Genomic DNA, 133,318 nt, shown 5'->3' with positions numbered 1-133,318 from the left:
AACAATTACTGTCATTGCTGTTTATTTGTGTGTTTTGGTTCTGTCATTGGAAATCAAAAAAGAAAGAAGAAAATGAAAACTGTAGTATAGTTTAGTTACAGTTTTCCTTAAGGTCAGCTACTATATAATATTACTGTTTCAAGCCTGATATTTTTGTGAAATTTCATCCAGCATTATCATGTAATTGCATTAAATTATTAACATATTTTTATATTATTTAAAACATATTTTTATATTATTGACATATGTTGAGTATGGGAGCACTCCTCCCTTAGTGGAATTTCCTGTTCTCTTTCTATGTGTATTCCAGTTTCCTAGGAAACAAAAAATACATAACGTACTTTATAAAAACAATAACAATGCCCCTTTCTGGCAAATGCCCTGATTTAACTAACATGTTATAACTGAAGTTTGATTTTGTGTTCATTCCTCATCTTATTATTAACTGAAAACAGACATTTTCATTATTACCTCATCATAATAAAACACCATGACTATGTATTAAAACAGCTTAATATCCTAGGCAGTTAGCTGAACCTTTTCATTCTGCATTGCTCATGTAAAGGTCACTAGTATTTTTTCCTTACTTTGGTACTTAAAGATGAAAGAGCCTAGTCAGCTGAGTCCTACAGCTTCTCCTGCTGCTAGTGATTTTCTGTATTCTCAGCTCTCTGAAGTAAATGTATTAGGACCATGAAATAATTATTTGCATAGTTAATAAAACTATTACAAATTATCATGAGGCATACCTGGTACATCTGGATTTCACTGTGAATGAGAAAGTGAAATATCTAACTACTGCAAGTAACCCTTCTCTGGCATTTTTACCCAGATGACTGAGATGGCACCCTGAGGAGTATAGACATTTGGCACCTCTCAACAAAAACAAACACCTCATGCCTCAGAAATGTCTGGTGTCACAGTTCTAATTTTTAGCACAGTACTCAGCCTTTGATTTGCTTACCATGGGATTAACCTGCTAAGGTTTCGCCTCCACAAGATGGTTTTTATTGAGAAAAATCCTTGTGGTCTTTTAACCACCTGGAAAATCAATGTAAAAATTTTGTTTCTGCATATTCATTGAAATCAGTTTATCATGACTGGCTGAGCCAATATTCAAATGCATGTCATAGGTGTCATAAGGGGTTTGTGAAATATTTAAGAGAGATCATAAAAGATGCAAAGCCACCAGATGGATTGACTACATTTCTTTGGAAGCTCCCTTTGAAAGTAGTGCAGTGAGTGATCCCTGTCTTTCATCCCATCTTTGTAATAAATGAAAAGAGTGGTGTTTCCCAAACATATGCCAGCCTTGGAGTGTGCTTCTGTCATATTTAATCCAACCAAACAAGTTGGGTTCTTTAGATCCTCTTCTTCATTTGTTCTTTCTTTTAAGTCATTTTTTAACAACTTGGGGTTGGTCCTCTGAAGATATAATTTGCATACAAGAAGAAAAGAAGCTTAAATGAAACTTCTCATCTCATCTTGAATGAACAATGAATTGTTGCAGTCAAAATAAAAGTCTAAATAAAAAAAAATCCATTCCTTTGTTTTGTGCATTGGTCTTACTACCTTCACGTGTGAGAAACAAACATAGGAACATTGCCAGCTTTTACTTTATAGTGGAGGGTCCCCTCATCATGACATTCCTTAGCCTGACAAGTTCTGATTTTAGATAGATCATGAGACTTCTCATCGTTATTAACAGGCCAAGCTTCTCATCGTTATTAACAGGCCATGTCCTTGGGGTTAGACATGACATGGTGACTGTTTGAATGGCATTGTCAAAAGTCTGGCTGGTAGTATGGTTAGTAGCCTCCAAGAGGTACTGTTCTCTGAAGATTTGCCACAGAATGGCTCCTTACTCCATCCTACAGAAGTGGCTTAGTCCTGAAATTTTAAATACATGCAGCATACAGTTCTGAGAAAATAAGTGACCTTAGCCTAGATCATGAAATAAATAAGTCAAGCCCCAGAAAAAGGGAGAGGGGAACCACCAAAATCCCTGTCTCAAGTAGACACAATTTTTTAAAATCAAAATCAGAAAATGAGCAAAATTCGAGGAACAGGAATAGGAGCTAAGGCAATTGCATGGCATACATTGGACTTCTGTGGGTCACACCTATTTGTCAGTTAAGGTGAAATGAGACTGGAATACAGTAATACAAACATAAGAAATCTGACAAATGGGAGGAGACTATTTAGTCCATCAAGCTAATTTATTTAGCTAATAGCAAAGATGTCCAATTGCAATAAACATGGGCAAAGAACAAAGAAGAGAGTGGGGAAAAATGAGAAAATTCAGAAAAAAAGAAATACTACAAAATAGAGACAATCCTAAATCACATGACCACTTGAGCTTGGCTTTGTTGCAAGTAAAAAAACTGACGCATCATCTGATTTTGTAGTGATTTTATTCCTTCTCTAAACTTTTTGATTCTAAAGACATTAGGAGATGAATGTTGGGATTGCAGTGTCTGGTGCGCAGCCCAAAGTTTATATCTTCAAATTCAGCATCAACGTTGCTGATTTTTGAGTTAGTAATTGGTCATGTGCTTTACTTGGTAATAGCACAGTCGAGGGGCTTTGTAGGGCAGTAGTTGCAGGGCCCTGCTTTTACAGGATTTGGTGCTGGGCACCTTTGAATTTAGGAACTGTGATGAAACAAAACAGACACAAAGATGATTTGATACATTTTCATAAAATAATATGGATCTAGTAAAGGTGAATATGACATGCAAGGTAAGTTCCTAATTAAATTCCACAAATAGCTGTAAGGGTTTAGATGGTTCTTATAGTTTGTGTAGGGCAGGCAGGTGACATTGTCACTTTGCTCAAATTCCCTGTCCTCTTGTGACTTGGTAGTGGTTGTTGTTCATTGTAAACATTCAGTTTAATGTAAGTCCTGCTTCTTGATTGATCTACTTTCTTTATTGTATTACTAATTTTAAACTTATTTTGACAACTTATACAAGTTCTGCATTTTCTGTATATCATTATTATATATATATATGTGTATTATTATTACTCTATATACTCTGGGGCCTTTTTTTTAGCTATTTTTTATTTGTTATTTTAAATAATTACAGTTGCACAATACAGTATTTTGTTACTTTCACTTTGCTCTTCTTTGATAGGAAAAGGATATTGACCTCACTCGGGGGATCAGGGCATTGAACCCAAGACATATCAGCAGTGGCACTCTGAAGAAATGAACGTCTGGTCCTTTACCTGCTCATCGAGTCAACAATTATAGTATATCCATGTGGCTTTGTTTTTAAAATGGGTATGACCTGTTGATTTCTTAAACACTTGTGGGGTAGGCCTGCCATAACTGAATAGTTTGAAATGGCAGGAATGAATCTGTTGCCGAATAAGTTAATCGTATATTTAGCCTGCTTTGATTTTTTAGGACTAAAGTATGCTTGTCGATGCACCCTGAGAAAGCATATCAGTTTAAGCTGTATTACAAGTGCAGTTGTTAGCAGGGTCATTGTCAGAGTTGTTTTTGCACATTTTTTCCCATTACATTGTGCATTTTGTTTGAGGATTTCAGTTGCCTCCCATATCTGTACAAGTGTTCAGTGCAATGAACATTGTGGGTTTAGAAAATGGATGGATAGATAAGTCAAATTAGTCAGCCTTGAATTGAAATTATATGGTCGAATGGAGATGGCTCAGCTGCAGACCTCCACAGTTCCACAATTCAGTAGCTTCGCTGGACAGCCAATTGGATTGCAGGTTTTTGTCACTTGGTTTACTTCAGTAGCCAGGTGTTATCACTAATGTATAATATAAAGCAACAACCTCCTCGATGGAGTGGAGCTCTGGAGGTACACAGCTAGAGTCTATTTCTATGAAGAACTGGATAAGGAAGGCCATTGGAAAGTTCATTGGAATCCATCGCATGCTGTCCATAGATTATTTACTTGTTTAGCTTTTTGCAGGCAATTTTAGTGGATTAGTCCTTGGGCATTCAGATACATGAATGAGTAAACACTTGTGGCTGTAGTTCTCTTAGAACTTTCAGTTTTGCTTGGAGTTATATTACATGTAGCTGGTGTTGCCCGGGAATACAGGAGCCCCAATAGCGTTTCTTGACACACTTCTGCTGAATAATTCATTGGCTGAAAATCCTCAGTGTTAGTGTGTCAGAGAAAAGGTGTGCAGCAGTTTTATTTTAATTGTCATCTTTGCTACTTCTTCCAGGGGGTCCTGAGTGCATCCTATAGCTGAGGTTGCCCTTTTAATTAGCTTTTTTATTCGGTGGGCATCTCTTAAAATGACGTTACCAACCCAGCACACCACAGCATAGAAAATCACACTGGCCATCACAGAGTTATAGAAGATGTGAAGAATGTCACTTCCCACGTTAAAGGAACACAGTCTCCTATGTAAAAAGAGCCATGCGCCACCCTTTCTTATACAGTTGCTTTGTGTTCCAATACCAGTCCAACTGTCATTAATGTGGACCCCCGAGTACTTGTACGATTGGACCACCCCTACACCCACTCTGTGAATAGTCACCGGACTATTATAACCAGTCAATAGCTCAATAAGATCTACTATATCTATAAATGTGTCATATGCAAGAGTAAACAGGATATAGAGAGTCACCAATAGGATGGCATTATGACTGGATATTTCTTTAATTTTTTGTGCACTTTTCTAAAGTGATCATGGTCTTCTGTGTGTTTATTTTTGGGTTTTCAAACTCAAGGAATCAACTTCTGCAGTTCCTTATTTTTTATTTGATCATTTAATGCCATTTTTATGGGCACTGCTACTTTGTGGATGTCACATCATTCATAACCCAGGCAATGTTTCCTGCAATTCACCAGGATGGTGTCACAATGATGTCATTGACACAACAATTTAAAGATTACTCTTTTTACCTTCTCATTATATCCTTGGTGATCACTTATTTGAATTTTCTGGCTTTAAAAGACCTCTTACTTTCTGACTTATGCCCGTTTTGTTTTGACGAAAGATAGAACTGACTTCTGGTTAACAATTGTTTTACATCAATGACTATGTTTTCTCCTCCTGTCCTTTTCAAAAATCTTTCTGTCTCATTCAGACAGTACAAATGATGAATGAAAAAATACCGGTAAAAGTTCTTTGCAGTTACTATAAACAGTTCAGTCAACAGTATATCGATTTATTAAAGTACCAATGCAGACAATCTCACTATAAGGTCTCAAAAACAGCCATAGATGTGACACTCATTTTACTGCTGCATTTAATCCTAACCAGAAAGTGATAAATAACATTCAGCATGGATGCCTATCATTAGGTTGAATCTGGATGCAGTTATCAGAAGGAATGAAATAAGAGTGTTGAATAAATCTTCCTCATTTTTAAACTACATGACCTGGAATTGGATGACCTTGCAATAGGAAATATCACCCTACAAGGGTGGTGCGGTCATTCACTGATATCCACTATACAATACAATACAGTTTATTTTTGTATAGCCCAAAATCACACAGGAAGTGCTGCAATGGGCTTTAACAGGCCCTGCCTCGTGACAGCCCCCCAGCCTTGACTCTCTAAGAAGACAAGGAAAAACTCCCAAAAAAACCTTGTAGGGAAAAAATGGAAGAAACCTTGGGAAAGGCAGTTCAAAGAGAGACCCCTTTCCAGGTAGGTTGGGCGTGCAGTGGGTGTCAAAAGAAGGGGGTCAATACAATACAATGCAGCACACAGAACAGAACAATTTCTCAATATAGTAAGAAATAAAAAATATAAATTTTAGAAGTACAGAGCAGAATTTAACAGTAGATGATATATCCCATAATAAGATTTGGATTTGTGTAGAGTCCTGGAGACCTCATCCTTCAAGCTGCCTCCCCCGTTTGGCCATTCCACGGCTGAAACAGTGCTGGGCCAGCCAATCCGATGAAAGGACCCCTCTTTCCCACGATTCCTGCGATCCTCCATCTGGGATGACTTTTCCTTAGGCAGGCAAAACAACTTGGCAGGTGGGCCGTGGCACCAAGTGCCACATTTGAGTACCGAGAAGAAAAACAGAATAAGTGAGGGTTATTATACAATTATAACTGTCATGTTACTTATGTTTAAGTGCTAATGACTAACAACAGAGATGCAGTCTGTACAGTTAATCAGCAGCTCTAGTCAGGATATGCTAAACTGAAGTAGTGAGTCTTCAGCCGGGATTTAAAAGCTGAGACCGAAGGGGCATCTCTTATAGTAGCAGGCAGACCATTCCACAGTTTAGGGGCCCTGTAACTAAAAGCTCGACCTCCCACTGTTATTTTATTAATCCTTGGAATCATAAGCAGACCGGCATCTTGAGATCTTAATGTGCGCTCAGGTTTGTAAGTCATGATAAGTTCAGACAAGTAAGCCGGACCTCGACCATTTAATGCTTTATATGTTAAAAGAAGGATTTTGAAATCTTCCCTAAACTTAACCGGGAGCCAGTGTAACGATTTAAAAACTGGAGTTATGTGTTCATATTTTCTTGTTCTTATAATAATTCTTGCAGCCGCATTTTGGATTAACTGGAGGCTGTATAAAGAACAGTTTGAACATCCAGTGAACACCGCATTGCAGTAGTCAATCCTACTAGAGATAAATGCATGAATTATTTTCTCAGAATCCTGTTTATTTAAAAAGCGCCTTAATTTCCTAACATTTTTAAGATGGAAGAAACATGTTTTGGACAACTTTGTGATATGCGCTTTAAATGACATGCTAGAGTCAAAGATAACTCCTAGATTGCGGGCTGATTCAGTAAAATTGACTGGGATTCCAACGGAGTTAAATGATGACAAAATATTGTTGTGATCAGCATCATTCCCTCCAACAATTAGCATCTCTGTTTTATCTGTATTTAAAGAGAAGTAGTTCTCATTCATCCACTCCTTTAATTCGCTAACACAACTAATTAAAGACAACATTGGAGAAACTTCGTTTGATTTAAATGAAAGGTATAACTGGGTGTCATCTGCATACGAGTGAAAATTAACATTATGTTTCCTAATGAGAGATCCCAGTGGAAGCATGTACAGTGAAAACAGTAAAGGTCCCAGTACTGAGCCCTGCGGGACACCATATTGAACTTCTGTGTATAATGATGGAGTACTGTCAGCACATTTCTGTACATATTGGAATCGATTTGATAAGTAAGAATTAAACCAAGCGAGAACGGTGCCTGTAAGCCCAACATCATTTTCTAGCCTGTGCAGTAAAATAGAATGGTCGATGGTGTCAAATGCTGCACTTAAGTCCAACAACATAATTACAGTGGAGTTTCCTTCATCAGAGGATATCAGAATGTCATTTACAACCCGTGTTAGTGCCGTTTCTGTACTATGACCAGTGTGAAAACCAGACTGGAATTTCTCAAATAAATTGTAATGCGTAAGGTGTGTCTGAAGCTGACTGGCGACTACTTTTTCTAGTATTTTAGAGAGAAACGGTAAATTTGAAATAGGCCTATAATTATTTAGTATATGTGGGTCAAGGTCTGACTTTTTAAGTAATGGTTTAATGACTGACACTTTTAGTGTATCAGGTACTGTGCCATGCAATAATGAACTATTGATAATGTTTAGGATAGGTGCTGCAAGAACATCCATTGCACTTTTTACTAGTTTTGTTGGCACTGGATCTAGGGAACAAGTAGTGGGCTTCATTTTAGAAATTAAACTTAAGACTTCCTGCTCAGTTACAGGATTAAAATTACTAAAGTGCTGAATACAATGTGAGACAGGGTCTGCTAAGCTAGTATGTGGTTTGTAGTGTGATGCAGAGATCTGGGATCTTATATTTTTAATTTTCTCATTGAAGAAGTTCATAAAGTCTGTACTGCTAATGCCTGTTGGTATTTTGCACTGTTGATCTGAATTTCCATTTGTTAATTTAGCCACTGTTCTAAACAGTACCCGAGGATTTTTATTTTTGCTATCTATTAATGTAGAATAATATTCTGACCGAGCTTTAAAGAGGGCTTTTTTATATTTATTAACACTCTCTGTCCATGCAATTTGAAAGACATGTAGCTTTGTTGTTCTCCATCTGCGCTCCAGTTTTCGACACTCTAATTTAAGAGCTCGAGTGTTTTCATTAAACCAGGGAGAGTTTCTATGTGCTTTGATCACTTTTGTTGTAAGGGGAGCCACTGTGTCCAAAGCACACATAAAACACAGAGATTATTACATTTACTTGTTCCTTTACTTATTTGTCTGACACCTTTATCCAAGGTGTCTTATAACATTTGCAATACCATTAGTTATGTTTCTTTTTTGTAGTAGACTAGGAGGCTGTGCCCCCTGCTCGCTTCGCTCGCCCATCCCCGGGCCATGCTGCACAACCAGCATCTCTGCCGCTTGCGTTGTGAAGGGGGGGCTGAACGCATGCTAAGGAGATGCGGTTGGATCAGCTGCTGTCTTGCTGTTGCCGAGCTGCGTGTTCTGCTTGTCGCGCTGCATGTCAATCATTTAAAAGCCTGTGCAGCAGCTGTCCTTTTGCCTCACTTGTCTCATGGGACGTTAAAGTGTCTTAAAGAAAATCACATATTGTCTCCTTCCAAGCCCTCCAAGATTTTTTTTTATAATAGAGAGACATCTACTTTTAAGAATATACAAAAAGGCTGATTCAGACATTAATGAACAGCACTAATATAATATTACTCATGTAACCCCAGCACAACACCTCATCAACACCCAACCATTGTCAGCTCTCTTAAGATGGTTTGGGATCACAGGAAGCCAAAAAATGTCCTGGCTATATCGAGAACAATGGAGAAGCCAGTCATGGATAGAAATCCAGTCCATTGCTAGGCCCAGACACTCCAGCCCTTTGAGCCTGCTGTTAGCCTGACATGCAGGTTTGAGGGATATGTAAGTAAGACCAGACAGAATATTTCAGTTGAATGTAAAACATTCATTTTTTACAATTGACATGTCCGTTCTAAGTGCCATTATGGACAAGAAGAATATAAAGAAACTGTAATGTAAGAAAGCACTTTTAGCAGCTAAGGAGCAGCTTTAATATGTGCATGCTGTGCTGGTCGCTCAGTTTTTTTATTTGTTTAACATAAAATATTATTTTGCTGTTTATTGTATTTTTGTTGTTATTGTTTATTTTTTTACTATCTATTCCTTATGTAGTCTGTTTTGTTCGGTGTACTTTCTGAATTATTCCCCATAAAGTGGGGCTGCCCTGACATCACAGCTGAATGACCGTCTCCAGCCTATCTATTAACAGGCTGAGGAGTGGACCCTTCAGTGGCTCATTGACATTTGGGAGGAGTGCTTATCACATGTATTGATATTCTGGATTCAGAATGTTTTGCTTCTGTTTGTGATTTTTGAATATTGAATTTCATCTTTGGTCTTGCTTGCCACAGATTGCCTTTTTAGACAAATATTCTTTTTTGTCATTTTTGTTTTCATTTCTTTTTAATGAATACAGTAAATCCCTTTTTTATTGGTTTTTATTGGTTCTTCTTCAATGAAGGGCATTTATAGAATATAAATATAGGATATAAACACAGGATATTTTTGAAGTTCTAAAGCCTATTTCAGAGCCTGGACAGGCAAAGGTCTGCCAGTAGAGATTGGGGTCAGATTGCCTGGAGTGAGGCCTATTTCTGGACAGGCTATGAAATGCCCTGGCTTGCATTATGGTTCATAAGCTTTTTTTTTCATAAGCAGTAGTCGCAGCAGCTAAACTGTAACACCGTCTAGTGTCAGACATTTATTTATTAAATTACCAGGATGTCTGCTTGTTCGTGGTAAGTCCTGAACTTGCTGTTTAAATTTTTCCAATGCTGAGTTTTGAACTCATCACCCTCAGTTTATGTGTTGGGTTTTTAGGGGGATGGGCAAGCTGTGTGGTGCAAATGGAAGAAACCATAAGTAAAGAAGTTAACAGAATTACAGGTGCTGTGATTCATTAATTAAATGTTCAAATTTAGGCTAAAATCCAAGGACAGATATTTAATGCTTAGTTACAGTACATTAAAATATAATTGTATCTTGCAGATATTTAAATAAATTCACACCATATACTGCATCCTTGTTGAATACATGGTGAAAGGCATGTGCTGGCAATATCATATTCTTTGATTTACTATCAATCTCTTTCAAACCCACATTCACTCAGAGCAGGATCACGGGGCTGCTGGACTTAATTTATTTATGTAGATAGTTCATGTATTGTTTAATTCTTTTGAATTTTACTGTTATTGTTGCCCCCATTATCAGTAGTACTGGAAGAAATGAAGACAAATTTCAGCAACACTCTATAATACTTTCATAAATACCCTATTAACAAACACCATGTAATGTTTAACAGATTATTAATTGATATACATTTAATTACTTATAGATGGTCATTTATATATTGGTAACACCTAACAATGACTTTCAGTATTAAATTAGCAAACACTACATAATGCTCCTTTACATCCTTACACATAATTTACACTCATCATCAGTTGCAGATCTCTTTGCAGTACCTACTGCAAATGTAAAACTATTCCTCAACTGTTAAAAGTTTGTAAAGGTTTATTAAGTAAAGTTATCATGAAGCATTACCATTGTGTTTAACACCTCTCCTCTCCCACAAAACAGATAATTGGTGACTTCATTCTTAGAAGTGCTGATTACAGCTTAAAATATTTTTGAAAAGGAAAACTTATCAATTTATTGATATTCTTGACTAGTTTAATCGCAGTATCAAGGTTGCAGAGAACAAGGCCTATCCCAACAGCGCATGGAGGAAGCCAAGAATTAATCCTGGATAGTATGGCCTGGGAAAGCTTGCTCACACGCACACACACACACATTGAGCTATTTAAAGTTGCAGATTAGCCTTAAACACATTTACAGAACATAAGAAATTTGACAAACAAGAGGAGACCATTCAGTTCATCAAGCTTGTTTAGCTAATAGCTGATCTGTCCTAATATCTCATCCAGATTTTTCTTAAAGGTTGTCGAGGCTTCTGCTTCAACTACATGCCTCGGTAGTTTGTACCAGAGTCCCACAACTCTTTGTGTAAAGAAGTGCTTCCTAGTTTCAGTCTCAAATGCACCACTTTTTAATTTACACTGATGTCCTCAAGTACATGATTCAGCCTTAAGCCAAAAGAATGTTGCTGGATCTACTTTATCAATGCCTTTGAGGATTGAAAATACCTGGATTTGGTCCCCACACAGTCTCCTCTGCTTGAGAATAAACAGGATTAACTCTCTTGAGTCTGTCAGAGTAGGACATGTCCTTAAGTCCTGGGATAATAATAATAATAACACATTTTATTTATATAGCGCCTTTCCCATGTTCAAGGCACTTGGGATGCACTTGGTTGCTCTCCTCTGCACAGCTTGTGGTGACCAGAACTGCACACAGTACTCCAGATGCGGCCTTACTAGCGACTTAAACTCAACAGCTTTTGTTATATAACTTAACATTTTATTTGCCCTTTTAATTGCTTCCTGGAGGTTGCTTCATGTAGGACAGTGTCTCACTTCTTGCATTTATAATTGATATTTCTCTTTCTCCACTTTCCACTTTGTATATGAAACTGCATTTTCCAAGTTTTTTGCCCAGTTCTGAATGTTATCCAGGTCTTTTTGCAGCCTTCTAAGTGTTTGCCATCACTACAATGTAAGTGTCACCTATGAATTTAACAAGTTTACTAACTATACCAGAATCATTGTCATTAATATAAATCGGAAAAAGTAATGACCCATGGACAGACCCCTGAGGGACTCCACTGATAACCTCGCTCCATGTGGAGCATTCTCCTCTTATCTGTACTCTTTGTCTCCTATCAGTTAACCAATGTGAGATCCAATTCTGCAGGTTCATTTCTTTTGTATGTGGGACAAAAGCATGATATCAAGACACAGACAGAACATGCAGTCTTTGGAAAGACAATGTTCCTACAATCACAAACTGTGACACTGGCATCCTACTCACTGTAGACCTTTATGGCCTTCAAAGAAAAGTTCATCCATCCGTGTCTACACATGTATCCAGTTTTTATGGTCGTGAAGAGGCAGAGTCTGTCATGGTGGCATAGGCACCAGTCCTGTGTGTGGATCCAGTCCATTGCAGGCTTTACTCACAGACTGAAGGAAAAACTCCAAGGAGCAAAATTATGCCTTTAATACTTTAGAAAAATATTTAAAGGTCACCCGAAACATTTTAAATAATAAATGTTTTTAATAATGCATATTTCCCTGCGGTGGGTTGGCGCCCTGCCCAGGATTGTTTCCTGCCTTGTGCCCTGTGTTAGCTGGGATTGGCTCCAGCAGACCCCCGTGACCCTGTGTTCGGATTCAGCGGGTTGGAAAATGGATGGATGGAAGGATGGATATTTCCAAAAAGCATAAAATAAAATATATGGTACAACACATTTGTTAACATGAAATGGAGTTTTTAAAAATTGTACTTAAAACTGAGTTAATTAAAACACAAGAATTTAACCTCTCACCTGTGGCAGTATTCACTTGCTTCAGCATTCAAATCAAGTTAAATAATTAAAGCATTTAAACTTTTATCCAAACCAAATTAATTGTGACTTGAAACATAACACTAAGAACATCATAAACTCCATCTCAAGGTTTTACAAGTATCGCCCATAACCCATGTAAATAAAGAAGCACATTAAATACTGTATATGGGTCCTGCAAACTGAGCACCTCTTATGCCAAGTGTAATGACTGGCAGGAGTCGCCACACAGAGTACATTATCATTACATAACATTATCTTTATTCTAAATGAAAATATGAGATAAAACATTTTTCTTGACCATCACTACAGAACCACATGGGATGACTAACAAATTATAAAATGATCAATCTTAGATGTAGTATTCCTTTAAGAAGTGTTTATAATTTAAATTCAGATCAGGGAGGGGGTGAATCTAAAACAGAATTTAGTAACAGCACTGTATATTGATGATATATCTTTTTTTCCCCTTGCGATATGGAGCAACTAGTTTTATACATAAACAAAAATCTTTGTGTCTCCAAAAATAAAAACAATTTATTTTTAAAATTGGAAAACTAGTTATCTTCTGCACTATGAAGTTTTTAGATCAGGTATAAGAATAGACCTATCAAAAACTGCTTCTGTTTTAAATTGAAAGTTTCCAGACAATGTAACACAAGGGCAGCTTGACTGCGTCACAAATGACTCCTAATGATTTATTAAAACTTTATTTCTGATTCCACCAATTACTGCCTTAACTAAAAAAAATATTCCAATAAGACTCCGACAGCTAAGGAATGATTTGATTTTTCAAAATACATTGTGTACATCAGCACCTAAATTTTATTATCCAGATGTCTCATTACATTTCAAAATCAAGGTTGACACTTCCAAGATTAATGTAAGTACCATCTTTTCTAAGAGATTCCCTGGCATTGGGAAATACGCCTACATAGGGCTTCAATGGGATGGTGACAGCCAAGTCATTCCGGTGTGTGTTCAGACCATAGCATGTGTGTATATTTTATTATTTATTTATTTATTTACTTATCTACCTATGTATGTAAAAAAGCCAAATTTCAATTTATTTATTTCCCTTTATTTATTTGTCCTGGGGACAAATCATTTGTTCTATCTATCATTATATTATTTAGGCCAATTTTTATGTAATATTCTATCTATCTATCAGCTTTACATGGTGGCTTTCATGATCCATCCATTGTATCCGGTGAGTTTTTTTTCTTGGAAGCTCAGTCATATTAAACAGAATTATGATATGAAGAACCAGGAAATTTTAGCAATAAAAATATTTTAAGACTGGCACCACTGGCTGGGATGGTTAAAACATCCTTACATTGAGTGTGTTTAAAAATAGCCAAACATTGTAATTCTTAGGTCAAACTAGATGAGGCTTATTTTTTAGCTCTCTCCATTTTGTCACTTTATGCCATTCCTGGGGCAAAAACAAATAAGCAGATGTTGTGCCCCGGTAATCTGATAGCAATGAATCATCAGGAGAGCATTGAAAATGTTATACCAGCTGAAAAAGTCTTGGTAGCAACAGTTGTAGACCATCTTGAGGATATTATTTCTTTACTATTTGCAGCTGTAGAAAAATCAAGCAATTATGAGAAAGCTTTTTTTTTTTTTTTAACCTAGTGGTTAAAGCTTTCATGCCAGATTCTGTTTGAAGTGAAGTTTCATTCTTTTTTTTTTTTATATTTTTATTTTATTCATTTTCATTGTAATCATTCCATACAAATAGATCAATTTATAACCCAACAAAATTGGAGACAAATCAAACCCCACCCCTGAGAAGGAGAGCTTAGCTAAAGGAAAATTGCTTAGGGCTTTTTAATAAGGCAACATTAAACAAAAGAAAGGGAGAAGTAAATATCTATGTAAATAAGAGATGGAGAAGGGAATTAAATGCGGTAATAGTTATTTCTCTTATTCTAAAATAATATTGATTAAATCCTGCCAGGTTTTGAAAAAATTTTGTACAGAGCCTCTAACTGAGAATTTGATTTTTTCCAATTTCAAATAATATAAAACATCAATTTCCCACTGACTTATCAGAGGAGAATTAGGATTCTTCCAATTTAACAAAATAAGTCTGCGTGCCAAAAGTGTAGTGAATGCAATCACCGTTTGCTTGTCCTTCTCCAATTCAAGTCCATCTGGAAGAACACCAAACACAGCTATTGATGGGTTAGGAGGGATTGTGATACCGAGGCTGTCTGAAAGGCACTTAAAAACTTTTGTCCAAAATGATGTTAGTTTGGTGCAGGCCCAGAACATGTGACCCAGTGAGGCAGGAACTTGGTTGCAGCGTTTGCAGGTTGGATCCTGCCCTGGAAACATTTTGGACAGTTTTAAGCGAGACAGATGAGCTCGATATATAATTTTTAGTTGAATAATTCTATGCTTTGCGCATATAGAACTCAAGTGAATTCTCTGCTTTGCTACCTAAGAGATCTTCTTCCCAATGTCCTCTTGGATCTTTGAAAGGTAGGGGACTCTAATAATATTTTATATAATGCGGAAATAGTGTTTAATTCCTCGAAATTGAACAGTATTTTTTCCAGCATTGTGGAGGGTCCGAGGTGGGGGAAATCGGGCAATTTCTGTTTGACAAAATTTCTAATTTGAAGATAGTGAATGAAGTTTCATTCTGATCAATTTCTTCATGGATTTTGGCCATTACAAACTACAAAATTGGTTCAATGGTATGTTCGGTGGGAAAATCTGAATCAGGTTATTAGAAATGTCATACTACCATGTCAGATATGTAACAGGGTCAAAGCTAGTCAGGGTCTTCCTTGTTGGTCTTTTTTCAACCTACTCCCACTCCCAGGTTTCATTATTACATTTATGATGTTAACATACCACCATTTTGTAACAACAAATAGTGCATTGCATTCGCCAACACTTTGTGTTTGGTGTGATGCTGCTACAATGGATTGCCAGATTAAATGAAATGAAATATCACAATATAACTCTTTAAGCTGACACACTTTGTTTCAGGATAAACCAAAATCCTTCAGTATATTTAGTTAGTTATCAAAAATTCTTTTGGAATTTTGTCTGTTTTTCCGTTATATCTGCCTTTGGTTGATGATTTTGGTTTTGGTATTTTGGCTTTGTGTGTCTTCTGTCTTTTGACCATTGTATGTTTACCCAATTCATTCATTTTTTAGTCATTGCTTTTGCCCATTAGCTTTCCTGTCATTTTATCAAAGCCAGAATAGTGGGAAGTTTATGTTAAGAAAAAGGTCCCCATTCCTCAAGGAACTGAGAAGTGTCCACATGCAGCCAGTTCACTTATCCAGGCTCAGAATGCATCACTGCAATATCCATCTGTATAGACATTTTCATATCTCTTAACTAACATACAGCATATGGGCATCATGACTAAAACACTACAAATTTACACCACAAGATTATCGATTCAATCCCTGTCCCTGACTCAAAGTCACGTAGTGTGAACAGCTGATCTATGCTAATGTAATCTATACTATATCTATACTATACTATAATATAATGCATACATTATCATTACTACATGCTTTTAAACTTTACTACAAGCACATTACTGATTATCCTTTTTTAATTTCTCCGACTTTATATCAGATTGCGTTATGTAACCTGGAAAGGGCAATTCTGTTTCACAGCAGTATGGCAACTGTCTTCAGGTCTCTTCTCTCTCCAGAATCGAGTTGTGTTCCTCACTTTGGCAAAATTAACTCCGTAACAAGAGGGGAATCATCAAATCCCGTGCTGCTCCCAATAGTGAGGGCTGCCTGCAGACGAGCTATCTGGTCCTCTTTCAGAGCAGGAATGTCATAATGTACTCGTACCCAGCTGTCACCTGGGGTGAAGAAAAGGAAACAGCCCATCAGATATAACTTCTGCTGCAGTGCTGCCAACTAATGAATTGTGTATCTGTCCGTCCGTCCATCGGGTGTATTATTTGTCCTGTGAGTCTGTATCCTTGTTTTTTTTGTGATTCTGCTGCAATATGCATTTGAAATTCCACTTGGGATTAATAACGTTTATCTAATCTAATGTATTTACTAAGTTTGAAAAAACATATTTAGTACTCAGGGTTAACCTAAAAGAGATAATGTCAGTGCAGTAGTTGACAATGCTTCCTCACAAGTTTGAATCCCATGCTTGGTAAAAGTGTGTGTGGTTTTTTTAACATGTCCTCCCTATGTATTTTCTTCCCCAGAATACTCCGGTTCTACCTCATATCCCCAAAGGTATGTGTAAAAAATGTGGTGATTCCAAAAATAGTTGTGTGTGTGCTTGTGTGTGAATTGGCCCTGTATTGATGTTTAAAAATGTTACATTATATGAATGAGGAGAACAGCAACATTAAAATTCTGTAATCAATATAAATTACAAAGCAAGAAAAGGAGATAGATGACATAATTCAGGTTACATCCACTTATCAAATATTATACGTAACGGGGACATATTCAGGTAACACGAGAGGCAGATCCCAGGAATTTGTAATAGTGTTTAGGCAATAACCATCAGTGCAGCCACTTCCCAGATGAGGCCAACATCTAAAGTAATGCCAGTCACTCTCTGTCTGCTCATTTTACCCATGGGTGTCTGGGTTTTTAAATCAGATACTCCTGTATTCCAGAAATGTGTGTGTGTTAATTTTAAATTGCTATAAATTGGCCAGATATCAGTGTGGGTGTGAGTGTGCATGAACGTGTCCTGTGGTTAATTTACTCCCCATTCAGCATTGGTTTCTGCCTTGTGCTTAATTAAGCCATGAATAGGCCTGAAGTGAATTAAGTGAGTTAGGAAATCTTTAATTTCATTTTAATGCCATTTGTGTAATGCTTTCCATGGTAATAAGCTGAGAGCACTGCACAAGTTGCCTTTATTTATTTATTTACTAGGGGGCTCTGTCCCCTGCTTGCTTTGCTCGCCAACCCCCGGATATGGGTTACTGGACGTACAATTTTAAGCGACTGTTATTTTCATGGGAACTGTTACATATGCATAATATAACTATTTTACATTACAGCAAGTAATTAACCATAGTAATTACCATAGTAAAAAATAGTAAAATGTAATAAATTGAAAGAAATTTATGTTTCATGTTGCGTTAGAGGTATTTGTTGAGTTAAACATTTTCATTCTGTTTGTATGACAAGCCAAATTAACATTTAGAGATATCTCAAAATGAATTTCAGATATCTTAAAATGTAATTTACTTTTTAAGATATCTGGAACTTGCTTTGAGATATCTTAAAATAATTTCCTTCACATTTTAAGATATCTGCAATACATTTTGAGATATCTCAAATGCACTTCAAGATATCTCAAATACACTTTCAAATATCTCAAAATAATTGTGTCTGCATTTCAAGATATCTCAAATTAATTTTCAGATATCTTAAATTGACCTTTCTTGCATTTTAAGATATCTTAAATGCATTTCAATGGGACTTCTTGTTTATTACAAGATATCTTAAAATGTATTTCAGATATCTTGAAATGGACAGGAAGCTGTTTTGAGATATCTGGAAATGTATTTCAGATATCTTAAATTGTATTGTAGATATCTGAAAATGCTATTGAGATATCTTGAAATAATTGAGTGTCCTTTTAAAGATATCTTAAAATGCATTTTAGATATCTTGAAATACAGTTTGAGATATCTTGAAATACATTGTTAGATATCTGAAATGGAGCAGAGACCCATTTTAAGCTATCATGAAGTTAATTTTAGATATCTAAAAATGTATTTTAGCTATCTCAAACAACAGTGAATTTTAAGTTATCTTAAATGCTTTTTGAGATATCTTAATTATATTTTGAGATGTCCTAAAATAACTTCCCACTCATTTTAAGATATCTGAAATGCATTTTCAGATATCTCAACATAACTTCCTGCACATCTTAAGATATCTCAAATAGATTTTCAGATATCTTAAAATAATTTCCTGTGCATTTCAAGATATCTCAAATACATTTTGAGATATCTCAAAATAGACAGGAAGCCCCATTGAAAGAATAGGAAATTTTACAGGAAGTGATTTTGAGATATCTTAAAATGTATTTGAGATATCTTGAAATGCACAAGAAGTTATTTTAAGATATCTTGGAATGTATTTAAGATATCTTAAAATGCATTTCAGATATTTCAAATTGTACAGCACATCATTTTAAGATATTTTGAAATCTATTTGACATAGCATTAAAATGCTTTTTAGATATCTTAAAATAGATGCATTTTTAGATATCTGTAATTCAATTTGAGATATCTAAAATGCATTTCCAGATATCTTAAAATCCTTTTTGAGATATCTCTAAATGTAACACTTCAGTAAAAACATACACCAAACAACAAATCTTTTAATTCTCCCAGATACGCCTCTTAATTGGGAAGAAACACTACTTTTCCCTGATGGCAATATGAATTAGACGATCTACAAGTCTCCAACTTAAAGTTTAAAGCCAAACAATATCTACATACTTCTGTCATATCACCTGTGTATATACAGTATATTCGATCTCTTTTCGCGGGACATGAAAGTATCTCTCTGAAAAAGTCACATCTCGTCCCAGGCTAAAAAGTCCCATCCCAGGATTTTTTTATTATAATAGAGAGATATATACAGTATATATATCAGTTTTTTGTGCCTTTCAAATTTTACTACTTTCATAATCTTTGACCTGTTCTGCATGTGTACCGCACCAACGTTTTTAAACCTCTTTACAACATTCTACTTTGTCTTCTACTCTTTGTCTTTTATTTCTGTCCCCGTATGGACCTGCTAGGTTTTCAATTACACTTGGTCCAGGCTGATTATTTATTTTTTATTTTAAAATGATCTTCATTGATCAAATAGCAATAAATCAAAATAATATATATAAGGTAACATATAAAACCAATATTTTTACAGGCTGCCTAATCAAATGAGAATCAATTCCATTTAAGTCCATATAGGACATACTATTTCTTATATTAATTTGAAATGACCCCAAAACTTTTCCATTCTTCTAATTAACAATTCAAACCCCCTGTATCAAACAAGCACTTAAATGTCCCAAATCATAACTTTAACATAAGTATTATAATGTCACTGCCTCACAGTTAGGAAACCTGGGTTCGCTTCCCGGGTCCTCTTTGCGTGGAGTTTACATGTTCTCCCCGTGTCTGCATGGGTTTCCTCCGGGTGCTCTGGTTTCCTCCCACAGTCCAAAGACATGCAGGTTAGGTGCATTGGCGATCCTAAATTGTCCCTAGTGTGTGCTTGGTGTGTGTGTGTGTGTGTGCCCTGCCCAGGGTTTGTTCCTGCCTTGCGCCCTGTGTTGGCTGGGATTGGCTCCAGCAGACCCCCGTGACCCTGTAGTTAGGATACAACGGGTTGGATAATGGATGGATGGATTATAATGTTACACCATTCTATCAGTTCAACTATTTTACATCATCCAAGAAACAATAAATAAATAAATAAAACTTAAACAATGTCTCATACATTAATTTTTAGTTCTCCATCATCAATTGAGAAAAAGCACCCCTTTAACCCCCCCTCCCCACACATTTTTAAATAAATCTAATGTATGCATCAATTTATAATAAGTGTAGTATTCCATTATTATTCTGGAGCGTACATTTATCTTGAAATTCAAAAGAGCATCAGTTGGCCCTGTCCCACATTGTTTATTATTTCAACTGTTTAAAATCGCTAATTTTGCCTCACCCGATAGTTTAATAACTGAACTGTTTGCCGATTTTCCTTGTTATATTTTGTACCATTACTTTACTTATTTTCTGAATTTGCACTTATTGTTCTTTTTTGAATCATTTTCCCTCCAACGCTTTTTGGCCTCTTTTCGACGCGCTGCCTTTTCTTCTTTGCTTCTTGACGTGTCATCTAGAACGTATAGAATTATTGTCCAGAAATGGACTATTCCGAATGAAATTAATAGATTGTATGTATAACAATACTGTCCATAAAATCTTCTTTAAAGGATGAAACGGAGAACTTTTCATAAATGACTTAAAATGAGGAAAACGTAAAAATTTATAAGAGCAAAGAGTGCAGGAAGTGTGTCTGACAAAAGCATTCACACGAATGAGATGTGAGTGGACCGTGTGCGTGGTTGAATATGGTTGAGAGGAGTGTGGGACTTGAAAAAATCTCCTAGCAAAACTCTCGTCTTGCTGGACTTGAAATTATGTCTTTGAAAAAGTCTCGTCCCAGGATTTCCTTTTATAATAGAGAGATTTATTTTTTGCCCCCTTATCTATCAAAAGTGACTGACACCAGCTTTAAATAAAATTAAAGACCTGTCACATTGCACAACTTTTCCTGTGACTTTCAGTTGTAGACTTCCTTTACATAATCTTAGCGAGTCAGAGGCAGTCCTGATGCACTCCCATGAACTTCCGTCATCTAGTCTGTCATACCCAGCAACTCGGTCCAAGAAGTCCTTGAATAAACCTGACAAAATCTGACTTTGTCTCTGTCATAGGGGTGGGCTTTATGAGCTGATAATCAATAAGCACTTACCTAAGAGTATAATACATAAAAAGCAGTGACAAGGAATAAGGAAAACATGTGTTTTGAACCTAACAAACAGAGGAGAGGCTTGTGTGTCTAATATCTCACATTTTATATGAAAAAAGTAGAAAATGAGAACTTGTCATGCCTGTAAATCCTTTGCCTGAGAACTGGCTCTGTTAGGCAGCATGTTAGAAAAGGATGCATGCTCACAATACTTTGGAAATGTGAAACCATGGTGGAAAGTTGTGACAGAACAGTCTAATTTGACACAGAGTGATGATACTTTATTTGTATCCCCTCCAAACACATAAGAACTTCTGGCTTCACAGGGTTGTCATAAACAGGGTTGTAGGTGGCAGTAAGATGAGGTCAGACGTGTCCAGATGTACCACAGGTTTATATTTAAAGTCATTAGAATCTGAACAGCTTGTAGTGTCCACAAAACAAAAACAATCTCCCCACAAAAGCTCTTGTGGAACACAAACTGGAAAATTCATTCTTTGAGTAAAGTTGTTACAGTCTCTAATAGCTGATTTGGACTGCATCTTTAAGGCATCCCACTTACCTTTCTTCACATGCTGACCAACACTAACTAAGAGTTCGGCCCCAACACTGTGGTTGATCACTTCGCCAACTTTTGTACGTCCAGCTCCCAGCTCACACATCACCTCTGCCAAGGTCAGGCCATTAATCTCCAGTATAGTCCCTTAGAACAACAAGGATTTATTAAACGCCATGCATATAAATAATGGTAATGATTTTGCAAGAAACAATTTTAAAAAATGAATTGTAAACAGTTTTAGATCAGTAATGTATGGTATAAAATTAAAGTATAATCTATGAGGTGAGACACAAAACTAGCTGGACTGGTAAAAAAAAATTTATTGATGAAATTCAGCATTCTAAACATTGTCACCTTCTATATACTCGCCCTTCCGATCTGTACACTGCTTGATACGTATCTTCCATTGATTGAAACAGTGCTGGAAGTCTTCTTGCTTGAGGCTCTTCAACAGGCTTGCCATTTCTGTCTTCAGTTCATCCATTCAAGAAAAATGTGTCACTTTTGAATTTCAGGAACAAGTAAAAAAATCACATGGAGCTTGTGGCAGGCGGCTGGGGGTGGTACCCAGCCGGTACGCCCAGAAGGACAGGAGGAAAGCTCATGCCTCCTTCGGACCATGCCTGGAGGACTCGGGACCCCAGCACTTCCGCCACACCAGGAAGTGCTGGGGGGAAGAAGAAAAGAGGCACACGGAGTGCTTCCAGAAAGGCAGCAGGCACTTCCGGCACACAGGGGCGTGTCAGGGGAAGATTGCCGGGAACCACCTGGAGCACATCCGGGTGACTATAAAAGGGGCCGCCTCCCTTCATTCAAGGCTGGAGTCGGGTGGAAGAGGACGAGGTCTGAGAGTGAGAGTGAGAGTGAGAGTGAGAGTGAGAGTAGGAGGCGGCCTGAAGGCATTGTGAACTGTGAGACTATTGGGGTGATTGGTGCTGTAGCACTGGGTTGTGCATATTTGGACTTTGTGCATTGTGTGAATAAAGGTGTGTTGGGACTTTAAAATGAAGTCTGTCTGTCTGTGTCCGGGCTATTTCCTACAAGCTAAATCCAGTGAATAGGGAGGATGATCGAGGACAGGAATGTTTTTGTCAGTCAAAAACTGCTTTACGGAAAAAGCGTTGTGTGTGGGAGCGTTGTCTTGGTGAAGCACCCACCCAGCCCATCTTCCACATTTACTTGGCTTCCTTGACAAGTTTGTGCCACTCAAAAACTTGTGTGCGAGACAAACTCTTATCACCATACACCATTTTTATCTTATCATAAGTTTCTGTGGCCGTTTTGCTGAATTTTGCGAGAAGTTTGATGTTGATTCGCTGTTCCATTTTTTCACCCGACATTATAGCGGCAACTCTTGTAGCAATTGTTGTGCAAATGCTGACTGGGCTATTCACAGGATATACCTAGCCAGTTGGCGGTTTGAGAGGGCGTGTAGGAGAGGATATAGTTCTATGATTCATGTTCGGCCGACCTCCAGACGGTTTTCCTGGAAAGCCCCAAGCCCAGTCCGGTTATTTATGTAACTTACCTCATTAATCTAACAATTAGGTTCAGGTAAATGATCTATAAAAAGACCAAACAAATCTTTATTGAGTAATTCAGCAGCCATCTGCGAGTGGGAGATGGTGGAAAAAGTGCTTTACTTCCAGACAGCAGTAAGGGCTAAAGAACTGAATGGAGCAAGGTTTTCTACAAAACGTATAACAAACTGAAATTCTAATTTACATCTTGGGACATTTTACGCCAGTTTCAGTTTGTCCAGATTTTTCACACTGCAGTTTCCATTCATGTCCTTGTTTTTTTTTTTTTTAATTCTTAGCAAAAGTTCAGGGGTTCTCCAGCGGCGCACTGTTCATTGCTCACGTAATTACAAATGCCAATACCCCACTCTTATATGGAGTAAAACTCCAAGGGGTCATTTACACCGAGAGAAACCAAGGGGGAACCTCTATCGTATGGAGAAAAACTCCAAAGGGGATTTACAGTTGCTCATTATTTTTGTGTCCTCTTTTATAGCTTAAGAAATATGGCAACATTATCCACATAGCATTAAGATGGCAGCATTTAATATACTGAATATGCTCAAATATTGGCATTTTAGAGATTAATATATTTAAATTCCTTAAGTAACTGTACCTAAAAAAATACTCAAAATTAGTATTAAAACATTTCTTTAACTAATTCAAATGAGAAACTTTGATAATGGAACCTACCCTACCTTCCTAAATTTGTTTACCTGTACTCTGTACAAACTAAAAGTCAGAACAAAGAGGCATCAAGGCCAAACCATGAAGCAGGAATCAAAGTCAAAAGTCAGAGCAAGGTTTGATAACCACAGAAACAAAATGTATGTTTTAAAAGTTACTAACTACAGAGTTCTATCCCTAAACTTGGACAACCCAGAACTGCTCAGGTCAACCTTTATGCCATTGCTAATGATGACGTCATGAACAAACACACATCGAGAAGTTCTGTGAAACTGGAAGTAACTAATACATGGCAGTGCTCAGCCAAAATCAAAATGGCATCACGAAAAGACATATACAAAATTTCAACATATTAAATACGTCTAAGATGTGAGATTTGAAATCCTAGAGTATCAGAACCGTCAGAGAGACATACATTTGTCAGAATCCACCCAGGAACAAACACAAATATTTAAAATCTCTAAACATAACATGTTGAATTTGTTTCTGATTTTTCTCTGAACTTTATTATTTAGTCAGTCATTGTTCAACCCGCTATATCCTAACACAGGGTCACTGGGGTCTGCTGGAGCCAATCTCAGCCAACAAAGGGCACAAGGCAGGAACAAACCCTGGGCAGGGCGCACACACACACACTAGGGACAATTTTGGATCGCCAATGCACTTAACCTGCATGTCTTTGGACTGTGGGAAGAAAACCGGAGCACCCGGAGGAAACCCACGCAGACACGGGGAGAACATGCAAACTCCACGCAGGGAGGACCCGGGAAGCAAACCCGGGTCTCCTAACTGTGAGGCAGCTGCGCTACCACTGCGCCACCGTGCCATCCCAACTTTATTATTGCCTTTTGATTTTTGTAAAGTAGTGTTTTGTTTAATTTAAAAAATTAACTACATTTTTCCATAATGACCAGGGTTTTTTATTCCAAATCATTCAAAGGACTATTCTGCAGACACGTCATTTTGTCACTAATGCTAAGTGCAACTTTATAACTATATTATTTGATTGACCTGAGCCTTCTCAGTTCCCTCAGCCATTCTATGACTTTATAGAATTATTGAGTGTGACAACAATGTCTCTCTCATGTGAGCAGTGTTATTTCATGGAATGAGGGGACAATCTTATTTTTGTGTACTCTAGTAAGACAATGTTTGCTAAACAACTTAACTACTTAATCTCACTATTAACACCAATGTCCCCTGTGTGCATCCTCACTGTCAGTACTTCACACTTTCAAACTCACAGCCAGATAAATAATCATGATGAGTTTAAAGAATACTCCACTACAACAGGGGATTCTTGCTACAAAAATAACAATAAAAATAGAGGAAGCATTCAATAAAAAATTCTCCCTCCTTGTATCTAAGCTTGTCTCCCCCTTATTTGTATAAAACCTAGAATATTTAGAGTAAGATTATCGTAAGTGACGTTACTGCTATACACTGCAGGTATATTTTGAACATTGACACTTCTCTCAGTTATATTCATTGCACAAAAACTAAAAATCATAAAAGATAATTTGTTAAACACAGAGATATATAGAACACCTTACCTTCCTTTTCTGTCTTAAGTTCAGCATGATGCTGGGCTCGCCTAAAAACTGTAAAGTAATCCGGTTCTCCTTTACAAAGGAAACGGGCAGTGTTTTGTTCAACTCCCTGGGCTTCTAACATGGCCTGGAATTTGTCAAGAGCCTGCCCATTTTTCAGAGTATTGACAATTAACTCCTTCCCACAATCTATTGTGTTTGCCATTCCACAGAGCCAAAGCAGGTAACCACCTAAGGAATTGAAATACATTAAAAGATGTAAACAAGGGAAACCCTTTGTGCAAATCACATTTATTTTATATTACGTTATCACTCAAAGGGAGAACATTGAGATTCACATAATACTTTCCTGCACTATAGTAATTTTATTAAGATCTTCGAAAAAAATCACTTATGATGCCTGCTTAACAAGAAAAAACAAGATTTTATATGACTTTGGAGCTTTTATCAAAGTCACTTCGTCTCTCCTGCTTGTAAAGAGCACCCATGGCATCTTTTCTGAATGACCAACAATCCAGCCAACAAGGCCACTGTAGATCACAGCTTTAAAATCAGACATGGGTAAAGGGAGAACACCTTTTGCCAGGAGTTTAAGATATAATTGGTGATAACTGTTATTCGTACTAAAAGCTGAGACCCCTTAGATATTTCCAAACAACTGCTACTCTTTAATGTTTTCCAAAGGTGGGATGTGTTGTTCATGCACTTACCAAGACTCTCAACAAGCTCCCTCAGGTCTGCAGAGCCTCTACCTTTTAAGTATTCAATTGCTTCTATTACTTCCAAGGAGTTGCCAATGCAATGCCCAATAGGATTATTCATCTTGCTAAGGACAGCTCCAGTGCGTATTCCCAATTTACTGCCAGCAGTCACCTACAAAATATAGCATGTATCTTTTTAAGAGAGCAAGCTGACAGAGATATAGCAGTGCAGAAAATGAAATGTATCCCTGATTACCCATATGTAAATATAACAGCCATAAAAATCCCATTCAGGTACACTAAAGTAAAGAGAATCATCTGTACAGCCAAGTCTTGTCTTCAGTCAGAAACTGATGGCTAGGTGAGCAAAAACATATTAGACATATTATATTTAGGTTTCACCATAAAGATTATTACAATAATAATAATAAGACGACATAATAAAGTAGAATATTGCACTGTTGCAACTTCACAACAACATCATAAATAATACTGTAACAACCACCAAGATGGAAAGACTGATACATACACCGAATGAGAGTTAAGCCTGATAATGGGCACGTTTATTTAATAATAAATGATTCACTTGCAGAAGAATCACATTTCTGATGTTATGCCCATAGAAAGTGCCTTGTAAAGTCACAGTTATACTGAAACTAGCCACAGTATTCCAGTGTTTCCAGTCATTTTCCACTGTCGTTTGCCCCAGAAATCTCTACCTCCCTTCTTGAACATTCCCAAGCTTAAAAACTGTAGCACAATGGTTCCAGGGGTTCATGGAATGCAGAGTTAAGCAAACCTACGACATTTCACTGTCAATGATTTATCCTGCCCAGCTTTATTTCAGGATAATATGATCGCTGCTGCATTACAGTTTGCATCCATGACCACCTGCGTACTCATCTGTGCTCATCACCACTGGGTAGCAATGATACTTATATGTATGCTGAGTCATGTGCAGTGGTGGGGAGATGTATTGTGAGTGCTATATTGGATGGTCTGGCGCCCCGAACAGGATGGAGGCAGGTTCCTTGTCAGGACAAGAGGCCGGCTTGTAAGGATAGAAGTTGACTGCTCCCGGGAACTACACTATGTCTTCCCCTAGTGCACAAGATGGCAGCATCCCACTGGTTGTACACCCATATGGATACCTGAAGAACAGGCTGGGAATTGCAGTCCCATGGAACAGCCCTGTCAGGGTCTTGGGTGACACAAGGGGGACCTGCAGGGGATTGTTATACCCTCTTTAAAGGGCTTCCGCCTGACTGCAGTGCAATGCTGTGGTATAGGAAGTACTATCAGGTCCAATATAAAAGAAGCCGAGTTTCCTGCATGAGTAGTCAGAGTCGGGAGGAGAGTGGATGAGACTATGTGGGAGATGTGGAAGGAGACAAGAGAACATATTGCCTTATACTGTTGTGGAAAAGGATTTGGAGGGTCGATAAGGTTTGATCAAATAAAACGTTCTTTTTCAACCTAGGATGGTATTGTGTCTCGAGTTTCAGGGGATAAGTGGTGCACCCTGCTGGTCACAGTATGAATCTGTGTATTACCTCACACGTTGTAAAGGCATTTAAAGTTCAGTGCAAAATTTGATAAATGTATTTACTGAGGTGCATTAACAACGTTAGCTCACAGACCCTCTTATTAAACAGATACAGTATTTAGCATTAAAATGTTTATAAACAGAAAGGGGTCTTTTTATTTTCTGTGATACACCTCATTCTTTGTGGATCACTTACTAATAATCAGCTTTTTTGAACCACCCTTTAACTGGATTTCTTTGATCTTTTGGTTGTTGGGTTAGATTGAATAATCCGGTAAACTAGTTTGTTTGCACCATGTTTGGAGAATGGACAAACATTAGTAAATTGACCTTTCTTTGAGGACAATTGGGTAATCAGATGTCACACTTTCTTCTCTCTTTCAAGCATTTCTTGTTATTCTCTCCTTTTCTGACACCCAGAAGTTGGGCTTCGATATTTCATTTTAAGCAAAACAAACATTCCTCTAACGTTGATTAGCAAGTGTGTCGAATCCCGACTATCACTCTAGAATTCAAGTTTGCGTGGGCTGGGCTGACCTATTCTGAGTAAAAGAGAAGGGGGAAATATAATGTAAATTGTGTGTGGATTGCTACTTTTGGCAAAAACACAAAACATTAGTTTCTAAATCCTAAGCAAATTACAGTATTCTCTTAGAAGAATTTTCAATAACTTGCCAACAAATACAAATAAAATTCTGTTGCAGTGTTTTTGAACAGTCACAGGCCCTTAGAACTCTCTTAACTGACTGACTGCTGTCATTATGTTAAAAAAATTGTGTTGTTGATTGTGGAAGAAGATCCCCGAGGAAGACAGGAGTAGTTCAATCAATTAGCTTTTATTCAGTCACAGATGAGTACATAGGGTTCATGCTTTGCAAAGCAGAAGAGCAAAGTTTCCCTTTTTCGATCAGCTTTTAATATCTTTCCTCCCTTCCCCTTACTTATCAACAAGAATAATATCATTTATCTAAGCATTTCAACTTAAATTGCACAAATCAGCCAGCTGCTTCTGTTTTGTGTACGTTGCAGATGAGGCCCTAAAGAAGGAAAAGTCATCTTTCCTGTGTCTAACGGATGCGTTCTGGAAAAGGAAGTTGTCCTTGGTCAGCTTACTCCACCCTGTCTTATGACACACACCTGAATGAATAACCTGCCGTTATAGCAAAACAGCTTTGTCAGTTTTTTAACCCTTAGTAACTTGCAAGCAGTTAATTTTTTCTTTCACATGATTTATTGGTATAGGCTTCAGCATATCAGCCTCCATACAAGTTATATTGTTATGATCTTTATTAATACAGACTGCAAAAATATAAAAAATACACAACCAAAAGGGTGATGTTTATAGGGTCATTATCGTACACATATACTGTAGACATTCAGATTTGCCTGTGTGCCTTATAATGGACTGCCACTCCATCTGGGGTTCATTCCTACCTTGCATTCGGTGCTGATGGGATTGGCTGTGCTCTGTTGCAAACCTGCATTTACATATGAATAGGAGCAAAGGAGTTAATCCCAGTAATATGATTTAGTAAATCTGTTGTCTCCTTCAAAACTAAAGTAAAGAATGTGAAATGACTAATGAATTAGTGTCAAATAATTTTCTAACACTTTGAAAATAATCATTATATTAATTTATTTTGCATTGAACATCTTGTAAGGCCCCAGACTGGCATTCACTCCTGACACTAACCTCATGTTTTCATGTCTATCATTACTTTTAACAGGTAATCTGTTCTTTTACACATTTTACCAGGAAAGGCTTCTACTGCTCACTCATTGAATTTGATTACTTAAGTTTGAGAAAAGTATTTTATGCGCAATTCAAGATTCTTTCTGGTGATTTTATGTTTATAGTACACTTTACCAGCACAATGTGAATGCAGGTGGATATCATTGCGGCTGATGGCTAATCTCTGTCCAAACCTCAATAGAGTGAAGACTTCATCTTCCCACAACCCTACAGTGAGATTTCACAAGTTTAAAATTGAATAGAAGGATGGGTTCACAGAGTCTACTTACCAGAGACTGTGCCAACTCTCTGGCACTGCTAATATCCTTGTAGAAAGCTGCCTTCCCATACTTCACATCGATGACCAGAGCTGAAAGCGACTCTGCTGCCTTTTTTGAAATAATTGATCCTATAAAATTATGATAGTAAGTTATCCAAGGACATTCCAAACTATGGATGCTTTAATAAAATTGTCAGCACTAATTTTGAGAGTATATACTGTAATAGATAGACAGTCCAAAAATCATTTCAGAAGCATGTCAGGCAGACCACAGTTTGTGAGACTGTGGATGTGAGCAACACTGGAGTACCACAAGCAGCAGTCCTGTCTAGTTTTCTCTTTACTCTGTCTTGGAACACAAATGAACTGTTTAAGAAAGGGGAGAGCAGACACTTCTTCATTAGGAAACGGAGTTTTTTTAATGAGGGAAGTGACATCCTTCACATTGTGTATAACTCTGTGATGGCCAGTGTGATTTTCTACATTGTGGTGTGCTGGACTGGGAACATCACTTCAAGAGACGCCCACCAAATCAACAAGCTAATTAAAAGGGCAAGCTCAGTTACAGGATGTACTCAGGAACCCCAGAGGTCACAGCGAAGAAGAGACTGAAAACAGAAGTGCCATTATGAACAATGCTACACATCCTCTCTGACACACCAATACTGAGGACTTTCAGCCAAAGAATTATTCAGCAGACTTGTGTCAAGAAACATTACTGGGGCTCCTTTATACCAACAGCAATACGTCTGCATAATGCCTCACGGTGGCTGTGACGGTCACGTCAGTACCTTTCTTTCTTTTTTCTTGAAATTCTTGTAGTATTTGGATATGTGTTGGAGGTTGTTGTTGTTTGCTATAATATTTTTTTAGCTTCTGTAAAAATGTAAATTTTACCAGGGTACAAATAAAGTTCTATCTATCTATCTAATGTAGATTCCATTATGTTTGCATTTTAAATTTTACTTTATATGTTAATTTTATTTTTCATATTTGCTTTATTGAGTGGGCACTTTCAAAAAAACAATAGAAATTACAAGTTACTTTGTAATTCAAAAAAAAAAAAAGAAGACCACATTTATTTATTTTTTTTTTAATTTGAAGGTTATTGTTTCACTACTCTAAAACTGACTCTCATTTATGAATATTTAACTAATTGTGTATCAGACCAGTGTTAACTTGGTCCATAACAATAAAAGAGAGAATACACACAAATGCATCTTTTTAATTAAGCAAAGCAAATATTAAATATGCCAATATAACAGTTGATAAATAGATCCATTTTTTATCAGATGTTCCAAACCTAAATTATGATAATCAATATATCACCCCACATCATATTATACCAAAATCCCACAAGAACAACATTTTTAATAAGACCTACCTATTAATTTACAGTAAGTATATGAAAACAGTTTCTCACATTTTGTTTCTTCAGTTTTCATGCATACAAAAGCTACTTTTCCAAACTTGTTACTCATTTACAAACAAAAACAGTTTTAGTCTTTGTTTTGTGAATCTTTGCTCAAGGTTAGGCATTCAGATTGAGCTCCTAATTAGTCTTGTGGCCCCAGACGTGATTATCAGCACGAGAATACATGGCTAGGGAGCAGACAACTTGCTAAAGTCTTGGTACATTTACTTATTTGGCTGACACCTTAATCCAAGGTGACTCACAACATTTATGAGACAATTGGTCACATTTCTTTTGGTTTTCCAATTGGAGCACAGGCATGTCATGTGACTTGCTCATGGTCACACGGAGTCAGTAACAGGAATTGAACCCACAAACTCAGGGCTTCAAGTCCAAAGCCTTACCCCCACTATGCCACACTGCATGCCTCAGTAGTTGAAAAAGAAATGGCACAAAGATTTCTTTATAAAAGCTTACACCCAATTTCCTCTTGTCCATGCACTTTAAATATTTAGGGTACAACCGAAAACATGAGTGAAGTAACACATTGATGGCTAGCAAGATTTATTGACTTTGTTAAGGCAATGGTAACATTTTCAAATGGGTGTCTTTCGCCTTTCGCGGCTTCACTCTATCGCGGATTTTATATGTAAGCATATTTAAATATATATCGCAGATTTTTTGCTGGTTCGTGGATTTCTGCGGACAATGGGTCTTTTAATTTCTGGTACATGCTTCCTCAGTTGGTTTGCCCAGTTGATTTCATACAAGGGACGCTATTGGCAGATGGCTGAGAAGCTACCCAACTTACTTTTCTTTCTGTCTCTCTTGCGCTGACTTTCTCTGATCCTGACGTAGGGGGTGTGAGCAGGGGGCTGTTCGCACACCTAGACGATACGGACGCTCGTCTAAAAATGCTGAAAGATTATCTTCACGTTGCTACCTTCTGTGCAGCTGCTTCGTGAAGCGACATGCTGCACGGTGCTTCGCATACTTAAAAGCTCGAAGGACACGTATTGATTTTCGATTGTTTGTTTTTCTCTGTCTCTCTCTCTCTCTCTCTGCTCCTGACGGAGGGGGTGTGAGCTGCCGCCTTCAACAGCTTTGTGCTGCAGTGCTTCGCATACTTAAAAGCCAAACAGCCCTATTGATTTGTTTGCTTTTCCATATCTCTCTGACATGCACTGCTCCTGACGCGCACTCCTTTGAAGAGGAAGATATGTTTGCATTCTTTTAATTGTGAGACGGAACTGTCATCTCTGTCTTGTCATGGAGCACAGTTTAAACTTTTGAAAAAGAGACAAATGTTTGTTTGCAGTGTTTGAATAACGTTCCTGTCTCTCTACAACCTCCTGTGTTTCTGCGCAAATCTGTGACCCAAGCATGACAATATAAAAATCCTACTTCGCGGATTTTCTTATTTCGCGGGTGGCTCTGGAAAGCAACCCCCGCGATGGAGGAGGGATTACTGTATTTCATTCATGTGATTTTTATACACCCTGGAATGGCATGTTAGTTGGACTGTAATTAAACTTATTTTAGTTGTTCATTTTGACAAGCAGGCAGCTTGGATGCTGTGCAGCCTCACATATGCCCCAGGGGTCTGCTGGCATCAGAGTTGTTTGGTACATTTACTCCCTAGTGTGTGCTTGGTATGTGGGTGTGTGTGCCCTGCGGTGAGCTGGCACCCTGCCCGGGGTTTGTTCCTGCCTTGTTCCCTGTGTTGGCTAGGATTGGCTCCAGCAGACCCCCATGACCGTGTTAGGATATAGCGGGTTGGATAATGGATGGACTACAGAAATTTGCATCTTCTGTGGCTTTTCATTATCAACAACAAAACACCTCACTTAGTGGGAGTTCTTCTCACCTACTTTTAACTGGGTGTGACAGCACACCATGTAGCTTGAATGCACATTCGAGAGTTCATCTTTTCACATAGCTGACAATTATTTTAATTTTGCGTTCAGTCCGACTGCATACAGCTGGCAACAATACATTACCACCAGCCCAGTGATGTCTCTGAAGTATAATCTGCTTTTACAGAATGCTTTTTCCTTGCTGCAAGATATTTAGTTTTAACATATTTAATGTATTCTCCACATACAACACACATTTATATGTTTACCAGGGATGTTTTGGGGAGACTTTTGAGCCATAGACAGTGTGGGATATGGCTGGCCTGTCACCCTGGCCAACACCCCCAGGCCGCCAGATGGAGCTGTCCCTGCTGCATGGAAGTGCCCCGAATACCAGCAGGGAATCATGGACGATGGAGTTTTCCTTTACAGCCCTGCTGGATATCACAGGGGCCAACAGATGACGCTGCAGGGAGGCCCAGAGAGGAGTTTGTGCCCTATAACCCGGAAGTTCGTCGTAGGCAAGTTCCGGGTTGAAGAAAAGGACTTTTTATCTGACCCGGAAGTGATAAGAAATCACATGGACTGTAGGATGGGAAACACTTCCGGGTCAGGGAATATAAAAGGACTATGGGAAATCCCAGACGTCGAGCTGAGCTGGGTGGAAGGGTGGCAACGCGTCTGGGAGTGTGGAGGATTGATTATTGTGTATTGATTTATTATTATTGAGTATTGTGGAGAGGAGGGTGCTTTGTGCACTTTATTGTCCTAATAAATATTCATATTTGGACTTTTACCTGGTGTCTGACGTCTAGTTTAAGGGTTCAAGGGGTCACGGAGACCTCAAACTATCACAGTTGGCGTAGTCGGCAGGAGTCTCTGGCCATCGGATTTGGCAGAGGACCTGAATTTAAATAAATTTTACTGTGGACAGAACCCTGAGAAGACAACGTTCAGACACACTGCAACGTCGCCAAAACCTTCCATTTCCAAGAACGTCATGGGGAAGAAAAAACTTAAGCAGAGTGGCAGCCCAAGTGGAGGTCCTATGTTTAATATGGCCTATGCTCAAGACGAGCCATGGAGCGGTTACGCGTCTCGGGAGAAACATCCGGAGGAGGATGACTTCAAAGAGGTATGTGCCGCGGAAGCATTTGAAAACCATTTTAAAATAACCCATTTTGTCCCGTGCACATACCTCCCAGGTGTCCACCCGGAGACTCTGCGGAAGGCAGGAAAACCTCCTGAAGACGATGGTGTACGCGCATCACTGCCTGAAAATAAAAAGGACTTCCGCATGTCGGGTGCTGGAAAAGGGCACGTGACCACCCCGGAAAGAGTGGGGGAAACAGACGGTACGCGTCCTGATGTTTTTGCCTTCACCCCGGAAAAGACGGACTTGGTTTTTCTGAAAAGGAAAGGGGAGGCGAGCGAAGCACCACTCTCCCTACAAAAAGGTAAGGTGGTCCGGGAAATGACTGAGCGATCTGTCGATAAATTGAGACAGACAGACCGCAGTCAGCCAAAAGCGGCACTGCGGACCTCCGAAAACTCCAAATCCCAGGCTCCCTTGCAGAACCCGTCAGAGCACGTGCCAGGAGCGGGCGTGCTCATTGGCTCCCAGCTGGAGGGTAAGGCTAGTGATCTCCTGAGCATACCTCCGGCTGAATTAAATAACTTTTTGGACGTGCACGAGCTGGAGAAGTTGCTTCAGCCCGTGCACAGTTTCTTACAGATTGTGGCAACAATACAGAAGATTGTTGGAGAGTTGGGAGCAGCAGCTGAAGCGCCGTTAAAAAAGCTGGATGAATACCTACGGCGGTTTGGTAGAGAGCGTCCCGTGTTATATGATTTGGCGGTACAAGTAGGAAATGCCAGTACCGTATATAATGAAATAGGGACGCAGTGTGAAACGGGCCCGCATTTGATAAGTAGCGGGTGCCAAACCACTGCGAGCCCTACAAGAGATTGTGGTGTGATGACAGAAGGGGCGGAGAAAGCGCCAGTCAAACCGGAGCAGCTGAAAAGTGCTGTCTCTCGGGGTGATGCGGGGCTGAAGATGCCGCCCCTAATTAAGGTAAAAATGATGGGCATTCAGACAGAAAAAGGGCTCTCTTTTACTAATAGAGAGATCCAAACTGTGGAAAAGCCCCAGATTAAAAAGGAGATCCTAAAAGAGAACCGGGAGTCTCCTGATAAAGTGATGAGGGAGTTGTCACTAGGTACTAGAGGGGCGGAGGAAGTGCCAATCAAACCGGGGCAGCTGGAAAGTGCTGTTACTCGGAGCGATGTGGTACTAATGACGCCGCCTCCTAAATTGCATAGAACAATGGGCGTGCAAACAGCAAAGAGGCTCTCTTTTCTCCATAGAGAGCCTCAAGCTGAGCACAAGCCCCAGAGAAAGCAGGAGATCCCCAAAATAAAATACGGGTCTCCTGACACAGTAGAGAGAAGGGCGGAGAATACTGAGGCGGCTATAAAACCTCCCTTGGCGGAGAAAGGGGAGGAGTTGACGGAGTTCCCAAGGTGTTTCCAGTCACGCAGAGGGTTACAAACGGGAGGACGGCGGCTATGCTACGACTGCTGCCGGCCGGGCCACTTATGGCGAAGTTGTCCTCGGAGGACGGGGGATCAGAGGGATTTCCAATACAACATTCCCCCTAGGCTCTCCGAGGAGTCTCGACGACGTAGCCATGGCCCGACCCATGGGCCCTCCTGGAGGAGGACGTCCCTCGCGGGGCAGGCCGCTTTGAACCTTGGTTCTTCGCTGGGGGGGGAATACTGTGGGATATGGCCGGCCTGTCACCCTGGCCAACACCCCCAGGCCGCCAGATGGAGCTGTCCCTGCTGCATGGAAGTGCCCCGAATACCAGCAGGGAATCATGGATGATGGAGTTTTCCTTTACAGCCCTGCTGGATATCACAGGGGCCAACAGATGACGCTGCAGGGAGGCCCAGAGAGGAGTTTGTGCCCTATAACCCGGAAGTTCGTCGTAGGCAAGTTCCGGGTTGAAGAAAAGGACTTTTTATCTGACCCGGAAGTGATAAGAAATCACATGGACTGTAGGATGGGAAACACTTCCGGGTCAGGGAATATAAAAGGACTATGGGAAATCCCAGACGTCGAGCTGAGCTGGGTGGAAGGGTGGCAACGCGTCTGGGAGTGTGGAGGATTGATTATTGTGTATTGATTTATTATTATTGAGTATTGTGGAGAGGAGGGTGCTTTGTGCACTTTATTGTCCTAATAAATATTCATATTTGGACTTTTACCTGGTGTCTGACGTCTAGTTTAAGGGTTCAAGGGGTCACGGAGACCTCAAACTATCACAACAGTTTATTCATCTTAACCAAGTGCTTGCCATTAGACAGACGATGATGCCAATAGCACTACTCTGCCGTTTCAATCACCCTCCCCACTTTCAGCTTCATCTTCATTAAGCGATGGATTAGACTAGAAATGTGGCATCAATCAACCATCTAATTGATCCAACCCACATTTAAGGCAAATTCATTCATAGTTGTCTCCAAGCATATAATTTTTGCATCTTGTCCAGTGAGACTACCACATCATAAGAGTGGTTCGAGTTCAGACATTCAGGGGCCATCTCATGAGGCACATCTGCTTGTTAACACCTGCTACTCCAAATAGCCAATCATATTGCTGCACCTTTAAACACACATACTGTATATGGCAGTATATATTATTTTTTGGAGTGATTTGTACCATTGCATGAATGAAAAAACAATTTTGCTTCTGAATATAAGACCAGAACTTTTACCCTAACTTCAAGACCCCTTATTTTGGTTATTCTATAAAAACAAATATTGTCTTTGAAATTATTTACCTGCATCTTAGACTTGCACATTTAAATCAGCACACTGCAAAATTTTTATTTTTGAAAACAATGAGCTCAGTGAATTCCTAGTCGTATATTAGTGATTATTCATTCATTTTGTTTGCAGACCACACAATTTCTTGTCTTAAATAGCTTTTCCAATTGTTTAATTGTTTTTCATTTGCATCTTTTCATGTTAACAGTACCTGTGATTAAAGGCAGGCTGTCAATGGTGGCAGTGGCATTCCTTACGGCATACAAGACCATATCAGCAGGTACCAGGTCCTCAGTCTGTCCAATTATACAGCACCCAACATCTTGTAGAATTTTTTTAACCTAAGGTAAACAGCAAAGTTTATTTTTATCAGGCCAAACAAAATAGCTTTGTGAATTTCTTCATTTCTAAAGAATTATGCAATTTTATCATTACTTTTAATATGAAAGAAACTAGGAATTCTGTATGATTAGGCACTGCTTCACAGTCCTTTATGTTTGTATTTTGAGACCACGGTATCCTTGTTTTGCTGAGGATAATCCTGTTGCTAAATACCCAGACTGAATAGCACACATTTCTCTTCTTGCTGATCTAATGGGCATCCCTCTGTGTCACACTGGAGTACAACTGGGGCATTCAAGAAGCCAAACAGTATTCTCACCAATTATTAGAGCTTAGAAAGGATGACGAAAACTCTGCATGCAATTCTTGAATCCCTTCTTCTGTTCAAGCACTGTAAACCCAGAGTTGCCACTAAATTCTCAAACAGGATGATGATCAGGCTATTTTTATTAACACAGTAATACAAACTCAAGTGTCGCCACCATCTTTCTGTAAACAGTAAATAAGTAAGAAGAGTCTGATGTTTGGATCCACTCTTGACACATCCAGTCCTGTATGTGGTTTATTACTTCTAGTGTAACGCTTACTGTAATAAAACGTCTATCTATCTTTTACATATACAGTTGAAACATTGATGAGTGCAAGATTTTGCCTTCTTTTTACAAGCAGTTTCTCATCAGGCCAGATTTCAAAATCAGCTATATATATTTTTTTTCAGCTTCTTTTTCAAAATCAATTTTTTTTTCAGCTTCTAGTCAACAATCATAACTTCCAAACCTTTATTCCATAATACAAGAGTATTGAGTGCAGTAATACCCATCGGGGACCCTCAATTTCACCACCAGGGTGTTCAGCTTAAATATTTTTCAACTATTGACCAAATTGGTGTCATTTCTCTGTTCTTCATAAACCATGTTAAAGTTTGCTTCTTATATTTAAAGATTTACTAGCTTGTTTTGTAGTTACTCATTAAGCTGTTGCCAGAGTTCCAGCAGAATCATAGTTTATTCCTGAGTTCTTCCAATAAGATGTGCCCAATGCACGGCTGGCTTCATCTGGGAGGCCTGTGAACACCGTCAGTAAAAACTCACTGATGAAGTTTCATTGTTCTATAGTCTGTCTCCATATTTAAACACAACATATTTCTGAGGTCCATTGTAAAACTGTTTAGGGTATTCCAACTGCTCTAGGACCACCCATGCCACAGTGAGCTGCGGTTTTTGTGCATCTTTTTATATTAATGAAGCCTCACAGCTTTTTCTATTTTAGGGAGCTTTGCATCAAATTAGAGCTGCTTTTATGTTTCCTCTTTGGTTTATTATCAGGTGTGACAGCTTCAATAACAGTTTCAACATTTTTACATTCAGGTTGATTCTAGAACCCTCAAATTTGTCAAAACTAAGCAAATTTCACCAGTCTGTCCTAGTAGTTTCTATTATATTCCATTTAGGAGTTACTTACAAAAATATTTTTATATCTTAACACTAACATATTTTGCTATTGACCTGGCTGCAACACTTTGCTTTAAGATGCTTGTCACAACAGTACCACAATTTACCATATGGAAAAGCCACATCTGCCATTTCTCAATGGCTGGGACCCAGGTCGTGTTTAAATAACATGCTGGAATTCTATGAGGAAGCAACAAAAGGATATAACTAGAGTGGAGCATATGATATTCTTTATCTTGACTCTCAGAAAGCATTTGATTAGGTGACACACAAGAGGTAAGAGGTTGGGCATCAAACTAAAAGAAGCTGGAGTTCAGGGTGATGTTTGTAGATGGGTGCAGAATTGGCTCAGACACAGGAAGCAGAGGGTGATGGTGCGAGGAACCTCATCAGAACTGGCCGATGTTAAGAGTGGTGTTCCACAAGGGTCAATGCTAGGGCCGTTGCTATTTTTAATATATATTGTGAGATTTTTGACATCCTGGCATCACCAAACAAACAAGCATTCGATAACCTCCCCCCACCAACTGTGCTGTGCGCTGAAACAGGCAGAAGCTGGTTGTCTGCGGCAATCACAACTGCAAGTTTGCAAGCTTACCGTGTAAAGTATCTGTTGCATGATGGGTGATGCAGGGAATGTTTAATACAGGCCACTAATCTGGCCATGTGCTCACTTTTCTGTTGTCTCTCCTCCTGGATGGACTTGCTTGGTGAAGGAGGCTATCTGTTTTTTCTAATCTGAAGAAGGGAGTTAATGCAGGACAAGTGATAACGTCAATATTGCTTGCTGTGTAAGTGTGTACTGAAGTGACACCTCCCACATGGATAAGTGCTTTGAGAATGTTCCTGTCTTGACAACAATAAAGCAGATTTTTTTCAGAAACATGGTCTCACCTTCTTCTCTCTAATGCAAGTCTGTGACCCACACATCACAATATAAATGAAGGATTTAGGAGTTGTAGTGGACCAACACTATCAACTTCCAGACAGAAGCCATTAAGAATGTTACGTTAAATAGCATGATGTGTGGAGTACAAGTCCAAGGAGGTTATGCTCAACCTTTATAATGCACTGGTGAGGCCTCATTTGGAATACTGTGTGCAGTTCTGGTCTCCAAGGTACAAGAAGAACATAACAGCGCTAGAAAAGGTACAGAGAAGAGCGACTGAATTGGAAAGCCAGTGGTTTAAAGTCTAAAGTCATTTTAATGTGAGAAATAAAACCAGCAATATCTGAGGTGCAGGACTTGGGAAGCAAAGAATCGAGTGAGAAGGAGGGTTTTGATTTGGAAATTAATGAAGAGACACAGAAAGGTGTCTCGTCATTAATTTCAAATGGTATTTTCATTTGATGAGTACATTTACTAACCCTAATGAGAATATTATGAGTACTGCCACTGGACATATAACAGTGATCACTGTGGACTGTGTGGATCATTTTCATGCATAACAAGCCATGTGCTCAGCTACTATCTCAATACAAGCCTTAACACTAGAATTTCCAGAGCCTACGAAAAAACTCGTATATCCGGCCCACCTTAAATCGCTTCTTAAAACCTTTCTCACCTCTCCGCCAGCGTCTTTTGTCATCTAAATGTACTGATAAAGACAAGCTGCCAGCAGCCGGCTATTCCATCCCCCCAACGACTTAGAACGTAAACAAGCTTTTCCCAGCTCATGCCTTGATTGATTATCTGGGAGTGAAGTGGAGTTTTAGAGTAGAAATAATAGATTGTTATTTGCAACACACGCATTTCATGTGTTGCATTTCTACAGTAATCTGTGTAAACACATTGTTAAAACAGAAACGGTTTACAATATTCTAGTAGCAAATGACAAAATGTAGGCATAAACTATATAATGTATGAAGCCTGAAGTCCAAATATCAAAGAAACACTTTCACAAAAGGTACAAAAAAAAAAAAAGCCACCGCCAAAAAAAGCCGCCTTAGTGTGCGACTTTGACACGCATTAGCTATCACTGCTTCCGTGGCGCAACAGTATCAGTTGCTGACTGGGAATCCAAAGGTCGTGAGTTTGATCCTGCACAACTCCATTTTGAGAAGTGTTCTTATTTTCACTATTTTAGAATAAAAAGATACATTTGATTTCAGTCTGTAACAGCCAGTGTAATTTATGATATTTGTAAAGGTTAGCTTTATTTTTTTTTTTAAATTCACTTTTCATTGTCTCAGTCGCGTTCAGGATACTTCCCTACCGCCCCCCACCTGACACTGCTGTTTTCACATAAAGACGCTCTATAGTTCTGCAGTGTATCACGATACATACGACCGCGTGTTTTTTTCCCCCAATATTGCCAGTCCCCACGTGTTGCTGTATGCTGTTTCTTTTGTACTCCCGGACATGCAGAGGAAAGCCTAGTAAAGAGCAGTAACTTCAGCGCTATATGCAATCATCAGACACTCCCCATCTGATACTGCTGTTTTCACATAAAGACGCGCTAAAGCTCTGCAGTGTACTGAAGTGTCTGCATGCACTTTTCGTGGCATTATACGTGTATTTTTTGAGTATGCCCATGTAGCTCAAACACAGGAACATATGTTGATGTAAAAGTATAAGAAAACAGGTGCACTTTTATTCAAGACTATAACCGAAGAAAAAAGAAAAAAAAAAAAAAAGTTACAGTAGGCAGTTCATATGACAGCTTGCGTGGTGGAATGCTAAGAACTGCTGATTTCCATTCTGTGCTATATAACTGTTAACATTTGAATCTGATGATTGCATATAGCGCTGTCTTATTCAGTGTGCGCAAGAACATGCAGGTGGCCAGTTGCTGAGTGCTACAACGCACATTTTAAAAAAAGAAAGAGACAAATATATGTGACGTTTTGAAGAAATCATTTTATGACACGAATAGTACCAATCAGAAAACATCGTCGAAGTAATGCAATATTATTTGAAAACGAACAGCGTCAGATCGGGTGTTAAGTTATACTGGCGCTGTTTGAGTTAGATCAGAAGCTGAATAAGCAGAAAAAGCTCCTGTTCTGACTCTAAGTAAAAAAGCATGAATTAATCAACAGAAATAACCGCGATTGACATTTTAAAGTTAACGATTTACAGTGCATACCAATTTATAAATTCAATGTCCGTTTGAGGAAAAAAAAAAAAAAAAACACGTTCTTCAAAGCTGGGAATCGAACTCACGTCTCTGTAGCACGACAGGGCTGTTGTGCCCCAAGTCAGCAAACCGTAGCGTTAAGCCACGGAAGCTGTTGTATCATCCTTGAACTTTTTGTGAAAATGTTTATTTGATGTTTGGACTTCAGGCTTCACAGATTCTATAGTTTATGCCTACATTTTGTAACATTTATTACTAAAATATGAAAAAGTTTCTGTTTTAGCAATGTGTTTACACAGATTACTGTAGAAACGGAACACGCATGAAATGCATGTATTCCAAATAGCGATCTATTATTTTCATTCTAAAACTCCAGCAGTTCAGTCACTCCCAGATAATCAAACAAGCCATGAGCTGGGAAAACTTAGTGAACGTTCTGCGACGGTGGAGGATGTAATAGCCGGCTGCTCGCTGCTCCTCTTAATCGGCACATTTAGAAGACAAAAGAGAGGTGAGAACGGTTTTAAGGTGGGCCGGATCTACAAGTTTTTTCGTAGACTCTGGTAATTCTAGTGTTAAAGGAGCCCTCCCTGTCCTCATGTCAGAATACCAATAATAATAACGAAAGACTAAATACTATTTACAAGCAGTTTCATTCTTCTTGATGGAAGAAAAAGTGCAAAGCATCTGCACAGATGGATCAGAAACAAAAAAGATGACACAACTGCAACTGGAGCTGTGACTTTAAATGATTGGCAGAGCCAATGAATTGATTGGAACTTGATTGGAAATAATAAACTGCAATTACCAGAACAAAAAATGGTACTTTACAAAATGAGACTCTGAAAAAGAAAACAAGAAAAACCAATAATCCTTACTGAAAGCCTCAATGGAGACCTTATTACGGTACAAACACTCCTGGTGTCCAAAGATTACAGTGAAAGCAAACAGAAGAGATGATTTCAACAACCTACAGACATAGTCAGATAGAACAGTGAGTCAAAACCGGGAAGGCAAAACACAACTAAGCAAACAATTATCAAAAGAGAAGATGAAATACAGGATAAAACTCAGGAGGAGGTTGTAACCAGAAGTCAAAATCCTACCAATTGGCCTACTTGAAAAAGACCTTAACTGCAGGAAATACAAGAAGTAGTTGTATCTAGAGAGGAATAGGGAATAGTGCAAATATCACCAGTTTTTATAGGAGTATCATCGCTCCCTGTGATGTTACCACCATGATAGCTGCAGTAATGAGACCAAAAACAAAATAGCAGTGTGGTTAAAAAAAAAAGAACCATAAGGAAAGTCAGCTTTTCCAATTCAAAGCAAAATGTGAAAATTCAGTAACAAATGAAATCTGGACATTTAAAAACCCCAAAAATCTAAAGCTGACAAATCTATAGAGCAAAAAGCAGCTGACACTTTGGTAAAGGCATGGCGACTTGCTGAGTAAGTGAAGCTTTTAAATAGTCATCTCAGGAAACTGAGGCTGCAATGACAGCAGCACCATAGAGTCCTAATCCAAAACAGGGGCACACCATGATGAAAGGTAAAGGTTGGGGTAAAGTAAAAATAAAATATACAAACAGGGTCGTATCACTACTGTGAGCTTTGCACTCCGACATCAGGTAAAAATGTACATTTTTCTTAGGTTTGGCTCTCCACGTGCATACACATACATTTTCCTACATACAGTATAAACATTGCGTTAATGTGTCCCATATTTAGTATTTGACATGAGTTTAGGAATAACATCAAAAGTCCTGAGAATGCTGTATGAATGAAAGGACAGATCTGTGGTTTTGACCTCGTCTTTGGTTTACAATTGCTCTCCCGGTCTTCTCCATTTCTCAGTCAACTATACCTTGTGTAAGGCATAACAGTCTGATAGTTAATTGTTTTGTCTCATGTTAAGTCTGGGTGTTTATTCATATTTACTGCTATTGTTTAATGATCTGGGTTGCATTATGTACCTTGCATTTTATTGTCTATGTTTTATACAAGCAAAGCTGAACATTGACAGATTGACAGAGGAAAAGATAATTTGGATAAAAAGGAGACAAAAAGAGAGAAGGAGAGAGACTGTGGATACCGGCAGTGTTTACAACACAGTGGAGCAGAGCGAGGCATGTTGCATCTTATTCCCAATTCATGCTTGTTGTTTTGTGAGGCATTTCCCGTAACGGTGCGATAATGTGGTTCGACTTATTAGACATTTGCTTTTTGCCAGGCATCTTCACTCACAAGTCCTGGAGGGTCACAGTGGCTACAGGTTTTGCTTCATTCAACCACCTTCTTAATTGATACATATTTCTTTGCTGCTAAAAATATTTTTAGTTAACGCACATGTTACAATTCAGAACCCTTAATTTTAATCAGTTGCATTCAGGTTTTAATTGTTCCTAGTCTTTTTAATAAGTCATGGTTAATAAGAAAATGCAAGTAACAAAGAAACCACCACCTCTCCAGCTAACATGATTCCAGTCATTATGGTGGAAGTGCATCATGAAGTATGTGTGTTAATAAAGTGTTTAGAAACAAATATGAGAGAAAAGATGAGGATTGTGTTGTCTACAAAACGTATAGATAATGTTTCTCAGAAAAGGAATCTCTACCATGTAATTAGTAGTTGTCCTGGATGAATGAAAGCACTAACAAATAGTACAGTTAAATACCACGTTTCACTATCAGCAAGGACTGTCTTCTAATTGGAAAACTCATTGGAACGAAAACCTGCAACTACAGCGGCCCTCAAGGACCACAAGTGAAGGTCTCTGCTATATGATAATACTGTTCATTATTGGTTAATAAACACACCGGTTTTTGAGATGATCTGAGACCATCAGGTTCAACATCAAAGTCGTTCCTTCAGAACAGTCATTCAACTTCAGCCAATCAACTTTTAAACTTGGTCTCTAACATCACAAACCAGAAAGTCCATGGAAAAGCATGCAAAACCTCCCATTTGAATTTTGAAAAAATGACCCATTTTTCCTCACAGCCAAAAAACGCATACAAAATCCTTCCACTGCGGTGGGTTGGCACCCTGCCCAGGATTGTTTCCTGCCTTGTGCCCTGTGTTGGCTGGGATTGGCTCCAGCAGACCCCCGTGACCCTGTGTTCGGATTCAGCGGGTTGGATAATGGATGGATGGAAATCCTTCCAGCATGCATGTAAGAAAAATCTAAGATAATTAGCCTGTTATTTAAAAAAAAAAAAACTTTATGAAGTGTGTGCATTCAAACTGTTATGAAGTCAAAAGAGGACTTTAAACCTGATTGGTTAAAGGTGAATGACTGTCCTCGAACAACAGCTCTCACTTTTCTCCAAACGCAACAAAAATCCCACACAGTTTCACATCCACACGGGTTATTTGGCTGAACCATTATTCTCTAGCTGCCTCAGCTCTTCCATTTTAGTACTTGCTACAGGACAACCACAACAAAATTTAATTCAATTGCATAGTTGGAACAAGACTGAAAATGGTGACTTTCTTACTCTATGGTGAGATTTTTACAGCCAGAAATGGCCTTTTTTTTTTCCCCAACAAAGAGTCCGAATGGAGACTTTGTGGAGCGCTGGTATGTAAAAAGATAATTGGAATACTTTTACCTGTTCACTGCTCTGATTAATATTAAATCCAGGTACAGATTCCAGTTTGTCTAGACTGCCTCCAGTATGAGCTAACCCTCGACCGCTGATCATGGGCACCTAAAGAAAAAAAAAAAACAACCTTATTTTGTTATTTTAGTATTGTATGTTAAAGCCATCTACTACATTGCATGCATACAGAATATATGCAGAGAATGACATTTAATTAATAATAGCATAGTTAGTAAATAGATATAATTTGATAAAGAGATATATAATTTCAGGAATATTTTGGCTGGAGTGTTTAATGACATCTGATGCTAAGCATATTCAGGCCCAGCTAGTACTTGGATGGGAGGCCAAAGAGGAAAAGCTTGGGTTGCTGTTGGAAAATGCCAGCAGGGGGCGCTTACCCTATTTTCTGAATGTGGACCCCATTGCTCCAGTGCAGTGATGGGAACTCTGTGCTGTAGAAATGGTGCTGTCCTTTGGATGAGACATAAAACTGAAGTCCTGAGTCTCTGTGGTCATTAAAGATCCCTGGGCATTGTATCACAATGTACTGGTTAAATAGACATTCTGGTCCCTTAATCATCCCCTGTCTCTAACTGGCCATCTGACTCACTACTTCACCACCTAATAGCTCATGTACTGGTACAAAATAGCACCACTGCACCATCTAGGTGGATGCTACACATGAGTGGTGGTTGAAGTGGCTCCCCACTCACTATGAACAGCACTTTGAGCAGTAAGAAAAGCACTATATAAATGTAAAGAATTATTCTTATACTTATCTGAATATACCAGGGCCACGCATTTAGTTTGTTTGATGTTGGAAATACTGCACTTACATTTTGTAGGTATCCTCCTCACAGTTACCTTCAGACAGAGGAGACAAACTCAAAACATGGGTGAATAAACCAAAGGAACACTTTTAAATCAATCCTTGACTGCACTAATGTAATATCAGTAATGGCCCTTGACAAGTGGGTGTAATGTGTGCTGACACCATTTCACGTGCTGCTGAGTATACAACAGTAGGTCAAGGTGATAGCAGGAATAACCTAACCTTGCCGTGCTTTGGTTTATGATTATCTAACAGCCTAAACAAAAGATAATGTATTAGAGGTTATTGTAGGTCCTGCTTTCATTACCATTTTTGACCTTTAAATCTTTTCCTTTGAGTAAAACATCTTGCATCTTTCTAATTCTCTAAACTAAATACATTAGTAATTTTGTTATTAGGTAACAAACTGTATAGATTGGCCCTTTTATGAACAACAGGTTTTCAGGTCTGAAAATTCGTGAAGCCACATGACACAGTTAATATAATATAACGTGTGGAGACTTTGGACTACTGATCTATAGAGTACTTTACACAGGTGTTTTCTAGGCAACAGGTTAACATATACTGCAAATGTTGAAAAAGTGTAAAAACACACCAATATGTTGGAATAATACATTACAATAATGAAAGCTGATCTCCAATTAGAGCTCATAAGGACATAAAAAAAAATTTCCAAAGGTGAGGACTCCATCCAGGCCAGTGATTTTGGCAGGCTAAAGATACGTATCGTCCATACATTTATTTATTTTCTAATCCTACAGTGGCAAGGCAAAGTCTTTGAATGGGGAATTACACAAATATAGCCTTTACTTCATTGTGTTTTGGGTATTTAACACATGTATGAAATTAGGACCAGGGTGGCACAATGGCGTAGCAGTTAGAGCTGCTGCCTCAAAACTCCAGAGTCCTCAGTCCAGTTACTCTGTGCACTGTGTCGACATTCTCCAAGTCTGTATGTGTTTTCTTGCTACGTCCTGAAGAAGGGAATATTAAGTTGACGGACAACTCTAAATTGGTCCATTATGAGTGATGTGCATGTGTTGTCTCATTCAGGGTAGGTCCCCACTTTTTGCCCAGTGCATGCCAGAATAGACATCATCTTTCCACAACCCTAAACCAGATACACAAGGTTAAATGCATAGAATTAATGGCTGAATACCTTGCATCCACAGGCGGCCAGTGCAGGTGCCAGAAGCAGGCTGACTTTGTCACCTACACCTCCTGTTGAGTGCTTGTCCACAACAAATTTCTTCCACTCTGCTGGCCACTGAAAAACCTCTCCTGACATCATCATCTCCTGCGTCAGTGCCAACGTTTCTTCGTCAGTCATCCCTTTTAGCCAAACTGCCATGAGCATTGCACCTGAAAGCAGCCATTAAAATACTGCCAAAGTAAAACAGGCCCTCTTTTGTACTCTAAAATGTTTAGAACATGAAGCATTAAAGACCCCATCCTTAAAGTCGGCATGCATTTTACTATAAGTGAAAACTGTAATTTCAATTCAGGAATACTTAATGTGAAGGGTTATCTGGCCGCTAAAATAGAGCCAGGGTACCAACTGGCAGGAGACAGTCTCAGTAAAACTACCAAACATGGGCAGATAATTTAGCAAGGCACTGATGGAAATCAGGAGTTGTTAGGGAAAAATAGACTGGTTCACTGGAATTAAAACCTTGAAGTACACTAGAGTGGAAACAAGATAAAGATTCCCCAAGAGTGACAGTCCATGGCATTAGATGGCAGAACTCAGCTTGGATACTGCTGACAGCATAGATAAGGAGATAAGGTGACACAATATACTAAAGGCAATGATGTTCATTTCCCAGATTTGACAAGTGGGGGCAACATCAGCCTCTTCAGAGCAGAAGAACCAGAAACCTGGCTGAAAGACACTGATGTTTAAGGGCACACAGTTCTCAAGGTTTCAAGGTCAGAAACCTGAAGTGAGAACAAGATGAATGACTTTAAAGGACCCCATGCTAAAGATAGTAAGTCCAGAAATGGGGGGCGAGCTAGGGTGAGGTCCCACTGGAGGGATGGAGGAAGGGCAGAAGAAAGAGAATGAGACCAAGCCCTTGGGAGGACTAGGAGACAGGAAAGGGGTATGTATCGGTGGGAATCCCACCTAACGGACAAAGTCAAAGAAGTCTGATTTAGCTTGATCCACTTGGGCAGCCAGGACTTTGTGTATCATTGCTTTTTTTGTACATTCTGTTCTGCCATCAGTCATCCCTCCCTTGTTTGTTTTGTTTTGAATAAGCACACCATTCTTTGGGAAATCTTTGTCCTTGGCCTCATTGTGGATGTGAAGAGACCAAAAGCTTTCCTATTTGGACAGAAAAAATAAACAGAATCAGGAGACACCCAGTCAGTGGGATAATATAAACCTGACTGAACATTATGTCTTCTTCTTCGCTATCAGTGTGGCTGTCTGCAGCGCAATATTACTTCTACTATAACATTACCAGCAATTGAAAAAGCAATAAGAGATTCTCTGTTCAGAACTTCAAAAGAGCAGGCTTGACATATACCTATCTGGCACTCTTGCATATTCTTGTTTTTGATAGACTTGATGAAAAAATTAATTTCCTCCTTGCTCAGCTGTTTCCCATCTCTTTTCTTTTGAATCAGCTCTGTGAAAGTGATGTGTATCCCTTCAGAAGACATGGCTGTAAAACACAAGTGTAAATTATAATCAATAGTATTGCCAGGCAATGCTAGATCTTTAGAAGCTGACCTCACTGGATATTACAGTTTCAAATTTGAAGAAAGCTTACCAAAGGTGCGTGTCTTCAATGTTTCCAAAATTGGACAGCCACTGAGATGTCAAAGGTTCAAATGTTGAATGTAAAAAATGTCACTATCCGAGCAAATTTGTTATATAGTTCACAAAAAAATTAAAGCACAACCAAAAAAAAGACTTATGTTGCATTACTTAAGTTACATTTATTCAATTTTCTGCACCATTACAGAACATTTTTAAATATGTCAGAAAACTATGCCCTTGTATGTTACCACTCTCACACAAAACTCAGTCTACCTGAATGGTTAACACCAGCAGCACAGAACATTCCATTTCCATGTGAGCTTGGAGGTGAGATACACTAAGGCAGCAATAACAGTCTGTACTTATCTCTTTAACACTACTGTATATATATTCTAAAGGCAAACAGAACTAACCAAATACCGACACTATGTGTACACACATTTTTTTTACTAATTACAAATATAGGGGCCGCAGTAAAGTACTCTGAAAGCAGTAGTGCCTGAGTGGCAGAGCTCATAATTGTTGTAAAGTACATGCCCTCCCAGAGTCGTTTAGCAGGTTAGTGCAGCGGCAGACGTGGAAGACCATGAATGAATTAGTGATGGTGATGGAAAAGCATTGTGAAACCCTTTAACCTACCTGGGGTGTAGAAAAGAAAGGAAAAGCAGATTCTCCAAGCAACACGGCCAGACACACGAATACTGAAACCTGAACTTCAATGGAAGGATGTCCTCCTCTTTGCTCTTTCAAGTGTGAAAAAGGCAGCCTGTGTTATACCCGACTATGGACACCAACATGAGCCGTCATGGAATGCAGCAGTGGTTTTTCTGCTCTGGTTCTCTGATTCTCTCTTTAATCCTTTCTACATTACTTTAGCAGTAATGTCTTCACTGTTACTGCTTGTTATGTTATCCTACAACAGTATTTATTCTAAATAAACAGACCACAGTCACTGGCATTCACAATGAGGCCCACTGCTATCCATTTGCATCATCTGCCCTAACACTTAAGGCATATCTATGGGTAGTACTTAGTGTTCCTCTCCAACCCTCCATTCACCACAATTATTGGGTTTGATTGGCCTGAAATAATAAGCGAGGCTAATTCCAAATTGACTAACCTTTCTGAAGAACAGTTGTTTCCTTCTACATCTAAGAGACCTTCATAGTCTGTATTAGGTATGCTGTACGGCAGCGGTTCTCAAACTGTGGGGCGCGCCCCCCCTAGTAACAAAAAAGGGGGCGCAAATGTTGCCATATGTGGCGTAATTTCACTACTTGTAGGGAAATTTTAAACTTGTAGTGGTGTATCAGCAGCAAAAAATATAGGAATAAATTTTATTAGGGTTTCAAAAAAACGTTAGGGGGGCGCGATTAAAACTGTTATGAAAACTCGGGTCGCAAATACTTAAAGGTTGAGAAACACTGCTGTATGGCCAAGTGTGCTTCTAAAGGCATAGGCATTCATGATGATGGGGTGTCCATAGCAATATGTCATCAAGTTACACAATCACATTGAGTTACTGTACCCCTGGTGCATGGTTATGTACAAAAAACCCAGTGTGCACAGACTCAGTCTCCCGCTGGAGTTTGCAAAGCATGATAACACAATTGTATAATAACTAAGTCATGGTACTTTTACCCTCTTCCGATTCCAAATTGCTGGCATGTTGTCAAGGATCTTCCAAAATGAAAGAAAAGGAAGGCTCTATTTGACTTCTCGGTAGTGCATCCCAACAGGTACCCAATGGGTATTAAATCTAAAGCTTCGGAAGGTCGCAACACTCCTAAGATTAGTCACTTATTTAATTTTCAAATACAAATTAGTTGAACTTTACCGACTCAAAAAATGGCAACTTGAGCATGTGTCTTGTGACAGGTGGCCAATATCATAGACTCAAACCAGGACTGACTTCCTTATTTTTGTCACAACACTGTCACCAACTCCAGGGTAGTCATATAAGAGCACCTTTACCAACTCCCTGAGGTCAGAAATCAAAAAGATGCTCAACCTGTTAGTAATAGAAGTGGAGGCAATACATCTTTGGTGCATTCCCTTCTTGCTTCTGCTGAAATTCTAAGGGTAACGGAATGATTTCTGCCAACTTAATTGAGTCTCCCATTCTGAGGACTACTCTATTTTAGGACTTGATTACCTTATTGCGAGACTTTATGAATTCATTTCCTTTGCACTTTAGATATGATGAAAAGGTATTAGCAAATAACTTTGACCTCTGCTGCAAAAGAGAAAACCACCTTTAGCACTCTTTCAAAGTCCCAGATACACCAGGAACACTCCATTCATAATGTGGCATTCTAAGGCCAGGTTTATACTTTACGTGATGTGACACATGCTCCAGTAGATGCTACTGCTACGCAAGCATTGTACTGTTCAAAACTTGTGCGTGTACTTTATGTAAATCTGGAGGAATCCACCAGGTGGCAGTGCAACAGGTTCAGTGAGAACAGGTTCAGCTTCGCTGTGTTGTGAATTGCCTGAAACATCCATTAAATTTGATGACACCTTACCACAATATCTCTGTAAAGGATGTTTAATGATTAAATCCATCAATCCAGGGATGTGCCCATTCCAGCTAGCATTGGGCACGAGGCAGAAACAATCCCTGGATGGGGCATCAGTTCATCGCAAGGTGAATACAAGCACTCACATACACCAGCGTCATTTTAGCGTCACCAAATCCCCAAATCTGCATATCTTTGGAAGGAAACCGGAGCACATTGTGGACACCCAGCAGGATAACATGCAAACTCCAGCAGGGAATACCAACGATGCGATTCCCTGTGAAACAGCAGCGCTAACCCTCCGCCACTGTGTCACCCCCATGTGAGTAATTATTAGCAGTATTCATTATTTAAATTAAATTAACCATTTATCTGTAAAATGTAACATACATTCTTTAATGCATTTCATCATGAAAGTGATATCAAGTATAAATCTAAGGATTCTAAATGTGCAGAGAGTTGGAATATCAAACATTTAATGTGTTCTGTGTGGTGATCTATTGCTGCTTGCCTCTGACGTCAGTTCAGGAGGAAGCCCCAGAAGCAGGTAGCGATTAACAACTGGGTCGGTTTTAAGATGATGTTTACGACGGTCTGATTTAATAATTAAGTAAACTACGAGGTTAAAGTGGACATTGAGATTTAAGCCGAAATTTCCACTTTAAATCACAAAATAGACCTTTTCACCATGTCCTTAATTTTTTTTCTCTGTAGCTCAAATACAGCGCTGTACATTATGTTGCTGTTGTGCAAAAAAAAAAAAAAAAAACACGGCATAGTAGATGGTATGTGAGACTTTTAAAATGTATCGTGAATGCATTTGTGTGTCAAAATTTTGCTTCACCACATCGAACCATTCAAACATCGAAGCACGCACACCGATCTCGTAGGATCCGCAAAGCGGCTTTCTGTCACATGTAGATAGTAAACAGAGACTCTGACGTCACATTCCAACTTTTAGCACACTGTGCCCCCCGACTTTTTGCTGGGACTACAACTTGTGCACGTGTCACATTTATTTCTGAGGACCTGCTCAGAGGACACATCAAATGAATGCTGGGAACACGTGGCAGCCATGATGCATGCGCGTACACGTTCTGAGCGTGAAGTATAAACGAGCCCTAAGAAAGACATTGCTGTTAGTCTGCCAATAGCCAAACGTTTTTCATAACTGAAGCACATTAATTCCCATTTGACAAATATGTTCTGAGATCTTTCAGAGAATGAAGACAGGAGTTTTGAGGTAGTTTAGCTAGAGAGTGGCAACGTGTTGAATATGGATTAACACATGCAAAGAAGAATTTTGCAGTACTCTGTACATATGAAGATCGATCCTATAAATCTTGCAGATATTGGCAATAATATGTCCTTCCCTTTGGTCTTTTAGGGGCCCCAGTGACCTCCCAACACCTGGCAGATAAGCAGGCGTTCTTACAGACCCCAAAAGAATCAGGTCTATATATTAACCCAATCTAATGTGATCTAATAAAGGCCAAATTTTTGGGTTATGTGGGGGTTCAAGGTTGGCAGATTTCCAAAACAGCAGCTATTTATACCTGGTGCTAGCCAAAAACTAAAAGCTAAGTACAAGCCTTTCTCGGACTTGCATGGTTTTATAGATGGTCTATAGGTTTTCTGAGGGGGTTGCTCTAGGAACAGATATCTGTGGGATAAAACACAAGTATTGAACAGGCATTTCTCGACCAGAAGAAGGCTCTTACTAAGGTGCCAGTTTTCTGCTTAGCTAAGTCCTCTTCACTCTTTGTTGTGTAGGGTAACACATCTGAGACTGACATGGCAGTTTTCACACTCTCCTTGCAAAATCCAGGAGCTGGCACCAATGCAACTGGCTTTTTTTTACCTCAGTTTCACAGTACTGTACAGTATGTGGGCGGGTGTTCCTTCTTTACAGCAGCTTGCTTGATCTGAGCTTTGCGACACTCACATGAGAAAATGTTAATGAAGTGGGTTATATACTTGGAACAGAGAAAGGAAAAGAATTTGTGAAAGCCAAGGAAAATAAAAGGCAGGAGTGGAGCCTCATAGTAATGAATACAATATTCCACAAGTTTTTATACTTAAATAGTAAACTGGAGTGTTAATATTCTTAATTGTCGGTGCATGTTGGCATATTTACATCTATGCATGAGTAAAAGAAATGTTATTATTATTTCTATTTATAAGCATATTACAATTTTAGTAGTTTATGATCACATGATGGAAGGAAGGTATATTACCTGATGTCATCACCATGTTAGTACATAGTACAACATTCCTGGCATCCAAGATTTTGAATATCTTCACACAAACCTTACTAGCTAGTGCAAAAAATAAGTTTAGGGAATTAATACTTTACATAGACTACAAGTTTTGATTTGCATATTGGGTTTAGGTTTTCTAGTTCATTTAAATTTTTGGCCTGCACTTCTTTCTCAGGCAATGGGCCTGAGTTGCCTCGAAAGCTTGCATATTGTAATCCTTTTAGTTAGCCAATAAAAGGTTTCATTTTGCTTGACTTTTCACTACATTCATAATGGCTAACACAGTACAACACCCTAGTACTACAGTTTTTTGACCACAAGTTTTGCCCTTCCATGTCCTGATTTTGATTTAATTTTATTTCCTAGTAATAATCTCATTCTGGTGGTACATAATCTTGGACCTTTAACATGACGTATTGGCTGCATTCCAAATTTGAGCATTTACAGCATAATTAAGGTTAAATATTCTTTTTGCAAGTTTAAAAATAAATCAAAAGATATAATTTTGACAATAAAAAATTCCTATGCTTCAGGGTTAGGAAAAGACACAGATCAACTGGATATTGGTAGAGCAGAAAGTTTGATCAGATCAGGTCTTATAAACCAATTACGTATTAAGAAAATACCACTTAGATTCAATGTGTTGTCGCTAGACCCAATCAGTAGTGGATGTAATACACAAATGCAACTGTAAAAGTACAAATTTAAATTCCTCATTTTTTATTACTCAGAGCATTATTTAATTCATAATTTTGCTTTACCCTTGGCTTAAAAAACAATTTCCAAATAAACTGGGTCAGCAGGGAAATGGAATGTTGGGATTCCTTCTTTTCTGCAGAAATTGCTTACAAAAGATCGAACAAACAAGCTTTAGTTGTTATACAGTAGAAAAATTGCCTTCTCCATATCACAATTTAATAAGAGATTTTGTGGCAATGGAAGTTAAATTAAAGAAAACTTGCAGCCATCCAGCAGCCCTATTAAGGCAGGGACTTTCTTTGTTCAGTAAAAAAGATGTTTCCCTTTATCGTTGTAATGATTATCTAAAATGTCTATTACAATAATTACATTGCAAGTCACTTGTATTAGGTGGAGTGATGAGTGACAGACTACATTCAACACAGCAAATGGACATTTTGAGTATCAGGTAATACCTAATGGACTGGCAAACATTCTCACAGTCTTTCAGTCTTTTGTTAATGACATCTTCCGAGATATCGTGGAAATATAACGATTTTAGCTGCCACTGTGGGTAAAGAGCCTGTGGATATTGTGATTAGATAGGCACACAAAAGATTCTCCCCAGAGAATCCCTGAAGGTTAATTATGTATACTTCAGTTTAGTCCTATGGTCCTATAGAATGTCTGAACACCCATGTATAACCCAGACTACAAAAAATGTACATTTTACTGGGAAAATATGCCATAAAGTTAAAAATATGTACTAGCTAGGTGAAGTCTACAAAAGAGCCAAACCAAGGTAAGGTGTACCAATGAGGTTATTACAGCCTATACCTGCTCCTAGTCATCCATGGACAGGACTCCCAATGGATTTTATCACTGATCACCCTCCATCTCATGGAAACTGTAGTTGAAGACTTTCTCAAAATGCATGCATTTTCTGGCTCTTAGGAAATAATCCTTTTTTGAAAAACTTCCTGCTGTTTTTATTAAGTGTTTTTTTCCTGCATGGAATTACAAGATCTGCTATTTCTGATTGAAGAGAGCAATTTATTTTCTTTTTGGTTGTATTTTTGTTCATAATTAGGGACGAAATAGGATCCCTATAAATCAGGGATTACTCAGATTCTTTAACGGAAGCTTTTATTTAAAGCAGTGGTCCAAGAGATGGTAGTACAGTGTCAGTACACTATTCAGCAAGAACTCAAAAAGGACTTTTTACAAAAGAGATTATTTATAAAGCAATGAGAGACTGTTTAAATGCAACCCCAAATCAGAAAAAGTTGGTACGGTAAAGAAAATACCAAAAATAAATAAATAAATAAATAAATAAAGCAGGGATTCTTAAATTTACTTTAACTTTTATTTCATTGCAGACAGTATGAAACCAAGATATTTCATATTCTGTCTGGACAACTCCATTTCATTTGTTAATATGCATCTATTCCTGCATTTCAGGCCTACAACACATTGCAAAAAGTTGGGACGGGGTAAATTAGGTGTCAACAGGCGACTGTAATCATGATTTGGTATAAAAGCAGTATCCACAAAAGGCAGAGTCTTTGAGGAGCAAAAATGGACAGTGGATCTCCAGTTTGTCAAGAAATGTATGAGAAAATTATTCATTTGCATTTTCCATATTGTCTCAACTTGTTCTGATTTGGTGTTGTAGATAAACAGGCTGTTAGAAAATGACACATATTAATATTTGGTTCACTTATCTACATTTGTACATTGAACAGTTAATCCTGAAGCTATTTTATTCTTTTACAACTTTCTGATTAAATGAAATTCTGCATTTTTATGTTTGAGTATACAGTATAGGTTTTGTATTAACAAAATATCTAAAAATGTCTCATATGTGAAATCTTCAAAATCGTGAATAATGATACACTCGTGTGTTTCTTTAAAGATGATTAACAGAAATGTCCAGAACAGATTAAGCTGCAGCTAATATAAAAAAAATGAATCTGATCCAAAAAGATGAATAAAAGAGAGAAAATACTGTACAAGAATAGAGGTAATAAACAGAAAGTAAAAAAAGTTATTGAACATGAAAGACATATTGTGGTGAGTGAGCATATATAGCATCTTTATTTAGTATTTAGTCCAGCTGCCCTCTGAAGCATTTACAGTACAATGTTCTGTTGCAGTCAAGTGTTTTCAAAGCCATATTACTGTATTATTGTATGTCCAGTTCAGCAGTCTAATAATCCAGACTTTATAAAATCTAGGCAATACTTCTTGTACAGTCTGTACAGTACAATGGAATGTTCATACAGTCTATACAGTATAGATTTTGAAGCTCAAAAAAATGTTGCATAAAAATAAAACTTCTCTACTTTTGGACCGTTACTCTGGGTCTGCAAGGCTCGGAAGGGCAACTGAGGAAGTCATCTTTTTCTTATACTGGTTTACAGGGGCACCCAATGAGGATGGGGTCTTTTGCTTCTCATCCTGGTCATCAAGCAGAGATTGAAAATGCTTGAGGTGAGAGTGGGGACTCCAAGAAGGTTTATTTTGAGCTCTGGCATCTAAATTTGTAATAAGTAGCACCTGAAACGGTCCCTTCCAGTTGATTCCAAGATGTCACTGGTGAAAATTTTTATCATCAGTGGCTGGCTAGGTAGATACAAGTGTACAGACACACATCTTTGTACTGGAGTGAGGAAACGTTTTAAAAGGCTTGGACAATTCTATGTAACACTGAAACATTAAATCAGACACAAGTTGAATATTTTTGTGTCTTTCGGAGATCTGGAAATCTTGAATAACCTTTGGATGCTCAGCTATAATTTAACATGGACTAAGTCCTGTGGTGTGTCCAGGTGCATTCCCAAATTGCCTGAGGAGCACAAGCTGCAGCAATAGTTTGTCGTCTGTCCATAATAATTTCATATTCTATGTGAAATCAATCAGCCTGAAAACACAAGTTCTATTTTACAAAATTTTGCTTTATCCAAACTAGGCAATTTTCTGTCTATAGTACATGTCAAATTAGTAGTGAATCTGAAAGTTGTTCCAGTTCTCCTAAATGCTGTTTTAATGCCATATGATACAGTTGACAAATTCTAAAAATGGAGGTTAATAATTCCATGCATTTTATGTACAGTATCTTCTACAGTGAACGCATATAATAACTGTACATCATAACAGTATTGAACGAAATTCATTAGACATGTTAATTACCTATGATAAAGCATGTTGAGGCTTCAAGGCAAAGTACTGTATGTAGAGGAAAGATTAGCCACAAGTTGTATTAATTCATCCCTATGTATATTCAAAACTTGCCAATGGATAGATGGATAGAATTTTTACAGAAGCTCAATTGTGAATCATGGGTTTTGTTTTGAAATTTTGTTTCCTATGCAAAAATCAAATGCGGTGCGATGAAGGACCCAGTTCACGACTGGCAGCCGCGTTTAAACAGGGAGTCCTTCAACTGTGGTCATCCAACGCGCAGCGCGCGCCAGGTCGCTAGTAAATAAATAAACAACAACAGCCACCCTTAAATGCACACCAGAATTTCTAAAAAGAAAGAATGTAGAGAAAAGCCAACCAAAATGACACATTTTATTGGCCAACTAAAAAGATTACAATATGCAAGCTTTCGAGGCAACTCAGGCCCTTTCTTCAGGCAAGATTACACAACTCCTGTGGTAGGGTGACTGCTTAGGCACTGAAGATTGCTGGGCTAGCATAACCATACACCTCAACTTTTAGCTTCTCAGTGTCTGTTACATTTCCAGGTATTGCTGACATCAAGTAGCCTACAGATCCTCTTCGCTTGCTTTGTCTCTTCTCCCAAGTTTGCAGTTTGTCTGAAAGGCATTTAAGACAAGCCAGCACTCAGGTGTGCAATGACTGCAGCAGATAATTGGTAATTTTTAGAATCCATTTAGATGATTTATTGGCCATCTTTCACCAGCCCTTCAGCGTCTTATACCGATACTGCTTCTGGAGTGGGACAATAGTAAGACTAAAGGTGAAAGACTGTATATCCAATTTTCCACAGTTGTTATTTTACCCAGATTGATAAAAATGCAAATATTTCTTTTAAACTAGCTTCCATCTCTTATGCATAAGCTATCTTTAAGTAAAACATTTAAGTGCCAAGAAACGTGTCCTATTTTAAATTCCAAACCTGTATCTTTCTGTAATAATGGACATTACAGTACACAGTTCTTAACATCCCCGTTCCTCTTCAGTCGTTGCTAACAAGCAATCAGCTTGTAAAATTTCTCAGCCAATGCGGATTCTTTATTTACCACATTCTGAAACCTAACTCGACTAGACATTCTTCTTCTACATTTTCTTGCCCAATGTCCCAGTTTGCCACAATAATTGCAGTTACCCAGAACTCTTACTCTGATAATTGATTCCCACTGTGTTAAACTATAGAGGTGGGATCTTGGTTGACATGTCTTGAATCTTCCTTGAATAGATTACTTTAGATTGATTACTGTACATGTACTAATCTTTTTCCAGGACATGTACATACCATAATTTTTTAAACTAATTGAAATGATCTTAAACTAAGAATCATTGAAAATTTTAACTGCTTTTTAGTATTCCTGCTTTTTTAAATACATAATTCATACTTCAGTTATATATTGTCTTTGAACAGCTGCAGTTGAGGTTAATTAAATCTGCCAAGTGGTTTTTGTCTTTGCATGGTCACTTATTTGGCAAAACGTAATTTTAGTTGAGTCCTCTTTGGCTGTTCTGCTGAACTCAGCCCACCTCCAGCTATAGCCATTTGTTTTGTCTGTATGGTCTGTTAGCTCTCAGCCAATCAGCAGTTGCAATGGTATCTTGTTCTGCACAGCTGCACCCTTTTTGTTCTTTTCTGTGCAGATATTGAGTCCCAACCAATGAATAGCTGCCCCATACCTAATTATCTGCTCATCCAGCCAATCACTTCTAAGAACCAAGTGTTGCATCCATCTCTTTCCTATTTGCTTGCTTGCTATTACATCAGCAGTTATTGTTTAATTCAGCTCTCCAGTTTAGTGATTTTTAAATGTTCTATTACATCCAATGGTTTAGAACATGACTCCTTCCTGTCAGAGGTGGCCGTGATCTTAGTGATCCTTCCTGGTCTGCACCCTGGCTTACCCTTCACACTCAGTAGTATTGCTCCGTTTGTTTATATGTTAACACTTAGCTGTGTAATTTGTTGGTTGTCAGCCCTGCTTAAAATACATGCTGGACCAATCTGTCATGATCAATTAGACAATACTGTTTATACAATATAGATAAGTACCAAGGTACAAAGAAAATGATGCAGTATTGTAATTAAAATTAGAAAAACATTACATTCACTTTCAGAGGAATTGCTCAAAAAAGTCTGTTTTTTGCAAGCCTTTTTAACATTATACTGAACTAGTACTACATGTTGCATCACTGTAAACTCCCTTGTTATCTCATAATAAGCCTAATTCTGCTGACTTGTCCTTGTGACAGAATTTAATATAACTGTTTATAGTTTTATTTTCATAAAATTGTATTGGTCTGAGGGCAGTGGTAGCGCTGCTACCTCATAGTAGTGACACCAGGGTTTGTGTCCTGGGTCCTCCCTGCGTGGAGTCTGCATGCTCTCCCCGTGTCTGCATGGGTTTCCTTCAGGGGTTCTGGCTTTTTCTCACTGTCCAAACAATGAAGGTTAGGTGAATTGGCGATGCTAAATTGGCCCTAGTGTGTGCGTGCGAGTTGGCCCTGCGACGGACTAGTGCCCTGTCCAGGGTTTGTTCCTGCCTTGTGCCCTATGTTGGCTGGGATAGGCTTCAGCAACCCCCGTGACCCATTTCAGGACTAAGCTGTATTGCTCTGTAATGCAAGCATTCTAAGGATATCTGCAAGGCAATCAAAAAAAAAAGTTTATTTTTGTTCACTTGACTAGATTGTAACATTAGCAGAACAAGCCATCTAGTTCACACAAATGCATACACACAAGGCAACACAACATTCCCAAAATAATGGACCAGGCATCTTGAAGTATTATAGGAAAACAACATATTTATCCAGGCTGAATGCTAAAAGAGAGAACCCAACACTAATCAAAAGATGCATCAGGCTCAAGGCAGGAAACAAACATGGACAGGCCAGCTTGTAATTACAAGAACCCTTACATACTCACATACTGTCAAATTTGAGTTCTCAATCAACCTGAAGTGTATACCTTTGGTCGTTGGAAGAAACCAAAAAAACCAGAGGATAAAACCAACAAAGATATGGGGAGAATGTGTAGACTTAGCCCAGGTAGGGAATCATATTTCACTCAGCTGTGTTTTTGTGATGTGGAAGGAAATCTGAAAAAAGCAAAGTGGCTATGGGGAGAATGTGCAAACTGCATACCAAAAAGTGACAGGCCAGCACTTGAACCCAGAATTCGGGGCTGTATGTTAGCAGCATTTACCACGGAACCACACATTCAAATTTCCCCACATTCTAGAGAACAGAAACTAATATGGGATCCAGAGGATCAAGTCAGTTAATAGTCACCAGTTAATCAAATACGTAGGTCGCGGCAATTCAATTGGGACAGATTTTCAAACCAAGAAATTTAGCTGGGCCAGACATTTTCAGCAGCAGGAAAGAAGTAGGTAATGTCGCATTTTAAATCAACACAAATGTATTGAAAACAAGTAATGATTATTTATTGTTTCCCTTTTAGATTTGGTCATATCTGACACAGACACATCAAAAAGTGCATAAAAAAACAATAAAAAAGCTTTAACTGAACAGAATCTGAGGTAGTAGCAATACTCTTTTCCATCCATCCATCCATCCATTTTCCAACCCGCTGAATCCGAACACAGGGTCACGGGGGTCTGCTGGAGCCAATCCCAGCCAACACAGGGCACAAGGCAGGAAACAATCCTAGGCAGGGTGCCAACCCACCACAGTACTCTTTTCCACTTTTAAAATAAAAAAATAAACATTTTCTCAAATCTGATCAAAGCACATCTCAAAGTGCTTAAAATAAAAAAAATGCATAGTATTAGCAATAATATTTGCTACCCTTTTGAAATAAAGTAAATATGGGGATTGTGGAAGAGAGGTGAAAAAGAGAGTGCAGGAGGTTGGAATGGGTGGAGAAGAGTGTCAGGAGTGATTTGTGACAGACGGGTATCAGCAAGAGTGAAAGGGAAGGTCTACAGGACGGTAGTGAGACCAACTATGTTATATGGGTTAGAGACGGTGGCACTGACCAGAAAGCAGGAGACAGAGCTGGAGGTAGCAGAGTTAAAGATGCTAAGATTTGCATTGGGTATGACGAGGATGGATAGGATTAGAAATTAGTACATTAGAGGGTCAGCTCAAGTTGGACGGTAGGGAGACAAAGTCAGAGAGGCGAGATTGCATTGGTTTGGACATGTGCAGAGGAGAGATGCTGGGTATATTGGGAGAAGGATAAAAAGGATAGAGCTGCCAGGGAAGAGGAAGGCCTAAGAGAAGGTTTATGGATGTGGTGAGGGAGGACATGCAGTTGATGGGTGTAACAGAACAAGATGCAGAGGACAGAAAGATATGGAAGAAGATGATCCGCTGTGGCAACCCCTAACGGGAGCAGCCGAAAGAAGATGCTGATTTTGGTCATATAATAATAATAATAATAATACTTTATATTTACAAGGAGTTTTTCTCACTACTTAAAATGCTTTGGTGTCACGCAGGATGAGAAACTATGATCTTTTTAATATAAGGCAGCATCCATACAACTGCATTACTGGATATACAGTATATATAACCCAAGTCCATCACAAAGTGACTTTAACAAAATAACAAGAACTATCAGCTCTACCAAAGATCTCAGTGTATAAACCCATACCAAGTGCTAACAGTAACTAACAAACATGAATGCAACATCTAGGGCACACTGAGGAAACAGAGGTTCATTTTAAATCACCACGTGTGCCGATATTGTGACGTGACTCGCTACAGCTACTGCATGGGCTGTGAGGGGGTCTCGGGGGAAAACACTTCGTGCGGGCTCAGGGCACCTCCTTAGAGAGAGAGCTGAGCGGCAGGATCAAGGTGAGGGGGGAGCGAAGAAACTGCCCCGGAGAAGCGGCTCCTTTGACAGGTCATCACATTATCATAAACTACTACCACCACTTGAAGACACACAACAACGCGCTGTATTGGGGGCTGAATGCTGCTAGGCTACGCAGAGTATTGCATTCATAGTCTGTAGGAATTTCTGAAGGCCTTGTGAAGTGCGTTTTTCTCTGCGTTTCTGGCGGGCCGCCATTCGGATAATCTGGATACAGGTACTTCTGACAGCGGTCAATTATACAGACACAGACTGACCTGCTGAGCCAGTGAGACCGGTGCAGCTGTGACGCCGCAGCATCGGATATCTCACTGTTTAATGAATTGCATGAACGTGATATGAACATTTGGTTTATTTTGCTATTTATACTTTTTAAATGGTACCACAAAATGTTCCACATGTATGCAATTTTTTAAGCTGTTTCAACAGTCATCATAAAAGTAAGCTAAAGTTTAAACTAAAGCGACTGAAGCAATGCACATCTGGATGTTGTCAAAGTTTATAAGAAAATAAAATCTTAAAGATCAGTTTTGCTAATCATATAAGCCAGATTACAAAATGACTGTTAATCTTACCTGGAAATGATCAAAATCAGTAGGAAGAAACTCTTTACAAACCTTAAAAGAGAAATGCTGCCTTTCTTGTTTGCTTTTCTTTTTCACTCCTGAGGTATTTGTTCAGCAGCCTGAAGCTGTCCGAGCCTCGCCCAATAGGAAAGGAAGCTGAGTGAGGGTGTGAGAAACAGAGCAGTCTGTGTCCAACCCTGCTGCTGTCTTAATTGGTACTTCTGGGAACAGCCTGTTAACTGCCACTATGGTCAAACATTACAAGTGCAGTATATTAACTTTGAACATGTCTCATAAAATCAAAATTCCTGCACGTGAACTTTCCACCTTTCTGGTAAACAGTTAGTCAGTAATTTACAGAAAGAAAAGGTATGCTGCTTTTTCAGATGGACATGATTCATGCTATGCAGGTCAGTTCGGTGTGTTGACAAATCCTTGTCGAGGCCGTAGGTTTTCGAGTGTGTGGAACAAATTGGAATCAGTCATTTGGGGTCATTATTGGAGACTATGCCTCTGAATGCACAAAGCCTGAGCTTCTGCCAGCAAGAGTGGTGTTGCGTTAAAGTGCTGGACTTCAGATGCAACGATGCCAGTTCAATCCCAGCTCCCAATTTGCAGTGTGACCCTGAGCAAGTCAATTAAAACGCCTTGTAAACGGCAGCCCAGAAACAGCCTCCGAGTGGCGCTGGCCGTGGTCCACAACCAGAGACGCTGAGAAAAACACACTTCGTAACAGATTCCTACACACAGACCATACATTCAAACGCCACGTAGCCTACCCACAATGCAGTGCGTTGTCTATGATGCAGTGACTTTTGTTTTGTAACGGTACATGTCAGTATGTTGTACTGGCACCTCGGCCGCGACAGTTAGTCCTGGCATCGACTGGACAATAAATAATTATATAATCAACTGTGTGCTGAGTCTTAGTTGTATTCCAGTTTCTTCAAGTGAGTGTGAACGTGGGTTTTTCACAAATGAAAGTGATTGTTACACCAGTGAGATCTTCGTTACTAATAAGCACTCACTTCTCTTCATACGATTGGTTGGGCCAACTCACGCACTTCGATCTTGCGGATCCTTTTCCAGTGTTTCCCAAACTCGGTCCTGGGGACCCCGGTGGCTGCAGGTTTTTGTTCCAACCAGCTTCTGTTTCTAATTTAACTCCTGGGCTAATTAAGTGAGCTGTTAGTTCTCAAGTTCTGTGTTTAGGGAACAATATAGAAATTAGAAAACTAAGTTTGCTAAAAAAAAAATAAAAATTTAAATGTACCAAGCAGTTATATGTGAATAATGAATTCTTTTTCTTTTTAACTGTATTTTCATCTTGATTTTCATTCTACTTTTCTAGGTGTTGTAATTGTTTAATTAATTCATTATTTACTAATTAGTGGGGCTGACTCTAAGGTAATGGCTTTTGATTATTCTGTGTTGTTTGCCTGCGTGTCTGTCACCGTATGTCTGCTCTGCTTTATTAAGATACAACGAAAGGGAAAAACTGCACAGAGAAAGGGCAAAGTATCATGAAATCAACAAAAGAGAGTAACGCATTTAAAACTGTAGCAAAAGCAGAAATATATCTGAATGTCTTATAAATGTCAAAATCATGCTTTTCTGAATGTAGAATAAAAGAAAAAGAATACCCATCCATCCATCCATTTGCCAACCCACTGAATCCGAACACAGGGTCACAGGGGTCTGCTGGAGCCAATCCCAGCCAACACAGGGCACAAAGCAGGAACCAATCCTGGGCAGGGTGCCAACCCACCACAGGACACACACAAACACACCAAGCACACACAAGGGCCAATTTAGAATCGCCAATCCACCCAACCTGCATGTCTTTGGACAGTGGGAGGAAACCGGAGTACCCGGAGGAAACCCACGCAGACACGGGGAGAACATGCAAACTCCACGCAGGGAGGACCCAGGAAGCGAACCCGGGTCTCCTAACTGCGAGGCAGCAGTGCTACCACTGCACCACCGTGCCGCCATTACAAAGACTACATTTGTTGAAAACATAAAAAGTTTGGAATGTTCTGTAAAACTGATTGCTGAAGCACTGATTGCTTTACCGGACTACGCGACTTTTTTTGAGAATGTAGTGCTTGTTACTAATCCGCAGTGGATATTCTTTGATTTCAGAAATTCTGTGTAATTTTAATAAATACATCGGGCCCATATAAACTCTCCATTATTTTTTATGGATTGGTATTTACAATCTTTCTACACTGACTCCTTTATGTTGTGTATTCGATAAGTGTCAGTCTTCTAGTACGAAAGAAAACTGCTCTGCTGTCAGCAGCAACACAACACTGATAGGCCTACGTGCAAGATACAAGATGTGGGGGTCAAGACTGTGTGTGAACTGGGGAGATTCTCAAACAAAATCCCAAAGTTTGTCACAAAATGCCCACAACAGGAAAGGTATGTCCAGGGCCTTTATTGGACATAGGCAGTCTAGGCAAGCGCCTGGGGCATCCTCTAGAAGTCAGGCTGCATTACTGGAGCCTCATGTAGCGACTCCTATCTTTATTTTGTTTAGAAAAAAGTGTCTGGACCGTAACACAAAAAATGTTTATGTTTACATTTACATTCATATTTACATTTATTTGCTTAGCAGATGCTCTTGTGTAAAGCGACTTCCAAAAGAGGCAAACAATTGAGTAACATTAGGCTAGGGCCTATTTGTTCATCAAGGGGTAAGTTCATTGCCACAAGTGAAGATGTAATAACTCATACCTTTACAATCATATATTACAAAGCAATTAAACTTAACCAAAGGACCAAGAATATATAGTATCACCGCAGGTGTTTTCCAATTAGACACAAAACAGATGGAACTTCAATCACTTCTTGACATGTGAGAAATTTTTGCACTTCTTTGTAGATAAGGTGAACAATGTTAGGGCTCATATACCTCTCACTGTTTATGACCCCTTAGCTGTTCTCCCCTGCTCTGCTGTTTTTTATCAGTTTGAGCCGGTGACTCTATCTTGTTTACATGAGATTGTTGGTCAATCGAAGCCCTCAGGTTCTCCTTTTGATGTTGTCCCACCTTCTCTTTTTAAAGAGATTATTTCTGTTTTAGGGCCATCTGTTCTTGCTATTATCAATAGCAGCCTTTCCTCAGGCGTAGTTCCTAATTTATTTAAACATGCCATAGTGCAACCATTGATCAAAAAACCAAGCCTAGATCCCACTGTTCTATCCAATTTTAGACCGATTTCCAAGCTTCCATTTCTGTCCAAAATTTTGGAGAGAAGTGTGTATATTCAATTGAAAGCCTTTTTAGATAAAAGTGATGTGCTCGAAGTGTTTCCATCTGGTTTTAAGCCACTTCACAGTACTGAAACCGCATTACTGAAGGTTTTTAATGACATCCTTTTGGCAACAGACTCAGGGGATTATGTGATTTTAGTTCTGCTCGATTTAACAGCTGCTTTTGATACTATAGATCATAGTATTTTATTATCTCGTCTGGAGCATTGTGTGGGCATTCGTGCTACTGCCTTGGCGTGGTTTAAATCATACTTGACTCAAAGAACTTTTTCAGTGAGGCTAGATGAATTTAGATCCTCCTCTGCTTCACTATCATGTGGGGTTCCACAAGGCTCCATACTTGGTCCTCTGCTATTTTCTTTGTATCTCCTGCCTCTTGGCTCTATTCTTAGAAAGTATAAAATTGCTTTCCATTGTTATGCAGACGATACTCAGGTTTATGTACCCCTCAAACTCAAGGATGCTTACTCCATGCAAACTTTGGTTATGTGCCTAGAAGAGGTGAAAGCTTGGATGGCAGTAAACTTCTTAAAGTTTAATGAAAATAAGACAGAGGTTATAGTTTTTGGTCCTGGGGGCACCAGTGGGTCTATTTCTACTTCTGCCCCTGTGAATTTGGGTCCCCTTGCACAATATGGTACACCTGTCATTACAAATCTGGGTTTTAGGATAGATGAGGATTTTAGACTGGACGGTCAGATCAGCGCGGTGGTGAAATCTTGTTTTTTTCAGCTGAGACGTTTGGCGAAGATAAAAAACATCTTCCCAAAGATCAATTTACAACAGTAATTCACGCCTTCATTACAACCCGTTTGGACTATTGTAATTCGTTGTATGTTGGTGTTAGCCAGTCCACCCTGTCTCGGCTCCAGCTGGTGCAAAATGCTGCTGCACGCCTTTTAACTGGCACGCGAAAAAATGAGCACATTATACCTGTGTTATCCTCACTGCACTGGCTGCCTGTTCAGTTTAGAGTTCATTTTAAGATTCTTTTATTTGTTTTTAAGTCCTTAAATGGGCTTGCTCCGCCCTACCTCGCTGAGCTGCTGCATATGCACTCTCCTTCCCGCTCACTCAGATCAGCTGGTCAGCCGTTTCTGGATGTGCCTAGGACTCCGCGAAGGCTCTGGGGGGATAGGGCTTTTTCCGTTGTGGCTCCAAGGCTCTGGAATTCACTGCCGATCCACATTAGACAGGCCTCCTCACTGCCCATTTTTAAGTCTGCTCTTAAGACTTACCTCTTTGGTTTGGCGTTTGATCCTGTGTGACCAGTTGATTTTACTCTGTATTAACTCTGTTTACTTGTGTTTACTATGTTTTAATTAGTTTTATTTATTGTATTTTATTTTACTTATTTATTATTTAGTTTTTTTTGCCTCAGCAACCAAGCGGAATGCGGCTTTGGTGGTTGCTGAGGCAAAAACTCGGGCGTGGGAGGAGTTTGGGGAGGCCATGGAGAATGACTTTCGGACGGCTTCGAGGAGATTCTGGTCCACCATCCGGCGTCTCAGGAAGGGGAAGCAGTGCAGTGTCAACACTGTATATGGTGGGGATGGTGCGCTGCTGACCTCGACTCGGGACGTTGTGGGTCGGTGGGGGGAATACTTCGAAGACCTCCTCAATCCCATTAACATGCCTTCCAATGAGGAAGCAGAGCCTGGGGACTCAGAGGTGGGCTCCCCCATCTCTGGGACTGAGGTCACCGAGGTGGTCAAAAAACTCCTTGGTGGCAGGGCCCCAGGGGTGGATGAGATACGCCCGGAGTTCCTCAAGGCTCTGGATGTTGTAGGACTGTCTTGGCTGACACGCCTCTGCAACATCGCATGGAAATCAGGGACAGTGCCTCTGGATTGGCAGACCGGGGTGGTGGTCCCCCTCTTTAAGAAGGGGGATCGGAGGGTGTGTTCCAACTACAGAGGGATCACACTCCTCAGCCTCCCTGGAAAAGTCTATTCAGGGGTCCTGGAGAGGAGGGTCCGTCGGATAGTCGAGCCTCGGATTCAGGAGGAACAGTGTGGTTTTCGTCCTGGTCGCGGAACAGTGGACCAGCTCTATACCCTTAGCAGGGTCCTGGAGGGTGCATGGGAGTTTGCCCAACCAGTCTACATGTGTTTTGTGGACTTGGAAAAGGCATTCGACCGTGTCCCTCGGGGAATCCTGTGGGGGGTACTCCGAGAGTATGGGGTACCGGCCCCCCTGATAAGGGCTGTTCAGTCCCTGTACGATCGGTGCCAGAGCTTGGTCTGCATTGCCGGCAGTAAGTCGAACCCATTTCCAGTGAGAGTTGGACTCCGCCAGGGCTGCCCTTTGTCACCGATTCTGTTCATAACTTTTATGGACAGAATTTCTAGGCACAGCCAGGGCGTTGAGAGGGTCCGGTTTGGTGGGCTCAGGATTGGGTCACTGCTTTTTGCAGATGATGTTGTCCTGTTTGCTTCATCAGGCCGTGATCTTCAGCTCTCTCTGGATCGGTTCGCAGCCAAGTGTGAAGCGGCTGGGATGAGAATCAGCACCTCCAAATCCGAGACCATGGTCCTCAGCCGGAAAAGGGTGGAGTGCCCTCTCAGGGTTGGTAGCGAGATCCTGCCCCAAGTGGAGGAGTTCAAGTATCTCGGGGTCTTGTTCACGAGTGAGGGAAGAATGGAGCGTGAGATCGACAGGCGGATCGGTGCGGCATCCGCAGTAATGCGGGCGCTGCATCGGTCTGTCGTGGTGAAAAAGGAGCTGAGCCGCAAGGCGAAGCTCTCAATTTACCAGTCGATCTATGTTCCTACCCTCACCTATGGTCATGAGCTATGGGTAGTGACCGAAAGAACAAGATCGCGAATACAAGCGGCTGAAATGAGTTTCCTCCGCAGGGTGTCTGGGCTTTCCCTTAAAGATAGGGTGAAAAGCTCAGTCATCCGGGAGGGGCTCAGAGTAGAGCCGCTGCTCCTCCGCATCGAGAGGAGTCAGATGAGGTGGCTCGGGCATCTGATCAGGATGCCTCCTGGACGCCTCCCTGGTGAAGTGTTCCGGGCACGTCTAACCGGGAGGAGGCCCCGGGGAAGACCCAGGACACGCTGGAGGGACTATGTCTCTCGACTGGCCTGGGAACGCCTTGGGATTCTCCCGGAAGAGCTAGAAGAAGTGGCCGGGGAGAGGGAAGTCTGGGCATCTCTGCTCAAGCTGCTGCCCTCGCGACCCGACCTCGGATAAGCGGGAGACAATGGATGGATGGATGGATGGATTATTTTGTTTTTGTTTAAAATTTATTTTAGCCTATGTTCAGCACTTTGGTCAGCGGCTGTTGTATATAAAGTGCTTTATAAATAAAGTTGACTTGACTTGACTTGACTTCTTAAATGAATTAATGGAGTCAGCGGTACAAATAGAGGAGGGCAGCCCGTTCCACCAACTCGAAACCACACAGGAAAAGAGTCTGGATTGAGATTTGACGCCACATAGAGGTGGCATCACCAGATGTTGTTCCCTTGCAGACCTGATTGGGCGAGAAGTATCAGAGCACTTTAGTATCTCCATATTTTCAGGTGCTGACCCACTGACTACTTTCTAGGCAAGCATCAGGGATTTGAACTTGATGTGTGCTGCTACAAGGAGCCAATGTAGCGACATGAAGAGAGGAGTGACATGTGCCCGTCTTGGCTGGTTAAATACAAGATGACTATCTGCAGCAGCAATTGATAGCAAATGCTGGTAATCCTGCCAGAAGTGAGTTGCAGTAGTCCAGACGCAACGAGACTAAAGCCTGGACCCGAAGTTGTGCAGCATACTCTGTTAGATAAGGTCTGATCTTGCGGATGATGCACAGCACGAACCTGCATGAACGTGATACAGTAGAAATGTGGTAAAAAAAACAAAACCAGCAGCTCATTAATTACTACCCCAACGTTGCGAAGTGACCTGGCAGGTGTTAAGAGACAGTGAGTCAAGCCATACAGAGATGGGAATTGAACAGACTGGCTGACCAGGATCACAAGAATCTCGTTTTTTGCCAGGTTGAGCTGTTGGTGCCGGTCCTTCATCCAGGAGCACCTTGATGGTGGCAGGCCTATGGCGTGCGCCTCAGCAGTGCCTGCACTGTCTGCACCATGCACAGCACAATCTGTTGTCCAGAAACAGCCCTGGGCGAGGCATCATTTTTTTTAAACAATACAGTAGTACAAACACTTGCACTCAGAGCGAATATCCGATTATACAGTTTTGTTTTATATTATTTTCACACACTAGCTACCTTCCGTTTTAACATCTGATGATCTAAACAGGCCAACAATAACACGGAAAACAATAACAATGATGATGCCAATAATAATAATCCTCAAACTGTATCACAGAAGAGACAGACATGATGAAATAAAATTAAATGGCAACAGGACTGTAGCTCTTGATTGAATTGCTAAAAGCTGATTTAACCCAAACTATGATTGTCTCCCAAAAGGACATTGTGGCAGTCGGCTGGGGGCTTACGCCCAGCTTGGATGCCTGGAAGGACCGGGAGAGGGATTATACCTCCCCTGGGCCACGAGAGGGCAGCCGCCCTGGTCTGTATGGAGGCCACGGGAACTGAGCATGGAAGCTCAACCCTTTTGGGGCCTGTGGCCATCAAAAGGGGACACCCGGAAGGACTGAGGAGCCCTGGAAGTCAGCACTTCTGTCACACCCGGAAGTGCTGCCAGAAGGAATACCATGGACACCCCTGAAGATTGTCATGACATGTATATGTAAGGGCAATGTCTTAGTTAAAAAAAATAGACATATATATATGTATATATCAAAAAGCACACATCTAGCTGATGGTTTAAATCGTTAACTTTAGAAATGGATCTGTAATTGTAGGAATACTAGGGGGCTTCACCCCCTGCTCGCTTCGCCCGCCAACCCCCGTGTTTGGTGTTCCGGATACACATTTTTAAGATTTTTTTTTTCTTTGAATTGTTGCTATTTCATTAGTTTCACTTTTATTTCAGAACTTCTGTAAAAACAATATTTGGAATCATTCGAGTCCCAATATGCTGAATCTTTTAAATGAGGTCAGTGAGACATGTGTTTAATGACTTTGTACCATAATTCAGGATAGGTTTCTCCGTTTGGAATTTCAGCACAGACAAAGCGATCTACATCATCAGCAGTTAATATTTTTTTTTTGCTAATTAACCAAAAAATGCATGTGAGGTAAACTCCGTTTTTGAAATTCTCTGACTTAAACTTCAAAGCCTTACAATATTTACATACTTCTGACATATTACCTGTGTCCATATATTCGATCTCTATTCGCTTTTTAGTTATTTCTCCAAGTAATAATTTCTCTTTGTTTGAGCTAACGCAATGTTAACATTCTTTTTTTGACACTGTCATTTTTTTTCTGCTTTCATATTCTGTATCTTGCTCTGCATGTGTTTCATGTCTTCGTTTTTTTTGAGTCTTTTGAATTCCAGTTTTCATTGTCTCTAACCTGCTCTGCATGTGTTTGGCCCCCTTGTTTTTTTAACCTCTTTATGACTTTTCACTTTGTTTTCTACTCTGTCTTTTATCTCTGATCTTGCTTTGTCCTGCTTTTTTTTCAATGACACCTGGTCCATGGTGATTATTTTCTCTTTTTCGAGTAATAATTTTCGTTTGTGCTGCTGCGATCTTTACTTTCTTTTTTTTATACTTTCTAATTTTTCATATTCTTTAACTTTCTCCACATATGTATCATGCATACTTTTTTTTTTGTTGTTGAGCCTTTTGAATTCCACTGCTTTCATAGTCTGCTCTGCATGTGTATAGCGCCAACGTTTGTGAATGTGTTTATGAAGTTCTACTTTGTCTTTTACTCTCTGTCTTTTAATTCTGAGCCCGATTGGACATGCTTTGTTTCAGTTCCACTTGTTATGGGCTGATAATTACTTTCCTTATTTTCTGAATTTGCACCTAGATTATTTTTTCTTTTTTGCTCTTTTTTCTCTCCAATGCTTTTGAGTCTCTTTTCCCCACGCTGCTTTCTTCTTCGCTTAGTCGTCGACGTTTCATTTATAACATATTGTACTTATACGCGTTATATGCGCTGAGACCCTGGATCTGTGTGTGCTCAAATCCTTCACACGACTGAATGTTTTGCTGCCCCGTTGTCTTATTTGATATTGATTGCAAGTAGGGCGTGTCTTGCAAGAATCTCATGTTCTGCGTCATCGTGAGACAGTCCTGGGTCAATCTCTTGGCACAAAGTCTCATGTTTAAGGTCCTCACGGGTCTTTTAACTGTCTTCCGTGATCTTAACGTGAAGATCACGTCTCGACGCCCTACTGTTTCTCTCCAGGATTTTTTTTTAATAATAGAGAGAAATGAAACGTTTCTTAGTTTTCTTTAGAGAAAATGTAAAAGCAATAAATAAAGACTACTAATTCAGCCCGACTTCTACTTGTTTTCTGAAATGGCACCCTTCAGCAGCGTATTTTTCTGAGACAGTCTTGTAAACAGACGTTGCTATAACTCAACCTTGCTCAAATTGTGAATTTGAGGTCCTAAATACTTCACTGACCCCAGTCCTGCGTCCAGGTCTCAATGTACAAGTCTGGCAGTGACAATTCCTCTCAAAGCAAAGGAGGTGGCAGGGCACCATTTACAACTTCAACTAGGGCAGCAAAAATCCTAGAAACGACTCTGGGTGTGTAAACCTTTGGCTTGTGTAACAAAAGGCAAACAAAGAATCTTTATAAAATAAAAGCTTTATTTTAACAAAATGCTGTGAAACAAAGGAAGCTCAAATGAGCAGAAAAAGCACAAAAACACAATGCAATACACAACTCCATTACCCTTCTTAGCCTACATCCACACCACTGAATTTTCATCCAAAAACAAAGGTACTAGTGTCTGTTTTCTCCTTTTGTCCACACTATCCCAGCAATTTTAACCCTTGAAAGAAAGGACTTTTGAAAACCCAGCCACAGGGGTTGCACAAACCAGTGTGTTTCTTCATGTCGGTCCCAAGTCCGGATAAATGGGGAGGGTTATGTCAGGAAGGGCATCCACTGCAAAATTTTGCTAAATCAATAAGCAAACAACATATAATATGCTGTGATAACAAAGGAGGTGGAAGGGCACCATTTACAACTTCAACTATTGCAGCAAGATACAGATACAGAGCTGTATCTTTGTGAAAATGTCAGCTCAGCGTTGCAGTGTGGATGGGTGAAAATAAAGAGTTTTGAAAATGCAGACTCTAATTACACTCTGATTAGTTCGTGCTTATTACATGGCATTCCTTGATTGGAAGGTGACAGATATGGCTCATTGTAGTTCTGTAAAATATCACTGCATATGCACCGACATGAACCACAGTCCATATTCTCAGATGGTTTGCTTGCCTGTTACTTGTGCGTTTCTCTTAGTAACAATTCACAATTTCATTCGTATTGTCAGTCCTAACAATCAATGTTTTCTTGTTTTTTATAGTCACTATTGCTGTTCTCTGTGTGTAAGTGCAAGCTGCAAATGACTGTCTAGCGTGGAGGACACTTTCTGTTCCTGTTCCAGTTTCTGGCAATGTGTATTTGCCCAGTGTAGGTAAATGACTACATCATATGAGTTTTCAGTCGTTTTAGTGCGGGCAGAGATATTTTTGTAAATGATGTGAAAAGCTAGTGTGGGTGAAGATTCTTTTCATTTAAAAATGGGTCTAGCCTTAGTGAAGGTCTTAAGAAAAGCCAACTCCGCGCTTACTATATTCTATAAATACAGCACTCTTATATCCCCAAGTGGTTATCTTAATGATGAATGCATACCTGGGCACCACATCAAACCCTAATAACTCTCATAGCTGAGGGAATGTCTTCCATAGATCAGTCAGTGAGACCATTCTCCCTGGCATATGAGTTGCTGCTACCGATTAGCAAATCGATTCACTTTAAATTCATAGTGAGAGAGAGTTTCAATTCACAAAAAAAACAATATAGTGACGCAAGTGATTTTTCACAACCTCCGAAATGATCTGCATTTTACATTTATCTGTAGTCTTTTTCATCATGAGCAAAAGCAAGAGGAAATATATTCTGAAGCTATGTAAGTTCAGGGCAGCGACAGCAGCATTAAGGGGCAGCCGAGGGTTTGGGTTTTTTAACTTTTGCACAATAGCTGTCCTGGCTTAGGGTTAGGGTTAAAAGAAAAGAGCTTTGGTCAGGAGCTTTCCCTTGCTTTCCACTCCAAAAATATATTAAAAACAACCAAAAAAAATATTGTTTATCCTGAGTTTTATGTTTTGCAATTGTGAAATCACATGCAAAAATAATTTAAGGATCAGTTTTCTCCAAAATTGTGTGAAATGAAACTAGTCTGTTTCACTCACCACTTTTTCCATGAACTCATTCAGGCAATTGCTCTGACAATATAAAATGCTTAACTTCTATGTGTCTTCCATCAAATCGGCATTTGAGTTTCAGAATTCTTTCTAGGTTTCTGCAGAGCTCCATAGCATAGTATTCAGATGTATTTTTTAGTGTACACATTCAATCAACAGAAAATAAGATTCAGGAATGATCAGCTTTAAACAGTCCTACTCTGGACAAATGACTGAATGAAATTACAATGAACATTTGCAAGGGTGTAAGGTTGACAGTGGAACTAAAAATAGAAAGAGAAAGACATGGAAATGAAGGATAAGTGATAGACCAGAGGCATTTTATTATGTATGTAATTAGAAAATCTCTGGAAATTAGAAAGCTTGCAGGAAATCTGGTTGAAGAACAGCACTATTCAGTTATTTGAATCACACCATTCATACCTACCGTACATCTCCTCTTCCATTCACTATTTGAAACCATTGAGGACAACACCGTGACGAATTGTGTTGCTCCACAGCTCCTTCAGCCTGTTTTCTGATTTCAATTCAAGACCCAGGCCAGTCACTGTCTTTACCCGTGACAGACAAAATAAGACTTTTAAGAATGGGAAAACTTGTTTTGCTTGTTAAAATTGTATTTTTTACTTTAAAAAATTTTCTAAGTGCTTGATAGTTTAATTTTCTGAAAGCTGAATTTTAAAGATTTTGTTCATGAGTGATTTTTAATTTAATTGTTAATAATAATAATAATAATAATACATTTTATTCATACAAAGATGCCTTTCTAAGCACTCAAGGATACTGAACAAACAATAAATAAAAAGCACATTATAAACAGAACTTAAAGTACCAAAAAATATAGAAAATATAGAAAGTTAACACCAAACATAGAGAAAAAGCCATTTTAAACAGATGGATTTTAAGTTTACGTTTGAAAGTTGAGAATAATTCGATATTTCTAAGCTCAGTAGGTAGTGAGTTCCGGAGCTTGGGAGCAGAATGGCTGAATGCTTTGCTCCCAATGGTGGTTAGACGAGCGAGACAGATGGTCAGACGGATGGAGGAAGAGGATCTAAGGTTATGGGAGGGAATGGCAACATGAAGAAGGTTGGACAGATATGGAGGGGCGAGGTTATGAATGGCCTTAAATGTTAACAGCAGAATTTTAAAGTTAATTTGAAACTTAATCGGGAGCCAATGAAGCTGTTGCAAGACCGGAGTAATATGGTGAATAGATGGGGTTTGAGTAATGATGCGAGGAGCAGAATTCTGGACTAGCTGAAGCTTATGGAGAGATTTATTAGAGAGACCAAAGACGAGTGAATTGCAATAGTCCAGACGAGAAGTAACAAGACTGTGAACAAGAACGGCAGTGGTATGGGGAGTGAGGAAATATATACACTACATGTATTATGAAATAAGATGGATGAATGAATGAAAGGGACAATCATGCAGTTGTCAGTTGAAGTGGCTGCCGAATATCCTCATAACCTGTGGTTATATCCTGTCTTTTAATCTACTTCCACAAGTGCTCATGGTCCTGTACCTTGTGCCAGAATTTAGAAAGGAATAAAGTGGTGGTGCAGTAATGTTAACCTTTGTAAAGTAATGTGAGATGTGTAGTATATTAGATTAGATTGGATAAACTTTTTTTTGGGGAAATTTAGATACATACAGCAGCAGAAATATAAAAGACAATGACACAGACTCAAAGAACAAGTGGTACAATCAATCAATACATGCATAATGTGCCAGTACTCAATGGAGGAATGAGCCTGTAGTAAAAGGGCTCCAAGGAGGGGATGTAATGGATTTTTCTTGATGGCATCTATCCTCTTTTTGAACATGCATTGGCATGAAGCTGGTTGAGGATTACACCTGGCCTGCAAACTACACTGGTGAAGAGGGTAGTTCTGTCTGTCCATGTTTTTTTTCTTTTTTCTTTGTCTTTTACATCACTTTATTTTACCTGGTTGCCCCTCATTTTTCTCTCTCTCTCTCACCCATTCTGCAGGAGAGCTCATCAGCAACCAGTATCTCTTTTCACTGTCCAATCAAGTACCTGAGGAAGACATCATCATGGATCCCAACCCTCCAGTAGAAGAGTACTTTCTGGACCTAGACCCTCTTCAGTCTAGAGGAATGCTTTGCTCCACCGACCACCCAACTCACATGGTTGTCATCAGAGACATCCCAGTCATACCCTGCCAGCCAAGGGACCGCACCTCAAGACTAGGTCATTGCCAGGGGTGTGCCACAAGCCAGTAAGTCTTTCCTGAGGAGTAACTGGGGAGTATGTCTGTGGATTCCCCCCTCTCTCCCTAAAGGATAACTTGGGACCTGATTGTGTCCCTGTAGCATGAGGTCAACCAAGCCTGCTGCCTTGTGGAGCTGTGTCACCATGCCTTCGCGATACAGAGATTTTCACCTTCTGGGAATGATTGCCAGAGGGCAACAAGGCCCCATTTTAGTTTCCAGGAGAGACTGGTGAAGGGAAGGTTCAGGCACAAGCCCTTACACGCCAGGAGTAGAGAGCTTACAGTGGTAAGCACTTGACCTGTTCAGGAGTGGCCAACTTCCTTTTGGTGAGATGTGTCAATGTCAGGACTCTCTCTTTTCTTCCCTTCTGCAGGTGCAACATCATCCAAGGCAGCCAAGCAGAACAGCTGCCAAATGTCAGCTGTCTTGTGGAGATCGTGTGCGTCCAGCTGTCCAGGATTGGCAGTGATCATGAGGGATTGCATATGCATCCAAGAGGATGTCAGAGAGCACCCAGGTACTCTCGGCCCAGACCGGTATCCAGTTCACCCTGGCACAGTGGTGAGTACAGGAGCTGTGTGCGTTGGGGTCCTTTGTGCCTCTCTTATTCCCTCTCACTAACTTTGCTTTGTGTCCCCGCAAGCACTACATTCACACCAGACAGAGACATGGCACAGTGGCTACTGGAGCAGATTATGTTCCTACCCAGTGCCTTGGCACTGGATTTAGAGCCCTTCTTTGCTCTGCACTCACGGCCCATGTGTCCCAAGCCGATGACTGCCTAGGTCTGTCAATTCTTTGACCACTAAGATTTATCTGGTCAGGAGACCTGCTGAGCTTGGGGCCCTGCGGACGTGGCACAGTCTGCCATCAGGCACCCCCCATGGTGATACAGGACCTTGCCTCCCCATCCAGTCCCCCCATCACTGCCATTCCTCTGCCTCCTCTATCACTACCCAAAAAGAAAGGCGGAGCAGGGTGCTTTAAGTTTGCACAATAGAGAGCTGGCACAGGCATTACAGGTGCTGTACAATATGTTATTGTGCCGCCACCTCCCTAGTCATTATTTACTTGTTCTTTTTTTTTTTGGTATTGGCACCCCCTTTTATTGTTAATTACTTTTTGAATCTCCTTTATTGTTGCTTTGTACATAGTAATAAACCTTTGATAGTTTCTCACCACCTCAGTGTGTTCTCCCTTTTAAAATACCTCTGTTTATCCTCTTTGGCGCCGCGTGGCCAATCACGTATGCGCCCTGCCCATTTTCCTTATACGGGCCAGGCTTCTGCCAGTGTTGGGGCGGGCTTGCTGGCTTACATCATTAACTGAGGAGGATCTTGAATGTTTAAAGATAAAATTTCTTGAAATATGCAATCCACAAACAAACATAACAATAGAAAGGCACACGTTCAACACAAGGAACCAAAGTCAAGGTGAGACAACCGAATCTTACATGAGTGATCTGAGGATAAAGGCAAAAAGTCGTAACTTTGGAATTTTCACTGATGAACTATTAAGAGACAGACTTGTATGTTGTATACATAATGATAATTTAAGAAGAATTTTGATGCGCGACAGTGAACTCACCCTAGCAAAGCCTATATCTACATGCCAACTTCACGAATTGACAAAAGTCTGCACCACAACAGCCATCTGCAAATGCTGACAGCTTAAGACATAGATTCAAAAAAAGCACAATTAAGTGAATCCAAACAGAGACCTAAATTAGACAGAAAAGATCTTCAACACATAACCAATTGTAGTAATTGTGGTGGCAACCATGCAGCCAAGAGACAGACTTGCATTTGGACAGCAATGTAATGGATGTAGAAAATAAAATAAAATTTAAAAATGCTGCAGAGCCATAAGACAAAATCTAAACAGAAACAAACATAAAAAATCAGAAAATTATCTAGAGCCAGATCATACATTAAGCATCAATGAAGAATCATTTTATGTTGATGAGGGTAATGCCGGACGAAATGATTGGCTTGCTAAATACAGTGATGAACAAGAAAGAAGAGATATTTACTGTTCACATAAATGTCAAGCATGGTGAACTAAAAGTCAGCACTGGTGTAAAATATAATGTCTTTGGAATATGAGGAATGCCTAAACTGTACAAGAAATACTAAACTGATTGCTTACGGTGGCAATGAAATTGACACTGCTGGGTGTGTCACTCAGTCGTGTCATTCAGCCGGACAACTATATGAGTTGCAGTTTTACACTGTACAAAACAAGGTTTAACCCTTGCTTCATCTTCTTGATTGTCTATGAATGGGACTTATCACACTAAACATAGAAATCCATCAACTTCATATTACAGAAAATGCAAGCCTATCACACCGGATATTCTCTGAATTTGTTGATCTCTTCCAGGATGGAGCTGAAGAACTACCAGCAACATATTCAATGAGAATAAATCCAAACATACAGCCTGTCATCAGACCTGCATGCCTCATTCCTTTGGCAACGTAAGAAAAACTCAAGGTTGAACTACAACGAATGACAAATGTAGGCGGTATCTTACCTGAGTGGGTGTCATCCATGATAGTTACACATAAAAATAACACTGACCACATTTGCATTTGTACTGACCCAGGGGACCTCAACACATCTTTAAAGCAACCACACCAAACAGTGTGTAGAGTTGAGGAAGTTGCATCTCACATGTCAAATGCCACTGTTTTTTTTTCTGTTCTGGATGGTAAAAGCTCTTTCTGGCAGATCACCTGACTACAAATCATCACCGCTGACTACATTCAGTGAACCATTTGGCTGATACAGATTTCTCAGGATTCCAGTTGAGATTAATTCAGCTAGTGAAGTATTTCTGTGCTCCATGGAACAAATTATTCACTGGATACCCCTGTGCTATCATAGTTGACATCATTGATGGGGGCAAAGGCACAAAAGAACATATTGAAAACCTCAAGAAGGTGCTCAGCTGTGCTTAGACTCAACAACCCATCAAGTGTAGATTCAGGCTGAAAGAATTCAGCTCTGTTGGACATCGGTTCACCAGCATACCCCTACAAGCAAATCCCTCAAAGACCAGAGCAATTGATGAAATGCTAGAACTAAATAATGTAACAGCCCTCCAAAGATTCCTTGGCATGGTCAACTATCTTGAAAAATTTTATACCAAACCTAAGTCAGCACTCAACTTCACTTAGGACATCTCATGCACAAAGACCAAGTGTTGTTGGTTAAAAAACAACACCAAACAGCATTTGACGCATTGAAGAAGTGTTTGCCCAATTCCCCCATCCTTGCTTATTACAGCGCCAATAAACCTATTGCATTTATATGTCATGCTTTACGTTATGGACTTGGAGCAGCATACTTACAGGAAGACAAACCAGTAGCATATGCATCACAGACAGACCGACATGCATTAAAGGAAAGGAACTATTAACAGTGGTGTTTGTATGCACCAAATTTAATGATTACATCTGCAGAAAACCAGTTTTCTTCTAAACAGACCATCAACCTCTAGTTACCTTAATCAAGAAACCCTTCCACATGGCACCTGATTGGCTTCAATGCATGATGCTCCAGTTACAGAAATACAACATCAACCCTGTATTGAAAAAAGGACAACAAATGTATCTGGCTGATACACTGACAAGAGCCTCTGAGACATCCACAGCACAGCACAAGAATTAAGAGAACAGTTTCAAAGTAATGGCTGTCAGTCACATCTCATCCACTGGCCTAGAAAAACTTAAAACACAAACAGCAGTAGTCGTAACACTGTCATCAAACATGATTGGCCCACAAGACTATACACAAGACCCCACCTACCATCCAACCTTTCTTTCCTTTCAGAGATGGACTCACAATTGATGATGGAGCAATCATGAAAGGTTTAAGGCCATTAATCCAAAATAATTGCAGAAGGAATACATAAACTTCCTACACAGAGGTCATCCTTTCACAGAATACACAAAGTACAGGGCCATATGCATAGTATTCTGGTCCACTATTTCCAAGGACATTGAGCATGGAAATGCTACTTGTGAAACCTGCAGTAACACAAGACCACATCAACAGAGAGAACCCCTACAGTTATATCCAATACCACACCTGCCATGGTCAATGGTGGCAACTGACATCTTTGAATGGAACTATCAGTATTGTATGGTACCAGTGGACACATACTCAGGATGGTTTGAGATTGATTCACTTAACAATATAACCTCTGCAAAAGTGATCACCACATTTTTCAGCTCATGGATCACCACATATTCTAATCTCAGACGGTGCCAGACAATTCTCAAGCCAACAGTTTAAGGATTTTGCCAAAACATGAGACTTCATTCAACTCACTAGCAGTCCCAAGTATCCAAAGTGGATCAGTCAAAAGAGCAGTGTGCAGTGTTAAACAACTATTTGAAAAGTCAAAACAACATGGAACTGACATTTTTCTCAACCTCTTGAACCTCAGGAATATCCCTCGTGATTCAAAAGTTGACTCATCTGCACAGAGACTAATTTCCAGATGCAGAATACACTCCCAGTTGCAAAAAAACTGCTGGAAATCAATAATGGTAAAAGAGACAATCTCAAAACTTCACTTATGATCAATCAAGCAGCCCATTACATCCCCTCCATCAAGTTCAAGTGGTGTGAATGCAGACACCTCAAGGACACAATTGTATTGGCACAGTGAAAAAAACATGCACAAAACCAAGATCTTGTCTTATTGAATCAGAAGGAAAGGTATGCAGGAGAAACTGCAGGAACTTACTTTCGGTGGCCAAGCCTCCTCCAGAGCAAGTAAACAATGCTCATCAACAACTCCCCTGTGCCCCTTCAAAGGCTGTCTTAGCAGTGTCATAGGCACTGGAGACCGTATTTTGATAGCAAAACAAAAAACATACATAGGCATCACAAACATCGGGGACCCCTATGCTCCTGGGGCCCCTGGCCAGTGACCATTGTGTCTAAACATTAAGACGGCCCTGCGCTGTGAAGGAAAGTAACCCTGCACTATTTACGAATGATGAACAAGCACTCACAATGTCATTACCAGCTCAAATGCAGTCACCTGCTCCAACTTGCACTAATGATGCCCCATACAAAAGAGTGTTTTGTAAAACCTAATCCTAAGTACATGGACTGAGTGTGCTGAACAGACATATTATTGTTACCTCCCAATATAATTGTACATAGTTCAGTATTAAAAAAAGGAAAAAATGTGTTGCAAGTAATCATTTGCTGGTAGTTTATAACACAAAATGATGCTGCAGATCTAAACGTGTTTAGAAGCCTTATTGGATGTTATTTTGCTATTCTATTTCTTGTTCACATGGCTAACTAGAGAAAGAGGATGTACAGTACATAGAACGCAAACACAAACAAACACAAAGCCTGTTTGACCTCTGTGGGATACCATATTTCGCTGGATCTCTAGTGCACGTGAGCAAAGTAAGTGGGTGAGTGCATAGACATATATTGATAGACGCCGCATTCACTGTGTTTCCTAGTCGACACGATACGTCAGCGCGTCAGCCATATTGCGAGTGGCAAAAGTGCCATTTAAACTAATAACGTAGATGTGGAAACTGGGTTTTCTGATGAAAAAACAATAACATTTAAAACAGTATTGTTTGCATACAACAGATTTTGGGAAATCGTTTAAATGCAATTATTTATATCCATTTATACACTAATAATGGCAATTATTGAGACAAAAACTTGTCCAATGTCTGAAAGTCAAAATAGTAAGACTGTACCTAGCAGTCTGGACTTTCTTTTAACAGTGAAATGATACACTCAATGACAAAAATAAAATAAATTTTATTGTATACAAATTGGCTTAATAATTTCTGAAAACATTTCACTCATTCCTCTCTCAATGTCTCTCTCACACACACGTGCACACACACGATGTGGTTACTTAAATATATACAGGATAGGATCTAAAATCCTTCAAACAGAACTGTCTTACATAGCTTTTTCCGTGTGTTGCCACTCTGTAATTTGAGAGTATTCAGTCTGGCAATATGGTGCAGCCTTAGTTTGTGGAAGACAGACACAACTAAAGACATGAGCATGAAATGATGGTTGTCAACTGCAAACTGTGGTTCCTCAATGTGCTCCTTGAGAAAAAACACATCATCTGAACCAATCTCAGCCTGAACAAACTGATTGATCAAAGATACACTGACAGTTTGCCCAAATGTCGACTGTTGGATAACACACTCAGCTACTTTGACCACCTTGACTGTACCCTCAGAAGGAATCATCAAACCTCCTTTGTTTTTTAATGTGAGTAAATGGTAGCTTTGATCATATGATGCCGGTACAGCATCTGTTACCAAACTAGCACGGCACACATCACAGGACAGCTTTCTCAAAATCTGTCGAACGACAAACCCTGAGATGTAAACAAGGGCATTTTCCACAAGGCCACCAAAGTGAGTTGGTAAGTAGCTATGGTCACACACAATTGCAGGGATATTTGCAAAAGGGGATTGAAGCTCTTCTTCTGCTGCTACTGGTGTAGAGGACATCTCAACAGCAGACAGGGAGACAGTCTCATCCTGTGCTTCCATGTTTCCAGATTTGCTTGGAGAGGCACCACACCAAACCATGAGACGACGGAAAATGACCTGGAACTGACCAACTGAAGGACTGTTATTCCAGCCCCCTAAAACACACAGGCAACACTTTTACAGATCTTTACTCTTTTTCAGTTGAATTTCTTGAGAAAGAAAAAAAAACTGCACTGCTAGTAAGAGTTTGGCTTCATAAATTGTACAAAGTGGTAGATTTACATGCTTGTCTGTCTGTCCCCACAAAGTCGATCAATCACAGCTGTCAGTCTGAGGATATTATAAAGACAATGCAATTACCATGGTAACACAGGGTAGCTGTGACTGGTCACAACAAGGCACCATGTTAAACAAATAGTCATAAGCAAACCTTTATGGAAACAGACAGATATACTGTACATACACACAAAATGGTAAGTGGCTAAATAAATAAAACTAAATTCTAAAATACCTACCCGATGCCCTGATTGAATTAAATAGGAGCTCTAAGTGGTCTTGACTGAAACAATAGGAGCAGATGTATCGCTGACACTGAAGCAGTTCTGGAATCATTATCATCAGGCTGTCAATGTTGATGATGAACCCCACAACAGATAGGTACCTTCAAAACAAAATGTTTTGTCAATATTATCACTGTAAATGAAGATACTTCAAGAGCGCGCAATATAAGACAACTAGAAAAAATAAAACAGAACTGGCCAAGGTTGAAAATATGAGCACTGCCATACATATGGCATACTGTAGGTGTCATGATGCCATACTGCCATTATGACACCTCAAAGAACTGGAAAAAACAAAAACAAAAAAACAGCAGACTGCAACAACATTAGAAGCAGAGAACTGAGCATCATAAGAACTTATGATGCAGCATGCAGGCTTCACTATTTCCTAAAACCTCTTTGATCGGTGAAGGGGTGTGCCATCTTTCATTACCAAACTTATCAAGTAGTTCCTGCCTCTCAACAAAAACTCTACTCTCTCTGCCCAATTCAAAGAACTCAGTGGAGTTTTGAAACCTTTGGCATGGGGATTGCGACTGTACATGATGTCAAAGAGTCTGTCAATAATCTAAAAGCAAATATATGCATTATAACAGAAGGAATCTGAATCATCAGCATAAATAACATGTTTCCATTTACCATTAGCTAAACACTAAAATATAGCATCAATGTTTTTCACTATTTGCTTGGTTATTAAACTTTGCATGTAACATTACCTCAATGAATTCAGCTGTTGCTTCACAGTGTTGAAACTGTGAATAGCCGAGGTCCCTCAATGTGCGCAGAGCTACTGTCACAGAGCGACTCAGTGTTTGTGCAGCCACGGACACCTTCCTTTTCTGTGAATCAAAATTCACATGCTTGTCTGTGATTTTGTTGGCAGTATGCAGTCCTTCTTTTGCTTGGACATCATCCAGATGAACTACGTATGTCCAGCTGATCTGCCAGTGGTGCTGCTTATTGGGCTGTAGGCCTGAAACATATTTCCAGCCAACTTCAAAACATGCCAAGGATCCATTATCACAAACACCTTCGCACCAGTCACTGGATGTGCAAAAAAAGTTTTTAATGGTTCACCAGGGTTGACCTTTAGCTGGCATCCAAGCTGGTTACACGTGCTGACGGGAGGCATGTCCATCCATTGTAACAGACACCACTGTTATCCCCTGCTCATGCAGTTCCTCCAATGCGTGAACAAGTAGCACCTTCTGTGTCTCTGGCAACAGGGAGTTGATCAGGTAGTATGCAATTGGAGCCTTCCAATGGCCTTGTAGGCCAACCACCATAAAAACAAGAGCCTCTGTGGCCACATCTGTTTCATTCACTCCATTCCCCATATCTACAAAGCCAGACATTTTCTGGGTATGTGGATCATATTGGGCATGTTTCTTGATGGCCATGGCATCCAATAGAAGACTCACGTGTCCATATTTAGCCAGGTCTTCTTGTTGTCTTCATCTCAACATATCCAACATCATCATGCTGAGTCCAGGGTTGGCATCTACAGAACTCATCCACCTTGGTATAATGAAAAAATCTAATTTAATCCAAATGCCCAATTTTTTTGGACCAATTAATAATCACTGTGGCCGATAACCATAAGCAACAATTTGATCATGATGATGGGGATTTACTTAAAAGGCTTCTATTTATTATGCATCATTATTTATTTATGGTATTGATTAACTACACCACTTTTTACCTAGTTCATGTCATGATTAAGGGATAAAAATAAAAGCTTAGAAAGAACACTTCAAATAGATGAATACCTTTGCAATGTATGTTGATGTGGGAGATTAAGATGGAGAGACTCTCTCAGATAATTGTAGGCTTTGGGACCATGTAGGTGGAGGCTGAGGGCAAAATCTTTCTGGTCTTTTGTATACTCATGGCTCTGTTTTGACAGGAGATGCACTGGAAGATCTAAAATTCAGTTAGCACAGACAAATTAGAAAGTCCCCTTGAAGGAATTTTACACTTAACTACATACCATTTTCTCCATATTTACTATTTTATTTCTATTTTACCTGAGTATAAATCCAGCCTCTCTTTCAGCTCTTCATTAATGAGGTTCTTCTCCCTCAAATCTTGCAGAAGACCATGCACTGTGTTCTTTGCTCTCCATTCTCGATCCTTAGCATTTCTCTTCTCTCTTTCCATGCTCTCCACCCTAGATAAGGTTTCATTGAGTCTAGCCCTTACATTTTCAAGAGATGTAGGAAGCGAGTAGGAGTTAGGTTAGGTTAGGTTTCTTTATTTAGTCATGTTTACACAGGAAAACATGAAATTTGCCTTCTCAGTTGCATCTAATAACAGGTAACAGACAGAATGAAATAAGGCAGTTAGATAAAACATATTTAAACCAAAAAAAAAAAAAAAAAAGGTAACAGGATATATATCAAAACCTTAAACATTTTCTCCGATACTTCTTATTGAAAAGTCGTATGGCACTAGGAAGAAAGGAGTTTCTGGAGCGATTTGTGTGAGTTTTCAAAGCAACTATCCTTCCTGATTTACTGAAGTTTAGTTCTACATGTAATGGATGTCTGTCATCAGTTGAGATGATTTCCAGTTTCTTTAGCATTGCCCTCTGACACACACTAGTCAAATCATCTACAGCAGCCCCAATAACTTTAGCTGCATACTTCGTAATCTGCTGGAGCTTTTTTGAGTTTTGGTTTGTCAGACTATTAAACCAGGCAATGAAACTGAAAGTGATCACGGACTGGATCATACTACGATAGAAGGACAACATGAGGTCCTTGTCTACTTTAAATAGTTTGAGTTTATGGAGGAGAAATAAGCGCTGGTTGCATTTAGAAAATAATTTTTTTGTATTTGTATTGCAGTTAAGATTGTTATCTAGATAAGTTCCTAAGTATTTATATTCATTCACTATTTCTACCTCCTCTCCCAGAACTACAATAGGTGAACATACAGATTTCTGTCTCTTAAAATCAAATATCATTTCTTTGGTCTTTTTTACATTCAGAGTGAGAGAGTTTTTATTGCACCAGTTTACCATACAGTCCACTTGATTTAGATAGTGGCTTTCATCCTCCCCAGATATGCATCCTATGATCATGGTGTCATCCGCATACTTAATAATGGAGCAGTGGTCATTGTTCTGTCTCAGGTCACTTGTGTACAGAGTAAACAGTAATGGTGATAAGACACACCCCTGTGGACTTCCTGTGTTTGAATGAAGAGCTATTGAAAAAGTGTCCTGAACTTTAACTGTCTGTGAACGATTTAAAAGAAAGTTCTGAATCCATAGTGTGATAAATGGGTTTACATTCATACTGTTTAATTTCCCAATCAGTATATGAGGCTGTATAGTATTGAACGCTGAAGAAAAATCCAAAAATAGTGCTCTAACATATGAACCAGACTGATCAAGAAAGGTATAGATTTGATGTAAGATAACAAGCAGAGCATCTTCCACACTTCTGTTTGCACAATAAGCAAATTGATTATTGTCTTGAAAAGACTTTGTCTCTGTCATTAAAATGTTTTTCACCAAGTGTTCAAAGCATTTCATTGGAATAGATGTAAGTTCCACTGGTCTGTAGTCATTTAAACAGCTTGGCCTAGAAACCTTAGATACAGGGGTGATGATTGATTGTTTCCATAGATTTGGTACAATACCACAGGTCAGAGACCAGTTAAAAAGCAAATGAAAAACTGGGGAGAACTGCTTGGAGCAAGACTTTAAGAGCCGACCTGATATGCCGTCTGGTCCCACTGCACTATTTGTTTTAGCCTTCCGCAAGCCTTTTTCCACTTCAGTTAAACTGAACCCAATCACAGCAGAATACCTGGTGTTTTTATAAAGCGTTTCCTTTATTTCTGTATTTTGGGTGCTGAAATCACTTGTTTCAAATCTGGCATAAAAGTTATTCAGTTCATCAGCTAAAAGCTTGTGGTCTTTGTCAGCTGGAAAATCCACATTCTTTTTAGGACCCAGTCCTGTAATTGTTTTTAGTCCCTTCCAGACCTGCTTTGGATTTTTATCATTGAACCACCTCTTGATTTTTTCCCCATACAACTTTTTATTTTGTTTAATTAACCTGTTAATCCTTTGCTGTAAAATTCGCTTATCTTCTAACTTATTTTCTTGATGTGCATGTTGCTTTTGCAATAGTAATAGTAATGCTTTAACCTCTTTAGTGATCCATGGCTTACTGTTTGGGTACACATTGACAGATTTTTTCTTAATGATCATAGACTCACAGAATCGAATATATTTGCTGACAGTATAGGTGGCCTCATTCAGTGACTGTGAGGATGTCAGCAGATCCCAATTTGTACTGGAGAAGCATTCCTGCAGTTCCTCTACACAGGTGGTGTAGAGTGGTCCTAGTAGGCACAAGGAGTCAAGTTTATATCACACCAGTCAATTAATAGTTAGTACAATGTGCTGTCTGCTGGTCTGCATTTGTAATCACATCACCCCTCAATTCCACTGTGAGCACTGCATGCATGCTAGTATCTGATTCAACAGCAGCATGTTTCAATGTATATGCATTAGTTTATCTGAAAAGCATGATGGGGGTAGTGGGTTGTGTTAAAAGAGGTTTGAAAAGGACCTTAGTACTCACAACACTGGGATCAGGCAGAGCTTCAATCTCTTGGACAGGCAAAGAGCAGTCTACTGACAGGCTCTCCTGTGCCCTCACTGAAGTCAGTGTGGTCCTGGTTGCCACTGGCTAATGTGAAAGAAAATAAAATGCTTAAAAACATGAACAGAGTTAGGTATGTCACAGCATAATGCTATGGAATACATCACCGATTCCTTTAAAAAAATGACTTTTCACTGACTCTCTAATCCTTACAGCCTAAATACACACCTACCCTTTGGAGATGAGTTGGAAACCTGAACACAGAACACCTGAACACAGCTCCATCTCAGATTCTAACAGTCTGACCTGTCCAGTCAAAATCCTCCTGCCTGCAGAGCCTGGATGAGTCATTGGCTCTGAAACCTTCCCATCTAAGGCTACCTCCCACTGCTTCCTGAGGTGGATTTCTTTGGGAAACCTTCAAACTTTGAGAAATGTTAACAGCTAACAACAATCTACATAGTTAGTGACTAAATATGTTTAGCCAAAACGTTGTTTGAAGGCTCACTTGAGCACATAAATGCATAGCTTTGCTAGCTTTGACTGGTGTAGCTAAAGTATAGATTATAAAACAGGATTTTCTAATGGCCAAATATAACCAAAACAATTGTTCAGCCTTACCTATGAAATGTAATCCCCCGGGATCTGGTTAGGAGCGTACAGCGGTTTGTACAAGCCCAAGCAGAACATGCGTGAGACATCTTTATTCACTACTTCACTCCACAGCAGTGCCACTCGCAATATGGCGGCGACGTCGATGTACGATTCTGCTGGTCATGAGGCATCTAGTTATTCTGTCTTTAGGTGAGAGGGTGTATATGTCATATTTGACACGGGTAAGGTAGCTGTGAGCTGTGAGCAACAAAAGCCTGCTAATTGTACTCTACTCTACCATTATCATTTCTTCAGCAATATAATAATTAATAAGTAACAAAAAACGTGTGACAGTACTATTTATAGAAGTATCTTTGTTTTTACGCAGCCATAGACAAAATGGACACATTTACCCAGAGTGAGAGGGAGGTGTGTCGAATCTCCACGGGAGATGCAGTTTGAGTTTCCGCATGACCGATTCACTGAGCATTGCAGAAATCGGGCGAACATCCGGGCAGGTCAACCCAACCGCTGCTGAACAGCGCAGAGACAGAGCAGGGCAGAGCGTCTCTTAACGGGGCTTCTTTTCTTATGTATACTGTATATATATTTTTTTTTTGTATATATATATATGGTTTTTTTTATTAATGAGAAAGACATGAGAAAGAAGATACTTTTGCTTTTTATTACTTTTGCTTTTTATTATTTATGGAACGGGAGAAAGGGAAAGAACAGCATTTATATTGTTTGTTGTTTTTGCTGTTCTTTTGTGGATGTCATTTGGGGACGGTTTTTAATTAATGACACCATTCTAATTTTTGTTTTGGTATTTATAGTTGCATATGATTTTTTTGTGGCACCAGTAAATAAAGAACACTTATTTTCCACCTTGAACTACAAGAGCCGAAAGTGTAGCATAGTGCCACTTCCCACTATGCGGGGTCTCAAAGGGCATATATAACATAGATATATAACTTTTAAGAAAGTAGAGTCCTTATATAGACTAATTAACTACACCGATAAAAACAGTGACAAGTGAAGTGAATAACATTGGTTATCTCATTAGAGTGGCACCTGTCAAGGACAGCAGCAAGTGAACAGTCAGTTCTTGAAGGTGATGTGCTGGAAGCGGGAAAAATAGGTAAGTGTAAGGATATGAGCCACTTTGACAAGGACCAAAATGTGATGTCTAAACAACTGGGTCAGAGCATCTCCAGAAAGGTAGATCTTGTGGTTGTGTTCCCAGTATGCAGTGGTTATTACCTACTAAAAATAGTCCAAGGACGAACATCTGTTGAACCAGAGATAGGGTCATAGGCGCTCAAGGCTCACTGATTTGAGTGGGAAGTGAAGGCTAGCCTGTCTGGAGTTCCTGTAACACAAATTGCTAAAAACTTAATGCTGGCCATGAGAGAAAGGTTCCAGAACATGCCGTGCAGCACAGTTTGCTACTTATGGGGCTGCATAGCCGCAGATCTGTCATGCTGACCCCTCTTCACTTCCGAAAGCACCTACAGTGGACATGTGTGCATCAGAACTGGACCATGGAGCAATGCAAGGAGGTTTCTTTTAGATTATGTGGTGCATGTGCGTTGTTTAACTTGGGAAAAGATGGCACCAGGATGCACGGTGGGAATAAGGTATGCTGTGTGATGCTCAGGGAAATGTTCTATTAGGAAACCTTGGGTTCTGCCATTTATGTGGCTGTTACTTTGACATGCACCACCTACATAAAGATTGTTGCAGACCATGTACACCCCTTTATGGCAATGGTATTCCCTATTGGCAGTATAATGCATCCTGTCAAATTGTAAAACTTGTTAAGGAACTGTCGAAGAGCATGACAAAAAGTTCAAAGGTATTGACTTGGCCTCCAAATTTGGCAGATCTAACTAACTGAGCATCTGTGGGATGTGCTGGATAAACAAGTCTGATCCATGGAGGCCCCACCTTGCAACTTACAGGACTTCAAGGATCTGCTGCTAATGTCTTGGTGTCAGATAACACTGGACATCTTGGCAGCTTGACGGTTCAGAGCTATTTTAGTGGCACAAAGGGAACCTACAGAATTTTAGGCAGGTGGATTTAATGTTGTGGCCGATTGGTGTATAATACCGTAATGCATAACTCTAAAGATGAATATGATAATAAGGTCAGAAGGCCTGGAGAATAGAATAAACAAAAAAATCTTCAAATAAGCTGGAGAAAAAAAATTCTTCAGGAGTTCCAAGGCCAAAAGACTGCCCAGCCCCACTGGGCATTCACCGAACATAACTGTTGCTCTTCATTGTTTGTAGGCTTCTTTCCAGAAGATTCGATGGAGTGGGTCTTTGGACAGCTGGGGCACCCGTCTTCATTCAAGCATCATGGTTGGCTGCACAATGCCTTGATCAGTTGGTGATAATAAAAAATGGCACCACGGAAAAGAAAGCAGAGAAAGTTAGAGATTAATGAAGGTTGCATAACTTGTGTGAATTTTGCTTTGCACACAGTCCAAAGACATGCAGGTTAGGTGGATTGGTGATTCTAAATTGGCCCTAGTGTGTGCTTGGTGTGTGGGTGTGTTTGTGTGTGTCCTGCGGTGGGTTGGCACCCTGCCCAGGATTGTTTCCTGCCTTGTGCCCTGTGTTGGCTGGGATTGGCTCCAGCAGACCCCCGTGACCCTGTGTTCAGATTCAGCGGGTTGGAAAATGGATGGATGGATGGATAAACTGGCTTTCATCACACATCCTAAAGATGTGCATGTGAGGCTGAAATGATTTTAAGTAGCATGATGTTTATGTGTGAATGTGAGATCATGAATTTGAGTAAGTAGGTTTAAAATGGTTGGATGAACTGGAATATGAAACTAGAAACAGCATAATTCAGTGATTTGAAGAACATATTAAACAACAAAGTAACTGACAAAGAAGTCGCTTGACTTCACAAATCCATTTTTACCCTTCTTTCAGACACCAGAACATTTTGTCATATGTCCTTTATTTACAAATTGGGTCCCTGCACTTAATTTCACAGAAGTTGCGTAGCAAGAATTTGTATCAAACTTCAAAGATTAACCTTTTAATCTCATTGTACATGTGTATAGTGACAATAAAAGGCATTCTATTCTATTCTATTTTTCTAAATGGCACAAAATATTATCCTGCCCTTAATTTCATGCCAGTACAATTCTTTACCTAGCACAACTGCTTTGACATCCTTTCCCTTTCAAAAGAGGACTCCAAATTCTCACTTATATAACCCCATCAGCTTTACAGATTAAGAGTACCTGACTGTGTGCCTTGGGAGATCGTCTGAAGACAACCTTCTCACAAGTGGAAGCTTTATACTCTTGGTAAACACTCACTAGGAGACAAAATCCCATGATGGTCCCCGGAGTTGGGCTCTCGGCACTATAGGGCTTCAGCAATTGTGTTGATCAAAAACATAAGTACTTATATATCATTAATGTTACTAATTTATAAATTATATATATTGCTTTTGGTCTAAGAATACACAGTGTTTAGTAAATATTTCAAATATAAGTTCCAATAACAAGTGTCTTTACATGCAGCAGCCCCATCTTGTGGTTAAATGATCTAACAACATCTAAATTTAAAATAGTGAATAGTTTCTTCCTGCCATCCAAAAGATGAGTGTTAGGATGCTGAACTTTTTCTCTTTTTTTCAGAGAGTGACTCCAGTGATGGTTTATGACACCATCCTAGACTCAACCCACTGATGCTGGAATAGATTTTGAATTTCAATAACCCTGACCAGGTAGTACGGGTTTAAGGAATGTCTTGTTGAGTAGGATATTTTTAAAAATAATTAATGACAATGCTATTTTGATGTATTTGTTGCATTACATTCAGAAATTAACTGCTATAGATTACTTACAGTACCGCCATCTACTGTTTGCCCATGCCAGTTATATCTCTCTATTATAAAAGGAAATCCTGGGACGAGACTTTCTCGGAGATAATTTCAACTCCCGCAAGAGATAATTTCATGTCCCGCGAGACGAGACTTTTTGCCAAGAGATTTTGACACATCCCGCCCTCCTCTCAAACATTTACAACCACGCCCATGGTCCAATCACTTCTCATTCGTGTGAATGCTATTGTCAGGCACAGTTCCTGCACTCTCAGCTCCAAGCAGGGTCGGAAATAAAAGACAAAGTGTAGAAGACAAAGTAGAACGTCATAAAGAGGTTCAAAAACATTGGCGCGATACACATGCAGAGCAGGTTAGAGATTATGAAAGTACTAAAATTTGAAAGTCTCAAAAAACTGATAGTAAAGATCACATTAGCATTGACAAAGAGAAATTATTACTCGGTGAAATAACGGAACAGCGAAAAGAGATTGAATGGACAAAGGTGATATGACAGAAGTATGTAGATATTGTTTGGCTTTAAACTTTAAGTCAGAGACTTGTGTTTTGTATTTGTAATTCGTGTTTCTTCCCAATGAAGAGGCCTATCTGCAAGTGTTAAAAGATTTGTTATTTGGTGAAAGTGAAAGCCACATACACGAGTGGCAGAAACGCAAAGTGGCTGGTGTGTAGCGCAGACTGGGGGGTTGGCAAGCGAAGCAAGCAGGGGGCAAAACCCCCTAGTTTTTTTTCAAATAAATTAGTTTATGAGGATGTTCTTCATGGAGAACAGGTCAAATTATTCAACTATATATTATACATCCCTAACTTTTCCTAAAATCATACCTTTTTTGTATCTTTCATTGAGTGCAATTTTCTTATTATTGAGGCTGTTTATGCATGCAGACAACATTTTGCTAGCCTGCTGAAATGTCAATGCAGGCCACAGCAAAATACCTTTAATTACTCCATTTATTACATTATCGGTTCAGAAATTCAGAGACAGTCAAAGTACAAGAGAGTTTTTCAAAGCTCCTTCATTCAAATACAGACTCTCATCAAAGATGTATTTTGTCTCAAATAATATTTACTCTGTACAAAAGTGACCTGAGACAGAACAATGACCATTTCATTATCAAGTGTGCTGATGACACTATGTTGTTAGGACACATGTCTGCAGATAATGAAAGCCATTTCTGAAAGCAGCTTGGCTGTATGGTAAATTAGTTCAATAGATCTCTTACTCTGAATGTCAGAGTAAGCCCAAAGAAGTGATATTTGACTTTAAGAGGCCGAAAGTTGCATGTTCACTCATCGTTGTTCTGGGGGAGGAAGTAGAAATAGTGAGTGAATATAAATACTTAAGAACACACCTAGGTAATAATTTAATTGGAATATATATACAAGAAACACATACCCTGTCACACCTTCTGGGCTCACCTAAGATATGTGGTACCACGCTAGGCAAAGAGGGGGCGCTGTTGGTAATGGTTATGTGTCCTCTTTCCCTCACTGCCTCAAGAAACTGCCCCTTAAGGTTAATAAAGCCAAGGAATCCCCATTCCTTCTGGTCCACTCATTATTAAAGGGGGACGCTCCTGAAAGGTGGAATCTCATTTTGGATCTAACTACCGTAGAGAGAGATAGAAAAAAAGAGTGTGTCCTGTTGAACAGACCATAATAGCAAGGGAATTATCCTGACGATACCGTGCCATCAAGTGTGTGTTTTGTTTAAATGATTTATTTTTTGTTAGAATTAAACAGGGTTTTGCCCAGTTATCAACCCAACCAACCTGCCTTATCATGTGCCCTGCTACAACCCTTAAATGCAATCAGCCCTTATTTCTAGTTTGTAAACTAAGATTAAAGTGGATAGGAACATTATTTTGCCCTTTTATTACAGTGTAATCAAGTCAGTCGTCACTTTCAGCCTCATTGCCTGGTTTAGTAGTCTGACAAACCAAAATTTATGAAAGCTCCAGAAGATTACCAAACATGGAGCTGCAGTTACTGGGACTTACATAGATGATTTGCTAAGTGTGTGTCAGAAGGAAATGCTGAAAAAATTGGAAATTACCTCAATTGATGACAGATGCCCATTACATGCAGAACTTAGCTTCAGTAAATCAAGGAGGACAGTTGCTTTAAAAAACCACACAAACCACTACAGTGATTCCTTTCTTCCCAGTGCCATTTGTTTTTGAATAAGTAATAATAAAATAATAATACATTTTATTTATATAGCGCCTTTCCCATGCTCAAGGTACTTACAGAATATAAGAAAGAACGGCAGGGTATACAGTATATAGCATTGTACAAACCAGATAAATAAATAAAGAAGATTATGACAGTGAATTCAGAGTAAAAAAAAACAGACAACATAATTGATGGTCTAGCACACACACACACACAGGTTACATTAGCATCTTGACAGAGAAGTAAACTGAGAGAAGGGTAATAAAGTCAAGTAGAGCTAAAAGCCTTCCTGAACAGATGAGTTTTGAGTTGTTTTTTAAAAAAATTCATGGAGTCTGCTGACTTGATTAATTTCGGTAGGTCATTCCAGAGTCTGGGCGCTATACAGCTGAAGGCCCTGTCACCCATGGAGTGTAGATTAGTGAGGGGCACAACAAGATTACCAGAATCAGAGGACCTTAGTGGGCGGGCAGGCACATAGTGATGGAGTAGGTCACTGATGTAGTTTGGCGCGAGGTTATTTAAGGCTTTGTAGGTTATTAGTAGGATTTTATATTCAATTCTGTAAGACACAGGGAGCTAGTGAAGACGGAGCAGGATGGGTGTTATGTGCTCGCTGCTGCTGGTTCGAGTAAGGACTCTTGTAGCTGAGTTTTGAATAAGCTGGAGCTGTGATATAAGATTAGAAGGGGAACTTGCTAGTAGGGAATTACAATAATCGATGTGGGATGTGATAAAAGCATGGACAAGTTTCTCAGCATTAGAAAAGGAGAGGAAGGAGCAAACACGGGATATGTTACGGAGGTGAAAGTAAGAAAGTTTCTTAATGTGATTTATGTGGGCGGAATAAGAGAGGGAGGAATCAAAAATGACACCAAGATCCTTTGCAGTAGAGGCAGGTCTGATGAGATCACTGCCAAGATGGACTGGGAAGGAGCTCATTTTATTAAGTTGCATTTTAGTCCCAATTTGCAGGAGTTCCGTTTTGTTGCAATTTAATTTTAAAGAGTTCTGCTCCATCCAGGTTTTAATTTCACTAAGGCAGGTTGTGAGCTGAGAAAGCTCTGATGAAGTTCCACTTTTAACATTGAAGTAGAGTTGAGTATCATCTGCATAAAAATGATAACCCAGTCCATAGCTACGGATAATATGGCCAAGGGGAAGCATATAAATACAGAAGAGAAGAGGGCTGAGTACAGAGCCCTGAGGACTCCTTGTGTGACTGGCACTGAGCTGGATCTGCTGTTGCCAAGACTAACAAACTCTTGCCTATCAGTCAGATATGACTTGAACCACTGGAGGGCAGTGCCAGAGATACCCAGCATGTTCTCCATTCTGGACAGTAGGATGTCATGTCTGACAGTGTCAAATGCTGCAATGAGGTCTAATAGAATTAATATGCTGGTTTGTCCAGAGTCTGCTGCCATAAGCAAATCATTGGTTACCCGTAGCAGAGCAGTTTCACAGCTGTGCCGCGCCCTGAAACCAGACTGAAAGGGTTCCATCAAATTATTAGAGGTTAGGTAATTGGTGAGTTGGGAAGCTACAACACGCTCGAGAACTTTTGACAGCAAAGGTAAGTGGGAAATAGGCTGGAAATTGTTAAGATTGTCAGCATCAAGACCAGACTTTTTTAACATTGGGGTTACAGAAGCAATTTTAAAAGTGAGCAGCACAGAGCCAGTGTCAAGGGATGAGTTTATTATTGTTGTAACAGTCGGGATTATGGCATGAAGGCAAGATTTAAGTAGTGTGCTGAGGATGGGGTCCAGTACACAAGTAGTCAGCCTCATCTTACAAAGCAGGTTATTAACAAACGCAGATGTGACTGGTGAGAACTTAGAGAAGGAGCTGGATGGAGTGGGAAAACAGGGAGAGAAATAAACAGATGATGTATTTATGTTAGTTGAATTATTTAGATCTTTAATTTTGTTACGGAAAAAGTGGAGGAATTCCTCACAGACTTCAGTAGAAGAGGTAGTTGGGCCAGATGTGGGTTTGAGTAATTTATTAACTACAGAGAACAAAACCCTTGGGTTATCATGGCTATTTTCTATTATTCTACCATAGTGGGTGTTCTTGGCAGAAGTTAATGCTTCTCTGTAAGCTCTTTGGTGGTCAGAGAAAGCCTGGATGTGCACGGTGAGGCCAGTCTTATGTGACATTCTCTCAAGGCGTCAGCCAGCTGCTTTCATAGATCACAATTCTGAATTATACCAACGATCTGAACGCTTAAAGGAAACCACCTTATGTTTTAAAGGAGCTGTTTTATCTAATGCTGAATGAAGGGCCGAGTTATAGTGGTCAACAAGACTATCTAGTGTTGATGGAATAGGTGCAGACAGTAAAAGATCAGAAATGGATCCAGAAAGGATAGAGGGACAGATATTTTTAAGGTTTCTGTAAGAAATTTGTCGTTTACAGGTAAGAGGAGGGAAACGCAGTGAGACAGTGAAGAATACTGCTTTATGGTCAGAGAGTCCTAAATCAGTGCTGTAAATGTTGGCAACAGATAGTCCAGAAGTGCAGATCAGGTCCAGTATATGACCACCAGAGTGGGTGGGAAAATCAACATGTTGTGTCAAGTCAAAACAGTCCAGTAAGGATAGGAATTCATTTCTCAGTTTAGATGTGCGGATGTCAATATAGATGTTGAAATCACCGAGAAGGATAATTCTCTGAGAGTAAGAGCTTAGGTGGGTCAAACGTTCAATCAGATCGGATAAGAAGGATACATTGTATTTTGGGGGACAATAAAGAACGATGAGTGAGACAGGACCTGATTCCGTTATTAGTTTAAGAGCCAGGCACTTAAAAGACAATGGACAGTCAATTGGGATTCGTTTATTGTTTAAGTCTACTCTGACAATTACTGCAAGCCCACCGCCTTGCCTTGAGCTGTGAGGCTCTGTGTGGAAAGTGAAACCAAGTGGAGTTGCCTCTGTGAGAGACGCAAATTCGTTTGGTTTTTGCCATGTCTCCGTTAAACACAGAATATCAAGTTTGGTGTCAGTGATGAGTTCTGACAGCATCAATGCTTTGCCATTAAGAGATCTCAAGTTAAACAGTGCAATATTAGTTAATGAGGCTTCTTTTTGCACAGAGCCGTGATCAGGGTTTATTTCCACATAATGCAAATTTGGCACACTGACACTTCTATTTCCAGGGCCAAGAGAAGGACGGCTTATTTCTGAGCAAATGCTGCCGGTGGTCTTTTCATTCGCAGCCCGGCAGTGACAGCAACCTGACCCGTGATGTACATATTTCTGGCGCTGCAAAATACCGGCGTCCTTTAGGATGCTCCAGTCAGACCATTTGCTCTGGACAAACTGTTTAATATGAAGAAGTTTGTCATGAGAGTATTTTAGCATGATACTGGGCAATACTTATCTGAATAGCAGTGGAGAAGCAGCACAGCACAGCGGAACTGGTAGGACAGGTGGGTGTGGTAGCGTAGGTGAGCAGCGATAGCAAGCAGCAGAAAGCATAGTAGGAGGAGGTAGCAGGATTTGGAGGTTCCAATACATGGCCACAAACAGTAATGCTTGGTAATTTCAGGCGTGATCGCCACGGAGCCATAAGCCAGGTTAATATGAACATCAGATCAGTTCCCAGTCGTAGAGTACTGTAAGATGAAATGGGAGCAGATCAGCATAGCGAATATAATCACGGAGACAGATCATCCCGAGGTCCTAGATCGCTAGGGTACAAAGAAATGTTCGTAGGTCTCATCCCGCGATCCACAGACTCAGCTGTTCCCAGTCAAAGTAGAGTCCATAAAATCTGTAAATATTAAGCCAAATCCATACAATTTGAGTCAGCTGTATCCATGAACTATACATACAATAAAAGAAATAAAACCAGCGTAAGAAAGTGTAGAATTAAGGCGAATTTTGCGAAAAGTGTTGTTAACACTTTTCGTAAAAAAGGAGCGGCAACAACATGCGTGTGCCAGTGTCCCCTTACCTGCTGAAGTAATATGGGAGATAGAAATAAAAAAAATCTAGCAGTTGTGGACACTAGAGTGCACTGTTGCTCCTCAAACCCAACACAACAGACACAGGGCACAAGTTAAAAGCACAAAGATCTTATTTTATTCAGAGAAACTCTTCACAATACAGTAGTTTCCCAACACCACAGCCATGAGTAATACTTTGCACAATAAGGAATTCTTCTTCTTTCTTTGTCTTTTACTCCTCCGCTCCTCCCAGCAAGCTTCGTCCACCTACCACTCGACTCTGGCTCCTTTCTGTGAGGTCAGTTCCATCCTTTTATAGTGGCCAACCCAGAAGTACTTCTGCTCTTCCGCTCACGTGATGTACGAGCACCTCCGGGTCAGGCGGAAATGTCATGCCATATGTCTCTTTCATGGCACCCCCTTTTAGTACTCACGGTACTCAACAGGGCTGCGATATCGAATTCCAAGTCCCATGGTGTCCTGTGGGAATCCGGGACACTGTTGTGAACCAGGGGAGTTGCTTTCTAGCGTTTTGGGGGAGGCACTGCCTTAAAGCAGTTGCCTACCCCCATCCTTCCATCTTTTGGCCGTCCCTTACACAATGTAAAATTTTCATATGTATCACGTACCCATTTTAGGTAAAAATGCACAATCAAATTGCTAAAAGTAGTTAGCAAAGAATCTGTTTTTCAAAATGATGTAAATACTTTAGAATTTCTTTTGAAATTTTTAACCTGTCTTGTCTCTATTTTTTTGTTTTATTTAATTTCTGTCAATTATTGGATGCAACTGAGAAGGCATATTTCATATTTTCTTGTGTAAAACAGGAGTAAATAACTGTCCGCATGGAAAAATTAAACAAGATGTGACTAAATGGTCTACCCTGGGGCTTCATGTATCTATCTGTATACAGTAGCTGTGTTTTTTACAAAATTACCAAAGTTCAGCAGCTCTAGCATAAAAATGGGATTCAACAAAAGCCTGACGCGCTGACAGACAAAATATCTTCGTTTTTAAAAGTTTTAGTTAAAATTCAAAGTAAAACAGTTCACACAAAAAAAAGAAAATTGAAATAGCAAAAAAAGGGAAAAGTTCTAGTTAAGAAAAGTTCTGTTCAAAGCTTAAATCTTGTTACATTTCAAATCGTTACAAATCACTTCAAAACGTTTCTGAACCATTTCAAAACAACGGTCCGAAAACTGTATGCCTACCCCATTTCTAAGTTGAAAATGGGTCTTTTAAGTCCCTGTGTACTGGGACCTGTTCTAAACAACAACTGACACAATTAACACACTGTATCTCAGTTATAGCAAGAAAGTTCTATCTCTTACTAACTTATAGGGGGAAAAGACTATACCATTGTCTATGATTATGGAAGAAAATTTATATTCTATTCAAATTAAGCAAACACTAATATGAGTTTAACTCAAAGCTTTAACTTTTAACTTTGGCTCTTACACATGGTGTACAGACAAAAGTAGAAATGTGTGTACGCACAAAAAAAATGCATAAATCTGTGTGTACACCAAATCCCACGCATTTCCCCTTTACAGATCCCAATGAACATGAAATTTAATGCATGTGCATGTGCCTACAGCCCCACCCCGACTCTTCCCAGAATTTTGCATATTTTAATAAGCAAATCAATATAAATATCACCTTCCATTCAGTGTTTGGTTAAAAATCAATGAAAAAAAAGAACAATTTCAGTGAATGCGAAGTGGAGGTAAGGAAAAATGTACAATTTGTTGCCTTACGCAGTGGTATAAGAAACAAAAGCGTGGCAGAGACACTCAAAAGTACAAGTTCAGAAAGTTGCAAAGTGCCCGAAAGAAAAAAGAAATAGTCAGATATCACAGTCAATGTGAAAAGGCAAGTCGGAGCCCACTGTCTGTTTATTCTGTTTCAGACAATATTACAAAAACTGCCCCCCGTGCAATAGCCAGGCAGTGATGATGCTGCTGTGCCGAGCATGTCTTCAAGAGCTGGCTGCACACACAAATGTTGCATATGCCTCTTTCCACACTCACTTTGAGATGTAACTAAATTTGGTGTAAAGCCATGAGCATCTTTACAGGCAGGGTCCCCTGGACATCGATACAAATTGATGAATATCCACAAGCGTGGTCTCCAATAGAAATAAAATCTTACAGTACTTCTTTATATTCCCTGCTCTGTGCCCCAGTTAATAGAAACTACCGTCATTACACTAAAAATCCAATTACCCTTCATCTTTCAGAATATGGAACCAATGTAGAAAGCAATTTAAGAAAGAAAAGCTTTTATCTTTTGCACCTCTACATAACAACAACCTTTTTCCACCCTCTCAAACATATACACTATTCAATGTCTGGAAAATGTCCGGGATTAAAACACTGGTCTCTCCAGGCGTCCCGGCTGGGTCTGGCCCCCAGCCTCCTGCCACAATAGATAATGTCTTTGCATCTTATGAACAATCACACTTCAAGTACAGCTTCACATCAACACAATTCCTCCACTACTTTCAAGCTAGAAACTTTGCTAAACAGAACCTCCAGTTTTCCTCACCTTCCACCTTGTTCTATTCCAGAATAATTATTGATCAGTCTTGAAGACTCAGATAGCATCTCTGCAATTTATAAAAATATTTTAAAGTTTCTTCTTTTCAAAGACCCCAGAGTACATTGGAGAAAGGGTCTGTCACTCAGTATTTCAGAAAAGGAGTGGAAGGTAGCCATGCACAGAATATACTCAAACTCCATATGTGCAAAGCATTCTGTTATTCAACTTAAAATCTTTTATTGAGCACATTTATCTCATTTAAAATGGTCCAAAATGTTTCCAGGACAAGATTCAACCTGTGAACGTTGCAATCAAGCTCCAGCCTCAATGGGCCACATGTTCAGGGTATGCACCAAATTAACATTTTTTGGACAAAAATCTTTTCATGTCTATCAGACAGCCTTGGCATCACGATCACTCCTAACCCATTGACAGCTGTGTTTGGTGTAGTCCCAGACGGCCTTATAGTGGAGAAGCACAAGCAAACTATAATTGCCTTTACCTCACTACTAGCATGTAGACTTATCTTTCTCAACTGAAAGAATCCCACCCTACCACTCTTAAGTCAGTAGGCAACCGACATTCTATACTACTTGAAATTGGAAAAATCAAATTCACACTTAGAGGTACTGTTCAAAACATTTTTTTAAAATATGGCAGAATCTAATCAGCAACATTTTAGAATAAGCTTCCATTTTGGGGAAAAGTATACCTTTCTTTTCTTGCTCCTTTTATAGAGTTACTTTGGTTGATGGCTCCTCTGTCTTTCTCTTGGGTGGGGGTTGAATTTTGCTTTGATTTGTTAAATTTGATTTGACTGCGTGGAATGTTATCTGCTTCTAATTAAAATAAATAAAACATGTATATAAAAAAGGGATTAAATAAAAACCTTGAACCTTAAGTTAGAATCTTATCATTTGCGTCATAATGATGTTAATTACACTGGCTTGTTGTATTATACTGGTAGAGCAGTGGTGCTATGGTTTAAAAAGCCTCCAGAAAGATCCAGGAACCTGGAATTGAATGCCAACATGATATCTCTCTCTCTGTGTGAGCTTTACCTGTTTTCCCTGTGTTCATGTGGGCTTTCTTCAGGTACTTTGTGTTCTGTGCACATCCCACACACTGTATGTGCAGCAGAGGGTAAACAGCAGCTTTACAGGTATATTGAATCTGTAAGAATGTGTGTATGTGAATGTGAGGGCTGGTACCTGCCATGCTCTTGATCATGTTGGGCTGCCCTTTAGCTTTCCTGTGAGTTTGGAATAGAAAACACATATTCAGCTCAGAGATGCATTGGTCTTTTAAAGTATTCTAATTTTAAAATCCTTCATGGTTTACATTTTCCATACTACAGTACTTTACAAACTAGTACACCATACTGTATGTGCTATTCAATACAGATAGGTGGCCTTCCTGCCACTGTCTCAACTGCTTCCATGTCTATTATTAACCCCTAAACCTTGCGTACCACTACACTTCCTTGAATACATAACAGTGGACAGTTTTAAGGAACCACCAAAGCCACCTCGTCAAAATATATCTCTTCAAACAGTTATCAGCACACATTGTACATGCAGCACACAAAGCCTTTGGAATTCTTTTTATATCTGACACCTATAATTAGCAACCACAACTGTCACAATACTTAGCAACGGGAAAATCTGACGACGACTCGGTTTGCATGTGATTGTCTCCTTAAAAACAGACTGCATAGTAAGCATTGACAACTTAAAAAAAACAAAAAAAAAACAATATAGTTGCGGAGATACTTTTATAGCCAATGCAGCAATGCAAGTGCCATTGAACTGTGAGTCCTGTGAGCTGTATAATAAAAAAGTTTTCTATGTGTAATTTTTCACTAATAAGCTACTGACAAGTAAGTATACAAATTTATGCTAACATCTAAGCTGCTGGAATGGGACTATATGGATTATAGATGTGCAAACATAGGTTAGTACCATATAGACCTTTAACTTAGAGATGTGGCAGGTGGGATGGAAAACAGGGATGAATGGGAATGCCAACTGGGATGGGTGCTGTTCCTTTACCTGGTAGGGAAGGTGTCACAGTGGAAGGATTGAGTGCCTCTTGGGGCCATATGTTCCCTCATTTCACTGGGAGGCAGCATCCCTCAGGTGGGTCTCCCATTTGTGCACCCACAGAGCAGCATGGCATCTGTAGTCATGATGGGCAACTCTGCCAGAGTACATGGGTGCTGTTGGGGTGGGGGGGCTTCCAGAAAGAGACTCCCCCTCTCCTTTGTAAGTTTAATGTTACCGCACCCAGGAATACTACTGTGTCCAGGTTGAAAATTAGCTGATCCACCTTGTCCGGGTGTGATGGAATCAGAAGAGGAGGTGGACAACGGTCACCTGGGAGCACTGGAGGAGGAGAAAAGAAAAAAAAGCATTGTATTACATATTGTGGAAAATGAAGAAGTCTAGTTAAAGGCATTTTGTCGAATAACAATATTTATTTGAACCCAGCACTTGAGTTGGTGAAGTTTGGGGCTCTTTTATGTCCCCTACAGGTCGCACAGGATCTGTTTTGGTTATCATGACCGCCTGTTGTTAAACATTACACAAAGTAGGACTTCTCTATGCCATTAGAGAAGAGGTAGAGGTGACCTCATGTACTGCATGCATATTATGGTTTAAAACAACAGTGCACAACATCTATTCTTCCCTATTCTGATCCCATTCATTCCATTAAAGGGACAGGAAGGGCTGGCAAAGCAGAAAACAATCTAATGTATTATCCTAATGAGAAATAATTTTTTACAATTTGGATACAAAAAACATTCTTAAAGCAGATGAATTGCAATGCTTATTGTAACAGAGAGACAACTATATTTTGTCTCAGAAGCATATTATTCATTTTTTTATGGGATGCAGATCCACTTTTGGTGACATCACGTTAACATTTTGTGAGCTGCTCCTTCTGTGATCACCACCATTTTGTGTATTGTTATAATAATGTGTGGTTGCTAGGGACATGATCCATGGAGGAAGAAAACCAAATCTACAGGGATTCCAAGGCCAAAAGACTGCCTAGCCCCCAGTGGGCACTCTACAGTCCAAGAACATGTCACAACTACCGGACATTGAGCTCTTTGTCCTCGTCTTCCAAGCATATCAGGCAGCTGCAGTATACTTACAGTATGTCGCGGGCAGTCATACCACCACAAAATACCAAACAAAAAAAAACACACACACCAGAGTAGTGATTAGTGACCAGTATATCAAACTGCAAATACAAGTACTGTACAGTTAATGAAAAAGAACCAGTTTCCTCCTCCTCCCCTCAGTATGAAGTACTAATAATTCTTTAATAATAATAATAATAATAATTCTTTACATTTATATAGCGCTTTTCTCACTACTCAAAGCGCTACTAGTATTAGTGATGCTAGTAATTTAATTGATCAAGAAAGAAAGTCAGATTAAAAGGTGATTTGTAGGAGATTTTTGAAGTGTTCGGCTGTACTAGCCTGATGTATCTCTAACAATAGCAGTATTCCAGATTCTTAATGCACAGAAGCAGAAAGCCGCCTCACCAGTTCTTTTGTGTAGTTCTCTCTGAATACTGAGCAGACCAGTTTTAGAGGATCTAAGATTACAATTGGGAATGTAGGGGGACAAGCAGTCCAAAATGTAAGAAGGTGCTAGATTGTTTCAAACCTTATATCCAATTAAAAATATTTTAAAATAAATCCTAAACGACACAGGCAGACAATACAGTGATGCTATAACTGGTGAGATATACTTAGATTATTTCTTCTTTGTTAAAATTCTCACTGCTGCATTTTGGACTAATTGCAGCCAACTGATATCCTTTTCCAGTAATCTTGAAAGGAGTGCATTGCAATAATCTAGACAGCTAAAGGCAAAAACATATACTAACTTTTCAGCATCTTGCAGTGATAAAGATCTAACCTGTACAATGTTTCTGAAGTAAAGGAATGCAGCTTTAGTGATATGCTTAATGTGCGATTTGAAGTTTAGCTCTGATTCTAAAAAGACACCAAGACTTTTTACATCTGGCCTTATTTGTAAAGGCATACAGCCTCATTTAAGACAAACTTGGAAAATGTGTTATGAATTTTCAGAGTTTGTACAATGTAACCACAAGGGGGCACCACCAAGCCCCAAACTGCAGGCACAATAATGCCCAGCACAATTTCAGATTCAAATAAAAGGTTTTTATTAGGTTCCAACATCTTCCAATAATCATCTGCAAAAAGATCAATACCAAAATACAAATGTGATCAATTTCTTCCCTCTTATCTTACTCGAAGAGTGTCACTCTCTGATTCCCAACTCTGATTCCCTTGCAGGAAGCTTGGCTTCTTTTATACTGTACTGTTGCCACAGCATTGTACACTGAGAGCACTTTCAGGTCAGGTCAGGTCGAAGTCTTTTAAAGAGGTCATAACAATCCCATGCAGCTCCCCCTGGCAGCACCCAAGAACCCCAATAGGTCTGCTACATGGGGCTACAATTCCCAGCTTGCCCTGCTGTTATTCTTATCACTGTGGGTGGCAGACACCACTTGTCCTTCCATTATGGCTTCCCTTTCTGGCCGGAAACCAACCTCCATTCCAGCCGGGTTGCCTAATCAGTCCAACATGGCACCCACAAAAACTCGTTAAACAAATGTGTTTAAGGAAAATGGATGATGTATTAAGAAAATTGTTATAAATGTCTGGAATTGGGATCTGATTTTGATCAATCATTTTAATTTTTCCTGCAGGTTTGGAGCGATGGAGATCTTATGTTTCACTTTTGTTTTGACATCATTTCATACAGTAATAATGCTATACTGTATATGATTATCAAGATCAGTTTTTCCTGTGATGCCATTTTGTGCTGCAATTGCAAAGCCACACCAGTAGAGTACTAGGGTGCAGTTAGCAGAGGTTTGCCAGCTGACATCAGTGATGCAACAGTATTTAAACTGGAGTCAAGGTATGGGTAACTATCCAAGATTGTGGATATAAAATAAAGATTTTTGAGATTGTTACGAGTGGTTTAATAATGTTTTCAGGGGAAAGACTTTTGGATGTTTTCTGGCTTTTGATTTTAGGTTTCATTTTGGGCTAGGTGTTTCTGCTTCTTCTGTCTCCCAGTTTTGACCTTAGCTCCTTTTCGGCTTAGAATCCCTCTTTCCTATCTCCAAGTTTATTTACTCTTAATTATCTGATACATTCTTTAAAGGCAGTATGACAATATAGATCCAGCTTACTATAGATTTGTAGCTTTCTAACCATGAGGAGTTTCCAGATGCACCTCTATGTTGCCATATAAATATGAGCACTAGATTTTCCTCATTCACAAAATTATCACAATAAAAATAATTTCTAGTAGATGTAGCCTGAAGGGAACATACAGTGTCTATAAACATCTGTGACATACAAATTTCAAGAGAAGTTAGTAGTGGAAAAGGGCAGTCTGTTACATTATTTTAGCTTTACCTTCAAATTATTTAAATGCCCTGAGGGTGCATGAGCTGAAGGAAAAGGCATAACACTCTGAAAATGTTGGCAGTAGTTGTGCAAGTAACAGTTGGTGTCAAACAAGCTACATTCTTCTTCAGCAGCTCTAAAGATCTGCTCCAACGTTCTGTGATTTCACACAGTCCTAGCTGCCTTGACAGCAAGCTTGCACATAGATGCTGTTGGCTCAGTCTCACACTGCTCACCCGGGGTCAGTGACAACACCATTTGCCACACTTTCCCCAGCTCCATGAACTGATCCAAAGTCTGGCTCCTACTCGAGGTCACATATTAAGACCACCAACGGACGTTAGCAGTGGAGAGAGGTCTCCTATAAGTGTTTCATCTGCACATCACTTCCATGTTCTCAGGAGCTGTTTTTATGCCTGGTATTTCCAGGTAGCCACACCCTTTCTGACAGTCCATGGCCACCAGATAAATGTATCACCAATCATCTCCAAGGATGTTACATTGTAATACTGCATAACTGTTGGTAGACAGCATGGCAGGTTGTCTAAGCAACTGAACTCTAAACCACTAGCTTACTGGTTCAATTCCATGAACTGACCCACTCTATGGCCAGGAGCTAACCCATAACCTACCTGTTTTGCATGTGCAAAATAACGTCTAGGACTGAGGGCCTTGGTCTTTACTGTTAAAAGGCACTCTATCAAAGAAGGCTTCTTTTGTTTGTTCTCTGTCAGCCAATACACCAATAATAGAGCTGGTCTTTATAAACACCTGAGCCACTTGTGTTTGTGAAAAGCGTGCTGTTCCACTTCACCTCCGTGTTTTCATAACTACTGGTCTGGGTGACATTCACCTGAACTGACCACAAGCGAAATCATGAGGTCAGCAAAAACGTCTCTGGGGTTCGATTCTGTCCACGCATGGGTAAGCACACTTGCCAGAGTGAAGACAGCACCGTACCCAACAATGTATTTTTTCTGGGGATACAATCTCCAAGAATCTTCACTTTACTACTTCTTCGGTGCGCGAGCTCGAAACAAATTTAAATCACGGCTTTCTGCTGGGGTTTTTGAAGCGCGGAGCTGGTTCGGTTTAGCTAGGTACCCTAGAGACTGCTGAGCACGTGCAACGGATGTCGTCTTAACGCCCTCACGTACTATATAGTGCTCGTCCATGCCAGCGCACACAAACCTGCGCGAATTGCTTTATCAGCTTTCTATCAGTAGTCCGTGAGCACCTTACGCTGGGCAGGGGGAAGTGAAAGGTCCTTTATTGGGTCGTCGCGTAAGAGAAGCTGAGGTTTGTTTCGCCATAGCAACGCAGTGCCTGGGTTGCAGCTCGCCGTCGCCTGGAGACGGAGGTAAACAGTCAGGCGCTCGAGTTAAAGGTACACGTGCGGGAGCCGCTGCGGAACTACAAGTGGGACTCGACGGCAGAGATTGGCAAAGGTTCGCGACTGCTGTTCATTTTATACTTTTACTGCCTCCTCTAATAGCGTGAGTTGCGTGACTTTTTTAAGTTACTATAGATGGGAAGTGCATTTTTATTTTGTATTGAACATCTATGTCGATATAAATGTGTATAACTGCTCATCAGTACCAGCTGATTATCTTCTCTTAGGTATTAACGATGAACACATTTGATTAACCTTGAACAGTTGTATTTAAGGAAACTTGATAATTTGATAAGAAAAAATGCTATTAGTTTCTTCAGATCCGTATTTTTTCAGTGTGTGATATGTTAGCGATAGTATTTGTGCAAAAAGTAAATCTTTCGTTTTCACTGTCGGTATGCAAGTGAGAAAATCCTCAGAAATCGGCTTCTGGCGAAAAAAGAGCTGTTATTATGCATAAAGCGTAGCATCCCTCAAGTGGCCTGTGAATAAACAGAAGAACTGAAAACTTTCACTCGTAATTGAAATTAGATGTGAAAACTGATGGATGAATAAAGCCGCATAGTGTTAGCGTGTATCCGTTGTAAAATCGGTCAACATATGGTGCCTTTCTCAATCTACTGTATAACATTTCTGTTCAACTCCAGAAAAAGTGTACAGATTGCCATGGAAACTATAAACAGTACAAGAAGAACACTGCAAAGTATTTTTTTTGGAGTAATGAATCCTACCTTTCACAGTTTCAAAAGTAAATGTAGCTTGATGCGTCTATTTAAAGTCCTATAATGGATCCCCATTATGAAAATGAGCAAAACCTTAAAAATTGGTCTTTTTAAAGGATAATTTTGGCTACTACATCGTATTTGGTTTATTAAAACATAACCCCATGCAACTAACCAAAGATGCACATTAAATCTTTCTGTGTTTTCTACACTTCCACATTTGCTTTAACGTACACTTACAGGGTCGTTAAGACAATAAATTGCTGTTCTTTTATGGTAGCAGTCTATTATTTACTAGCCAAGGGCCTTTCTCTCAGTGAAGCATAATGAATGTGTGGCACACTTGTCAAAGAGAACGTTGCTAAGAGACAACTTTACTGCAATTTCTGTGGAAAGGGTTTTAAAGCTGGACAATAAACAGCACATATATGAATCTGAGGAAGAAAAAGTCAGTGTTTGTTTTATCATACAGGTATTTATTGAAATATGATCAAGTTTTCAAGAGATCAACAATTAATCAAGCAAACCTTAGATTATTAGAAGCAAGACATCTGTATAGACTCTTTGTATATATATATATATATATATATATATAATTTATTTTCATAATTCTGTGAGAAATATAAAATAAAGAAATATAAACCCATTGGTAATAGTCTGTTTTTTTACAATTTCAAGTAAGATATGTTTGTCTCTTTGCCTCTTGTAGTTAATTTTACAGATCAAGATGTCTGCAGACATTTGGGTAGGAAGCTGGCGACCACATAAACCAAGAGGACCAATTGCAGCACTTTACGGTAGTCCAGGACCAAAGTACGCACTCCCAGGTGCTACAGGTACGGTGTGCTCAGCAAACAGAAGAAATCAGTTAAAATGCACAGAAAGTCATAGATTTAGACAAATATTACATTTTCCAGCTCACATTTATAAAATAAAGTTAAAAATGCATTTACATTGCTTTTGAAGTGTCTCATTAAATAAGCAGGTTTTGATTTGTGGTTAAAAATGAAAGCAAATAAGCATTGCACACTTTTATATTATAATAGAATGGTCACCATTTAGTTTAGACAATCATTATAATCCAGCAATTAAGAATATGCAAACATTGTATTAACTGTGCTATTGGCAAAAGTAATTTACCATTAAAATACCAAAAGTACAGAAATGTGTTACCTGTTGTTTTTCATCATTTAATCCAATGTTTAAAAGGTTTATAATTTATTTTATAACATTCAGACTATTAACATCTGCTTGTAATGGATACTTACACTGAAGTGTTAATGAAAATAATACCACCTTGGTTATGGTATTTGGCCTTCAGATGCATAATTAACGCACTGTAAACGTTTAAATGTACAACCATTGTTGAGACTTTGGTGATGCTTTAAAATGGGCCCTACATTATTAGGCATTTTTTCTTAACTTAATCATAGTTAATTACCAAGTTACTCAGAAGCTATTAGGGTGCAGTGGCTAGTGCTGTTGCCTCACAACTCCAGAGCCTGGGTTCTTATCCCAGATGGGACACTACCTTTGGTCTTTTCAAGTGCTTTGATTTTGGCCACACTTATACTAAGGTAGAGTACCACCTATTATGCATCTATTAGTCACATATACTTATATAACAAGTCTTTAACAAAGCCTTCTTTTGTTCTTAATAGCATTCAATAAACTGGTTATTTATCTCTGTTCAATGCAGCAAGCTACAATACGGTTACTTTGGTGGGCTAAGTGGGTGATATTACAGTATGTCTCACAATTCTCCATTCTTCATAAAATGCCAAAAGACCAAATGAAGATCTTATATTTGCAGCTATTTTTACCAACACATTACAGGCTCTTCATGTGGCACATTGCACATAGATGACCAGTTTATTGATGCTTTGTGTTATTAAAACCAAAAGAAGCCTTTGTTAAGGACTTATTACATAGCAGTATGTGTCTAATAAGTGCATTGTAGGTAGTGTCTCGTCTAAAGTGCCACCTTGGCTTTTCACCCACAGCACAGAAGCATACATTTTAGGGGAATTCAAAACTCTAAATTGGCTCAGGTTCAGTGAGAATGGATCGGGTCTGGGTGAGTGACTGGGACATTTCCTCCCTTGCTTTAAATGTTGCCTGGATTGACACTGGCAACCCATGACTCTGGCTTAGAAAAGAGGGTTAGAAAATAGATTCGTACTATGTCATCAAGCATTAGCAATACATTGTGCATTATCTGATGAATATTTTTTTCCCAAAAGTGGTTTTAATAACCTTTGATAACATGTAAATGCTTTAGGCTACTGGGATAGCCTCATCTCCACATCACCCTTAAATTATAGGAAGCAATTTTGATGGATGGGCATTTATATTTTCTGTTATCTGCTTAGCTTTTTCCAGTGCCCTGATTTCCTGCCATATCCCAAAACTATTAATATTAGAAGCTATGAGTGGGAGTGAGAAGGCCCTGTCCAGGTCACTTACTTGCACCTTTTGGAAATAGGATAGACTTTGTGAAGCTGTAATATTGGAGATGGAGACAGAAAACAAATTTAAGGCTAATTTACTTTAAAATTAATTGTTTTAATCTACAGTTAATGAAATATAAAATAATTTAAACCATGCATAAGAAACATTTACCTACTAAGTGAACTGCTGGTTCTAGTACAACATGCTAATTATCATGTTATAATTCTTTAGTAGTTACATCCTAATACAGAAAAGAAAAACTGTCAATAATGCTGTACCAGTCAGAATGGTTAGTTGGATTTCTAAACTAGAACAGATTTTGTTTAGCAAGTCTTGTTTTTTGTTTAACTATATTTAAAGAAAACCATTCACTTTGAATGGCATTTTAGCACACAAGTTGAAATATAATCCATCAAGAGTTTATTTTTTTATGTTTTACATGTGAATAATACTATTCAAATTATTTTATAGGAACTTCCCAACATGATCCAAGAAAGTACAAATATCCTGCATATAGTTTTGGAGTTCGTCATTGCTCCTTAACTAATGAGTGCTCCCCAGGTCCTGGGTATTTAATTCCACCTAATATCACAAAAATAGGGAGGGATGGCACTCCTGCATACTCTCTGTATGGACGGCCCAAGGATCTCAACCAGTTTAGAACTCCTGGTCCAGGTAATATTCAGCATTTATAGCTAAAAGGTTAGAAAATGTAATTTTTTAACTGAGATGTGTCTCAATATGTTCAACATGTGATAAGAATGAGGATGAGACTTTTGTAATCTTAAGATTGGTGTGGTTGCATATAAATGATATGTCAATTGCAGATATTGCAAGCAAATTAATGTAGAAGGGTTAGAGAGCATCAAACCATTGTCTCCTTGTACTGTAGCTCCAAAATATCACAGCCATTTCACTACAGTCACTCCTGTGACATATACAGTATTTATGTTACCTAATTCATTGTCGGTGTTCCTACTATATATACTGTATATACTGTATATATATATATATATATATATATACATAAATAAATAGATACTGTATATACAGTCGATAGATTGAACGTTTTAACAGGCCTTTTTAAGAGTAACAGGCATATGGTGTGTCATATGTCTCCAAACAGTTTTAAGTCATATCTGTCAATAGAAAATAGATGAAGTAACCAAGCAGATAACCAAAAGGAAGGCATTAAAAGTAAGTGATAAATAATTTAGAATATGCTTGAGACACTGAGTAATATAAAAATACTAAAACATATTGTTTAAAATATTTTGCAATGTTTTAAAATATATCTAATGCTTAAAGTTTCACAACTTTTCAGTGCAATCTGGCCAACCTAAAAACTCACTATGCTTTAACTCTTCACTCTCCATTACCGTCAAAGATCTCATCAGAATGTTGTGCTGATGAAAATGAGCAATGTGTGTATAACGTTACTGTTAAGGCTATTGTGAACACTCACTTAAAAGCATGCCTGGCTTATACTGTATATATTACACTTTGGTGCCAACATTTTTATATCTACATTGGTGCTGTAAGTGAAAATTTACAGTTTAAGAGAATATTGAATTTAATAGAGAATCAATATACTCTTTAGTCTATATTTTTCTGTGTTGTGGTTACATTTCTATTAGTTATTCTGTCCTAATCTTTGGTCACATACAACATCATCAGCTTCTTCCTTTGTCATTGCATTTCTAATTATGATAATGGACCGTAATGAGAAAGCCTGGCAGAAGACTTGCTTAAATGTCCTCTTCAGCTCCAGTATGTTGAGTTATGTAGATACCCATCATGATCTTCCGTGCTGTTTCCATAGCACCTAGATTTAGAGAAGCCAACACTGGTTTCCTTGGAGGTTACATAATTTCATTAAAGGCCTCAAGCAAAGCTTCCCTTTCTACAAAACAGGGAGTGGAACACCTCTTTGAAACTTTTAAAATATAACTCAAGGGTATCTTCATTTTGATAGTAATGTTTCCTGTGTCTTGTGAAAGAGTATCTATCTGTGCAAGTAAATGTTACTGCTACATTTTTCTTACAGTTGCTAAATCAGTTTTTGATTTTTCTTTATTAAACAATAGAAGTCAACATTACATTTCTTTTCTAATACTTAATGTGTCTTTTTACAGGGGAATATTCTCCAGAAAAAGCTGGAAGGTCTTCTTTTTATTCAGCTCCAGCCTATTCTCTTTCTGCTCGATCTAAAGGATTTCGAAATGACCAGACACCAGGTATGTGGCATTCACTACTTCATTTCTATTATTAAAATATGCATTATATATTTTTAAAATATATATTATTGTTATGGGCGGCACGGTGGCGCAGTGGGTAGCGCTGCTGCCTCGCAGTTGGGAGACCTGGGGACCTGGGTTCGCTTCCCGGGTCCTCCCTGTGTGGAGTTTGCATGTTCTCCCCGTGTCTGCGTGGGTTTCCTCCGGGCGCTCCGGTTTCCTCCCACAGTCCAAAGACATGCAGGTTAGGTGGATTGGCGATTCTAAATTGGCCCTAGTGTGTGCTTGGTGTGTGGGTGTGTTTGTGTGTGTCCTGCGGTGGGTTGGCACCCTGCCCAGGATTGGTTCCCTGCCTTGTGCCCTGTGTTGGCTGGGATTGGCTCCAGCAGACCCCCGTGACCCTGTGTTCGGATTCAGCGGGTTGGAAAATGGATGGATGGATGGATATTATTGTTATTTATTTTGCTGTTATAACAGATGAATGTACAATGCTATTTAAAGTAGTGCTGATGTACTACTACCTCACAGATCCAGTGTCCTAGGTTCAAATCCTTCACCCAGTAGTTTTTCATGTTTCTGTGCTGGTTTCCCTCCAGTGACTCTGGGGTTCTTCCCACATTCTCAAAGAAATGCTGGTCCATGCTGTTTGCATGGACACTGTAATGGACTGGCACCCTAGGGCAAGCTTGTGCCTTGCACTCAATGCTGCTGGGAAAGGCTCCCTCCTACTGGAATTCTGAATGGGAAATTTCCACTTTATATACAAAGCAACTGACAACATTAAGATTAAAAATGGCATCAACCTATGTGCGGGAAATATCCATCCTATTTTATAGTTTCAATCAATCTGTTCATGCCAAAAATTTGATAATCAACTAATATTCAAGTATTAAGTGATGTAGTGGATAGTGCTGCTGCCTTTACGAGTCCTGGTTCTAATTTTGAGGTTAGTCATTTTGAGTATGAAGTTTGCTCATGCTCCCAATTTTTTTGTGTGTTTTTCCTCTGTGTACTTCTGTTTTTTCTTTGTATTTCAAAAGATGAAAGTATTTGTGCAAGGGAATGAGTGGGCCTTGCAATGGATTAGCATCCTATCCATGGTTTGCTCCTGCCTTGCTCCTGATCCTGCTCGGATAAACTTTGGACTCCAGTGACTGTGAATTGGAGTTAATGGTTTTGGGAAGTTTTTTTTTTTAAAGTATGTACTAGGGGGCTTTGCCCCCTGCTCAGTTCACTTGCCAATCCCCCCGCCTGCGCTACGCGCCAGCCACTTCACATGTCTGTCGCTCATATATGTGGATTTCACTTTCACCAAACAGCAAAACTTTTAATTCTCATGGATAAGCCTTTTCATTGGGAAGAAACACTACTTTTCCCTGATGGCAACACAAATTAGATGATCTACAAGTCTCTGACTTATAGTTTAAAGCCAAAAAATATCTACATACTTCACTCATATCACGTATGTCCATATATTCAGTCTCTTTTCGCTTTTACCTTTTCATCAATATTGCATTGAATTTTGATTCCGTGTTTGGAATCACATTGTGACAACGCAACGTATAACTGCCTGTGAGTGAATATCGTTTCTTTCTCTCTACAAGAAATGTGTCTAACAATAGCATTCACACAAATGAGAAATGATTGAACCGTGTGAGCGGTTGTAAATGTTTTAAATGTGGGTAGGACTTTTTCAAATCTCTTTGCATAAGCTCTTTACTTGCAGGGCTTGAAATGTTTTCTCGCGGAATTTCACTTTCACCAAATAACAAATCTTTTAATCCTCGCGGATACACCTCTTCATTGGGAAGAAACACTACTTTTTTTTTCCCTGATGGCAACACAAATTAGATGATCTTCAAGTCTCTGACTTAAAGTTTAAATCCAAACAATATATTTAATCTCTTTTCACTGTTTCGTTATTTCACCGAGTAATAATTTCCGTTTGTTTGTGCTAATGCGATCTTTACTATCCTTTTTTTGAGTCTTTTGAATTTTCGTACTTCCATTATCTCTAACCTGGTCTGCATGTGTACCACGCCAACGTATTTGAATTCTTTTCGATGTTCTACTTTATCATTTATTCTTTGTCGTTTAACCTGGCGTGGTTAAATCTCTTGGCACAAAGACTCGTCTCCCAGGATGTGAAAGTGTCTCTCTGAGAAAATCATGTCTCGTCTCCTTCCAAGATTTTTTTTTAATAGAGAGTGTATGTATGTACTCAACTGTAGTACTTATTTTGTGGTATTATGAATATGAAAATAAAATATTAGCATTAGATATAGAGCTAGAAATAAAGACTCATGAGCTATGTGCATATTCATTTTTTGCATCTGGCTTGATATATTCAAGAATGGCAACAATAACTTTTATATTCTACCTTTATTATGTAGTACTGTTTAAACAGATGGGATTTATCCATTAGCATGTTAATGATATCTTTTTATTGTCACTAGGGGGCTTTGCCCCCTATTTGCTTTGCTCGCCAACCCCCCGTGTTTGGTTTTCCGGATACACACTTTTAAGATTTTTTTTCTTTGAATTGTTGCTATTTCATTAGTTTCACTTTTATTTCAGAACTTATGTAAAAACAATATTTGTAATCTCTCGAGTCCCAATATGCTGAATCTTTTAAATGAGGTCAGTGAGACATGTGTTTAATGACTTTGTACCATAATTCAGGATAGTTTTCTCTGTTTGAAATTTCAGCACAGACAAAGCGATCTACATCATCAGCAGTTAATCATTATTTTTGCAAAGTAACCAATAAATGCATGTGAGGTAAAACACGTTTTTGAAATTCTCTGACTTAAACTTCAAAGCCTTACAATATTTATATACTTCTGACATATCACCTGTGTCCATATATTCGATCTCTATTCGCCTTTTAGTTATTTCTCCAAGTAATAATTTCTCTTTTTTTGCACTAATGTGATGTTTACTTTCTTTGTTCTAGCACTGTCATTTTTTTCTGCTTTCATATTCTGCATCTTGCTCTACATGTGTTTTGTACCTATGTTTTTTTTTTGAGGCTTTTGAATTCCAGTTTTCATTATCTCTAACCTGCTCTGCATGTGTTTGGCCCCCTTGTTTTTTAACCTCTTTATGATGTTTTACTTTGTTTTCTACTCTGTCTTTTATTTCTGACCTCGCTTTGTCCTGCTTTTTTTTCTAATGGCACCTGGTCCGTGGTGATTATTTTCTCTTTTTCAAGTAATAATTTTGTTTGCGCTACTGCGATCTTTGCTTTCTTTTTTTTTATACTTTCTAATTTTCCTACCTTCATATTCTTTAACTTTCTCCACATTTGTATCGCGCATACGTTTTTTTTTTTGAGCCTTTCGAATTCCACTGCTTTCATAATCTGCTGTGCATGTGTATAGCGCCAATGTTTGTGAACGTGTTTATGAAGTTCTACTTTGTCTTTTACTCTCTGTCTTTTAATTCTGAGCCGATTGGATGTGCTTTGTTTCAATTCCACTTGTTACGGGCTGATAGATAATTACTTTCCTTATTTTCTGAATTTGCTCCTAGATAATTTTTTCTTTTTTGCTCTTTTTTCTCTCCGCTTTTGAGTCTCTTTTGTCTGCGCTGCTTTCTTCTTCGCTTAGTCGTCGACGTTTCATTTGTAACATATTGTCCTTATACGCTTTATATGCGCTGAGACCCTGGATCTGTCTGTGCTCAAATCCTTCACACGACTGAATGTTTTGCTGCCCCGTTGTCTTATTTGATATTGATTGTAAGTAGGGCGTGTCTTGCAAGAATCTCATGTTCTACGTCATCACGAGATGGTCCTGGGTCAATCTCTTGGCACAATGTCTCATGTTTAAGGTCCACGCGGGTCTTTTAACTGTCTTCCGTGATCTTAACGTGAAGATCACGTCTTGACGCACTACTGTTTCTCTCCAGGATTTTTTTTTATAATAGAGAGATATTTATGTTGTAGACATTGAATGTTATATGTAATTCATTTCTATAGCACAACAGGTTTTGGATGCAGACTTAAGAGTTATTTTCTCCTATATTTAATTTTATTCATAGTGCATGTTAGACTGCAACTGTGCAAAATAATACATAGTATTCTTTTATGTGATTGTACTTCAAAATAAACTTTAAAATTGTCAAAGAAATGCTGTCATTTGTTTTCTTCAATTTATGTTAATGTATGTTATTTTCAATGGCATACAGAAATGAATGTTAACTACTTTAATTGATTAACAAAATATTTCTAGTCTATCTAAAAGTTTTGAATAGAAAAATAAAGATAAGGAAGTATTATTTTTGGAAAAAATAAGTTAGATTTTCTTTCTTATTCTCTTAGGGCCAGCAGCATACACTCTTCCTCCCATGCTAGGACCCAAAGCTGTGACTAAAAGTTCAGCTCCTTTTTATTCCCTGCGTGGAAAGAGCACTATTGGAAGCTTCCATGAAGACTTACAAAAAGTAAGACTTTTATGTCATTATACATACATACATACAGTTTAATGGCATGAAACAATGAACATTTGGAAACTCTGATAATTTGTAATTCGGGTTCATTCATCCATTTCTTACTTTTTCCATTGCAGAGCTGCAGAAATACAGGTTAATATAAGATGATCAAATGTAAATAACTGAAATAATCCATAATCTAATTTACAATTAGTTTGAATTGTAATGTTAAAAAATATATTATTTTGTTCAGATTTAATTTAAACTTGGCAGCTCTTGCTCAAATAGATTTTCAACAGCTGAACTATAACCGACCATGCAAACAGTGTATGAAATTGTGAACTTATTTTCTTTGTAAATGGTTTCAATAAAATGCTTATATGTAAATCCAACTCAATAAAATTAATTTAAATTAATTAAAATATATACATTTTAAGTACATTTGCTGTTTATACTTTTTGAATACATTGTGGTGCTGTGGTTAGTATTGCTAGCTCACAGCTCCAGGAACCTCTTTGTATGGAGACTGTATTTTTTGTTTGTGTCTATGTAGGGCTCTCTCCTTTAGAATGGGGTATAACCAAATATGAGTACGTACTCTGACATAAATGATATCCCAAGGTTCAAGGTTGGATCCTGTCTAATTGTTCATAGTACAAAGATGGTATGTGACTGCCCACTCCCCAGTAATGAACTAAATAAAAAACATTTTTAGTTGAATACAAATATATTTGTAATTCTGCACATGTTGGGTTAGTGTTCTTAGTGGTTTAGTCCATATATAATCAACTAATATGTGTCGTTTTTATTTTTTTATTATTCAGACTCCAGGTCCAGGCACGTACAAAGTGACTGACCCCAATATATATAAAAGCAAACTTCCTCAGTTCAGTATGACAGGACGAAACAACATGCCAGGTGATGCAACACAGAAACCTGGACCAGGAGCCCATAGTCCAGAGAAGGTACGTAAACTTAAACTGGGCATTTATAAAGTAGGAGTGGCAGGGACATCATGATAGGATATTATTATGATGCATTGGTCATGATATGATAACATTGTGATTTTTAAAATGTTTTTCAACATATTAAGTGCTGTGATTTAATTCTGACAAATATTACAATTTTATTCCCTTTTTAATAAGGTATTGTTAAATAAGAAACAGAAACCAAGAAAAAGGTTTGGGGTAGCTACCTCGTATACTTGAAAATCAGGTTGAATTAATGCAGTGGTCTGAGTCCAAAACAGAACTGAGGTAACATTTGAACATGAGGTGGTTATATAGTTGGTGACAGGAAGAGGAGAGCTCAGAAGGACCAGAAGAGGAAGTGACATTCTCATAATAAGTCTGCTGTGCCTCACCTTTCAGGAATGGTGCCAATATTTAATTCTACATGCTGCCAGTGGTTTTGGGTAGCTTTTCTTTCAAAAATCAAAAAGTAAGATTCAATGTCATCTTTACTTTGAAGTGGTAATATTACCTGAGATGGAGCCCATGACTGATCTTGCACTTGAGTCTTGGCATGTGCTTCGGATTCCGTCAACTGTGTACAAGTCTCTCCCAGTTGTACCTTGAGTCTTTGCAGCTCTGTGTTAGTTAGAATGGTGTTTAGGTCTTGTTCTTCAGTCATCTTTCGAACAATAATCCTGCCACCTATGCCACTGTAAAATAAGAAGCAGAAACACAACAAAAAGGTTTGGGATAGCCACCCTGTATACTTGAAAATCAAGTTGAATTAATGCAGCAGTCTTTACAGACATGTCCAAAACTGAACTGAGGTTACATTTGAAAATGAGGCAGTTATATAGTTGGGTGGCAGGAAGAGGAGGCCTCTAAAGGACAGGAAGAGGAAGTGACATCCTTGGAAGGCAGGCTGATGAGACTGGAAACAGGAGTGATGTTTCTAAGAAGTGGGGTATTTTGTAGGTCTGCAAAGGTACAAAAGGAGAAAGATTTACAGTACAGCACCAACCCCTGGCCTAGTGGAGAAACACCATTAATCGAGCCCTTAAACTGTCTCCTATGCGCACATGTGTGACTGTATCTAAGGCTAATGGTGAAATGATATTAGCAATTATGTGTTAATCTATTACAACTAATAAAAAAAAACCTTAAATAGTGAATCACAGGTAGCAGAGAAATTTTCTGATTTGTGAACAAATGTTGCTTTGAAACAAGGCTATTTGTTTATATTGTGTAGGATACCTGTATTGTATCCCTCTTTGAAATGAACACACACAATTTTACAAGAGAACAAACTTTGTGGATGAAATCTAAATATGCACATTACTATAAAGTTTTTATTAAAACGCCATTACCATGATGTTTTCACAATTAACCATTACCTTTCAAAAACAAGGAAAATGTGTTGAGCACAGTTCAATTCTCCAATATTCATAAAAGCTCTATATTAAATGGTGTTAATGAGAGGAAATATCCTGTGATTTATAAGTATAAATCATTTTCAGTCACTTCTGTCAGTGGGAGAGGTGTAAGATACTTCTTGTCATGGTTTTCCATAGTACTTAATTTTCATTTAATGATGCTAGTTCCAGGTAATATTGTGAACCAAATGGACACAAAATGTGCATTTCTTCTTGTCATGTGATCATGACGCACTTCTGGGTTATAGGGCACGTAAGAGTCCTTGAGCCTCCCTGCAGCGTCCTCTGGTGGGCCCCATGGTGTCCAGCAGGGTTGGGAATAAAAACTCCATTGTCTATAATTCCCTGCTGGTCTTCGGGGCACTTCCATGCTACAGGGAGGGCTCCATCTAGTGGCCTGGGGTTATTGGCTGGGCTAAATGGCCGGCCATCCCTCACAATATATATATATCTATAATAATAAAAGGCAAAGCCCTCACTGACTGACTGACTGACTGACTCACTCACTCACTGACTGACTCATCACTAATTCTCCAACTTCCCGTGTAGGTGGAAGGCTGAAATTTGGCAGGCTCATTCCTTACAGCTTACTTACAAAAGTTAGGCAGGTTTCATTTCGAAATTCAAAGCGTAATGGTCATAACTGGAACATATTTTTTGTCCATACACTGTAATGGAGGAGGCGGAGTCACGTATCGCGTCATCACGCCTCCTACGTAATCACGTGAACTAAAAACAAGGAAGACATTTACAGCACGAGTCACACGCGGGAACGAAGGTAAATGACGTTAATTTTTGACTGTCTTTTAATACTGTGTAAGCATACATATTAACACATGTGCAATTAAACGTGTGCATTTACGGGGTGATTTCTCAGGCTTAAAAGCTCACCTTTTATCAAACGCGGGAACAAAGGTAACTGACGTTGTTCACTGTCTTTTAATACTGTGTAACCATACATATTAACACATGTGCAATTAAACGTGTGCATTTACGGGGTGATTTCTCAGGCTTAAAAGCTCACCTTTTATCAAACGCGGGAACAAAGGTAACTGACGTTGTTCACTGTCTTTTAATACTGTGTAACCATACATATTAACACATGTGCAATTAAACGTGTGCATTTACGGGGTGATTTCTCAGGCTTAAAAGCTCGCCTTTTACTAAAAAGGTAAATGCAAAACTATTTTCAATCAGTTTATTGAAACGCTCCCGTTAAGGATTGCAATAACATATTCGCGAGATAAAAGAACGAAGTAGGGGGAAATGGAGGAAGAGCCGCAAACAGCGAACAGCAAAAAATTAATTAAACAATTGAGAACGGAGCGACTTAAGCATACAAGCATGTTCATAAGGGAAACAAAGCACGGTGTAAAACGTAAGTTTAAATTAAGTTTATAGAAACGCTCCCGCTGCGGATTGCAATAACATATTCGCGAGATAAAACTTTAATGAGAAGACACGAGGTATAAACGAACCACATGCCGTGGCGCAACGTTAGGGGCAACAGTTTCAACCATTCTATGATCTGCTTCTCGCAACTGAAAGACGGCACATGGCGGATGTTAGCCGACTTGCTGACCGCAACGTTAGGGGCTTCAACTATGGCGCTGACGCCACATCTCAGTGTCAACACTTTGCAGACTCTACTTAAAAGACACGCAAGCATGTTCATAAGGGAAACAAAGCACGGTGTAAAACGTAAGTTTAAATTAAGTTTATAGAAACGCTCCCGCTGCGGATTGCAATAACATATTCGCGAGATAAAACTTTAATGAGAACACACGAGGTATAAACGAACCACACGCCGTGGCGCAACGTTAGGGGCAACAGTTTCAACCATTCTATGATCTGCTTCTCGCAACTGAAAGACGGCACATGGCGGATGTTAGCCGACTTGCTGACCGCAACGTTAGGGGCTTCAACTATGGCGCTGACGCCACATCTCAGTGTCAACACTTTGCAGACTCTACTTAAAAGACACGCAAGCATGTTCATAAGGGAAACAAAGCACGGTGTAAAACGTAAGTTTAAATTAAGTTTATAGAAACGCTCCCGCTGCGGATTGCAATAACATATTCGCGAGATAAAACTTTAATGAGAACACACGAGGTATAAACGAACCACACGCCGTGGCGCAACGTTAGGGGCAACAGTTTCAACCATTCTATGATCTGCTTCTCGCAACTGAAAGACGGCACATGGCGGATGTTAGCCGACTTGCTGACCGCAACGTTAGGGGCTTCAACTATGGCGCTGACGCCACATCTCAGTGCCAACACTTTGCAGACTCTACTTAAAAGACACGCCCTCCTCACTGGACAGTTAAAAAGACCAATCAAAGTAACGATGACATCAAGTATTACCCAATCAAAAGTAGGAAAGGAGGCATCTTCATAAAATGCGTGTGGGATGATTTGCATGAGACGCTGCTTTAAAAAAAAAATTATACAAAAAATATGGGATAAATCCCGTCCAGTATTGATTCAAAACGGGACGCGCAATTTCATTCTCAAACGCGGCACCATTCCGTATTTTAAAGGACGGGTGGCAACCCTACAGTGCCAGGTAACCACCCATACAATCAGATTGTGATTCAGACTAGGAATGCAATGAATGTAATTACCCCGATCTACATACAAGGCGAAAGTCTTGCAACATTCAAAGATGATGGTTTGGGATAAGTACACCATACAACATAAAAGAGCTTATGAAGCCTTGAACCGAAAAAAGCAAGATCTCAGAGATCGTAAAAAAAAAAAATAGGAGGTAATGTCGTTTTACTCGCTGTAGATTTTAGTCAAACATTACCAGTTATTCCATGAGGGAGACCAGCAGATCAACTCAACGCGTGTTTAAAATCCATGCTTCTCCCACGCTCGGTTATATGTCGCGTGTTCTCGAGTAGGTGCACCAAAAAATGTATACATTTAAGCATGTAATGGGCAAACAAAAAATGAGGTATACCCGAAGGCACTGCAGTAGTACTTAATGTAACTTTACTTCTTAAATGTTAATGTTTTACTGTTTAATAATTTATACGCTTCTTATATGTTGTTCAAATTCTTTTATCAAAATACCACTGACAGCGCAATGCACGATAACATGGAGTGAATACACCATACGCATCCGCCCACGGCTGCCCTGCTGTGCGCAGATAGGAGTTGATTCTACAATAAAATAGATAGATAGATAGATAGATAGATAGATAGATAGATAGATAGATAGATAGATAGATAGATAGATAGATACTTTATTAATCCCGATGGGAAATTCACAGATAAAAAGATAAAAAGAGTAAAACAATCATCACCCATAAAGCAGATAGTAGACGTGACGTACTATATGTGTACCACATTTCAAGTGTATAGGTGAAACGGTTTGCGAGCTACAGGTCATTTAAAATCCTGGACAGACACACAAATTGCCACGGTAGCAAATTACAGAAGAAGATTTTACTGTTTAATAATTTATATTTATATGAAATGTGCTTCTTATATATTACTTCATATTCTCATATGATAATGATGTTAATGTTTATATTGATTTCTGTGTTATTAAAATTGCATGTATGTGTGTATATGTATATATATATATATATATACTAGCAAAATACCCGCGCTTCGCAGCGGAGAAGTAGTGTGTTAAAGAGGTTATGAAAAAAAAAGGAAACATTTTAAAAATAACGTAACATGATTGTCAATGAAAGCCCGTTTCAGTCAGTAAGTCTTATGTGTGTGTTTATGTATGTGTGTATATATATGTAGATGTGTATATGTAGATATGTATATATATGTATATGTATATAAATGTTTATGTGTGTGTGTATATTATATATATAATATATATATATATATATATATATATATATATATATATATATATATATATATATAAAAGACAGCAACAGTTATAACAATGACAACACAATTACATTGACAATCATGTTACGTTATTTTTAAAATGTTTCCTTTTTTTTTCATAACCTCTTTAACACACTACTTCTCGGTATTTTGCTAGTATATATATATATATATACACTGTATATAAAACTGTTTATATATGACTATATTATAGTACATAATCATAAAATTTGTATGCATGAAATTAGCATTTGGTTAAATAGTTACAGATTACATAAAATTGTAATTAAAGTCATACTGACAAAATGCATAGGTTACAGCTGTGTGAAAAAATATAAAAACTACAATTAGCAATAGTCTTAAAAGAATACCTCAAAAATGTCTAAAGGTATGTGCAGTATTATTGTCAAGATTAACTGATCTAGACCAGGTAGACTGACCCAGTTCTCAAGCATCTTACAGTATCTGATGTTAAAATGCATAAGTGTAGTATATAACTTGATGGTTCGGTGCTGTATCAGTAACTTCTAATACCTGGGGTTCTTAATCACTTTGAGATATGGTCAGAAGTAGTAGCTAGTTTAAAGCAGCATAAACACCAAGTCCTATAGCATGATACTGATAAGAAAAAGATAGTGGAAGAGGTCTATTGATAGATAGTAATTAGTTCTGGTGATTTTCTGTTCTGTATTATATATAATTTACCAAAATGGTTTGTGCAAGGAAAGATACAGTTTGACACTATAAAAAATATGTTTTAGAGCAGATTTTTAAATCAATACTTGTATACTGCGTGGCAGGCAGTGTGTTGTAGTGGCTAAGGCTTTGGACTTCAAACCCGGAGTTTGCGGTTTCAAATTCTGCTACTGACACTGTGTGACCATGAGCAAGTCATGTCATCTGCCTGTGCTCCAATTGAAAAAAACAAAAGAAATGTGACCAATTGTATCTCAAATGTTTTAAGTTACCTGATAATAAGCAATACTGTTTTTTATCATTAAATATTAATAAAATAAATTGTGTTTTGTAGTTTCATCTTGTCAAAATATCCAAAAATGTAATAATATATCATGGTTAAATGTTTATCTGTTAATTTTAAGTAATATTCAGAGTAGATCAAATACACATCTTTCTTATAAATGGTAAAACTCTAAAGCTTTTCTGTTCAGTAAAACTTCAATTTAGATGTTGTCAGTCTCAGCTATACTTAAGTTTGTATGTACTAAAGCATGATGGTTTTAAGTTGTGAAGTTACTAGCAAAGATACAGTAGGACCAGATCAAATATAACATATCGATGATCCGAAATAGTTTTATTTAAGTGTACATAAGAAAAGATTTATATCAACATCATAGGCACAAGTTAGATCTAAAGTATGACTGTGAGAGTAATTTGGATCCTTTATAGTGTGACAAAGCTTTCTGTAGACTACAGTACTGCTATATAAACTTGCTAAATGAGTAAACATAGTTAAGTTCTCACATTTTTGTTTGCTTTGATGCAAATCATTATGAAATTTGTCTTAGATTGCTGAAAAAAAATCACTATCAATGTGAAACAATAAGTCGTATACTAAAAGCAGGCTTCTTACTTATATTGTTGCTTTCACACAGAAAACCTAACATTTCATAACAGACATGCTGAATGTTCTAGGGTCTGAACTGGTTACCTGGCTGTTGAGTGTCTAACTTTAGATTTTTTTAATTTGTGTTTGCCTGCCCATTCACTGTGGGGTTGAATTGATACTGGTAAATGTGGTTATGCACTTATTTCAGCTACATCTTCTTTCATTGTAATGGCTCAGGTTTCCAAGAATTAACTCCAGAAAGAATCCTAGCCAATTGTAGGGCATAGATACATAAACACAACCCTAAACTCATACCCTGCAAGTTTCTTGTTTTTTCTTATTAGCATTGTTTCTGTTGTTCACTGGGGATTATGGAATGTTAAATAATTATCAATGTTGAAGATGCATCAATACAAAATGTGGATTCTAATGACCAGACAGTCATCATTTCTGATTCCATATCAACACATTTTGGATGTAAAAGTGTTAAGAAAAACATGTTCAAAGAAAAACTGTGAAACAATCAGCCTTGGTGTAGGTTGCACAAACACTTATCCATATGTCAAGTGAACATTTTGTTTATTTATTTGTCCAAGATTATTCCAAGAACTGTTGTTCAAAGTATACATTACTGTTAAACCATACTGTGAACTTTTCTGACGAAAAAAGGGATAGCATGAAAAAATGGAAAAAGAGAAGATTTGGATCTGGGTTTAATTACTGGAAAGTAAAATATGTATTAATAGCAAAGGAAAACAGACATTTTTTTAATGTGTTATCAGCTATACCACTGGTAACTAGATACTCTGCAATTATTTCAATTAAATTGGTTATATACATAACAAATTAGCTATTTTCATATGACATATCCAAAAATCTTGCATGGGTCATGAAACATGTTTTTATATTAGCAGTTGACCTATTCATAAATATATATTTGGGGACTTTAATTTAAAACTCTCTACATCATTTAATAGAATGTGATGTGTTTGATTTGTCCCAATAACATTTTTAATTGCAATTTTCAGGTGACATTTGCTAAAGCCAAACCTCCCAGCTTTTCATTTGGAATCCGACATTCTGAATATGTGGCTCCTCTCATTGTGGATGTGCAGGATTAAAAAGTATCTGCAGCAACTGGCCTCGTGTCTTGGAAAGGTGTAATTTATATTGCATAAAAATCTGAAAAGGAAGGATAAGTCACCATTTAAAAATGTTTTATATGTGCATCATTCCATTTTATACTGTTGATGTAATTGTTATGCCTAGTTTTGATAATGGGATAAATATCCATATTTTCACTTTTCTAAACTTATTACAATTTAAGTGATAAAATTGTTGAATCAAAGATTTTGCATATACAATTACTTTTGTTATGAAAATTGAATTTATTTTGAATATTGAGCTAATAAACATTAACATGTTATACTTTCATTCTGTAATCTATTAAACATATAGGAATAACTCTAAGTTTTGACAGATTCACTTTCACATGAAGGCATCAGTTTGAAATGGATATGTTGGCTAAAATAATTGCACAAAGGGAATCTTCTTAATTAAAGTTCAATAATTATTTTGTTGTTTTCATGTTAATAACAAATGTAACAATGTCTTAGGGTATGCAAGTATATTTGCATAACAGAGGAAAACGTGCTACTTGCAGATGAAAGAAGTTCAAAGTGTGATCATGCATGCATGTTCATCTAGTGGGTTTCACATTTGAAGCAGCCACCATTTCATACATTTTTACTTAATTATGTAATTCGTGGAAATGTATAATTGCACGTTTCTATTTAAAGCATACTGACACTCTCAGAGACACACATCTTGACATAACTAAAAATCCATGTTTATTCTTAAAATTGTGCACTGGAACACATAATTTTGTGAATTTTCAGGGTTCATAACAGTATTTCATATTTTTGTAAACTTTAATTACATTTGAGAATGATATTTTATTGCATGCGTATCTTAAATTCTGCAACTGAAATCACCATAATGTCTACTACCAAAAGAAAGGTTGGAACTGAGTGAGGATGTGTTAAGTGCCAAATGTGAATGCAAGCGTTTTCCTGCCCATTGTTGGTAGGTGTGCTTTCGTTTATGACCCTCCTTCACCGGCCTGTACAGACAAGCAAAATCAATATTTTCAACAATGTGAGTAAACAACTTTAAATAAGATTAGCTATATTAATCATTGCTTACTTACTTTGGAAAAAATAAATATGCATTAATACTGTAACTATTATTTAATCATTACAGTACATTTTATGTCTATCTTTTAACAGATGAATTTAATTTTTAAGTTGTTTTTATTTTTTTCACCTGAGCTTTAAGTGCCTTTATACTGAACTGTATGTTCTATATCACAATATGTAGCCCAACCTTCAAATAAATATGTTCCTTCGAGTATCCTGTATGTTGTCAATTAATCTCCTTCTTGTTGTGTATAATAAATAACCATCATCCATATTTGAAACATGCTTCCATCATGGTCAGGAAATGGTAAGAAATGTATGTATCTGAACTTGAATTGAAATTGAGCTGAATATGGTAAAATGCTATGAAAATAGCAATCAAAATGATGATGATGTTCCAACTTTATTATTGGAAACATTAACTAAGGTTGAAAGCAGTATCTTGAATACGAAAATTAAGTTTAAGTGAACCATTTAATGTATTATTTCATTCTGTCATTCATTTCCCACTCATTTGTTGTGCTTTCTGAATTGTGCCTTTAATTATTTTGATTTTCCTAAACTACAGTATATATTATTAACAATCATACATCAATATATCTGCCATTGTACTTAGGACATCTTCTGTTCAAATTCCACTTTAGGACATCTTCTGTTCAAATTCCACCTCAGTCCCTTTCTGTATCGAGTTTGAATGCGCTACCTGCATCTGCACAGGTTTACCACTCACATAATAAACACATAAGTGTTGAGGCCACTGTAGAGCTACCGATTAGCTTATGATGGCACAGCACCACCTTCGTCACCCAAATGCTGCAGGGATAGGCAGGAATAAATGCACTATATTGTGACTATTATGCATAAACTGTATACAATATGTACATCCAGATGTTAGAAAAGTTAACATTATCTCAATGATAACCACCTTAACAGTGTAATAATATGTGGAGGGGAAAAAACAATCCTTGCCAAAATTTATTTGTAGAATCACAGCAAAATGAGGAAAATCAGAAAGGAAAATAAACTTAATTTGTGTTATACAGTATGAGTGAGATGTCATCAGAGTGAGATGACAAAAATCTCATGCTTAGAAGATCTAGAAAAGTACAGTATAATTATGTATGCAGACCGTAATACTTGCCATTCAGGAAAATGAATAAGATAGTTGCATTATTTCCAGCTAAAGTGTGCAGACAATCATATTACCAGGGCGTTAAGAAAGAGCAGCTGCGCTAGTGGTGCAGTAACATCACCACCAAGGATAGTGACAAAGTTTTCGTGGCTATACAGTGCATACTATCTATTAGGTCATTTGAGTAAGGCATATACCATATCATCAAACCCATTTGTACACTGAGCTATAACAGGCACTGTACAGAACTGTGGCTTTAGCATAAACTAATACAGAAATCAGTGGCGTAGCTCAAGTTCATGCCGCTCAGGGCAGGGCGGTGCTTTAATTTGCCGCCCTCCAACATATCTGAATATGTTAACCTATTTAAATAGAAAATGAAAATGATGTATAGAGAAAAATTAACATAAATTTTGCATAGATTTATTCATATATAGAGAAACAGTACTAATTTTTCACATATAATTATTTATAAGCATCAACTAGACAAGAATATAGTATAGATGCACTGATAATTATTAGTTTAATTTTTAGTATTTATTATTATTTATTTTATTAGTTTAATAAAGTTTCTATCTATTGTAATAAGGAGCACTATTTAGCGCCCGACCCGGCACAGAACGACACAGAGGCATGTATAAACTCAATGGACTTTATTTTCTTCTTCACCCATGGGCGCACGTCTTCCCCGTAACCCACAGGTAATACACAATCCCAAAACACAAGTCCAACACACTCTTTCTCTCCCACCACTCCTCTACAAGCTTAGTCCTCCTTCCTCCCAACTCTGGCTCCCTGAGTGGTGGTGGCTGGCCCTTTTTATATCCCACCCAGAAGCGTTCCAGGTGCTTGGGCACCTGGTCCTAATTGCCCTTCCGGGTGGGGCTGAAGATATGACCAGCCAGGCTGCTGATTCCATGCTGCTCAACCTGGTGGCCATCCGAGCCCCCAACCAGGCTGTGGAGGACTCCATCTCCCATGGAGCCATGCGCCGGGTTGGGGAATCATTGGCTGCCAGGGAGGCTGCCACCAAGCGTCCCGGGGGAGGTATTGAAGTGTCCATGGCTGCTCCCCCGGAACAGATGCAGCAGGGGCGTCCCTGCCGGGCATGGGACCCGGCTGTCCTTTACACTATCTATCTATCTATCTATCTATCTATCTATCTATCTATCTATCTATCTATCTATCTATCTATCTATCTATCTATCTATCTATCTATCTATCTATCTAATATAATTACGCAGCGAAAACCAGAACCAGTGTAGTGTACAAGTGATAAGTGGGGATGTTTTCTACGCAGAGCAACAACACATTCGGATTGATAACGAAACGAAATTATAAATTGTAAATTAGTTGTTTATCTTCCTAGAAATGATTATCGGTGTAATGTTTAAGTTTATTTTTGTTATTGCCTCCTAAATTTCAACTGCTGTGTCTGATGCCATCACAGAAGGACAGTCTGAAAATTATTTCTGAAGCATTTGTGGATAAAAATCAGAGAATTTTACTTTATTCATTCATGAGTGGTATTTTTCGGAATCCTGCTGCTTACACACGAATTGTACTGAGCCTTTTGGCCAATAATGGTGCCCCCAAAATGTGCCGCCCGCCCTTAGCTACGCCACTGATACAGATGTGTGCTGAGGATGTGTTGTGTACAGAAATAAGAAATTAACCTTTTCCCTTTTCAGGTGTGGTGATGTCACCATTTACCTTTGCAGACTATACGATTCTTGCTTTTTCTTTCTCCAACTGGGATAATTAGTGAGGGATTTTCACTTTAGAAGTGGGGTGACATCTTTTCTTAATGTAAAAATGCACACTGTGTTGTAACATCATATGCAGCAGCAGCGCATGGTGTTATGAATGCAATAGTGACAAGTGAACTCTCTGAACATTTACTGCATGTTTGCAGAGTTATAGTCCCATTTAAAAGCTAAATATTTGTTAAAATGTGCATAGTCCTGTCAGGTGGGCTTTTGATCCTTTATGATGAAAAAATGGACTTAGATTGGTTGCTATATTTGTGCTATATTTGTAGTTTTCTCGGTGCCTTTAAAAAAACAAAACAATATAAATAGAATATAATGTCTAGTTCAGTGTAAACTGGAAACCCCTACTTTTTCATTAAGCACATTGTTTTACCATACATGTTGCTCCTGTCTTGCATACATTAATTATTTTTTTTAATGCATATATGATATAAGGAAGAAATACGGTTGGCAAAAGACAAAAAGAAGACCAGAGAAGTTACTTCTTTCAGAATGTTTAATTTTTTTGGTAATTTTACCTTAAACATCTGGCAACCATGGACGTGAAAAAAATACCAATAATAGGTTGTCAAATACTATTTAGCTGATTAACAAAGTTATTTTCAGTAATAGCATGTAACTTTAATTTGCTCATAAAAACTAACAAATCTCTCTTGTGACTTTTTAATTAGTAACCAGTTATTTCTTCTAATGGAAAATTGTTTTGGCTAAACTTTAATTGACTTACGTATTTTTCCTCCATGAGCAGCAAAAAAATGAGATGCAGGGAGAGAATAGATCATCAGCTAACTCATGGTTCTCAAACTTGGTTCCCAGACAACTACCATTTTGGCTCCAACCAATTTCTTAATTAGAAGCCCATTCTTGCTTCTAATGAAGTCCTTGCTGGTGCTCTCATTCTGCCATGCCAGACTTTTCCAAAATTCTTAATTTTCTTTTTTCCTGAGCGCACCATCAAAGGTCTGGCATTTCTCGAACCTTCATTTTTTTTCAGTTATTTTACTGAAATACATAAAACATGATAGACATATAGATTCAAATTGGATCACATTAGCTGGTCATCTGTTTCATTGTTTCACATCTCGTAATTGTATCCTTAAGGTTTCTAAAACTTAAAAAGCAAGTCATTTAAAATTAGCACAAAGGAAGTAGGTGATATTACCAGCAGAAATTTGTTATTAATGAAGAAAATGGCTGGAATGAAAACCCACAAACACTGTGTGTCCCTAGCAGTCTGACAGCTGTGGTGTAAAGGGTCTTAACAAGAAGATTATGAGCTAGCATATTGCCATGTTGTGATTTACAGAGAATGTTAAAGAGACCTTTTCTTTTTCTTTTTTTTCTAATTTTATTGATTTTATTGTAATCATTCCATACAAATAGATCAATTTTTGCAAAAAAAAAATAGGATTGAAAACAAATCCACCCCTGACCCTGAGAAAGAGAGCGTGGCCAACGGACTAAAACTTAAAAATAGTAAAAATAAATAAATTGAAGAGTTTAATAGGTGGATACAGATAAATGGAGAAGAAAAAGAAATAGGGAGAGAATCTACTTTCTCAGTGCTTTAAGAGCTTATTCTAAAATATTATTAATTAGATCCTGCCAAGGTTTGAAGAAGTTCTGCACAGATCCTCTAAGTGAGAATTTGATTTTTTCCAATTTCAAATAATATAAAACATCAGTTACCCACTGACTTAAAAGAGGAGAGTTAGGATTCATCCAGTTTAACAAAATAAGTCTGCGTGCCAATAGTGTAGTGAAGGCAATCACATTTTGTTTGTCCTTCACTTTAAGCCCATCTGGAAGGACACCAAACACAGCTGTTAATGGGTTAGGAGGGACTGGGACACCAAGGCTGTCTGAAAAGCGCTTAAAAATTTTTGTCCAGAATGATGTTAATTTGGTGCAGGCCCAGAACATGTGACCCAGTGAGGCTGCACAGGTTGGATCTTTCCCTGGAAACTTTTTGGACAATTTCAAGCAAGACAGATGTGCTCGATATATAATTTTGAGCTGAATAATTGTATGCTTTGCGCATATGGAGCTCGAATGAATTCTCTGCATTGCTACCTTCCACTCCTTTTCTGATATGTGTGACAGTTCATGGGTCCCCGTTATCCCTTGAACCCTCAGA

At 38.8% G+C, this 133,318-nt stretch overlaps 3 protein-coding genes across 6 annotated transcripts; 1 reads left to right on the top strand and 2 right to left on the bottom strand.

Annotated features, from left to right (window-relative positions):
• Nucleotides 1–12,346: 12,346 nt before the first annotated feature.
• Nucleotides 12,347–63,158, bottom strand: tymp (thymidine phosphorylase). 2 transcript variants are annotated; one of them, XM_028815354.2, is made up of 10 exons: nucleotides 62,879–63,158; nucleotides 48,545–48,682; nucleotides 47,173–47,375; nucleotides 45,188–45,286; nucleotides 36,911–37,040; nucleotides 29,606–29,724; nucleotides 26,047–26,209; nucleotides 25,340–25,567; nucleotides 21,583–21,723; nucleotides 12,347–16,345 (listed from the first exon to the last, which is right to left on the bottom strand). In XM_028815354.2, the coding sequence occupies exons 2-10, from the start codon at nucleotides 48,678–48,680 to the stop codon at nucleotides 16,203–16,205; spliced, it is 1,362 nt and encodes a 453-aa protein (XP_028671187.1). In that variant the 5' UTR covers nucleotides 48,681–48,682; nucleotides 62,879–63,158; the 3' UTR covers nucleotides 12,347–16,202. The 2 variants fall into 2 exon arrangements, with proteins under 2 accessions (XP_028671187.1, XP_028671177.1); XM_028815344.2 differs by having other exon boundaries at nucleotides 62,921–63,158.
• Nucleotides 63,159–82,636: 19,478 nt separating this feature from the next.
• Nucleotides 82,637–84,628, bottom strand: LOC114646683 (uncharacterized). Of its 2 annotated transcripts, XM_051931623.1 has the most exons (3): nucleotides 84,510–84,628; nucleotides 83,749–83,894; nucleotides 82,637–83,388 (listed from the first exon to the last, which is right to left on the bottom strand). In XM_051931623.1, exons 2-3 carry the CDS (start codon nucleotides 83,849–83,851, stop codon nucleotides 82,658–82,660), a joined length of 834 nt encoding a protein of 277 aa, XP_051787583.1. In that variant the 5' UTR covers nucleotides 83,852–83,894; nucleotides 84,510–84,628; the 3' UTR covers nucleotides 82,637–82,657. The 2 variants fall into 2 exon arrangements, with proteins under 2 accessions (XP_051787583.1, XP_051787584.1); XM_051931624.1 differs by lacking the exon at nucleotides 84,510–84,628 and having other exon boundaries at nucleotides 83,749–84,019.
• Nucleotides 84,629–108,338: 23,710 nt separating this feature from the next.
• On the top strand, nucleotides 108,339–128,488 carry LOC114662032 (outer dense fiber protein 3-B-like). Of its 2 annotated transcripts, none has more exons than XM_028815332.2 (7): nucleotides 108,339–108,474; nucleotides 109,851–109,977; nucleotides 112,064–112,267; nucleotides 113,728–113,829; nucleotides 118,154–118,275; nucleotides 119,088–119,228; nucleotides 127,108–128,488. In XM_028815332.2, exons 2-7 carry the CDS (start codon nucleotides 109,869–109,871, stop codon nucleotides 127,198–127,200), a joined length of 771 nt encoding a protein of 256 aa, XP_028671165.1. In that variant the 5' UTR covers nucleotides 108,339–108,474; nucleotides 109,851–109,868; the 3' UTR covers nucleotides 127,201–128,488. The 2 variants fall into 2 exon arrangements, with proteins under 2 accessions (XP_028671165.1, XP_028671157.1); XM_028815324.2 differs by lacking the exon at nucleotides 108,339–108,474 and adding an exon at nucleotides 108,503–108,522.
• The last annotated feature ends 4,830 nt before the right edge of the window (nucleotides 128,489–133,318 follow it).

The sequence above is a fragment of the Erpetoichthys calabaricus genome, chromosome 1 (genome assembly GCF_900747795.2).
Source record: "Erpetoichthys calabaricus chromosome 1, fErpCal1.3, whole genome shotgun sequence".
NCBI classification, from domain to species: Eukaryota; Metazoa; Chordata; class Cladistia; order Polypteriformes; family Polypteridae; genus Erpetoichthys; species Erpetoichthys calabaricus.
This window is presented reverse-complemented; position numbering and strand designations above follow the sequence as displayed.

What these genes read in the sequence shown, in the direction of transcription:
- tymp (XM_028815354.2), bottom strand. Translation starts at nt 48,680, where the DNA reads ATGTCTTCTGAAGGGATACACATCACTTTCACAGAGCTGATTCAAAAG. An exon ending in GAGAGTTGGCACAGTCTCTG is followed by an intron (nt 26,210 to 29,605) that starts GTAAGTAGACTC and finishes TATATTTTGTAG; the next exon opens with GTGACTGCTGGCAGTAAATT. An exon ending in ACTTAAGACAGAAAAGGAAG is followed by an intron (nt 21,724 to 25,339) that starts GTAAGGTGTTCT and finishes TGTTGTTCTAAG; the next exon opens with GGACTATACTGGAGATTAAT.
- LOC114646683 (XM_051931623.1), bottom strand. Translation starts at nt 83,851, where the DNA reads ATGATAATGATTCCAGAACTGCTTCAGTGTCAGCGATACATCTGCTCC. An exon ending in TAATTCAATCAGGGCATCGG is followed by an intron (nt 83,389 to 83,748) that starts GTAGGTATTTTA and finishes TGTGTGTTTTAG; the next exon opens with GGGGCTGGAATAACAGTCCT.
- LOC114662032 (XM_028815332.2), top strand. Translation starts at nt 109,869, where the DNA reads ATGTCTGCAGACATTTGGGTAGGAAGCTGGCGACCACATAAACCAAGA. An exon ending in GTTTAGAACTCCTGGTCCAG is followed by an intron (nt 112,268 to 113,727) that starts GTAATATTCAGC and finishes GTCTTTTTACAG; the next exon opens with GGGAATATTCTCCAGAAAAA. An exon ending in TCGAAATGACCAGACACCAG is followed by an intron (nt 113,830 to 118,153) that starts GTATGTGGCATT and finishes TTATTCTCTTAG; the next exon opens with GGCCAGCAGCATACACTCTT.